Here is a 129,957-nt window from a genome sequence, read left to right on the forward strand (position 1 = left end):
AAATACATAAATAAAAATTGCTCATAGATAGATGCAAAAATCGCTTTCATGAACTTTTATAAAATCTGAATGACTGGGTACCTACTTACCTATGTAATTTGATGAAGTTGAGAAATAATTAAAATGTTTAATTAAGATTACCACATCTTCTGATTGCTTTGCATGACTCAGACTTAATTAAAATCGTCTTATAGTAAAGATCATCACTCAATACCCAGTAAATAAAATATGTACCTACTTATGTAGGTACTGATACCTACCATCATTATAGAAATATTCCGTTGTGTCACATGACACAATCTAAGAGGAAAAATATGACATAGGTACCTAATTAAATATGATATAATAAATATAATAATAAATGCTTGATAATATTTTTTTGCTTACATCATAAACCTACGCATGATTTAATGAATTCATAAAAAATCGTTTACTTATGTTAAAACAAGTTTGGCGTGTTTATCTTGTAATCTCAATTATTTTGTCGTTTCCTTCACAGTCCAGCATCCACATTTTACGGCTTCCTGTAACCATGGGAACGACTGTCGTATGTAATAGCTTTATTGTGTGTCCTGTGGACTCTATGAATGTGTGGTCACAATGTTGTGTTCGGATGCAAAACTAGATTCTGTGAAGTGCGTAGTTTGGTGCAAATTTTGGAAGTTTTTAAGCGAATGCAATTTACTATAAAACGAATTGAAGAAATTGCTGACTGACTAATTGCATGAATCCGGACAAAGTAAAAGAAGTGTGTCTCTGAGGATCGTGGCCGAGTTCAAACCATCAGTGATGATATTATGTGATGAGAAACATCGTTGATGTTAAAATTGCAACGTGTTAAACTTTCATGCTGTTATTGTTCGTAAGTAGATAAAACATAATTTAGTAAAATCTGTATTCGTAATGTTTAATTAAGTTGTGCCAAGCGAGAATAAAAATAAATTAAGTAATAAATATTTTTATGGGATTGGTTAGTCGAAATGAACTGGGAACTGCCACACACAGCTATGCTATAACATCAAACAAACAAAAGACGACGAGGCGTTGAGAGTTCTAAAGCAATTTCCGTGTTTTCATGCCTTTTCATACAATTTACTTGAAATATATTCTTTCACACGTTTCTAACATACGTTTTGAAACTGTCTGCCATTTATGGGCATTACTTACTTAGACAATTTAGTCTGACAATAGTGTCTGTGGATAGCTCCGCGGGTATTTGTTGAAATAGTCTGCTCAATGACCAATTCGATGTCCTTTCAGTCTAGTGTGCAAAAACTATAGTAAATTTAATGGTCAATCGAAGGTGAATTAGAAGATTCGCAATAAACCCGAGTGTGGGCCGAAGCCCACCCCAACGATGTGTTGTAAAATGTATCAATGAAGACACGACACTGAAATGATTGTTAACTGGGAATGATTGTTAGTACGTAGTAAGTTCTTTATAAAACGCAGTTTTATGATGTATTTACTTTAGGTTGTGAATTTAGGCCGTAAAAAATATTCTTATTCCAACAACATACTGGTGATCTTTGCAAGCAGATCAAGTGGTGGTTTAAGCCAGTTTTATTTTAAGGATAATCTTTCTACTTTTGCAGCCTTTAAAATTTCATTACAGTCAATTTCAACTCAGTCATACCGTTTTATTTTCTCATTTCAGTGTCACTAAATATGAATGAAAAATATTTACTTGAGTATGCAGGGAAGTCTTCATTTCCCAACAGAATGTCAACAGAGTTGCTAAAAAATATCTTTAGACCACCAGTGACTATGATTCCATGAAGTTCGAGGACGACGCATAATTCCGCAAGCTTAATTGGGCCATATATTTTTAGCTCACTTTAATTAATTTGCATATTACTCATAGTCGAGATAGGATATTCTTAGATTAGCTTGCAACACATAGAGTGGCTTGTACGCCGTGATACCAATTAATCTATCTCACACGTTGACAGCATATTGCTCATCAGTTGCAAAAATAGCTCTGTGAGGTAGTTAAAAGTTCTACGAATATCAGACTAAGTCATAACTGCAATATTAAATATTTTCTGAAAACCTGAGACGCACAGGAATCATTTGAGGGTATTTTAAGTAGGAAGAATTGCTGCATTTGAAGTTCTACCCAAGTTTTTCGTGTAACTCGGAAAACTACATCACATCTTATTTTTTCAACATCCTAAAAATTCTTAGTCTCAATGATTCGTTCCATGAACAATTGTAAGATCAGTGGGTGGTCGTCAGTCACCAAACATTACCCGACTTCGTAACACGTAATGATGGCTGATGATGCTCTCGGCAATTATGCCGCAGCCGAATAGTTCCATCATTGTTGCGAGAGGTTAGCTGCGTGTGTGGCGTTTATGTCATTCATATTTACTGAAGAAGAAGTGAACCACCAGACCAAACCACCAGTGTGTGGTTTGGTGAGGAATATAAAGCTTTTCAAGGGCAGATTCAGTACTAAGAAAACGTTAGAGCAAAAAGTTTCATTTCGATTTTACAAAATTCGCTCGTATCCTTCTTGCCGCAGAAAGACAGGTGGACTGTCCAAGGGTTTTTATAGGACAATATAGGTATATGTAGATATTCTTTGAATTACTGGATAAGCTACTTAATTCCTATCCATCACAATGTACATAGCGTGTTATAAATCAGGTAGCACCTGAAATTGAAAACCTAGTGATCGACTGTAAGTGCTATAATGTTGAGCCTACCTTTAATATCAGAGCATACACTAACTGTTGTTTCTCTTATTTTTAAGATTGTTTGTATGTATCTTAGTTGGCAAGCCTTAATAAATAAATAAAAGTACGTTTTAGTCTGTCTTTTCTTAGGGTTAAGTTCTTGCCAGTTCTACCAAGCGAGTCAAACGTTGAAACTCGCCAATAAACCAATTTCTTCACAGTGGATTCTTGCCATAGTTGTCGTAGTCGACAGTATCCATTCAGCGTTTAGTGACGCAATAAATATTTGAGCCGAGTTCTTACCTCTACACTACATAGCTGTACCGTTACATAACAGGAATGCTACGTTTTACTGACTAAAAGTGATACTTACGAATGGTGTGGCTTACATTATAGTACACAAGCGAAATACTCACCACCATACTTATAGCTAAAAGCGGTAAATTTTGATTGTGGCAAGCGAGAAAGATTGAAGGAATTTTTGAAAGAATAGATGCGAAAAGATTAGATGATTGAAGAAAATTCCACCTTAACGAGGTGTTGTAATAAGAAGCAGTTATGACATTGAATTGATCGTTAAATGGGTAAGATTGTTATTCGTTCTGAATAAAACACAAAGTTTTAGTGAGTAATTTTATTTATTATATGATTAAATAAATAAAATTACTCACTAAAACTGACACTAAACAGACAATGCACTGATTCCTAACAAATTAGGAGAGGCAAAACTAAAACATCTACAAAACTACGGCAAGCCGTATAAACGGGACACAGCATACCTACTCGAGATCAAGTGCAATTATTAATTAGCTACAGTTAGAACCAGTAAAACTAGCAACCAGAGCGCTTGCGTGACCAGATGAATCAATGTGCACGAAGGCAAAGAACTATGCCCTGTAGGTACAGTCATGATGACAGGTGAAATTCCTGCGATTTTCCGAAAGACTGCGATAAATGTAGGCACTGCAAATAAAGAGAGTGTTCCTTATGTGCCTTAAGAGGTGAAAGCCCATATACGAGGAAGCAAGAGTTCAGGCAAATGTTTGCATACAGTTACTTTAGGATTCAGGTATCAGAGTAGTTGCTCAAACTAAACTCACGAGTTCTCCTTTATTTGGTTATATTATAACGGGTTTGTGATGGAGTGTTGCCGCCTCTAAGATATGGATGTCAAGCGTGAGCTCTGTGTAATCGAAAAACAAGAATAATAGATTGAGATGTAGTTCGTCGCTTGTTTCGTCATTATCACCATGTTTGTTTGATATTAGCATATTGATGAAAGTTGCTCTTACTTAGTTGTTTGGTTCCACATTCCATAAAGATTGAGTTCAGTTGACATTTATTATGGTGTTGTTTATAAGGTTGAAGTCAAACAAGTACCTATCTACTTGCTTCACCACTTTTGAGTGTGGATCTATGTTTGTAAATTGCTTGAGTGGATAGAAGGCGTTTTAATCCGACTTCCAAAAAGAAAGAAATTCTCAATTCGGATGCTTGTATGTTTTTATGTGACGAAATGTTTTTTTTACATTCTTCGTGCATGTGCCTATAAGAAAGTTAACAATGAAAGAGCAGGACGGGCATCCACGTTGTTGGCATTTGGAAGAATGTGAAAAGTCACATTTATTCAGGTCCACGCCTGCTAGATGTAGATTCATATTCAGAGATGATAATTATCAGATCAGACGTTATGTAACTCACGGACGTACTCAAGATACCTGCGTAAGAATAACTTAACGACCATAAAGAAAATAATATATTTCCAGATTCTGATCATAAAACTTTTAAAATTTATTTCGTTTATGTCATCTTCACGGCTATAATCTTGGAACAATAAATTTTGAATAAGTTCTTAAGGGTTCCGACCTGAATCCGCTACCGGCGTTACTTCTAAACCATCGCCGTAGGCTAAAAGAGGTTTATGCTTTTTATTGTCACTAAAGCTCGGTTATTAGTATTGTACGTTTCCTGCTTATTTCAACATCGGCCGCCGGTTTCTAAAGACTATCGACTAATCTTAGAATATCGTCTGAATTTATTGTATTTTGGAACTGACCGACAATTTGCTTGCAAAAGCTTTTTGTATAACAATCCCTAATTATGGGGTATTTAGCATTGTCAGTTTTCAAGTTTACCTTTATTTTTTGTTAAGCACCTAATCCTCGGTAGCATTTTGTTGAGTGGGTACTTAAGTATTACTTTTGCTGTAATCGAGGATGTGTTTTGTTTGTTGAAATTTCAGAGAAGTTGAAGTGAACAATGAAGTAAGTTATTACGTTTATCTCTGAGTTTCATATTTCTATAAAGTATTTCTCTTTAACTGCTTACTTAAACTCTCACTTATCTCAGTCCTACCTAAGCAATATGGTACACTTTATACCGATGATAGTTTACAAACAAACGGACTTGCGTCTGTATTATTGTAGAGATAAGGGGCCACTGGAAGTTTGTTATTATTGCTCTTGTTACCCTTCCGAGAATCACTAATAACAATAGAAAATAAACAATGAGTGGAGTGGGTACGCGTATGCCAGTGCTGATGAAGAATGGTCATGTTTTCTATTCTGGTAAGTTCTTTGGGATTATCATTTCGAATTTGGAAACTGTTGTTACATAGGTACGCCTTGAAGAAGAGTGTAAATAGGTAGTTTGTTCAATAAATTCTGAATATTTTTTTAGTTGATCATTGTTGAATATGAGGAATATCAACTAGGTACTTAAACTTGTATTCGCAAAACTTGAATAAGTATAAGTTTCCAGTAAAACTGAACTCTGAAGATATGTAAATAAACAAAGAAAGCTTTATAATAAATGTGGATGTATACATATTTTTACTATATAAAAAACGCCATTAGGTATATAAAAAAAACTTTGAAAATTTATATGAATTATTCTGCAAAATTCCAACCAAAGTGTAAAATCTCACAAGTGATTCAAGTAAAGCGTGGTTGTGTTATACAAAGATGCGTGTTCATGCATGCCAATGAATCTTGGACGACATTACGCAGTCACACTATAATGCAACATGCAGACAGCTTTTGACATTAATTCTGTTTACACTTACAGAATTAAGTTGAATGCTAAGTGACTTGTGACTTGGGTACATGATTAGGTAAAAAAATGTGCAAGGATCAATTGTAGATCAGAGGAAAGCTCTCGCTGTTGTATAGAAAAAGGTGTTTTAATCATGTGCCTTGTTATTTAGGTTTCTGGGCTGTTAGTGTGTTGTGAGCGAATAACATGTTTTTTTCCTTGGGACTATATGACTAGCTAACGATTTCACAGAAGGAAGCAGCATCTGTGGCACTCATTTAAATTTTATTAGTAAAGCGATAAATTTTACACCTCGACCCATTTGAGCAGTTAAACGAACTTCAGCCATTAAGTTGCGATTGCCGGCATAAGCTTATTATAATTTATAGTCGGGGGATGCGCTTGCACGGGTGGAGTGTACACTCGTTGATAGACTCGTCAAACGGCCCAATGGTCGGAAAGTAAGAATAAATCATTGGGTTTTTATAAAGGCATCATCGCCTCCGCTGTCGCCACAGCACGGCGCGTCGGCGACATCAAAGTCCCTCATGTCTTTGTAAAGCCGCATGCGCGCGCGCCTATTGAAGGCTTCATTAAAAAAGCTCAGCTTTGATCTGTCGTTCGGTAACGTGTTTGATTGCTTCGTATTATTGTATTTGACGTTTAGATAATTGCTTGAATGTTCTTATAATGACCGTGGGGTGCGTGATTATTCTAGGTAATTTTGGTAAGCGTGTTAAATTGGTTAATTCTTCTTTTTGGATGGTGTGATGTTTGACGAGTCTGTTGGCCGTAATTGCATTCGATAAACAACTTCGGTTGTTATAAAAACGTTGGCTTGCTCGACAGGTATGCAACATGGCTACGTGTTGCGTGTGCACTATTCAGAAGTCTGGATATGTTGGAGAGGCAGGCACACATTATTCCGAGAATAAGCACTTACTCACTGGTAGTAGAAAAAGGTAAGGCCGGACCGCGAGCGCAGGCCGCCTCGTCGCCGCCGATAGAGTCATTATGTTCCATTATTCTGCACCGTTTCTCAAACTTCATCAACTATAAACATTCTTTGGAAAGTATTAATTTTTAGCCAAAGTCAAAGTTAACATTATTTATTGCTAATATATGTAGGTACCCGATGTAGGTTCTTCTGAGAATTTAAGCTAGTTGCACATTTGTAATCTGAAAAAGAAAATACATAATTGTTATGGTACGCACGACAAGAAGTATTTTTGTAAAGGTCAAACCCACAAATAGGTTTTTCATATTTTCAAGAGAAATTCTCCTGATTACAGCACAGCACCTGAACAGTATTTCCCTTACACAAATATATGCCTATAAAATACAACTTTGAGCACCGTAGTCGACTGGCTGATTAACTCGTCGAGCTGGGCGCGGCGCGGGCGCAGCGTGGTTTGCGGGGAGAGACCTCTTGCCTCCAACCATAATGTATATCATTTTCTTCCTGCCTTAGCTCGAGGCAAGCCTTTTTTACGCTTCCTATAGACTGCGCTCACAAACTAAACTTCGCGTATGACTTATTCAACAAAATATAAACGCGTTCGTGTTTTGTTATTGTTTTAAACATTGTTATATACTTATGCAGGGTTTAAGGTTGGCTTTTTAGTGCTTATTGTTTCATTTACAATGGCTATGCTTTGTAGTCTGTCTGGGATAATATTTAGTTATGTTCTTGATTCTGTAATATTTTCTTCCATTTATTGCATCTTTTAACTATAGGTGTCCTTCATCATAATCTAGGTTGCATCAGTTTTTGAATGTCTTGCTCTAACGTGCTATGTAGCAGCAGAATTGGAATGGTGCCTACCATCCGTTCAATAAATATCGAAGATCTAGTTAGGCATAGTCATCTTTTTTCAGGAAGCGATGTAGGATTACGAGGCGGTGTTTTCAAGACACGTCTTCGTGGGATCATTGCACTTATTAACACAACTATCCTATAGCCTCACATCGAATTAGTATACAAAATTATACCGTTGATTGTTCCAAAAGGATAAGGCCTACATTCTCTTGAAGGCTAATTAAAATACAATTGCGTTTAAATCGTCTATGTTTAAGTTGAGGCTTGGCGGCGCCTGCGCCTATCCGAAAGGGGATAAGTGTGGGTGGACACAACCTACGTAGGTAGATGAGGTAGGTAGGTACCTCCACACGTGTGCCGGATGTATCCCCCAAGTCATATGTAGAATATTATGTATATTATTGTTCGTTTTGATGGCTTTTTGTCGTTCACGCATCACAGTCGTATAGAGACACTTGCCCGCTTTCGGCTTTATCACCCACTTTGAATTTGGATTAAGGTATTAAGTAGTTAAGGAATATAAATTGCTCTAAATAAATATAGCGGCTTTGAAGAGGTTTGTGACATAAAAACAGTCATCAAAAGCTTTTGTCCGATAAATTCTAAGATGTAATAAAAAAGCATATTTGGTATTCAGCATTAAGTCGTCGTTAAAAGGCAGTTTAAATCTTCAGAATTACATTATTCTACCACACAGAAATGTTAGTAATAGCTTGTAACGTTGTACTTTCCTAGCTCTAAGAATAGGTTGAATATTAAAAAAAATACAAATATTTACAATACAATTATTCTAAAATTAATAAAACACCTAAATTAAACTAAACTAAATATAATAAAAAATTATAATATATTAAAATTAACATAATTCATATACGGAACCCAATATTAATTATTTACACAAAGGTCCTCGTAACTATTGCGCCTACGCATCTCTAAACGGGTGAACTGGTTTCGCCGCGCGCGACGGTGGTGCCTCGAGTGCATTCGGGCCGGAGACGCGGCAGACGACCAAATTGCATCAGACGTGACGGCTGTGTCACACGTTTTTTTACTTGACCTTCAAGTATTGCGTACCTGCCTAATTTCTACTTATTTGTGCTAGACAAATTCTAATCGGAAATCCCGCTGGGGTAAGTTTCCATGCATTGCTTAACTTCTATTGTAAGGTGTTCTTCTTGCTAAATTTCTATCTAAAGCAGCTGTTCCTTGTTCTCTTTGTTTGCTGGGACACTGTGACCTTTGGACCCGGCAACGTGGCCCAAGCTCTGCTAATGCTAGCCTTGTCTCTGCGCTTCCAGGATTTAATTTCTACGTTGGATTTTCTACGTTCTACTTTAAACCCTCGCTACGCAACGTTCTACCTGGCGGCGAGTGTAAGACCAAACCTGATCCTGTCTGGAACTACCTGGGTCCTGCTGGAGACTTGGCAGTGCAACCTGGCAAGGAGCTGGGCCGTCGTCGGAGCTACACCACGGTTCAGGCCAGTGTTCCCAGTGTACCTTCTACCTCGAGATCTATTCGTGGTTAGGGCAACAGAAGTTGGCTTAAATAAAGTCTCAATTTCTACCAAATTGTGTACTTTATTTGGACCCCTACCTACCTACCTGTCGGCCAGCCTGACTACCAGCTACCAACGGCCGCAAGCTTGAGTACTAATAAGGCAACAAATTGCTTTCACACAGCAGAATATACACATCTCAATTACAAAGAATAAGTTGAACCATGAACTCATGAGCAGGCGCCGGTTTCAGACCCACCATACTTATTCAACACTGTTGCGAAATTAGCATTGGACTCTACATTGTTATAATTTTCCTGTTCCTATATTTATGCATGTATTCTTTCTTTTAACTTTTGAAAAGTAATAAAAATGAAGACGACTATTGTTTGTGTTAACCCGAAAGGTAAAGTTGCCCGTTGCAAAAATAAAGACAAAAGAGCAAAGACAAAGAATTCTATAAATTAATTAAATATTTTTGGATTGGGGCCTTTTTGAAGCAAATTTCTACGTATCTATGCCTTATAAAGGGACATATTATGTACGCGTTCCGTACGTCATTGCAGTCTATTGTGTTTCGTATGATAAATTAGCTGATTGAAGATGCAAGAGGAATTTATTGCTTGACAAACCTATAAATTGTTACAGACTATGCTAATTCTAGTGTTAGAAACATTGCTTGAATAACGACTGTGCATTCGTTTGTCGTTTTGGGCCCAAGACGAAAACTTTGTCTCAGCTTCACTTCTATCTTCTATAGAATTAAAGATATTCAGTAGCAAAGAAAGTTTAAAATTAAAGGTTCTTGTCTGCCGCTCTCCTCAGAACAGGGAGATTTAGCAGCCAAATATATTTCTTTAGGTAGTGTCCAAGCAGATAGATTCTATATCTACTGCCAGAAAGTTAGTATTTCATTTCTAAATTATATTTTGTCAAACAAGCTAAGAACTGATTTTGGGGCAAATAATTGCTGCTTGCATGGTTAGTTATGGTGCCAATAATTGTGCTCCAAATTGACCATTCGATGTTTTTGCAGTCATAAAAGTCAGACGTGATCCACACGCGTTTTCAAAATGTATACCTATATACCAAGGTACTTTAATTCCACGAAGTTATTACAAGGAGGCCGATGGCTATAAACCGTTGCGGAAGAAATTAAGTATCATAATATGAGAGCAATAGCATGTTTCGATACATTGAAGTTCAATTACTCGCAAAAAAGCTATGGCTGTAGGTACAAGTTCTCTATCTCGGTTTTTAATTTTTGAAGTATGAAGAAAGCCTTGTAACATTTTCAAAGTAAGTAGGTATACGACTACATACTGCTAAATATCTTGATAATTATTGGGAGTGCAAAAATGGATAGCATTCTTAGTCTCTGTCTCTTAAAATTTTCTCGGCAACAACAATTGGGCAACATTTCTCAGCCACAATTTCCAGTCTCAGCAACCATGTATAATTGCACTCGTCCTTACCTGATCTTAGCTAACAAAAACAGGGTTCAGAACAAAAAGCAGGCGCGAGCCACAGACTATAACAACTTCATTGGCGCGAACATAGATTTAATATACTAAACAAGATTGCGCACGCTCAAAATATATATTTACGAAAATGAACGCTATTCCAACCCAATAAGGCACTAAATTGGTTGCATAATACACAGAGGCAAATCCGAGCCGAGAGGGATAGTTAGAACGGAGGCTGTTTGTCTCTTTCTAACACCTTGCCAGCATAAAAAAATGTTGTGATCAAAAGTTTTGTCTTCAAAAAAAAAACAATTGAATCACATATATTTTTATCTTATTTTAACAATTGTAAGTCAACAAATTAATAACAATCGTATTAATTTATTCGTATTAATTCTTAAAACATAAACAACATAAATATTTATTTTGCTTTTTTTTATTTTCTAGCGGTAACCCTGAACATTCTTGGCGCGTAATCAGCATTTAAAATGTTGTTTATATTTTTTTGTATTAAATCAATTTAAACTATTAAAATGGTGAAAAAGTGTTGCTTTTATACTTGTGAATGTGAATCCTATGGTGATTGCAATATATCGTTCCACAGGTAAGCTAATAATAACATTTTCGTAAATCAAACAACTAGGGTGCCCATGAATTCTTGTAATGAGTCATAATATGGGTGATGGATTTTAAAACTGTTGTACTATTGTTATAGCTTCCCAAAAAATGAAGAAAGGCGACATAAACGGCTCAGCAGTCTATATGTGAAGCAAAAAAAAAACAGTCTTCACTTCGAATCTCCCTGCTTTTATACTGCTAATTCCCGCTAATTATTAAAAGCCTATATTAGTATTTTAAGGTCACAAACTGCGTAAGTTAAAATTTCAGTACCAATCTGTGTTTAATAATCTTAGCAAATTCGGATTTGTCTCACATAGCTTAATCTCATAGTCACCCTATTAGAAAGGGACAGACGGCCTCGGTACTAACTGTTTCACTCGGCTCGTTTTTTGGGTAAAGGTGCGCAGTCCTGTTTACTAATATTATGTCTATGGGCGCGAACGACTCGTTCACGTTCTAAACTTAAAGTCGCCGCAATTCCCGCCTTATCGTGCGACCTCTATGGTTAAAAAAAAAAATGTCCAGCTTTCTCATTAAGGTGGCTGTGTAATTAATGCTGTTGCTAGTAGGTTCGGTGAACTTAAACCTTTTATTTGTAAAAATATAGTGGTGTTAATAGTTCAATATAAAGAAATAGCAATAAATGGCTAGTTTGATTGCTATTGCAGATGAATGTATTTCTGCTGATGTTGAAGTTAAGGTGATGTTTCAACAAAGTATAATGTAGTCCTTTCATTTTTTTTGTAATAAAAATGTTTATTCTCTCATCACAAATAACATGTTGACAAAAAGCGCTTAATCTAATAGTCAGAGCACAAAAATTTGTGTGAGACTGGTGCCCGAAATAGGCATGCAATACCTGTGTTACGGTTCACACATTATCAGGATGATAATAGTATCGAATAGGCCACGGAAATTTTTGCATAAAAGTATCTCTCTCATTATAAGCAATAATGACATACCTATTAGAAGCCTTGAAACAACTAAACTAAACCTACATTCCTAACACGCCCTATAACAGGATTTATTAATAAGACCTCCATTTCTTAGAAGTGAGCCATTATGTTCTACGTAGGCAGGTTTTAGTTAAATAGCTAGGTGATATAGTAGTCGCTAGGTGTCGTGTAACAACTTCATTCGCGCTAACGAGCGAATACCAGTTCCATCGCCATCTTATCTACATAGACACGGCGAGAAAAAAGAAAATACGCTAGAATAATATAAAGCTGTAATTTTCCATTCTGTTTTTCATTTGAAAGTAGTTTCTACGATTACTGAGTATTTCTTTATGAGTATTACCTATAGGTATGTATGTATGTAATGCTAGATTTCGCCGGCGGCTTTATCCTCGTCCTGAGCGAACTACCTGTGGCTGCTGAGAAATAAGTAGATACCCTTCGGTTCTTACGACATCCAAAAGAGTCGACCAGTTTAGAACGGCATTCTAGAAAAGGATACTTAAAAATGAATTGTCATTTTTCAGCCAGAACTTATTAGTAGCAAATATCTTGCCACTTAAATATCTTGAACATTGCATCAAAAATGATAACTTGCATTTTTTACTATCTGCAAGAGTACAGTGAATAAACAGTTACATTAAAGTAACCATGCACTTATTACCTATGCGACAAAGTATGCAATAATTACTATCAGCCAGGGTTGAGTCGATCCTGATCCTGAGAAGTGTGTGTACTAATGACAGCTGGTAGCAATTAGGTAGCAACTCTCTATGTGTTTTTGAAGGAAACATATGAGAAGTGGTAGCGATTCTGGTGGACACCTAAAATCGGCCATTTAGATTTTTCCATATTTTATGCATTCATGACGATAAATTGATACACGCGTTTGGTCTAAATAGTGTCAGAAAGTTACAAGCCCACATTGGCTGATAATCATATTACCCCACTATGCATTGCGTAGTCGGGTAAAAAAGTGTCGCTTCGGTCGGTTCAGCCCTGTCTTCCCCCCTTACAGTATAACCATAGACAAGTAATGAGGGGACCAGTTCTTCGACCTACAATTAGCGCAGAAAAAAGTCTGAATGTAATAAACTGCAAAGTAAATATCCTCATAAATTAGTCCATTAACTATGGAGTAAAAACATAAATAATGTAATTTGTTAGTAAACAGGTTTGACCTTCTTTGATATTTCCTTCCAATTATCATGGGAATAAACTGTTTACTTACTTACTACTTCACTTTTAATGATTTTCAATTGTTTTTTGGTCGACAATGAAGGAATTTATAATAAGTAATTGCTTATCATGTAGTTATTAATCAAAGTTTGATCACAAAAATACCTATGATTTCTCTCGTCAACGTGTCAGAATGTTTTTTATCTTCCGCTAGAATTACCTAGGTATTGGTTAAAAGTTTAAGCGGAAACGTCTTATAATTTTAAAGTATTTGGAGACATGTAGGGAGTTTTATTTTCAGCGCATAAGAACAAACTTTTTAATGACTATGCTCATTAACTGGTGAAGCGATAAATGACGGCAAAACAACATTTATGTTAACCATAAAACGACAATTTCATAGTAGCTTTCTTTAATTATATGACATGACTATAATCCGACTGATTTTGAGTTCTACACTTATGCACATAAGGTTGAATTTTAGATAATTAGGTTTAGGCTTTCAATAAAATATACAGTATATAATAAGTTTCTCTGCAGAGTCCAATAAAATTTGATAACTTAATCATTTTATACCAGTAAATGGTAGGATGCCTTTTACAACCATAGTCGATTGGCCGTACCAATAAATGGATACTATGGGTTTTTTTTCATTCTTAGGTTCGATTACAGATATTTTGTTTCTAAAATATTCAAAGTGGAGAATAGTGAGTGACTATAATTCCGATATTTATTAATAGTGTACATCTACATTAACTATAATAATTAACTTTGAAAAATTATGTATTACTTTCTGAGGTCGTTGATGTCTTTTCCAATGGATATAAAATATAATAATTGGTAAATTATTTAGTTGAAGTACCTGCTGTTTTTAAACAATTACAATTAAAGTTAGCTTAAATGTTCCTTATTGCAATTATAATAACCCGTTAACTGCCTCATGACCTCTGCTCTTATCAATATTTTTCTTTTCTCTGCTTCATGAAGTCTTTGAACATCCATCCGCGTCTATGGTCAGTTTTAGCATCAGAATCAAATTAAGAATTAGGTAAATAAAAACTTATGTTCTATGCTCCTAGTAATCCGTAATCTTGTATTTGAAAATACAAGACTAGTACTAGTAAATCGTTCTGAAGCGACAATGTCCGTTCAATAAAGACGAATATATTTGAAGCAATATCCTGCGCTATTGTGTTCGTTTTATAAGTCCCGGTAACACCGCAGCCTTAGCCGTGGCAGCATCTGTATACGTCTTCGTGTTGCTCGGGCGCAGGTGCACAACTGTTGATAGATTTTTTTAAAATGGGCCTTCTTAAATAAGTGAACTATATACGTGAACCGTTGACGTAATAAGTGAACCAGTTGACGTAGGTTTACAATGAAGATATTATTTAAAAGATAATATACTAGCAGTTTCACCCCGCGTTTTGCTTTGCGTTCCAGGGGAACTTCTTCGCGGACCCTGATAAAATATAGGCTGTGTTCTTTCACTGCTAGGGAGCTACATTAAAAAAAAATTATATCGGTTATGTAATTTCGGAGTATTTAGGATACAATCAACAACATTTCTTTTTATTGTATTTTGTATTGCTTTAAAATACGGCATGCTTGTTTGTGATAGAGTAAGAGAGTGCCACAATTATATTTAGGTTGAATAAAATCAGGTGAAAACAAAACAAAGAATAATTATTGTTCTACTTACCTATGTATTTTTTACGTTCAAAACTGCAGATTTTTAGACTACTTTGAATTTAAAGAAAAGGAAAATATTCCATTTTATATTAAAACATCAGTTACAGAAATGTTGAGCAAGCCTGTCCATGATCCTCTCGCATCCAGCTGCGATATCTTCATTTGGCGGTCGGCAGGTGTCACGTGGTCCCACTATACCCATCCCTCTCTCACACACACCCACCCCCATATATCTCTCTTTTTCTTTCTCTGTAGGAAAGCTTTACGAAGGTTTGTAAGGTTTTTTTGTCGAAGGCTTTATTTATTTCTGTCGAGTTCCTGCAGTTACAAATAAATATGTTTATTTCTTCGTTTTCAATCTTCAAGAAGAAAGTTTATGTGTACTTTGTGCGTTTTTATTAGAAGCTCAGAGATGAGTATTGGCTTGTGAGTTGATTTCATAATTGGAATTGATGAATTGATGTCTATTGACGTGCTTGTTATGAACAGTGACGCGCATAAAATGGGTCAATTGGGAAAGAGCATCGAATTAATTATTAGGCTTAAAATTATTTGATGAGTTTTCAAACTACAAGAATATAACAACAAAACATAAGTACCTACAGTTGATAAACTAGGTATCCATATACGGAGCATCTCCTACGGTAGCAAGCAAACACATCAGAATCATGTCTTCACGATAAGTAGCATATTCGAATAAGTAACGTCAACTAAACTAACATAAAAAATAAATACAGATTAGCGACTTACTGAGAAAAACAAAGAAATACTCCCAAAACGGGAGCTGTCAACCTGTGCAAGTAAAGAAACCTTTTTACACCTACCATAGACAACGCCGTTCAACTTAAAACCTTATTTAGATTACAATAGCGTCTTTTTTTGGTTTGTGGTATAAAAGTAGATGGCAAAGTTATTTTTGTGAAGGCATAAGTTTAGTTTACAGAGCTCTGTGTAAATATTTGTGAAGTGGGAGTCAAACAGTGGAGTAATCTGAGTAATGTTGAAACTAGCGGATTATCTTATTCACAAGGCGCTTGAGACGGAAATAACTTGATCTAGGAATTGTTTGTTGTACAATGTGGACTGCTTTTGACTTTATGTTCTATTTTTTATGTACTTACCTATGTTGTTCTGACGTCGTCCTTCGAAGTGTTGGATAAGAAATGCTGTTTTTAAAGTACAGAAGCGTAAACAGACGATGGACCAGTTCCATTTCAATTTCCAGTTCCATTTGATGATCAGTTTCCATCGTTTGCTTATGCTCCTGCTGGAGCTTCAATGCCGATGGTTGTAAATTGATCGGACCCACATTAGATTATTTGTACCTAAGTAAAATTTATGCATCTCACAAACTCCCAGCTGGTAGCTAGGTACATACCTACCTAAATATCACGATGTTTTAATACAAAAATGAAGACGTAAAACATATAGGTATGTAAGTAGTTTCCTACTTATCGTCTGAATCTTTCCTTATTTTTTGTTGTATGCATTTCGTGTTCCGAATAAATTAGCGTCGATCGATTTTCCTAGAAGTTACCGACAACCGAAAACGAATATTTTTAATTCCAAAACAACTATTCGAATCTAAAATCTGTGTATTTGTGACAAACACAAAAAAAACGACATGATCGAACGTCAACCAATAAATTGATAGGGCAAAAAAAGCATGACCACAATCTCAGCCATTCCTAAAATAAAGAACAAATTGCTTTTTTTGAGTGGCTATAACCGAGCAGGGTGAGGCGATTAATCATTGACTGAGACTTATCATCATACAGTATCGGGATAGAAACATGAGTGTAAGAAAACTTTTTTGTTTATTTCACCTGCGGCGCCGTTGAACTTTCAAGGCAGCTCTTCGAAGATTTTCGACCTTAACAACTACAGGAAAAAATCTTGAAAAGATTAACTATGATTTTCGACCTTAAATAACTACAGAAAAAATCCTCAAAAGCTGAACTAATAAATTGAGTTTTTAAATAGTAAGTGTTACCTATCACTTCATCGGGATTTCAAGACTACTCTATTATTGCCTTACTATAATTGACCTGTAATGTAATAAAGTGTAGGTAATAAAGCTACGTTTAATAATGTTATCCTACTCTATGAATGTATAATTGTAATGTGTCTAGTATGAAAAGTATAATTGACTTTACCTTTCTTCCAGCTGAATTGCGACAAGATAAGTACTTAAAGCAATTGGTTCCAGACAATTCTTGACATACGGAAAAATGCTCTAAAGGCTCGCAGTGCTCATTCGAAAAGGTTAATCCATAATTGTTTTGTTTGCTCACAAGTCAAAGTGAATGAGTAGGCGGTGCGAACGCCCATTGTAAGTGCAGACACATTGTCATCTGCAAACAATGACGCTTCTTAATTGAGAAGATTGTCCAGAGGTTGTCGAACCAAGTTCAGTGTGCAACATGACGAATGAGGAACATTTTTCCCCTCAGCTTCTGTCTATCCTGAGCAAACTACAACGTCTTTTAAACAACTAGACTTTTGGGTTCTCAATTTTGCAATAAAATGTCCACACCAGTGTTATAGAGCATTCTCTATTCGTTGCATATCTTTTCGTTGTTCATAAAAATAAGCCAAAAAGAGTTCAATAGCCAAAGCTTCGATTTTGGATATCATAGGACTCCTTAAACTGTAACCAACATCAAATGACTTCTATTATCGAGTATTGTTTTAAATATTTATTTTGCACTTGACCTATTTTTCTTGTGCACAGACGGTTGATTTGAGCTTTCTATATTTTCTTTACACATTAACAAGAAGCACTGGGTGATAAAATTATGACTCGTCATACTTAGAAGATTGTTTAATTCCTTTCCGAGATTTCTAACCGCAAACTAGATATATCATTGAAGTTTACGACCAAACCAGCGTTCGTAAAATCTTCCAAATAAATTGTGTTCTTAACATTTACTTTATCTAACACAATAATTTATGGTACTGCATACGATTTCGAGCCAATAAAATATTCATAAGGTGATAAAAATCTTTCGAGGAAGCGGTGTAAAATAAAATAAAAATATATATGTGCCGTGTCATATTGCCGTAACGGACTATACATGGCACCCGGTAAATTGGGTTTGTTTCTCAGTGTAAAAAGTCCCACAAATGCACGCATATGCACGGTATCCGTTTTTTATATTCTGCCCAAAGCTTTTTCTTTCTCAGTAAGTTGTTCAGATAAGTATTCACACCGCTGCGGACATTTATAACTTATTTTGGCAACATCAAGTGCATTAAGCTGTCGAAACCGACTCCATTTTCATATATTTCGACAAAGAAGGTATTGAAGTAATGGTTATAATGACAGTGGCATGGGTGTGGGATCTTAACGATGCGACTGACATTTTCAGACCAGATCGAAATGTTGGTCAATTTTCTTCGATCAACTTTTAAAGCAATGATGAACCGTCTTTATCCGTAGGCATGTATGTGGGTACCAGATTTCCCAATTTTCTGGCTTGATTACCTAATAGCTTTTGACGATTCTAAGCACATTTTTTGTTTTTATAGACCTGAATCAATTGTTAAAATTACTAACATCCTAACCATAATACAATACAGAATTAGAAAGTCCCTGCCCAGAAGTGATAAAACGAGTCCAAAGAACCTTAAAACATTAACCATAGAAACAAAAAAAAATACAAATGTATAATGTATACCTACGATTCTCGAGATGATCCCAAGCCGACAAACTGTGCGATATTAACTATAGCTGCCAACAGGAAATAAAAGTCGTGAGAATAATATAAATTAAGCGGTACAGCCTCGTCCCGAGCCGAGCGTTCGATAATTGAGACGTCAATTTTTTCTAAGCAGAGACCGGGCCGGACCGCTTTTTGAATATTTATAACGTGAACGGATCGTAATTTAAGTTTACCTCTCGTTATCTTGGTGCCTTTATCTAACTCGACATTCGACTTGTACTTGGATTAAGTGGGCTCTATAATGGTCTACGTTCTTGGCAAAGGTGAAATGTTAACGAAATCTTGTTTAGATTCTGTTCCTAGTTAAGCTCTGATATTTTCATTAGGTATTTAATACCCATTCCTGTAATTCGGGTTTTATAAGCTAGTATTTCATAGCCCCACCTGAAACTGGAGACGTTCCTAAATAAAACTATGAAAAGCATAACAAACAACATTATTTTCTGGTCATTAATCCCGTTTCACACCACACGTGACGTGCTCAGGTAGAAGGTTCAACCGATCGACATTTCAATAGATTTTTTATTGCATCTATCATTCAGTCTTTCCTTATTAAATCTTTGAATAGATGACATTTATTACAAAAAAATCCTTTTACAAGTCTCGTGTACAATTTGAACGTCAATCACAGTTTCTGTAAAGGTAATGGTAGGTTTTGTTATAATTCCATGGGCTTTGTTCCCGAGTCACAGTGCGTCTTTTCACGATTCATGCTCTCTGCATGTCTGGAGTTGTAAATCCCAAGCTTTGTGCTGCAAATGATCCGTTAAATTATTGCTGCTTCTTTATGTGAACGCATTCATTGCGCTTTAGATATTGCAGCTATAGTCTTAAGATAATGGCATAGATTATTACCATGTTAATAGGCGTGACGTTGCTCGTTTTGTATCTTTTGGATAGCAACTACAGAAGCTGTATGTTTAGAAACAGCAGGCCAACATTAGATAGGCCTGCTGAGAATAAAAAAGGGAGATGACTGAGGTAGGTGCACAAGGTAGCTACCTCCAGCGGGAAGAAGAAATAACATGTAGACTAGAACCTTCTAAATATCTTATCCTTTGAAATACCCATATATTAACAACAGCTGTACCTATGGGTGTTCGCAATGTTTACTTATATCGTCCGACAGTGCTATTCTATTTTTTAATAAAGAATTACATTTTGACCTGACTTATTAGTTATTATAGAATTATGGGCATCACGAAGAACATGTAGATGTATGATAGCGGTTTCCCGAGTTTCAATGGAACTATTTCCCATCCCCTAATAAAAGTATCCATCTTCATCTAATAATATAAAGCTGAAGATTTTGCATGTTTGTTTGCGAAATACTAGGTACGCACTGATTAATTACGAAATCTCAGAAACTGTAAACTCCTACAAACTTGAAGGGAGGTAGGTTCTTTATAGAGGGAGGACATGCATTACGGAGGGATTTTACCAAAATCTATTCCTTATGGAGTTAAGTGGGGGTCCATAGTTCGCATGGAAGTCCTGTCTCAGAAGTGAGGGTCTTAAAATTTGTAGTTAGTCCTCTTACGATATTTTTTTTTTCGGAGAAACGAAGTCGCGGGTGACCGCGGTATGTACCCAAAATCTCTGAACCTGTACCTACTTATGAACTTAATTTCATCCAAATCGATTAGACCAGATTAGACCGTTTATGTGTAAACAAATAATCAAACTTATTTTTGCAACTCATCAAATGTAGCGCCATCTTGTGGGCAGTAACTGAACTACAAGAGGCAAACCCTACCTTAGAATTATACTTTATTCTGTAACTATGTAGCAAAAAACTATGAATTAAGCATCTAACAATATCATAGCTTACCTGATTGAAGTTAATTTTGATTGATGTGTTAATTTTTCAAGAAGTTTCTTTGGTCTTGATTGACCACAAGCAAAATAGAAACTCTGAGCGCACTATTTGGTAGAACGAATGGTTTTGCCGAGATTAATCTGTGGCTGTCGCTTCCTACGTCAAGTGACAAGTTGTTATGTCAAGAATTTGACAGTTTTCCTTTTTATTTATCTCATAATTATCAAATAGAAAGTGAATTGCGAGTTTAAGCTAAAACTTATAGAATAATTGATGGTAAAAAACCACGTAAGATACATTAAAAATACTGGTCAACCAGTGTTTATGAAGGTTTTGACCTAAGTTCAGGGGTATGTATGTTAACATGTTACCCACCTACTTTTACTCTTTGGCCTAAAATTATTGGATACTGAACTCATTCACTTGATCATTAATGCTTGTTATTTATTGCTAATCGACCATATTGCAGCAATTGTTTTTCTGCATTATTAGGTTACAATGTTTATTTGTATCTGAGTTTCTCGTACCATATATCGCTTGTGATAATGGTTTCGAGTGAGAATTCGCAGTTGGATTAATAATTCATGCGAATGCTGGCCCATTTATTATTTATTTGATGTCACTATTCTCTGATTCAGTTAGTATTTGGCATCACTTGTATCTGTGTCCTCTAACTTTGACATTATACTAGAGGTTAAATACTCGTTTTTAATTTTAGTAAAACTTTCACTTGCAGGTAATTAGAATGTCGTTGCTATAACGAATAATAGACGAAAATTTTCTCAAACAGACAAACAATAACAAAGCTATGAGTGCTGGTGGGCCACAGATAATGAACAACTTGCCACCGGGAGTCAATGTGGACAACAACTTGTTGCCTGGAGGCCCTATCATAAATCCTACAATGAATAGAAATAGGAATAATAACCAGAATCCTCTCTTTAATATGAGAGAGAGGTTATTCCATGCATTGTTTTTTAAGTTTGCATTAGCTTATGCCCGGACATTCCCGAGGCCAGTGCGGAGATTCTTTGAGTTCCTCGTACTGTTGAAAGCTCTAGTGGCATTTTTTGTCCTTGCATATATTCATATAGCATTTTCGAGGACTCCTACAACATGTTTGAACCATGTGAAGGAAACTTGGCCAAGAGATGGCATATTGAGGGTAGAGATTCTGAGGAACCCAGCACAGGACTACACTATTGAACAAAGTTATGCAAAAGAGAGGAAATTGAAAAAGGATAAAGAAGAGCTCAATTCTATGTTAGGGATGTTAGCTACAGAAGGGTAAGTTGTTCATTAAAATTATTATAATTAAATACTCTATTCTGACACAGACAATGACAAGCATTTTAGGTTAATCCAACGTTTAAAACTGAGAATGGAGGCCAATTAAGTATTTTAAATGTCTAATTGCTTGTAGTGAGCAGGAACTCATTAATTCAATTTATTTTAGATAAGATTAAATTGCTATCTGAAAATCAGCATAAATACAAAGGTTTATCAAAATTCATTTTTTTAATCATTTTCTTTTTAATGGGTCTGAGAATGGACTCTCACAACTTTTTATGAGTTTTATTTGAGAGTTTATTTAATTTTAAAGAAAATGTCCACTGACCACTGAAATCCACACTGCCTACATACACAAGTATTTATTGTGTTTTGGTAATTAATGCAAATTGTTTTGTATGTTAATGAAAACAACAATTTATGAACAATGTCTTTTATTGCAGACATTATACATTGTTTATATTGAAATGGTGTTTTGTTCTATTACTTTATACCTATTTAGTATTTTATTTATTTATAGATTACTTTAACTTGGAATTTTAATTATCATTTTTCTAAAATACTAGAATAGTGAGATTTTTCTTTTGTATAACTCTCATGATCACAGATAAATTCTTGCAATACCTAGGAAATCTACCATATAAACTTAATATGTACAGCCTTGGCCAAAAGTATTGAGCACCCATGACATCTTTCAGTTTTATGCGGAGTATCAAATAGAAATAAAACAAAACTTTTTTTTTATTTGTAGTTACTATTTATTCATTGAAAATTAATATTTTGTGGGTCCACCTTTTGCCTTAATTACAGCAGAAATTCTTTTTGGTAAACAGCTAACAAGATTTTTACAGTCTTCAGCAGTAATCGCGTTCGATTCTAGGCGCAGGTAGCTTTTCAATTCTTCTCCGTTGTTAATTGTGTGGCGCCTAACTCGACGCTTTAAGAAACCCCATAAATGTTCTATGGGGTTCAGATCTGGCGACTGGACAGGCCAGTCAAGAAGCTCTATGCTATTTTCCCGAAACTAAGTCATAGTGCGGGCAGATTTGTGGCAAGGCGCGTTATCCTGCTGGCATTTATCACTATCCATGTTCGTGTCACCGAAAAGTTTCGTGAATGAAGGCAGCAACGTAGTTTCTAGCACATTTATGTACTTAGAAGAGTCCATGTGGCCCTCACACAAGAACAATTCGGAAACTCCAGAATCGGTCATGCAACCCCAGACCATTATACTACCGCCGCCGTGTTTTACGGTTAGGACCACACACTCTGGCTTACATTCTTCGTCCACCCGGCGTCGCACAAAGGTCACACCAGGTGTACCAAAAATCTGCAATAAAGAGAAAAATATTGAGTTCCGGAAATAAAAAGAACTTCCTCTATGCGTTTAGAATTTAAACCATTTTATATTATTTTGCGAGGGCATTATATTGACTTACTCACCTCAAAGTTTCATTCGTCTGACCACACAACATTTGACCAATCTTCAGCGGTGAAAGTTCGGTGTTGTAAGGCCCATTTGTACCGAGCTTTTTTGTTGCTCTCGGAGAGCCATGGCTTCTTTCTAGCTTTACAGTCTTTCAGACCAGCTTCCTGAAGCCTTCTACGAGTAGTTCGAGCAGAAATTGTTTTCTTCAATTGTTCTGAAAACTCAGCAGCGAGCTGTGAAGATGTTTTTTTCCTATTTCTTAAAGACTCTCTCAGTAACTGACGATCCTGACGGCGTATGGTGATGTGTTTGCGCCCGGTTCTCGGTCTATTTTGATGTGATCCGGTATCAGAGAATCGCTGAATAGCATAATGCACGGATCGGCGCGAACATTTCACAGTTTTGGAAATCTCTACTTGTGATTTCCCTTGCTTGTGCAGAAGCTGCATCTGCACTCGTTATTCTAAAGAAAGTTCGTTTCATTTTGGCATATCGCAATTATAACACTTAAAACTTTGAAATAAAATACCAAACCCGCACTAGATCACTGGATGTTGTCACAACGAGCGATGGTAGCGAACTAGAAAATAAATTCAAAAATTGTAAAAGACACATTTTTTTGCACCCAGGTGTTTTACTGTCAGCTGCGGCATAAGTCATTGTTTTAAAATCTTTGTAGATAACCGATAAAACAATACATCAACGATAGATTCGGGTTTCTCCCATAATTACCGTGATCTAGCGAAATTTGTAAGGTGCTCAATACTTTTGGCCAAGGCTGTATGTAGTACTAACTGATAGAAACCTATGTACATAGGTATGTAAATTATGTTCACAAAGCAAATCTTGTGGGAAAAAAAGCATAAAATAAAATAATAATGAAACAAAAATAAAACATGCACAGGAAATCTTAGATGCATTGTCTTTGTCATAGTCTAACACATAGATACAAGCGCTAATGGCCGTTTCCTATATTTTATCTGGCTGTTGATTTGCTTATTATGAGCCTTTTCCCAACTATGATGGGGTTGGCTTCCAGTCTAATTGGATGTAGCTGAGTACCAGTGCTTTACAAGGAGCTCCTGCCCTATATGACTCATGTCTCACTGATTTACTCACTAGAGATGGAATTTTGATATTAGCCCCATAGAAGTTATGTCCTAATCCTGTCTCTAGTAAGCAGAATAACAAATTGCTTTATGTAGTAGACAAAAAAAAACATCAGTTATAAGTATTGAGTTTTTTTTTGTTAGTCTCAGACAGAGCTAGTTTATTCAGTCAATAAACTTATCTGGATACAAACAAGTTCATTGACTCATGTCTCAGTTAAAACAAGAACCATAAAAATGAATTAGACTTTAAAAATGAAATATAAGTTTTAAGATAGTGTATTTGATAGGTCTTTCAAACAGGCGTTATTTTGGTCTAATCTTAATTTATTTTTGTAGCTTCAAATGTTTGGTAACAGAGAATGCCGAATTTAGAAACATCTAACTGCACATTATTATTTATGTGCAATAAAAACTACAGTACACTGATTGTTCTTTATTCAAGTTTACAAGTTTATTTTTAACTCAACATTAATAGCTAAATATGCAAGCGGGGTTTTCCGTAAACTGTTACAATCCTGAAGTCTTATTTATAAGAAGAGGTCCTCCTTCGATGACGGCTACTCTTATACATTTTACTCTATGACATTTCCAGGTTCATCAACATAGAGTCATCGACAAGTGAAGATATAGATGACGATGACTACATTCGCGATGGCACTGACTATGGCAACATCACTAGAGTTCACGACGACTCGGAAGTTCCCGCCACAGATAAAGTGATAGAAACTTCTTACGTGAACACGGGAGGGGATGGAGGGACGAGTGAGGAAACGGATCTCAATGCTACCATAGTGTCGGGAGAAGATGTCGAACCTTCTTCGTCTATTTGGGAAGGAATAATGGGACTGGTTGAGGATATTGATAGAGATTCCAAATTGGTGGATGTGAGTATACATACTCCTTTTTTCTGATAACATATTGGCTTAACTTTTTCGCGTACCTGGATAAATTGTTTATTACAAGCTTCATTAAAATCTGACCAGTAGTATTTGCGTGAAGAAGGAACTTCGCGGTGGGATTGTTTATTCATATTAATGGTAGTTACGGTAATCAATAACAGACAGTAAATTATACCTTAAGTATGATACAATAGACTCATTACAAACATTGCAAAGAGAGCTGAAATTATATTTTTATAAACTTTCCTCATGTGATAATTGTGATATGTAGGGTCAGTCAGAAGTAACTATGTGGATAGATATAGAGAACATTACATAATATGTGTTACATACTATGATAATTATGTATTATGATAATGTAAACAATGTTTTAATAGTTTCTTCCGTGTTACGGCCGGCTTGTTTAAATTATGTAGTAAACAAACCGAGAATTACAAATACATATCCCAAATGTCAAGTTGTTTTTTCGAATTATCAAACGTCACTTAATTTTGAGTGGGCAAATCCTGAGATTTCTTCTTCAGAATAAGAAATGTACTACTTTTTATCCATGTGCGGGAAGTAACTCACTTACGAGGCAGGCTACTACTGGTGGAAGCTAGTCCTTTATAAATATCTTAATATTTTGACTTGCTATACACTGGCAGCGTTGATAGAAACACCTTACAATATCACAATATTATTTACAATATAAAATTGTAATAAAATAATTAATACTTATTGTTACTCTAGCTAGGTAATAACAGTTTAATTGATTGAATGTATTTCGTTTATCATATTATTGGTTTATTGACATAATTAGATCCAAGCAATCTTATAATTCTAGTAAACATTGAAGGAATATATTAATGTTACTGTCCTGTAATCTTATCATGCCAGTAATATACAGTGACCCACTTCTAAGTTTGATTTAGTGAATCCACCTAAGTCTACGATTTTGTAATATTTAATATAACTTATAAATACTAACAGAAGAAGCCAACATTAACAATATAAAAGCGAAAAATAAACCACTCATAAAGGTTTAATTCTTAACCATAATTATAGGAAACCGTTCAATTTTCACATTTATAAAACAGTTTATATGTTAAACATAGACAATATTCCATTGCCTACCAAATGTTACTGACCTTTTTATGAGTACCTACAGGTATATATTTAGGCCTAATTTCCCCAACAAATTATAAGTCATTTTGCTAAGAAATTTCGAGTTCAATATTCACCGTAAACACTTGTTTTAATAAAAACGGACGTTTATGTCGTCAGTAAACGTGCGTAAATTTTCATCAACCACAATTGGAGAGCCTAACTCGATAATTGCAGTTTCCATATCAATTAGATAAACATTTAATATTAGTATAAGAACAATGCTGCGTGTTTGTAATAAGTAAGCTGCATGCATCGTAATAAAAACATGCACGTTTATGCTATTAAGGGTTTAGGATGATTTAATAGTAATTGTGGCTATAACTCCTGGTTTCCAAGACTGTTTGACCTTGCCTTTCAACTTTTAATTTCTTTTTATTTTTTTTAATTTCATAGATATGTGCATCTAAACAAATAAATGTACCTTTCATATTACTTCCTATTAATTTATACTTAACTTATAATTTATGTATAAGAACAATTTTTTTTTTACAAATTCCGCGGTTCCACCCGCGTCCCAGCGCACTGTTATAAAAATAATAGCCTATATTACTTTCCTCAATAAATACTCTATCTAACAATTCCAATTCGGACTTGTTGGTCGTGTAATTAACGCGTTCAAGCAAATAAACAAACTCTACAGCTTACAGAATATAGTATTTATTTAATGAGCGGAACATAATCCATATTAGGTTTTATGTACAGTTAACCTGAGCTTTCCTATGTTAAATTATTCAAATCTTAATATTTTTATGACTGTCGACGGCTTTGGCATACTTGGCCCTCTGTCGCGTAGACCTCCCACGAAACAGTTATTAACAGTATTTTATACTGCTTAAACAGTTAGTCTCATAATGCCCTATGGCAGCTGAGAATAGTTATTTTAGCAGAAAGTATAACAATATGGTCGCCGTGTAACTTTTTATGTTTGGTTAGTCTTCTTTCTATTAATATGGCACACATGGGTCGTGTAACCTAGAAGTACCATGAGATAGTTGCAAATGTCTTACAAATTAACAAAAAATATTGAAAAAAGTTAATAACATCATAATTTGAACGATGTCTTTTTGGGGCTGCCAGCACTGGTCGAATCAATACAAAATTGTAGTTTTGCTATAAATAAGCTAGAACCTCTACCTACTGCTCTCTAAAAGGCCATATTTAAGGTCATTCTAAAGATAACCAATGAAAACGAAAGTCATCAATAATTAGCATTTTTTAAATATTACCTATAGTCACTGCATAGTAACTGTATGATTTGGTTATTTTCAGCATAAAACTGATAATAATAAATTTAAAATGTAATTTTAGGTACTCAATGACTGGATTTTGTTTTTATCGCGCTTAGCTCGGTGTTCACGAGATTTAGCAAAATGTATTAAACAAAGAAATTTTTGATGAAATTGTGAACAACCCCTTTAATAAAATTGTATGTTTTCTTTCAGGAATCTCTGGACGAGTCAGCTTCTAACGACTCTTCAAAAGGTGCGTATATCATAAAATAATCGTGTATTCAGTTATTCCTCACAAGACATGAATATATTACATAACGAACATCAATGACTTGCATATTTTATGAGAACATTTAGCAAAAACTCATAGGTACTGTAAGGAAGTTTTTTTATATTATGTTTGTAAATACTCAAAGAAATCAGAGAGTCTTAATTACCTACAAAGTCAATGTCCAAGATACGAAAGGTCGTCAGTAATTTTGATAGTCACATGGATTCGACTAACATTTTGTATGTAAACACTGAACATTTGTGTATGTATATTATAACTATCTGACATTGAAGATTGTATTCTAAGATTCCGTGTTTGTAAACAGTGGGACCATTTTTATTAGTGACTAGCTTCTGCAGGCGGTTTCACCCGCATCCCGTGGAAACCTCTGCACGAACCCGGATAAAAAGTAGCCTATAGCCTTCCTCGATAAATGGGCTATCTAACACTGAAACAATTTTTCAAATCGGACCAGTAGTTCCTGAGATTAGCGCGTTCAAACAATCAAACAAATAAACTCTTCAGCTTTATAATATTAGTATAGATAACGTGGAAACGTCAGAATTTGACGTTAAAGAGAGCATTGAAATGGCTTCAGTTGACGTAAAAACTAATAAGCTTATTATAATACTACTCGTATGAGATATTAATTCAAAATACTGTTTTGCGTCAATATGAATAATAATAAAGTAATATGTAGGAAAACCACGTGAAACATATCTTGAAGTGCGAGACTATTATTGAAGAAAGTTAATAATTAATTACCTATATCTTTCTACTACCTTTGACCTTATAGGTATCGATTAGGTATAGAAACGGTGCCAACAAAAGTTTAAAAACATTGTTATTTTATTTGAATGTTTCTTCATCTCTCTGCTTATATCTTTTGATTTTACCAGCATTCCTTCTAAATTCAAATCAAATAGGCTTTTTTTTTTTCAGATGGAATACAATGTTCTTAATTTAAAAAGGTCTCTTATTTATTTTTTCAGATGAAGACTATATACTAGAATACTCCTTGGAGTATGGTTTCCTTCGACTGTCGCCGAGCGCCCGACTGCGGTTGAAGATTCCAGTCAAAATAGTCACGTTGGACCCTCAACGTGATGAGTGCTTTGGCGACCCTTTCTCGCGGTTCGTGCTTGACGAATTCCTCGGCTATGACGATCTGCTCATGGCATCTATCAAGACTTTGGCTGAACAGGAAGATAATAAGGGTTACTTGAGGTAATTATTTCAAATAAGATTTAACGAATACTACTCTATAAGTACACTGATAAAATCATCACAAAATTACTAAATAATTGTACTAAAAAAATCAAATATTAAGTGTCAAATTTGTATCCAAGCGATGGCATCCACGTGAGGTATGCTACCAAAAAGACTGAATTCTTCAGTAATGTCTAAGACCAATCGCATATAGATTGATAGAATTTTAATATACAAAAGTATCTGTTTTGAATAAAAGTTCACATTTCCTATTGATAATGCGGATCATAAAATGCTTGCTTTCTAAAGTCCAAAAGCATTTAGTGCGGCACGATGCTGCGGATAAGATCAATTATAATAACAGTCATGTTAGTCAATCCACTCTCACCCGGTCAATTCTAACTAATTCAATCGGCAATATGATGCAGTGGACTCTCGAAAAACGACGTATAGAGTACCATGAAAGTCTAGTGTAATATAACAAAACAGCTCAGTATTTATGTCCTAGAGAATACTCATATGTAAATTGTACACATAAAATGTTTGTTTTGTTGTAGAAACGTGATCACGGGCGAACATTACCGCTTCGTGTCATTGGTGACGGCGCGCAGCTCGTACATAGCTGCTTTCTTCATAATGCTTGTCTTTGTAAGTATTGCAATTATGTTTTATTTGCTTAGGTACATAATCTTCAGAAGGAACATATGTGGGTGTTATTCTGTAAAAGACTGGCGGTCAGCTCCACTGGGAATGACTATGAGCGATGATTTTTCATCTAAAGATGAAAAGATTCTATGAAAAGAGAGCAGATATAGTCTTGAGTTCCAGTCAGTATTTATTGGTATAAGCTTTAGGCCACAGGTGGTAAAAGGATTGTAGCGTCCAGCAAATAAAGTAAATGCACAACCTTAAATAAACGTTAAATAGTTTGCACTGTAATATGCAAACAAAAAATATATGGCTTTGTACGTTTAAGTGGGGTTTAACCTTATTTGTTTGATGTGGAGTGATTCACTGATCACGATTCACGATCGAAAAAAAATCGTCCTCAGTGATGATTTACCTGATTCGTGTTTCTCGCTCTTAATATTTATCTAAGTACAGTAAATAATCGATTCTAATCATATAGAAGAATCCTTGTGATTTTTTTTGTTTGAAATGCTCTGAGTGCCATCTAGCGTCGAGTAGCGCTCCCTCAATGAAATCACTCGTCTTCCAACATTCCATTTTCTCTCGTGGCCGTGGGTCACTCAACCCTCTAGCGTCGAATAGCAGAAGTTTTCAATCGTAGTTTAAGCCAAATTGTTTTAGCAGTGCAGAAGGAAAATATTAGATGGCGCTTATATCTTTTTGTATAGAATACTTTTATTAAATTGTATATTTTACCATATTCAGTATTTAAGCAGCGATACTCACATGAATACAGGTAATTGCCAAATAGAAAATAATGACCTTATTACATAATTGATTTCGTGCGTTTCGAGATACATATTTATATCAATTGAAGGGGGAGAGACTATTCTACATTCTTTAGGTCCTTATTTGATACATATGCATACGAAACTTCATATAATGCAGAATTTATCTTCATATTTCGTTGTTCATTATACGGTCCTCTATCTGTATAATTATGTAGGAAATAAATGAAACTAAAATGTAATAAGAAATACCTAATGGAGCTTCTGACCTCTAAGATACCTAAAATGCATCCCGTAGTCATTATTTTGAATTAGGTACTATTTAGGTATAAGTTAGCCACTGCCATACCTACCCAAGTTGCCAATCGGCCTAAATCAGTACTTTTCTTCAATAAAAAGTTCTCATTTCGAATTATTTAATAAGTCTATAATAATTTGATATTGTGAAGTAAGCACAAATATCTCTTCATCAAAGAATTACGTGTCTTAAAAGCGTGTTGCATTTCACAAAGACATTCCAGATCAATTAATAGGTTATCGCGAGGTGTGGTCCCCACGCCACTAAAATCAGACTCACTCGCGGAGTTACAGCTATTGCTCTTTTATAGCCCTTTCAAACTTTATTACGGTGCCAAATTCTGACGGGCGCGCACCGACCTGCCTGCCTTATGTTTGTTTTACAAAACTCCCCACGTGAATAGCCACTTCTGTGTTTTGAAACTTGTGTGATGTCAGAAGTTTTGGGTGCATTTACCTTCACCAGGAATTGTTGTTCAAGTGTTGGACACTTCTGTCGTAATATTTTGAAGTACAGTCGTATACAACTGCACAGTATACGTAGGTATAAACCACGCTTGACCTAAAAAATGTGGGACGCCGGAACGTGCAACGGGAACTTTTATAAAGATGAAATAGTGGTCTTAAATCAATAGAAACAGAAAGCAACTAAGCTCAAGTACTACAGAGTTTTCTTTTTCCTTCAATTGAAAAATTATAGTGCAGAAATAAATTGTAAGGGTAGGATGGCACACTTCAGCTGTGTAGTTCGTAACCAAACACTCGAGCAAGCCATAGCAGTACATTTTTCTCAGATTACTTCCACAAGTTATGCAAACTAAACGGCCAGAAGATGTTATTGCATTAAAACGGATAAAACCTACTTACTTTAAATTGTTCTTTAGTTTTTAATGTGAACGAATCACGTTGTAGGCGGGCAAGTTTTCTGTTCTTAGTTCATTTCTGACTGGGTTATGACTTACTGCATGATTCTTAAAGGATCTACCTATAATAAAGGAAGACCTATTTGTACTCGGATAATAAACTACAGCCAACAATTTGAAACAATATGTAACAAAAACGCGTCAAAATTTATTATTATTATATAGCGTTATATCTCTTTTTGACCTCGGGACTACAGAGTCCCGGATTTTTGGGAGGCGAACGTGGGGCCGAAGCCAACACGCTGAAGCCCTTTTGAGACAACTTTAATGAAATGATGACACAAAACCGACGATTATCCCTGTATACACTATAGAAATGTTATATTATTATTATATATTATATATAGCGTTATTAAAATATTTTTTCTTAAAAGAATATACATGTTATTTTTAACTCTAAAAAGTCACGTTGTCTGTTACGCCTGAAGCACGAAAGGGTGTTTAAAAAAAACTTCATTTGAAAAGGGTTAAGAAATTCTTATTTCATATAACTTATAGCTACAAAGCAGGTTTGTTCCAAAAATGTTTTCTGGCTTCGTGGTTTTGATTTGGTCTTTGCTTATTCCAAATATATTTAGATCTACATAATTGTCGATCTAATATAACTATTTGCCACACCATACCACGCTTATTAATGACCAACATAGGTAACAATATCATATTAATATTGATTTCCATTATTTGTCAATGCGCGTATCATGCATGACCCAACGTTACATCGACATTGTGTCTGACAGGCTACATGCAATATACGTTACAGGAACTAATTCCACGGCCGACGTCAGTAGTCAGAGAAATTGCATTAATCAATTGTCAAACGGCCCACGTATTGCCTAACATATATCTGGTTTCACGTACTATGCGTTGTCAAAGCTCCAAAGTGGATTGGGAATTCTGCATACGAGATATCTATTAATGTCTGTCGGTGTTTCGTACGGTTCTGGACGTTGAAAAGATTTTGTTTATTCCATTTGCTGCATTTCTGGGCGTGTTGAATCGAATTTGTGCGGAATTGATTCAATGGAACAGTTGCCGAGTGTGTGGACGACCTAATTCGAGTTAAGGGAACTGGTTGTTTTAGAGATTTTTCATACTGTTAGGGCAAGTGGTGGATAGTAACTTTTGTCTAATGTAATCACTGTTTTTTCAAAGTTTGAAGGCATTTGTTAAATAATTTACACAAAATGTAAATAACATTAGGTAGTAGATACCTAAACTTTAAAGGATATTGCATGCGAGTCGTCTAAAAGTAATAATAAATTTTCCTCACCACCACACAAGTCATGTTTGTAAACTAAACTTATTTCAATAAGTTACTGAACTGTACAACCCACAGTGTATAGCGAACACGTTTCATTTGGTACATGCTGAAGTTGTATCGTTACTAGTGCTTCATCAAGGTAAATCCGAATCGTAACAATTCCACAACCGAACTTGGGAGCAGGAACAATAAGCCGTTTGTCGGAACTCCCGTTTGATCGATCACTGTTGGGACCTATAATAAAAGCAGAAGCCGGAGCATTAACCACTATGCCTTTTAATATTAACTGTGGTAGACGATCGATGTGAGCCGCTCTTTAGTTTACGGTGCCGTTAAAACTAACAGCTCGGTGGGAGGATTACGTCCGGCCCATTGCGTTGTGGCGAGCGCACGGTCCGGCGCGCGTCACATTGCACCCCGGCCGGACCTCGACGAAAATAGTTCGCGTCTCTCAATAAACCTCACTCTTACTAAATATTTTCAGTTTGGATAGACTTCGGTTTGAGCATTAACTGATCGATAGCGATGAAGCTGGCTTGTCTATAGCAGGTCCCTTCCAAGCTCAAATGGGGTGTTAATTCAGCACAGTGCCTTGACAGCTGTTTTGTTCCTCAAATTGAACAATTCTGAGATGTAATGTAGCTTTTTGCTATGCATATGAATGGATATTTTGCGGTAAATCACAAAGATTCTAAGTCAATATAGCTTTAGAAAAAAAAATAGTCTTGGTAATTTTTTTACTTACATGCTTTTACGGTGCATCACTAATCGAATGTTGTTTTAAGAGCGAGCGAGCTGACCGTACGAGCAGTAGAAGTCGCACTACATGTACCTAAAGGTAGTTGGTCCCGTCCCTGAGGCCGCTATCAATCTTTTCGCCACATCATTTGCTCCCCGCTCCGCCTCGCCGCGATTGAATTTCATTAACGAAACGCTTAGTACAGATTGAATCCATTTAAGTAACAGTAGAATCGGCCCTCCTAAATGTACCCTTATGCAGTAACATTGTATACGATTGAAAGCTACAGGAATTTTCAATTTTATGTTACGTTTTATTAACAGCGTACATTTTGTGGCTTGAACATGGTACTTTGTTGGGACGAGCTTTGTGGGACATTTACTGACGTTCTAGTAGTGAGTGTAAAAAATTTGAGAAGTTGCAGCTTGGAAGTCGTAAAAACTCAATTTATACTTTGTGTTGTAGTGGTTGGTTTTTCATTTATTGGTATCACCTTTATTTAACTTCATTGCAAAAATTCTGAAAATATCTCCACATATTATTAGGTACTTACAATTTTAATTCACAATAACATCCTGTAAGTAATATGATTTCCTTTCACGAGGCAACTCATAAGGCAACATTTCTCAGTACTAATCAAACAATTTTTCATTTATTTTTGCTTGTTACAGACGGTGTCCATATCTATGCTGCTGCGCTACGCTCACCATCAGATCTTCGTTTTCATCGGTAAGCCTTAATTAATAAATATTTGCTTTATTTTTGACGTCCTTTGAGCAAACACGAGCTTCCTTTAGCTGTGGTTTTGCGATACTGAAACATGAGTGGCTTATATACCCCACATGTGACTAATGAATCCTGATTACGTAACGGCAGATGCCTTGAAGTCACAAAGCTACACTTGCGTTGCAATTAGATGTTGTAAGGATGTATTCAGAAAAAATCTCTAGTCGTGAGCCGGCTCAGGAGAACTCTTTGTAATAACAATAATTGCGAATAGCGCCCGCGGCCGCGAAATCCGAGTCGGTATTTTTTTACAGTGGAGCCCTCCCCTCTACTGTAAAAAAATACCGACTCGGATTTACCTAGCCAAGCCCCTCCTCCACTTTGATCTGTCGACAATTAGCCAGATAGAGATAATTTGTTTCTTTCCGTATTCCACTCACCGCCACTTGCCGTAGTGTTTCAATACGATGATTGTTTTAAATCTTTTTTAAATTCTCTTTTTTCTTGGAAATGAAAATTCTCAATTTTCTCCGACCATCGCTTTTGTTTGTTATTAAATTCACCGTGGCGGATGTCAGATGAACTCGGATTATTTTCTTGCATTTGTACATTTATTTTATGAAGTGTATAAATAAAAACAAGAGGGCTTTTGTACCGGAAACAGAATCACTTGGCCGTATTAATAAGGTACCTTAATAACGTTTGTCGTTCGATAGCGATATATTCAGGATTCATGTGTAGATGATTCCATAATTATTTGTTATTGTGCGTATTGCTAGGAATTTCAGTAGTAATTCTGGTCTAATAAGTGTCACATTTTGTATCAAAAATGTTATTTTAAGATATAGTGTCTTAATTTAATTAAGCATCTCAATAATGATGTAACTATCCTTAATCTCAAAAAATATTCCTTTTGAAGGTATGCCTGAAAAACTTTTCTTTGTCAAAAATATAATTTTTGGGTCTAGGATACACATTGAGCGAGACGCGACAAACGAGACATCCGTACCTCCTTGAAGGGACACCTTTTATCATTTTTGTATAGAACCCCAACAGTAAAATAAGATTTATATCTAAAGGAGCTCTTAGCTCGAGTTTGTAGAATAAACTATTCAACTCACAATATCAGATAAGGGTAAATCTGTTCAATGGGATCCAGTTGGTCTCTATGACGACTCATCCCCGTGTACCGCCGGTAGAGATGTTCTGCCTTCGAAAACCGCTTTGACGTTCCTGTTTTTACCTACAGTTTTTTAAAAGTGCCGTTTATATCATCGGTGTAAAGCGTTCCCTGTGTTCTGTGAAATTAAAAGGCGGATTTCAGCTGGTGAAATTCCTTTAACTTAGTGTTGATTATTTTAAAAGATTAACAGCACGTAAGAATTAAAAAATAAATAACTCTTCGTTCGGATGTATTAGAGCTCCTGATTTAGCTTTCAGTACGCGTTTAATTTATTGACATACAACGCTCAAAATGATCTGAGGACCTTATTGAATTTTGAAAATTTAAACACATCTATTTTGGAATTATCTTACGATTTTGGGGAGCTCCTACGGTACAATTTAATCGCGCATCTATCATTTTGAAAATACCGAAATTAAACAGAACATTGCACACGTACAAACAGTCACACAGAAAGCTTATCGCTACAATACATTTGAAGAATTTCCACAATAGATTCGTCTCACACTGGCCAGCATGAATACAAGAGTTTAAGTTACAACAAAGGAGGTTTTAACACAGAGCACAAACTGGACCACTCTTCAAGCAGCTTATCGGATGAATAAAAATATATTTTTAGGTCGTAGATCCGTAGTGGACGATCGGACACACACGGCCGCCGCTTAGAGGATTACACCCCGCGCCACGTCACAAACGTATTCTATCCTGTGTTGGAAGCCCTTACGGGGTTACCATATTGAAATATATTTTAAAATTCTACGCTGTTTATAAAAGAATATCACAATGTTTTTCTTTGTGCTGTAGGATTTTCCGAGTGCCATTGTCGTAAATATTATATCGTTGTATATGTGGCAAAATTTTCTGAAGTCGGAAAGATACCTAAAACTAGTGGTAAAATGGTTTTGTACCAAAATAAAAAGAAAATTATTAAAGCAATGTATTGAACACTCGAGCGTATAATAAATCAGAACACCCATTATGATCGTTGCGGTTCAACAACAGAGCAACTGTTTGATATCCCGATCATTACGGTATAGGGTCGACAAAGGATTGCTATTAAATTGACGCTAATACCATGCAGTGCGGTATATCGCATCACTAGACCGGTATGATTATAATTAGTATTGACGCGACATATCGTTATGTCGATGTTTCGTACAAAAGAACCACACTGCGCGGTATGCGATGGCTGACCGCTGTTTGCCGCACCTAATTTAATTGTTGATGGGTATACGTTTAATGAAGTTGGTCATTATTGGAATTGCGATTGTGTTGGCTGTTTTAAGCCGTGAAATATGTTGATTTTGATATTGAAATGGTTTTTTTATTGTTCACTTTCCGTGAAACTCGTGGGGAATGTTTTAAATTAATCTTGGATGTATGCTGTATAGGTTCTAGGAAAACCCCTTTCTTTAGTACAGACAGTTTTCTTTATGTAAGTCTTCAGTTTCAAGTGCAGTAATTAACAATGTCATAAATTATAGAAACACCGTGGTTTCCTGCTTCTTGAAATCTGATTGACTCACTCCAATTAATGCGACGGGATCAGATCAGTAACGGGAAAAAGGCTTGAACATTTGCATAATTAAATATCGGAATGAACTCCACGATCCCGACGAGATAATTAAGTGTTCTATAAAGGAGTCACCGGATATTTTTATCAATCTTTTATTCGCTATTTTCAGGTATTTTAGATGTTTGTAATTCTCCAAAGCTTAAACATTTTCCTTAGCCGCCCCGCTGCTAATGGATGGTAAGAAAAACAACCGTATTTTAGGATTATACAACAAACGTTGTTTAGTCTGATTTTAATGAACAAAAATGGTTTGTTCGCAATGAAAATATAGTGGGGTACGTAACCACGAGCTTGTTTTAATAATTAAATGGAAATGAGACTAAACGAAGGCTCCGTGTAGGGTTTTGGAAGAGAATTTTGTGAAAGATTGAGGTTAATTTATGACTTATTTGAACCTGTAATTCCGCTGAAGTTTCATACATGTTTTCCGTTTTACTTTTTTGATCAATGGTAGGTTATATTAAGCTTGTTGCGGAGAACAGTCTTATGTTACTTTTTTATTTGTATCACAAGAGTTCTTATTAGAACGGCTTAACGAGGTTTAACACACACACGTTTCCGACATTTCCGAGAAGTTCTCGATAATATCTTCCCTTGTATGTTATACGTGTATGGACCGTGCCTGTGGTCTCGCTGTCATGGCTCTTTTTTATGTGCTAGATTTTTCCAATATTTATACTATTATTTTTAAATAGGTAATCTTTTCTTACTTCCTATCGTCCGAACCATTAAGGTATGTAGATTTTAAACGGGAATTTCAGTTTTCAATATAGGGCAAATATTATAGGCATCCTTCTTTCATAATGGCTGCGTCTCTGGTTAACTACATCGTCACCCGAACCTAAAACTCCTTCAATTTCACATTGAACTCAACAGCTATACCTATGTAAATGTCGTATTTATATACGAAACTTCACCGAGTGCAACTAGTAATTTCCAATTGGTGTTTTCGAGACGTGCTCGTTTGCAGGGCTTCACCCGCTCGGCTTGGCTTGCTCCGCTTCACACAGCAAATTGCTTCACTTGCTCCTTTGGCGATAAACTTACTATTGCTACCTTCGCGATGCAATCTCTGTCAATGCACAGAAATGTATATTTCCTTGAATAAACTTCTTGGTAATTACATACTGAAGGTTGTGATGTTTTCTGCTGCTCATGTATTTGATATGTTAAGGAAATATCAGTTGCGTTTTTTGTCAGAATCCATTTTAATATGCCTATTAGAAGTGTCCTGGAGGACTTCGATGTCATAGAGGTAGATAAGGACTTTTGGATGGTTCAGATCTGTACTTCAAAATCATTGTGTTATATATTTTATTTCGATATACAAATAGTAGTTGTGAATTTCAATAATCGAACAGATTTTACCCAATAACAATATTGGTCTTTCGATCCGCAATGCTTGAACCATGTGCGCAATGTATACAGTTGCCAAACTAATTAGCCGAAAATTAGTAAACAAATGAAATCTAATCCTAGTTATCGGAGTTAGCAGTAGTTATTTACCAAGGTTACACGATAATGCTGTATGAATCCTTACACGTGGAAGTAAGCACATGTTGTGTTTAAGTACTCACAAAATGAGCACAAGTAGGTTTTAATGCTAGACAAATTGTTACATAATTCTGCTGGAAATGAGCAAACTCTTGTTTTTATAAGCTTTGATCGAGAGTCTTTAGCTTCTCTATTTCTTCATCAAGTATTTTGAGGAAATTATGATACTCAAATGTATTGCGAAGCGAGAGCCCACTTATGTGTTACAGAAATAGATTTCTATGAAAATGTTGATTGGAAAAGTATTCAAATAAATTGTCTGTTATAAAAACGTTTTGATTTTTGAATTGAAGTCTTACAATTGAGGTTCCGTACTATTTATTATTATAGTTATTTTCTGGCACAGCGCAACATGCTTTATTTGATTTTTAAATTATGCTTCTTCTATATTTAAATTCGTATTTTTTGCAGCGCTGGTATATTTTAGCTTGTTGGTATCTACGGACCCCGAAAATATTTTTGCCGCTCAACGTAGGTTTGAAAATCCTTTAAGTATCTAATTTGCAAATTTTTCCTTCTATAAGCCGATTTGAGATGTAATTTGCCCAATTATTAAGCTCTCAAATTGAACGTAATTTTCCATAGCAATAAGGTATTAGAAGGTATCGGGGCGAAAACGAAAATAAGCAGATAATAATGATGTGCCGACGTCAATAAAATCTGACGTATTTTCTCCGCTCGCTCTACGCTCCACAGAAATTCATTTTGTTTTTGTTTGAATTTCATGTTGGCTTCCCTGTTCGCCTAACTTTATTTTACATCATAATTTTGTTGTGATGTAATGTCTAGTTTGTACTACTTAGCGACATGCACATTTTTTCGCAACAGGTACTTCGAATAGCAGATACGTATAACGATGAGAAGAAAAAGGTACATGTCACGAAAAGTAAGGCGCTTCGTGTTAACGATAGCTCTGGGACAATATCATTTTTCCTCTTATTTCTCGTATTTCTACCTAATTAGGGCAAGCGGTATTGGAGAGGCGCCGCCCTTTCGTAGCCCGGGCTTGCACTAACAACCGTTTCAAGCACGGTTTAATGCCAATTACCTGCTCGCTCCAATGTTCCGAGCGTCAAGTATCTCCGCCCGACCTCCACCATTCCGCCGCGTCAAGAGATTGTTCCACTAGTTCGCGTATACACTTCAATTAATTGTCTTTAACACATTTTTTCATTTAAAAAGCAAGAATTTATGTTCTAAACGGAATTTGAAATATTACTCCTAGATCGCATATTGCACAATATTTAATATCGTCGTCTTCCTTTGCTACCAATACTTTACGGTAATATGAATCCGCGCAGTAAATCGTAGAAAGTACGCAACGAAACGCGAACGGGGGAAACGACGGCGAAATTAATTTCACATGATGAATGATGAACGATGACGTTGCAATTTTCATTTTTTTTTCATTTAAAATATCAATAAGTGTCTTTCTTGTAACGAATTTTCTGTAATAGGTGATTAGATTACGTTATGATCACATGAGTTTATTAAATAGGCATCTTAAAGACTAATGTTGAACTTTGCAATACGCGATACAGTGCTAATAAGATGAAATACTCGGAACATCTTTAACATAATTTTTCAGTAATAAGGAACCTTCTCTGGTCTTAACATCTACTGAGAACGACCTTTCATAGAATATCTCCTAAGATTCGTCATATCAAACCCTTTCGGTAGACAACATCAAAAGACGTGACAGAGGGGACAAAGGCGTATATATTCGATACGGAAACTGTACCGGGATTATCCCACCTTAAGCAAACAACCGTCCACAAAGCTCAGACAAACTGAGAGCACACGAGAACTATGCTAACGAAAAGACGATAAAACCTTTATCTTATTACGGATCTACTCTCCCCAAACCCGTGACATGGTGCGTCACTTTGAACCCGATCCTATTTAGGTGAATTTTTACCGGCAGTTTTCGGAAGCGGTTAATCTATTTAGTGGAACTTTTTTCGAAACTTTGGATTTGATTTCAAAAGTCTGAGTGCAGTGTCTGGTGTGTGGTGCAACATATACGGTACGGCGATAGATAAATCGTATATTTTTAAAGGTTTCCGTTGTCGGCTCGTAAAGAATGATCCGACGTCTCGGGCGACACCATTACTTCTCGTGGCACATGAAAAATTCATATAGCAGCCGTTTGATCGCGTTAACGTGCGGCGTCGTCGCGCGCGCACGCCTCCAGGGGGCGCTAAGCGCGGCTTATGGCACGCCGCGCTCTCATATGCTTGTTTTAAATGTGCACTATAACACTTATTCATAATTTCACTGTAAAATATATAATAGCGGTTGTTATTTTATGAAATATCGATACGGAAAGGTACTAAAGTGCATGCGTTGGGCGTCTTTCCAGCCGTAATGAGGTTATTTTGGTTAAACATTGAAAAAAGTGCCAGTGTACAAGTTCGAAGACTTTAATACTTTTAATACTATTGCTTGCGAAGTTTATTCTATTGTTTATCTTATAGAATAATAATATTTCCTATTTGCTAAAAGTTAAAATATTAAGCAAATAATTGTATAATAGAGTACTTACGGAATTAATTTTCGAAAATACCTACATAAAATAGCTGGAAGCCATTGAAAACACTTATAATGAAATACAATTGTGAAGTTGTTTTTCATAGAATTACAGCACTGCTGTAAAATAACTGCATCACTTTAAAATTTATCCAGAGTTATACGTTAAAATTGAAAATATTTAAACGGTTAATCGAATGATATCCGTGATTTAATTAATTATATAGTTCTTCGTATTCACAAATAAAACCTATTTAAAAATAGTGACTATTATTGCGCGATTTTGTTTAATAATGGCAAATAATTTTGTTTTAGTGGACTTACTGCAGATGCTAGAGTTCAACGTGACGGTATCTTTCCCGGCTGCACCGCTCCTCACGGTTATATTGGCGCTAGTTGGTAAGTGAATCAAATTAAAGACAATTGGTTGCTGGGTTATTGGGGAACAGACTTAAAAAAAAAATCTATTGTTATTGTTCTAAGGTGGTGGTATTTTCTTACAGTAACTACGCTTGCTAAGACGTCGATTTGTAGTTCTCATTTCTAAAGCCTCACTATGTCAAAGATGAATCCCACCAAAAACATTGAATGTAAAAAAAAAGCCAATCCTCTACGCAATTCCTCCACCGTAAAAAGTTTTGAGATCGCATAGAAGCCAAGTCCTGTTCAACATTATTTGTAATAATAAATCAATATTTTGTGACTATATCAATAGTTTCGTTCACTTTACAATAATATTGACTTGGCCATGAGCACAATAAACTACAAATATAATACAGCATATCTTGGAGAGGTGAAAGTCAAACATGAAGTTTAAAATCAAATAATTAAATACTTTTAGTTTATTCGATTGTTACTAAATGACCGACAGTCAGTATCATCCAACATCAATGAACTGCACATGTACTATGGCGCATGTTTAGTCCATGGTGATCTCAAATTCCAATCAGTCCAATCGTAAAATCATGTCCATAATATATATTTATCAATTCAACACATTATTTCAAGGAGCGACTTTTAACTTGTGCTCATGGCCAAGACAATATTATTGTAATGTGAACAAAACTATTGATATAGTCACAAAATATTGATTTATTATTACAAATAATGTTGAACAGGACTTGGCTTCTATGCGATCTCAAAACTTTTTACGGTGGAGGAATTGCGTAGAGGATTGGCTTTTTACATTCAATGTTTTGGTGGGATCTAATTTATTTTTTGTAGGTCTCTTTCTTCTCTAAGTATATAACAAATTAAATTAACTTACATGCAAGTAACTAAATATATAACAAACTAAATATTTACACCTAAAGTAGCACGTAAACAACATTTTTTTTAACTAAAACATTTCGAATTCTTGAATCGAATATCTTTTAGAATAAAAGAGATCTATTTCAGAGGTAAATGGCGCTATCACATGAAATTATTCTTTTTTTTTTTAGTACTACTTATACTAAGCTATGTAACGAAACCATAGCGCGATTTAGACCAGAACAACGCCATCTATCGAGCGAGCATGCAGTATTTATTGCACTGCATTAATATGAAAGATTTTATCTGGATTTTATGATTATTCATTTCATTTTAACCTAGCTTTTTTATTCATATGTATGTATATTTAATACATAATAACAATAGTGGTATATTTTATTACGTAACAATAAAACAAATAGTGACATTTTGTACATAAATAAATAACAAAGTTATCAATGCAGTCAAAATACATACACAATGTTCTTGAAAACCGCAAATATAAATTTGTTTCCTATTTTTTAAGTTTTAAGGTTTTTATAATTTTCCCTTTATATGTAGCTAATAACCTATCTTGGTGCCAAATTTGAAGGTTCTAAGTTTGCTAGAAGTACCTTAGACTTTTGATGATCGGTCAGTGAGTGAGTCAGTGACAAAATGGTGTAACTTTGATCGCTCATAACTCGTAAACTGTTTATTCAAATGTCTTGTAATTTTGAGACTGAGCTTGTTCTAATACTTACTCTTGGTCATCGAAAACTTAAACTCTTAGCTTTGTTCACATGGAAGATACAGGGGGCTGAAATAGCCGCGAAACGCTTCGAGAAAAGATAGTACGGCCGTGCCCGTTTTGCTCGAGTCTTGGCTGGGGCACTGCCGTGCCCTCAGATATGATTTTCGTCAGTTTACAACTTTCTTACTCCAATCTTGTTATGTGTTCAAATATTCTCGTTGCACCCGAAATTCAGTATGCAGTTAAGAGGTGTTGACGTGAGACAGCTTTGCACCCTATTATGTTCAGGCAAATTAGTGCTCCAAGAGACACGTGAATAACTCAAGATGCTTTTCGAGCCAACAAATTAATAGTTGCGACATCGTCAGGCTCAGGGGAACTTCGGTACATGCGGCTAAGTGTGCCGTACAAACACGCGGCGTATTCACAGGGTGTATAGAAATTAACAATAATTTTGATGGTGTTGAAGGATCAATTTGTGAAATAAAATTTATTTGAGCTAATTTAAAAGATATGTGGTAGGTAGGTTATGTCTGTAAGTTTGGCAACTAAGGCGTCAATGTAGATGCAGGAATACAGGAATAAAAAAATCTCTTAAGAAGTATAGTTTTAGATTGTTTTACAAAATATAATTTTGTTAGCTGCCATATAATGTCACATTTTCATAAAAGCAAGTGATTCCTCCATCTTGATCATAGATTTTTGCATCGCCCTGTACGTTACGAATGTGTACATCATTATAGCACGGATGCTACTTAGAATATAAGCAGCTCCTGCAATATCACATGGAATGCTCACGTTCCAAGCAAAGCACTGCTCTTTGACGTTTGTAGCTTTGTAAAGGTGCTGCACTATCTTTTTGAAGTGAAGACATGCTTATTGGCACTGCTAGGCGACACTATTAGGCGATATTGTGAAGGGTACGCAGAAATATGTCTGATGAGGGAAATACAAGGTTGCTGCTTGACTTAAAAGTTCAATAATAAGAGGGTGTGGTAATTGCAGGTGAATTGGTGATGGTTTCTTACTCGATTATTTTGTCTACTTCCTTGTAGCTGCTAATATTCAAGTTATGATATCTCTCGCGTGAACTAAGATTACTCAGTTCGGATGATGTTTCGGATTGAGTTTTGCTTTGAGGTTGATGACCTTCTTATTAAAGGAAGACGACGAGGCTGTCCAGTGTCCAGTATCTACTTATCATGATGATTTAAAGATTTCGAATTTATAAAAACTTTTTGTTGTTCTCAAGTAGAATGTTGCTATTGCATCAGACAGAAGAAGGGTGTCTTATAAAATTCCGTTGATGAAATAACATGTTACTCGTGACGCCATCGACATATACCTGTGACGATCGTGTCGACAGTACGTGATGGTCCCACGTTGGGCGCCACTTGCCCCTACCAATGTTTACCTTTCGTAGTCATACCATTTTTTCCTTTTTCCTTGTGTTCGAGAATTTGGTGTGTCGAGTGTCTTGGCACGTTAGTAGGTCGGTCGATTCAACAAGTAAGTCGGGCCCGGCGCCTGTTGCGCGCGGCGGGCGGGGGCGGGGCGCCTGTTGCGCCTCGCAGACGCCTCAACCGCCCACCACGTAACGCCTGTGCTTTGCCCATAATGGAGATACTTTTGACCCACTTCTACATGATCGTACATTCGGAAGGCGATAACCCGATATGGGGCTCGGAGAAACGGGCTCGACTTGAATAGTCGAATGGTGATGTTTACGATTCGAAATAAGCGGATGCCGTCAAGTTTGGGTGCGATTTTAATAATTTATTTTGATCTATTGTATGTAGTGAGGGTTTAAGATGTTCCTCTTTTCTGCTGGTAATGTTCTCGTATCTTTTTACTTTATCATGTACGTGTCCTACGAGTTATTCTTGAAAGTTCTTAAAGAAATTTTAATAAAAAATGACGATAGCTAGTATCTAATACTTATGAGATACAGGCATTCCATTTAACTATTCAAAATACCTAATGACCTAACTAAGTTCCTGAAACCGAATTGCTTTTCTGCATAAATAAGTCATGAAAACTTCACCTTCACCCACAAAAGTGGTTATGCCTAATCATGTTCTGAATTATACATATTTCGGAATAATGCAATAAAGAACTTCTAGAATATTCGAGTTGACTTATCCAAGTCAACTAAGTCGAAGTGAACAACTTATTCTTATTCAATTTGCTCTTGAGCAATTCCAGGTCCGAATTTATTCAACAATAAACAAGCAGGGGCTTCTTGTACTTGGTAAACAATAACAAAAGCAAAAGCTGAAAGCTCCGTGAAGTTACTGCTAATGAACGATTGATTAGCCCCACTGTGTACTTTATAATGCTATATTTTCGACACCGATAATGAAACCAATTGTTAATCTTACCGCTTTGATGTTATGGTTCAATGTCCTGTGTGCCTAGAGAGTAAAGTTCTGTATGTTGGTATGTCATGCTCCAATTTATGCATATGGCGAAAAGAGCAAGAAAAGTGTAATTCCCTGATTTTTCATCTTGTTACAAATAAACACAAAGATGTGTTCTATCTACATAAAAAAACGAATTACATAATACTAAATAAACTTATTCCACAATTAGGCACCGTCTTCACCAAAAACAATAACTTATAAAAAAGCCAGAACGTATCACAGTAGGGATGTATTGCCAATGAACGTCTCATATGTTCTGGTTAATATTTTCTGCAGGCTTCATTGAACATGACATAAGGAACTGCATGACTATCCGTCATGAGCGTTTCGAAATATTGGGCCTCCAAAGTACGTTTGTCTAGGAGTCGCCACGAAGAAGAATTTCACCGTATCGTCGATATAAAATCTTTTGAAAAGGAAGTAGCTCTTAAATCAGTACATATTTCGAAGCACACCGAAGAATGACAAGCTTATATAAAATACCCACAACGCTAAAAAGACATATTGAGTGATTAAAAACCAAAACGGCGAAAAGCTATCCCTGAAGGAGGCATAGAAGGCATTAGGACCTAGTTTATTTTGATTCTAAAAAGCAAAAATGCCGTCGAATTATATGCGCAGTTCAATATACAAGACTAGTCTCTTCTCTGTTATATCTAACTCAATTTATCTTATGAGCTCGCATAGGATTTCTAATCTTGAAGTTAGCCACGTGTACCCCAGTATTGCATATCGACTGATTAATATAGTCCGTCTGCTCGTCTGTCCGTCGTATGGCTTCCGACAACTTACTTTTACTTACTTATACTGAGTACAGTTGAGTGAAAAAATGTATTTGAGATACTAAAATACAATTTCCATATACTGGTTACTTAAACCAAAATTGGTTTCACACTGTCAGCCAAAATCGATCCTATGCCAGAGCTGCTATCTAAATAAGGAAATCCAAAAATATAAGAAGTCTTCCAACTAATAAAAGTCCATAAAATATGTCATCTTTCCCGATCCCCATCTCTTTGAGGTTCTTTTTAGTAGTCATTTCGGGAGACTTACGCATTTTAAATTTCAATCTGTCCCCGACGATGCTATCTTGCGCCGCTCGTCTCCGGGTCGGTACTCGTGAACTCTGAAAAATGACTACCTAAGAGATTATTTTCAATCCGTTCTCGGCAGCCACCGAGATGTTCGGCATATTTAATAAGCTCTATTATCTACATCACTCTTGTCCGCGAGGAGCAGACGTTTCAATTACACCCGGTTCAGATTGTGTACTTCTTAGACTTTGTCCGTCAGATAAGCGTGCCTTGTCACTTTCACATTTATTGAATTATCCTTGTCGAATCTTCAAAAAAAATGAAATAAAATCTGGTCAATGTATTCGAACGCGGAAAACAATAACGTGGAAGCAAAGGTGAGGCAGTGAGGGCGAGCCTATTTCAGCTGCGCTCGTGTTTTTGTTTGCTCGCGCATCGCATCACGTTTTCCGCGAGCACGTACCGACGCGCACGCTGAATACTAATGGATAGCAGCGGATAGACGCCGCACAGGTCGCGCGTCCGAAAATTGGATTCGCATCGCATACACTGCACATGGTATTAACGCCCGGCCGTCCGAAACAATGCCCAATCAAATGGAGTGCGCCTGCTCTCCTTTCGCGCGCCCACCCGGTTATTATATTGCTTGTTAGATTTTGTTCAAAACTATTTGATGAACAAATGTTTTGTCAATCCATATCCGATAGGCCATTGTAATGTGAGTGCTCGCCATATTCATGATATTCTACATGAAAAACAAAAATTGGAATATCGGGTATTTTTAGTCCAGGTATTATTGGATTGGGCAATGGTTTCGGCCGTATTGCATAATAAGGCTTGTGGAACGCGCGTGACGAATTATAATCTGCTTCGGAGCCGTAATCCCAGTGCATCGACGTGGAGCATGAATCGGCATTGTTTGTACGTTGCACCACACGGTTACGGATACAGAGCCGCTCACTGAATTTGATTGTTGTTTTCATTTTTAGCCTTTTTTGGGATTCCCGGATATTCAACGAATTTCGTAGTGTCTCTATAGGCGCAGTTCTAACAAAATGGTCTTTTGAACTGGCAGATAAATTGGAATGTTAGTATTCTATAAGTAATGTTACAATAAAAATAATGTTACACGTCAAAATTCCAGTAAAACCAGTATAAGCTATCGAGCGCGTCCTATCGATTAAATCTCCGTTCAGTATGAAATATTGTCGAGTATCGGTGAGACCGGTTATTAATTTGCAAAATGTTCGTAGATTTTCGATTCGTGCCGAAGCTCTTAAGCCCGTTACTAGCGCAGGCCGGTCGACAATGGAGGCGACTACGGTATGGTTGGATTACTGCCCCCCTTAGGTGTCCTGCTCCTACAAATGGGGATTTAATTTGCCGTATCCGTAAATACAATAGCCGGAAATTTGTTTGCCTCCCCATCGCCTCACTCATGTCCACTGCACTCAAGATACTAATGAAATACGGCTAACCTATCAGGATGTTTTAAAGAGCCTGGTGAATTCATTTGCGCCTGCCTGCCCATTTGTTTATTATGGTCTCAAAATATACACTAGGTTTATGTCAAGGAATAAACGCAGATGATTATACGACTAAATATTCAGTTAGGCTTTGGGTGTCGGTCGCGTAAAACAATAGACCGTGAGCTCGGGTAGCATGACGGGGCGGCCATACGAGACGCCGATGACGTCGCATTAAAATGAAATCCATACGGGGATGATTGATGAGCGCCGCAAACACACCACGCCGCGCCCGACTCATTCAATTTACTGTCATCACATCCTATAGAGTGCAGTTTTATTATAATGCTCCACGAGTTTTCGGCTGTCCGATAGCCGATGAAATTGGCTCGTGCAAACGTTAACATAAAAATCTGCTATCGATTATTGGACGATCAAAATGTGTAGTATGTAGGCAGCTCCCTTTCTTACTGTGGATATTGGGAATACAAATCCGTCTAAAGATATACGCTTTGTTTGCCATAGTCAAAGTGTCATACGTAGATTCATATAAGGCTAGCTATCCGACGCTGGTTCATCTGTCACGTCTGTTTGGACAGAGATGCATTTCGGAGCTTCTCGAATTCACCGCTCCGCATGAATCGATGATGGGAATCTGTCATGACCCGGTCGTCTAGAATTCTGTTAGTTCAATCCATAAACCCTTACGTAACTTGTTTGAATAAAACCAGCCAGTAAGCTCTTACAATTCAATAAAACGTTGAAGCTTGTACCTTTATTTATAAGAATAACATTATAATAGAAATAGAAATTGGAAGATAAAGAAACCAATTACAAATACACTTTGTTCATCTCTTGACAGCTAATATTTTAACAGTGGCTTGTTGTTCTAATAAACGCCGGTTCTTAGAATTTTTATTTCTTACCGCAATTGCTGGCGATGTGATTATCTCAATAATTTGTCTCGTTGTTCCCGGCAGAGCCTCGTTTGGCCGCGAGCACTGTCTTTATGGCGGATTCAGTCCGGCTTGTTTGTTCAACACAACTGGAAAATTAGCCGGAGTGCTTTTTTATTACATTTAAACCTGCTACGTTATAATGTTTCGTGGAATTCTTTAGACGTTGGCGTTTTAAATATCTGTTCACTTCTAGATTGTATTTTAATTTAAATCTAAGTTGAAATTAAATAAAAAGTCAAACACAGAAAGTATTCTTAATTGCAGATTTTCTCAAGTTCTTCACTTCATTATCTTACAGCGTTAGTGTAAATGTAATTTTTTATGAACATTCCGATGCGTGGATAATGAAAATTGCAACTTCTCTGCCAATTAGTGTTCATCAACACACGTTCAAACCGCGAAGTGAAGCGAGAGGCGGCGAAAAAGTTTCCGTGACGTCATTAATGTACAATGTTTTCATATCTTAAGTAATTTGTAATAGGATATCTTCGCTAGTTATAAGTTGTCTATCGGTACGGCGAGACGAGGTGGGCGCAAGTTTGTAATAAGAGTTAGTGTCTGGAAACAACTCGCCAGTTGGAGTTTTAAGAAGTTTCGCCCCGTTTGTTTGATTCTTCTATCGTCGTGAGCCGATACTTCGGTCCCAGCAACGAGTGCCACTGATACTTTTATTATTTCCTTATGGACTTAGTGCAATCAAGTTTCCAACTTGTTTACGATAATGGAATTTATTGTTTATTTCTGTTGCGCTATGTACTTTCTCTTGAGAGGGAAGTTTTCAATAAATATTTGTATTTTATTCTATTGTGCGCCTATTAGCGTTAAGTCTCACCTGATTACTGCAAATGCTATGGCAAATTATAATTTCAATAACACTGGTTCTTGTGTTTAGACAGTATCTTATCGGATGGTTTCTTATTTCTCCCATCTATGTTAAGTCTTAACCAAACAAATACAATTTATAATTCTGAGTACATTTCTATATATTTCTATAAACCTAAGATTTGTTAACATAGGTGTAGCATCTCCTTCGACCCAGTTCACATCGTATCTAGATTGCCGGCTGTAAACTCCAGCGATGCTCACTGAAACGAATTAGTATAATTGATAAGCCTTCGCGATGCACAAGTTAGATTTATTCACGTACCCTTTCTCAACGTCAGTATATTGCTAGTGTATCTAACAAGTGTGAAAAGGAAACCTTGTCATAATTTAAAGATAACGCTCCAATAATACTGAGTATGATATGCGACTCGCTAGATCATGATGCTCAGTCAGCTCAACTCCATCGATATCGAATCAATCAGTTCTTAATCTAACTGCTACCAGTAATCAACATTTATTAACAGTTTTCGGTATTACCTCGTTGACCGCATTAACTGAAATCACGCCCCACGAACAGTCCCAGCGGGTATCGGCATAATCACATCAGTGCCACATTTGATTTGCACGAGATCTATCGAAAATTGCCGCGCACCTAACTCCGCTATCGATAATAACTTTGAAATGAACTGAAATAGGAGCCAATGCTTATCTCCTTTATTATTAATCCACACTCGATAGGATCTCGGCCAGACGCTCAGTTTTATCTCAGATGAAAGCTGAAACTTTGCCTGTACGTTCTTTCCTTTGCATTTAATTGAGAAAACTTTATTTTTGCTCGGGAACAATTTAAGAGATTAGTTTGTGCCTAGGCTATGTTGTAACCTTTATTCCTTGCAGCACAGAATTCTCTCTAGGAATCTAATTGATGGTTAACATTTCTATTCAGGAATAAAAGAAACACTGCCTAAACTAAAAGCTTATGATAACAAAAAGTTATACTACGCTACATACGTTTTGCTACGCCGTAGCGACGTAGCATCATTGCGTAGTAGTTGGTAGCAAGCGTTGTTGTTGAAGTTGATGATGATTCGTATCTACTTTTAAACTGAACCATAATGTCTTAGTATTTAGCTTCAAAGTAGTAGGTATTTGGCGTAGCATTGATTTAGTTTCAAAAGTATAATCCTTTCCCTAATTAACTTAGAAAATACACACGAAGCTAAACTCTTTAAATTGAATCAACGCTTTAGAGCTGATTGCAACCCGAGTATTTTCACAAAATATATAAAAAACAAAGCTTCGCACAACACATTAAAGTGTTGGTAATGCTTAGTGGACTCACGTTCCGAGGTGTAAACCCCGATAGCGTCGGGCTTAATCTTACTAAGTGAATTACTCTGTCGGTACCTTCGCCACGTTCCTTTCGCTCATGGAATTAAATAACCGAATTTTTCACATGCACATTTCGTACAGCTTCAATTCCATGAATACAGTTATGGAAATAATTTTGGTACTACGAAATAATTTCCACCTCTGTGTTCGTGTAATACATACAAACGTGACAGACAAACAAAACTTGTTCAATTTTATCAAAGAGTACGTCAGAAAATTTAATTACGGCACAATATTTGTCGGACCGTCACAGCGCTTTGATATGTGCCTCATTAAATAAAATCAGTTCATTTGATACACATTTTGTCTTGTAATGGAAATAATTATATTATTTATGGAAATACAATGTGTGTCAACTGTAAAGTAATCACAGTTGAACAACAATGTGTATAACGCAGGTAAATATCACCAGTGTGTTGAAATTTAAAATAACTTTTATTAAATTGGTTTTTGTGTTTATTATACACTTCCGTGTGTCAAATTAAAGGGTGAATTTCAAACTGACAAGAGTCAGTTAAATTGTTGATTATTTTACATTAAAATAACGTTTTGAATCACTAACAACATTCTTTTAATTTCTAGTTAGTACTGAATTGATAAATTAAATAAATTAAGGCTAATCAATATGATATGGCTTATGGGTTGTTACACAAAGAACATGTTTATTTATTGACGAACTTAATTTCAAGACTCCAAAAGACACTCTTCTCAGGAACACAAGATCACAACCTATTTGTACCTTTCCACGTCAGGAATAGATGTCTCCGTGCGGTTATCGGCGGTGTCGAAATCGATGATGGAACAGCGGTATCGCAACGTACTCTCGTAACCGGGCGCCGAACGTAAAGTGAGCCGGACCAGTCCGAGCACCAATCTGCCAAGTGAATTACCCCGACGAAATCCGACGTAATCTCATGAAAACTGCCACTTTGACGATACAAGTGAGCTGCTTATGGTGTATGATTATTATGATGTGTTGCATCGATGGGTTGGGATTTTGGGTGAGTTTGGATCTTAGAATTCTCAATCTTGTGTGGATGCTACTTTTCCCAATGACGTGGTAAAAATATCCTTTCTAACTATAGTGACTTCGATGACTGTCGACCGAGTAACTTATAATACCGACAACCGCTGTAACAGTAATCCCTGAACGAAAAATCTCACGTTATAATACTGTAGCGAGTTTTCGATTAAACCGTCGGACGGCCGACAAGGCAATAACCCACGCTTTATGATAAAGTTAATTAGATAGAGCATTCGTTCCCCCGAGCAAGTATACAGATGAGACGCTGTACGGAAAGTCTCTTGAAAAACGCGAAGAAAATGGTAACGAAAATCAACAGACTTACTTCCGCTATTTGACGCTCGCGTAGACCTAATTGGCTGTAAAGATAAGGAGTGCTTGGTGGAGGGTATTTGAACTTTCAAGTAGGATCACGAAGTCAATCCGGTCGGATGGTTGAAATACCCTCTATATTTTCATCAGATTATGAAAATACCTCACGGTGTCTGATATATGCGGTTCTCAGTACCTCCCCTTTAGTTCCTCAAGTTTTGTGAAAAACAGTGCGGTGTTTGCGACGGTTTTACCGCACAACGGGCCCACACATGAGTTTAGTGATTCATTTCGAAGTTTGCGAAGAACGGACGCGACGCCGTGCTCGCCTCGAGGTATAATTAGTTTCGTGATCGGCTGCCGGGCGCGGCCCGGTCAGACGGACGGGTAAAAGTCAAACAAAACACGGATATCGACGCATATGCGACTGCATGCACACTAGTCCTCTCGCCGACCGACTTCATTATCAACCAAAGAAATAAATTCAAAGTCAGGATTCATTTCATGCCACCGCCGGGACAAATGTTGAATCTGAATTTCAAATTGTATTTGTACTACAATAAATATATTTGCTGCCGTCCCCGTCCGTATTGCATTTCATGGTAAATAAAAACTAAAAACAGGTTTAGTTTGGTAGTCAGAATAGAGCGGATGTTTTCAGTCAAATTCTGTTGCAACGTTGTATAATATTGTCGTTGGGCGTTTTAATATTGGCGGTATGGAGCGGTGCTCTGAAGCGGCCTATTTACGGATCAAAGCCTGAGTAAATGGGTTGCCTGTATTGAAGAATTAAGTCAGTTTGTGTAAATTGGTAACATCCGGCGTGTACCGGAAGCTGCAGGGAGGCCGCCTCGGCTGTGCAACTTTTGATTACTTATACGTTGCCGCATCCATGCCGCGATCGGCTAGGCATCTTATTTGAATTTATGTCACGTTTTTAAATTAGGAGGTTTGTTTCAGTTAATGCAATCATTTTATTTAGTCAATACAGTAGTATTGACTAAAGAAAATGATTGTAATAATGAAATAAGTAATACACATTGCCGTCAGCTCATCTTGCTATTTGTTTATAGGTTATTCAGACTACAAAGTTGTAATACAACAAAATCCATCTACTACGTTATAAATATACCTTCGTTATAAAACATTGTTGAGTCAGTCATGTGGGAGAGTCAATATCGCTCATATTTAGTTTTTCGCCGCACTTTTATAGGTTGGCCGTGTTAATACAGAGCTATCGTAGTTTTAAATCGAATCCCGCAATATTGCTTGCGCGGCCCTCCCAGGTGAATCCACCTGGTTGATTTTCATTTTCATTTCGCAATGCATACACTACAAACTACAATGCTGTGATTCTTTCATGAAACTAATATAAACTTTATTACTGTGACATCGATATGTCGGCTTTCGCTTTATTAGTGTTGTTGTTGCCATTGGATTAGTTCATGCGATTGCGATACAATATGCATTAGGTTATCTAGTTTGATGTTTCTACGAGTTTCTATATCGATTCTAATGCAATTGAAGTTAATAAAGATACACATATGTGTTTATTTGTTGGGCAGTAAAAATGAAATACCAATATTACATTCAGAAATTACATTTGTTCGTACAATCATTCACTTTCCATGTATCATACAGATTATTTCAACTATATAAATACGAACTAACTTATCATAGGTACGATTCTTCAAGATGGCGTTTTCCTCGGTATTCGAGAGCGTTCGTTGTATCAGTTTCCAAGTCGCATGGTGTTCAATTGCACGGAGCCGAATTGCACTCGCGTCGGAATGGACCCCGCTAGCGCTCAATGCGCTTTATATGACTGATACTCGTAGGTATTCCAGTACAAAATGTTCCACATATCGGGGATGCTTTGCAAATGCAAGACATGATGTAGTCATCGGGTGATTGGATTCTTATGTACCTGTTTAGGTTTTTGTCGTTTATAGTCCTAAAGTAAAGATTTTATTCGTCATTAGGTAATTTATTGCTAAATTTGTCACTCTTGAAGGTCTTGTGAACGACCAATTATGGTGAATTTGATTAAAGTATATGAAGTTACAATGTAATTAGATTAAAGGCACCGTAATCTAGTAACCGTAAAGTAGTTAGTTCCAGTAGCATCGGGTGCACATCGCTAACCAGTATCCATGTGAAACCCCGGGAAAATCCTTTACATTTTTAGGCAAAAAATCGCTTCACTGCTTAAAACGTTGGCAAAGTGTGAGGATATTGAATTAGTGGCGGATTTTGCATTTTTTTCCTGACTGTGAGACAAAAAGGCGTGGCGGCGCCCGTCGGACGATGAATCAATTATGTTACGTTGACGCGGCGGTGCGGTAATTCGATCCGTCGGCAAATGTTGATTCGACCGCGGGGCATGTCCGCCCGTGGTGGCCAACCCGCCAACCCGCCAACCCGCAACCCTCCAGGTCGCGCCATCATGCGCACGACTCACTGATCCACTTTCACCTCACCTAAAATACTACGCCTTAATTAAAATACGCACATCCAAACATGTAACCGATTCTCAAATGGATTTCCAACTATTAATGTACGGTTGTTTCAGTATTGACAGCCCGTTTAATAGGCTTAATTATGTTCTACCATTTGTATGGATTGCTTAGGAGCATCACACAAAGCTCGTGGTAAAATTGTGTCCTCGTTGAACGTAATTTTAATTAAGCTAATGCTGTAAGTCTTTAAAGTGGTCCCATTATAAGATTTTTCATTACATACCTCAATTGTAAGGTTTAATTAACAGTCTATTTAAAATTGCTTCTATAATATTGTTTAAACCATCTTTTTTTACCTAAGGATTCAGATTCAGTATACAGATTGAAAAAAAAATTCTTTTCACCGTTTTCAAGCAGCGAAAAATAACATCAAAGTCTCATAGATAATTCGGAAAAATCGAGAACCACGAGTAGCGTGTACGCATAACAATAATCAGCTCAATGTTGGCTGGAGGGAGTCAGGCAGCAGATTTCAGGCGAGTGGCAAAGCGGATTATCGAAATTAACCTCTTCAACGGCTCTAATGATCGACTTTTCCACTCGAGTGCCAGGGGTTCCTCTCAACCGGTACAATCGCTGATAATACCCACTTACAAGTAAAGCATAACTTCGCCTTTTAAATATGTTGCTTTTGCTACTCAATTTGTTTTAATAGTGAATGAAATTTTAGGAAAATTAAAAACAATTGCTAAGTAACTAAGTCCTTTTGCTCTTAAAAAAGGTGCAATAGGTAGGTTCACATTTTTTGTCTCGCTCATCACATCAGTTCAATCAGCATTGTTAAAAATAAAATTAGCTTAGAATAAAATCAGTTAACCAAAGGTGTCCTATAAACCTAAACGTGTCTAGTTTTACAGGAATCAATTTGCAAATCTTTCCATTGTGAACTGTTCATAAAGGCTTTCTATATTAGGTTGTTGCAATCGGGGCCTAATCTCGTACGGGCACGGGACTACAATAGGCGTTATTAGCATGCATGCGTCCCGTTCGATACAAATTGGCGATGAGGCTCCGACGTGGTGAGCTGCTTCTAGCGTATAATAATGTTCTAGCGTTGTAAACTGGAACATAGGGTATTTAGAATTTGTATTTTTATTGTATATAGATGTGTTCTTGTTGTCGGTACGTTTGAAATGTTGTAGCTCTGGATTTATAACTATTCCAATGCGCGGGTGTATGTACGTAGTTATCGGAATTAAATTCCATACGTTTGAGTTAAAATTAATTTCAGTTTGATGTATGATTTTGAATATTTACCATTAAAGTGCCTATTTGAGTTTGTGGACGGCCAATTTAATTAGTAAATGGAATGTTATGGAAAGGAATTTATTCAATAGTTTTAGTTGTGTAATTTGAAATATTCTTCTTCAAATATTGTACCGGAACCTAATACATTTAAATATTAAACTTTGTTTCATAAAGTACTTACTCGAATTTGATAATAATGGGCATGTTTGATTTGCTAATAAAGTATAGTATAAAGACAAACTTTATAATTTCAGTTCCACAGGCAAAAATTTGGATTTTGTTTTACAAAACTGGAGGACCAATGTTGTAAGACGTATCCCAACTAATCATCTATATAGTCAATTGTGATTAACTTATTTTATTATCTTCATAATTTATATTTGATGTAAAACGTAAGTGCGACTCATAAAAGGTACTTCGCAAAAAAAAGTGGCCAATGACCCATCTTTGCACATTTTAGCAATATACCGACATTACTAAATTGATTGTATAAATCGGCAATGTAAGCGCTTTTTGCTTCCATAGTTTTAAAGTGGGAATTTACTGTTGACCACACACTTATATTTTATAGAGCGTTTCAAAAACAAGGCCTTTTTTTACACATTGATTTTAAGCGCACTGTTATATTTACCTCATCCTGGCTAATGTGTTCAACATTCATACATCCTCTTTGAATTTTTTAAAACCAACATAAATCAATTTCGACATGCTGCCAATGAAAGTCGTCTCAAACGACACAGACAGTAAAGCATCTCTTGTAACAACTATTAATTACAGTGTACAGGTCACGCTAAGGTTTAATTTTATGGGTCCAAGTCATTGAATCACTCCCTTAGGATCTGGATCATTAAGTGGGTAAATGGTTAATGAAAATAGAATGAGCACTAAACATCGAAGCGGAATTTCGCCAGTCACCTAGCCGTCGTTAAATGTTGTTATCGTCGCGATTAAGTAACAAAACAACTTGGCTGGAGGGCGCCGCGGGGAGGCGCGGGGCGCGGGCTGCGTCGCGAATAATAATCTCAGTTTACGACGGCAGCCGAGTGAATCAATAAAAACACTAATAATGCACAGACGTAATCCGGATCGTGCAACGTCGCGATTACCGGCACTAACGAGATCGTAAAGACGGATCTCCAATGCACGGCTTAGCCGAAACATAAGCGCCGCGGGTAGGCTACACTTGATATATGAGTGCCGCCAGATACGGAACGGATTTTATGAAGCGTTCATTTCGTATTACCTACTTTCCAAATATAGACCTACTGTAAAATACTGAAGTTAACTTCTTAGCAAAAGTCGTTGTTCAACCTACGCCTCCAGCTTCTAAAAGGAACAATCAAAAGTAACAGATTTTTGTAGAAAGAACCCTAAACCGGCACAGTGGATCCATTATTCTCAATTTGCGCCAAGTTGAAGCAAGCGCGGACGCGGCACGCCGGCAGACGCGGCGGGTGTCCCCCTTGATTAAACCCCGGGAAGTAAGAACTAACAATTTGTGTGCATTCCTGCATTCCCCACCGGTTTATACACTAGCTCCTGAATTGCACTTCAGCTTACTAGATTCCATTTTACCTTAGAATTTCATAACTTTTATTACTTTGTTTTTGAAAGAGACTTCTTGAAGATGTTAACTAAACGAAAGTTTAGCACAATTTTGTTTCAGTTATGATTGCTTGCGGTTTGTTGAGATTGCTTGTAAGTTGTGTCATTTATTCTTAATTATGCTGGAGATAAAGTGCTGGAATTTACTTTTATCCAGTTTATCTCTCAACTCATTTTGCCCGTTTAAAACGTGATTAAAAATAATTATAATGCGTACGTCGATCATGTACGTTTGGGTATCCCGACACGTCTCACAAACATGTATATGTGTCGTGGCGAGCTGACGAGGGCGACGCGACCGCCTGCAGTCCAGGCCCTGCCAGTGACACGAGCTACGTAAACGTATCGATGCCTGTCGGTAGCCGAAGCCTGCCTGCTAACGCGTAATTCAACGCTGTATTTTTTAAAGCCTGTTTTTCATAGTTATTAAAATACCCTTTGTGCTCTGTAAAGTTTTTGCATATATTGGGCTGCCACGTTTCAATCAGCTTTTCTCGAACATTAAAAAAAGTTTTTTTTTTTGCGTGCACCATTTTATTCTGGGTTATGTTTACCTTAGTAAAAATACAGTAGTTTGTTTCTCGTATCATACACGACGTTCGATTCGTGTTTCGATAATTTTACAGAGATTCGTGTCGACGTCTGTCGCGCGTGCCTCGCTCCCATCTCGGGCGATCTTCGCGTAGCGCCGGAATTAAAATTAATAGCGGACGGGCGAAGGCACGTCGCGGTAGGTCCGACCCGGTCCCAGTAATTTGTTTACTCGTCTCGCTCAGGATTACGTCGCATGCTCCGTTGAATAGGTAACTCCCGGTGACTTTTCATAAGTATCAGTCAACCTCCACTTGGCTCTGTTAATGAATTTTTATCGTTTTAATAACTTTTGGCGAGCTTGAGCTTTTGCTTTTCTTTTTATGTGTTCGTTCCAGGGTTGAAGGGTTTTAAAAATTGCATTACTGTGGTATATCATGTGGTATTTAGGTTTATTTATAGTTATTCGTATCATTCAATTGACTAATTGGAAATAATTTCTGATATAAATAGTTTTTGATCAAATTAATACAACAAAGCAGATATAATAACACAGCAGTTTTCCCTGACATCGATCGCGGCACATATTTAACGACAAAAGCTCTCCAAATTGGAACAAATCCCGTACATGGAATTTCATTAACAATATCGCCAAGTTTAGAGCGCAGACGTGGCACGTATATAATTCAAAGCCGGAGTTAATTGACCGAACACGGTTATGAATGCTACGGCTAAACGTCGCCGGAGCCGGGTCGAGTGTCGGGCGGTTGCCGGCGGACTTCCGATCGCACCCGCCTGTGTTTATTGTATCAGTGTCGAGGCTCATCAAAATGCAAATAAGGCTCGCCCAGGCCGCGGCGCCGGACAGTTGTCGGTGCTGTATTGAGTTATAATCCTCACTACATTCCGGTCCTCTATGTTCCCTTGTTTCGACCGTATTGTGTCTGCCAGCGTTGTTCGCTTTCAATTATTTTGATGAATGTGCTTATGGTTTTTTGGTTCTTTTATTTTTGAAACTAAGACTGGGATGACTCTTAGATCTAATAATAAACCAATCTTAATCAAGAGTCATAATGAGTCAGTAATTTTGTCGGTATCAGTTTCAAGTCGTTAGCACATAGCTTACATATAAGAACATGTAGCGAAATCAACGCTTTTGTATAGGACTTAATCATAATAAGACACCGAAGCGCATTCAAACATAACCAAAGACACGAGCAGAGAAGCTTATAAACTCAGTACATGCAACGTCTTCGTGTGAAAGATACAGGAATGAATCGTTCGGGGTGTAGCAGTATGCAGTCGTTTAATAAGCTCCTGGCTGGCTGGTCGGATTTCGGTCGTTAGCGCGTAATTGTCGACACCTAATTAGTCCCGACACTGGAGCGCGAAGCTCCGGTGTCGAGCTCACACATGACCCGCGATATTTAACGCGGCGCGACATCGCCACCTCGCCCGACGCCGATGTACTTGCGATGCGGTTGAGATGCTTTATTAACTCGCTTTTGTATATCATCACTTTGATTTTTGAAGTTGGAATTCATTGCTATGGGTGAAGGCAATGTTGTAAGGTGGTGGTTACTGATTTTGGATAGTACCTATATTTTTTAAGACTCTTACTTCTTTCTTTGTGACTTAAGGCGCTTCTCGTGGTTAAGCACTACGTAGGTCCTTAAAATGGAGTTACAATGCTAAGTGTCAGGGACATTCTAAGAAATACTTTTCAATCATCAAAATCTTGCGTCATGTGCTTACCCATCTTTTTAGTTACCCAAAACCCCTCTACTAACCAGGTCTGCGTGTTAAAACAACATTTGTAATCGAATGTCTTGTTCACAGGTATGGAGGCGATTATGTCGGAATTCTTCAACGACACTACGACGGCGTTCTACATCATACTGATAGTTTGGATCGCGGACCAGTACGACGCAATCTGCTGTCATACCGCCATTGCTAAACGACACTGGCTCAGGTAAGTGGAGTCTTCTCACTGGAATATGATAATACAATCCGTTTTAGGGTGGTTTTGAAGATTGCATTTGATGTGCTGGAAAGGATTTTTTGCGTTCGTTTTTAATGTGACTTATAGGAACAGTCTTCGTGTGATGGTTCTAGTGTTATCTTTTCAGACTTTATCTGTTATGACCGGTTCCTTAACTAGCTGAAACTGGCCATTAATGTTACTAATCTCTATAAATTGTCTTCATTCTAAATCCAGTCGCAATTACTTCACAGAGAATAATTTTGCAGCCTCATTTGAAAGTTGCAATATTTGACATCTGTTTGCCTATTCATTGAACGCAAAGGCCTTTTACTATTAAAATGTGTCCTGCTTGCTGTGGCGAGCTATTATTGTTATAAAATTAATATACGTTATGACGTCCATCGAGACATACCATATTGTTGAACACCTCTATTGGAATGTTCGGTCACGTTTATTTTATTTTTATTTTTTATTTTTTTTCTTTTGAGGAACAGCAAACAGTTACATTATATAAACTTACAAATAATATAACAATGACTTGTTGAGGTCATAATGTAACCCACAACGCTATCCACAGGTAAACATAAAAATTTAGAGCAGAAATTCTAATCGCTAGGAACATTAACATTACGCGTACGCGTGCATTAGCAGTACGCGTAACAAATAACAAATAGGGAGACAATGTAAACATGACTTTTAGCAAAATATATTCATAAAAAGGAAAGAGGAGTTTAAAGATGACAAAATTAAAATGATTGTTATTAAGAGGTTTGGGTTTTAAGTAGGGAACTATGAAGGAGGCTTTTGAACTTATTTATGCTACAATTGAAAATATCAATGTTTATAAAGGTGACGTTATAAGTGTCAACCATACGGCGGATAGGTGAGCGCAGGCCCGAATTAGTACGACAGGTGTTCAGCGCAAAAAGAGTGCCTGGGCGCACCTGTCGCCTGTGAATGGTTCTTGGTACAGCATAACAGATCATATTATTTAGATTTGTACAGTTAAATTTGTTTCTGACTATATTATACAAGACAGTTGCCTCAAGGTACTTTCTTCGAGAGCTAAGGGGAAGGAGTTTGTATTTGCTTAGTAAAGTAGGATACGGCAGGTAAGCTTTATGACATCTATAATGCATTGCACGCAAAAATTTGTACTGGACATTCTCTACCATCTCAGCGTATTTTATGTAGAATGGATTCCATACCGAAACTGCATACTCTAGTTGCGAACGAACAAGGGCTTTGTACAAACATAAATACGATGTGGTTTTTTTGAAGTCAAGAGTAGACCGCATGACAAATCCGAAAAGTTGAAAAGCTTTGCTGACTATTTTATTGATGTGTAAGTCTAGGCATAGTTTGGTGTCGAGTATAACACCAAGATCGCGGATTGATTTCAGTTGAGATAGAGGCTCATGACAAAGGTTGTAAGAGTACTTAATTATGTGTTTATTTTTAGTAAATGTGAGGAAGTTGCATTTCGCACCTTTTTTTGCTGACACCAGTCTAACCAAAGGGTATCGGGTTGCCCGGGTAACTGGGTTGAGGAGGTCAGATAGGCAGTCGCTTCTTGTAAAGCACTGGTACTCAGCTGAATCCGGTTAGACTGGAAGCCGACCCCAACATAGTTTGGGAAAAAGGCTCGGAGGATGATGAGGAAGTTGCATTTGGGTAAACTTAGCTTAAGTTTGTTTTTATGGCAGTAATCTGTCAGTCTGTCCAGGTCTTGTTGGAATAAAGTAGAATCATCAACACTTTGGATGGAATTGTAGACCTTCAGATCGTCAGCGTACATTAGAAACTTTGTATGATGGAAACATTGACCAATGTCGTTAACGAAAATGTTAAATAATAATGGCCCAAGGATAGAGCCTTGTGGGACGCCTGATGTGACCTCGATGACCCTTGAAGCATGACCATTGATTACTACTCTTTGACAGCGATTCAAAACATAGGAGGCAAACCACCGCAATAAATTGCCTCGAATCCCATTAAAAGATATTTTATTAAGCAGCAGTTCGTGATCCACTTTGTCAAATGCCTTGCAAAAATCTGTGTATACGGCGTCTACTTGCAGTCCGTTGTCAAAGCTATCAAATAAAAAACTGGAGAAAGACAGGAGGTTCGTAGTGGTAGATCGCTGTTAACGTTGACGTTAAACGAACATATTCAATTATTCACAATACCTACATCAAATGTTGAGTTCATGGAATTCGTTAATGAGGACAAACTATGTCCGAGCCAAATATTTAGCTATAATTCGATTTGTACTGCGTAATTGGCACATAAATTGTTATATTTCTAGTTATGAGCTCCGTTAATCATCAAACAAACCTCAAAATTCCTCGCTTCATACTTCTGTAGTACCTACATTGCTTTTCTGATTCTGGTTTCTTACCACACACATGAACTTAGGTGCCGTATTACAATTTGAAAGCAGGTGCAAATAAATGTTGACTAACTTCAAACCTTAAAAAGCTCAGTAAAATAAATGTAAGGACACTGTAATTGTTTGTTTATATATGCTCCATATTTGTACTGGGCTCATTATTTTGTGTCACTTGTATGCTTGTGTACATATCGACATATTGCTCGGCTGACGACTGTTATGCGGCTAAGTATTTACTTAATGTACGATTGATGTCTAACAAGCGCGTATTTCATATTCAAGCATATTTTCTGATTTTATGGTCCCCCTATGTAGGTTCCTTTTGACAGTCTTGCGTGGAAGACGGAAATGTTGAGTTGCATAAATATTTATTGGGGTTGTGTTTAATTAATTGTTTGAATACGTATATCTTCTGATCAATACCTACATGCGTAAAAATCATCCATGAGTTTCAAATGTTTCTTCATGTTATCTGGCAGACACACTCAACAGACTTGTTTTGCAGATAGATCCTTTCAATTATATCTTCAACTATTCTAGATACAGATATCAATTGTACAGTTCTGTTTGTTCGGGCACTTTGTTTTTACGCCTACTTCTGTCGCGCGTGTTTCTCCTTAATCAAAAGGCGTCCGGGCACGAAGCAATTTGGCTGGCCGTCCGCGCGGGCAATAAGGAGTGAGCGCTATTAAAACAAGCGCAAATAAAGCAAATTGAAAACGGCACCGCTTCCCCCCTTGGAGAGGGCTAGTAGTACCGGCCCCGCGTCCTCGGGCACCCCGCAAAAACAACGTACTGTCGTCTGGAGAAACCTCTTGCTTCATCTAACTGCCACATATATCTCGAGAACTATCGATACGTGTACCGTTACACGACTCGATACATGTCTGTTTTGCTCGTTACACTCGAGAGCTCTACACATTACACGTTATACTTATTTTAACATGCAAAAATGATAAAGTTGTCTCACAAAGAAGGCTAATAACAAATTAATTTTAATATAAGCTGCTCTAAAACATAATAAAATAAAAAATGGAACGCTTTTCAGAACAAAGCAAAATAAGATACTTTAACTGTTCTAGCCAGTTCTTTGTCAATTTAATTTCCCGTGCTCGCTTTACTTTATACATTAAAGTGCTCTTCTGCTCTATGTATCCCATCATATTAGCTGTGATGTAATAAAAATATTTAAAAAATATTGCAATTTTCCTCTGGCGGCCTGTGTGAAGCTTCAGTCAAGGGTAAAAAGTTCATGTCACAATATAAAATGTAACGTTCTTAATGACATAAAGGGAAAGTGTATGAAAAAGCTAAAAGAGTAGTTAGTAATCGAAGGGACATTAGCGACAAATATCGTCGATATGAATGGTAATAAGTACTTAAATAAATGAAATAAGTATATGTACTTAGATACATATTAATTACCATTTGTATTTTGCAATGAGTCGCAGATATGGCATCAATAATAACTCCTATTCAATGTATTTTTTGAACGATTCATATTTTAACACTTTTCAAACCAAAAAAACCGTATCAGGTGCAATATCAAGAAAAGGCAAGCAACCCTGGTTTGTCTGGGATGTTAAAAACAATGCGTAATTTAATTAACCACGAGCAATTTTAATTAACTAGTCAATTCCGGCGAGTAATTACCGACATGCATATTTTGAAACCATGCAGTTTTCATATTGTTGCGGATTTCTCAATTTCAGTAATAAGAATGGATATTTTAATTATTTTAAAGTTTAACATGTTACTTACATTGTAAATTCCATTGTAGGCTGGTCGATAGAATGTTTGATTTGATAGAAGGTTCATAAGGTGCAGTCGCAGGATTATTTTACTGTCTTGGCTAGTATCAGATTGTGAATTGACATTCAGTTATTGAAATCTTTTCGTCTCCACTTCAGCCATCTTCGCTTTGGTGATCTCTTCCTTAGTTTTCAATTTCTACCAACACAATTTTCCCATGCCTTCTCAAACCCTCAAAATTAGAACATCTCTAATTAGTGTCCCAATTGCGGTTTACAAAACGATTCCGTGTCAGTTCGTATGCAACGTGTTAATAAGTGTGTGGCCAGTGTTTGCGAAGGGTTAGCCCTCGACTTGTCGCGGACGCGGTCGTGTTACGTGGCCGGGGCCCTGCGGCCGGCGACCGCGTGACGATCGGCTCCCCGCATAAATCTCCGCGACCGCCAATTAAGGCCCGCCCCGACAGTTTGTCTACGACGCCGCCCTGATTGCTTTCACTGCGACACGGCCAGCCTCTCCGTATGTGTGCGGAACAACTCTTAAATTGACGAATATACGGCGCCAATAACATTGAAAATGCCTCGAAATTCAAGCGGTGATACTCCGGTTTAAATTAAACCGGCATTTTTTTGTAAGATTCTGATCACCATTTGTCATCACTAACACTGCGAACTTCATTTTATTCGATGTGTTTCAATCACGTAGACTTAAAAGTTCCCAAAATTATTCAAAGTCACAAAACAATCTTACAGTGAAAAAGTTACACACATTTGTTATACTGTCGCAACTCCCTTCTTGCATTCAATTACGAATTTGACTTCTGACATTGAGTGCACCCCTGTTCCCATTAATAACTACCCCGTGCCCTTGTCAGATCGATAACCCTTTATTTGTGCACCTAACAATACGTAAACGTTTATTGGTTTTTGTGACGTTGCTTTTGCATGTTTGAGAAAAAGCGGTACGAATCGGTGTAAAGATTGATTAATACCTTAATAGGTCAGCGATGTATGTACTGGAATACAATTAAAACCGACTTAGCTAAAAATAACTGATCATTCATTGTACTTACTGAATTCTAAAGCTAGCTTTTGCTTGAATGAAAGTATATTTGTGATAAGTATACAATCATATGCTTTTGAAAAATAAACTTAGTTCATCAAAAGTATTCTTCGCAGAACTGGGGATCAAATCCACGACTACACAAAGCGGTTGAAAGCATTGCTCGTTACCACTGGGCCAATGACATATAATGCGGTAATATGTGTGCGATTTTATTTATAAGCGTGGTGTGAGAGTTGACGCGGGCGTCGTTAGGGGTGTGCTTCTCGTGTGTCATTTTAAGGATGTGCCAAATTGAAGGCTCCAGCGTTATCGCGAGGGGAGTCTGATTTATGCCCCGGGACCGTGGCGCGCCCCCGCGCCTTCGATCAGAGCTTTATTCACTCGGCCGAGGTCAGTTTTCTTATACGAACGACGCCGTAATATGGCCGCATTTATTATGAGGGCTACGAAAATAACGCGTTAATAATCTCGACGGTGACGTCAAAGCTTTGATGCGTTCCGTGTGCAGTATTATGTAATAACAGGGAGTGCCTCATAATTTGAGATCAAAAGTAGCTCCTTGCGATGTCGAGGGTGTTGAATCGATGTTATTATTAAATGCTAATCTAATTAGGTTGTTCATTTCGTTAGATGATGAAGATCTAGTACTAACTTACACGTTAGATAATAATTTGACAAAGACTGAATAAAAATATTATCTCCGCTTCTGAATTTCTTTTTCCAAGACACCTCACATGAGTGCAGGTGCCAAATAAATGCGACATCGTGGTCCACAATAAACGCATCGTGTCTGGTACGGCAGTAAACCTGCTTGTCTCAAGTTTGCAGCGGTTTAACGTTCCGCCTCGTTGCGGCTGTTATAGTTTTACGTCCGCGCCACGCAATGCTACGACAACTGTGTTAATTGGACGTGTTCGCTGTAAAATGTGAACGGTAATGTCCGTTTTATAGATGAGTGTTTTTATTTATGAAAGAAGATGTAGGATTTGCTTGTTTTAAAGCACGATAAAGCTTTCTGGAGATTTCACTCATTTTATTTTTTCATATATTTTCTTGTTCAAGAAAGAATATCCGTTTTGGCCGTTTTCATTTGGCTGATTGACCAGCGTACATCGGAATTTTTATCAAACCTTATCTAAGTACGAATTATAAACACAAATACGCCTGTAACTTCAGTAAAATCAGGACGAAATGTTTACGAAGTAAAACTTTGGTAGTGGACACATAATTGAAACATTCATAACATATTTTCATTGAATACCTTATTTTATTTTATTTGGCACCCTTATTTCTAAATGCGGTTTATGAGCAGTGTTTTGGTCCTGTGACACTAGGCCGTTGTCGCCGTGGGTCGTGCGCGCTCAACCGTGTCTCGAATGCGTGATGACGGCTGGCAGCCAGCGTTAATTACGCCTCACCGAACAACGTATGCCGAAAACACTCCCAACTGTCCCTAATAGATCCTTGTAAACTGATGTCGGAAAACATTTCGTGGTCTTACAACAGCTTAGCGTTATTTTTCTTCGCGTTCAGAATATTCTTAAAAGGTCGCTTGTCAAGTCTGCGTACTTTGAATCTGCTGCAAAAATTAATAAAATGTTTTATTGGCTTAATACTAAGGTACAATTATATTGGAAGCCCTGGCTCCTGAGCTAGGTGAGACCTGTGTTACAGGAGCCAGTGTCTTCACCCGTTTTTAGAACAACACTTTATATGCAATACAATTTATGAACAAAATGTTTAACTGTAGGCAAGGTACATACGAGTAAATAGAGAAAGAAATAAAAATGAATGACATGCTTGCTTTTGCAAAACTTAAACGAATGTTTCACAGTTTCATTTCTCTAATATAGCATTTTATTTGAAAAAGACACAATAGAACAGGGAGAATGACCACGTCTACCAGTGATAACTTTACAAATTGTTTACAAGTGTACATAAATCAAAATAATCCACAATTAAATCGCAAATGAGTGCGATCGGCGTATGTCGCAGAGGCGATTAGTCGCGGCCGTCAGATTGGCGCCCCGGGCGGTGCACAGTGCTCTCATTAAAATACGCTGGTCAAATATGGTTTAGTATGGTTTTGAATATGGAATATGGTTTGGAATAGTATGGTTGAATCTCCACTGAATCATTTTGCGGCGTCAAACTGTTATGAAATCCGTGGGTAAAATTATTTTCAGTATTTATTGCGAGTATACAGCGATTTTCTTTCTGTCGAACATGCTTTTAACATGTATTGTCCATCAGAGCACCAGATGCCCTCCACATTTCGTCTCCACACATCCCTTACCTTAGAATGATAGGTGAAAATTATGTAGCCAAAAATGTGTCTCTTTCAATACTGTTTATGCGGTTGTAATGACAGAAGAAAGTTATACAATATACATTTTCTAGGTATTATCACAATTTGTGAATTTTATGACGTCCTTTTCAGAACAACTTTAGTAGGAACGTCTAAAAGACATTTTGTCCAGCTAGACTGTATGAATGGGCACACAGTGCGGCGCCACGCTTGACGCCGCCCTCTCATTTGCATCTCCACACAGATGACAACTTGAACACTGATGGTTCCCTCGAAATTGTCACGAACATAGTGCCAAGCCGTTCTCGAATAATGTGAAAATGCAGCGAAATTCACCATTGGATTCTTAGACAGTACATTAAGAAAAAGTTTGAATTATTTGAACCAGATATCAATAATTTACGAATCAAAACTAACTGGGCACATGCATAAACAGTGAATGTAGCTTTGAAAGTATTCATGTATTTTTTTCTGTCAGATATCTGAATCGTCTCTGGTGTGTGTAAGTAATTTGGGAAATTTAAGTTTTAATTCTTCCGGATTTATGAGTTTATATATAGTCTTATACTATGTTTACTTAGGACTTAATTTCCGCATTAGTTACATAAATAACCCTATTAGACTAATTACAGCATCATTCCAAGATTTAAACCCTTAACTGCCCACGCGGTCCCAACTTAAAGTTGGGCTTATAATATAACATGACGTGTCAGTGGCACCAATCTGGTAACTTAGTTAAAACTCAATTAAAGCCAACATTCACACCTCTATGATGTTAATTTCAGCTCTAGGAATACATGTTCTATTTGAACTGATTACTCTTATTTTCATATTGATGTTTGTCGTACAAGTGAGGTAATGAAGCGTGCGTTGTTCGTTACGGCGGATTGTATGTCGAATGTGGTGTGCTAAGTAATACTCAATTTGTACGCGACTGTTTTAGATACTAACCTCCACTAATACTAACCCAATTGCTAAATATAGGAGTAGTCAAATAGATGTCAAGTCAAGTACTTAGGTGTTAAAGTTAATAAATACCCCTGAATAGAACAATAAACACTACTAATTTTCCAGATGAGTACCTAATACAGTAACATAAGATGAAATCTAAACATATTCAGTGGCTTATATTTATCAGTCCGCTGCGAAGGATCATTTTTTTAATGGTAGGTTCTTAGTTGTAAGCGAACAATTTTTTTTAAAGTTTTATCCGAAAAAACATATGCTTGTGATAAATAGTTTAACATCACAATTACATTACGCAAGTTAATCGGCGGCCGTCCTAATGAAGTTAACCGTATCCGAGGACAGATCACCGCGATGCCTCAATTAAAATCTCATTACGGTTAATACGCAATGGACTTTACTATTAGTGGGATGCGACACAGTTGTTAAGTGAAATGACTGGGGTTCATGAAAATTATTGCACTCTGTGACAAATTGTTTTTGTCATCAAATAAATTAAATCATTAAAAAGTCTTCTATGACATTACTTTTCATGATACAATTCGTAAACTAAACACCAGTCAAAATTTCATTCAGACAGCAACATTGTGACACTTGTACGTTACGCAAAACTAGCTTTTATTTCCATGCTCTTTTCCACTAACATATTTGACAAAACTCCACACATCGTCTAACATGCATTTTAACAAGAAGGTTTTATTTTTACCAAGTGCGGTGGCAGTCTGTCTCGCTTCATTTGTATATCATTAGCATCACGGTACATGTCTCGGCTGGCGTCGTGACAACTCTGACATGTAATTTTCATAATCGCCACCATCGATGGACGACTAAACAATGGGGGACAAATACGAACTGAATTGTCGGTTCATGGAAATTATTTTATCTGTTAGGTCGTGGTAGATCTAAGATTTGTGTGTGATGTTATTATTTCTGAGTAGAATGTTACAGTAAGATTAGTGGATCTTGAGTTTTTGCCTATCAAGGACCTTTATTGAAACCTTGAAGCTACTTCTAGAAGAGCCCTCGCTAAACCAAAAATGTCTGCGGCCAAAACCCCTAAATATATTTCAATTAAATATACCAACAAAACATCAATATGAAACACGGCAATATATCCTTGGCTTGGTAAAATATGGTCGCGGTAAGGATGATCGGTCAAGTGGTGTTTGAACTAAGGCGCGGCCAGACGCTCCTATGTTTGTCGCCAGTGTTTGACCGCCTTCTTTATGATCGGCCATCGCCTTGCCGCGATACTAAGTCCAGTGTATTTCAAAACTGGAACAACACACCTTTTTGTGCAGCTTTTCGTGAATTATGGTGTAAATAGCGAGGGTGGATGCTTGTGTTTAACATTGCAGCTGGCGAAGAAATATACCCGATTAAGAACTACTGTTCCTTTGATGAAGAAAATAGAATTATATAATGTAAAATTATTAAAATTTGTGATAGATCTGACTTAAAAATATGTTGTGGTCGTGACGCCCAAATATTCCAGCCCTTCAATGTTACGACAGTAATTCTTTGTTGAGTATTTAATTTATTGTAATACTGAAATATTTTAGTACTATGTAATAAATGTGGTCGCTTCAATGACTGCTTTTATAAATAAAACTGTATCACAACACTCAAAATTCATGTACAAGGGAAGTATTTTTTTCCAAATTCCACTTTACGTTAAATGTTCCTGCTTGAATCATTTCAATAGAATTGTGTCTATTTTGGCAGAATAATACGTCTGTGGAAATATTCCACTTTCCTACATGTTTTTATATGTTAATCTTTTACACGTGCGAATCATTACGAACACAAAACATATTGTATTTTGCAAGATAACAAAAGTTAACAGCTATTATAATAAAACCCATTTTGTTATATTTGTAGGGTCTAAACATTTTCACATATATTCTGATGAATGTAAAGAAAAATATATTTTCTTTTTATTTATAGGTATGTTCGCATTCGTAGATATTCTATTAATATTTGAGTTTACGAAAATAATTATTATACTGCTAGTGCTGCTAGTGATGGGTATTGAAACCAAACAGTAGCGATTTATTGTGTAAATATTTTTGCGAGTATATCGGCGTAGTTCGGCGGCGTCAAACACGAACAGCGGCGATATTTGGCCAGGTTTCTGTATTGTATTTTGTGCATTCATTGTTGTGAGAGCTCGAGTGCAATTTTTCACAGTATTTGCGGGTGCGGCCGGGGTTCCATTCCCTATGATTTCATTATTTGCTTTCAATCAGCATTGTGAGCCGGCAACACTACGCCCCCCCCCTCCACCCTCGTGCTTCGCCCAAACCCCACAGTCCCGCGCACTACCATCTAAAGCGAATTTTGTTTGGTTTCGTTTTCGGATGCTGTTTATTGTTGAGTTACGAAGATTTTTATGCTATTAAACGCTCGATGCTTTCCTTTTTTAAAGCACTAAAATGATTCAAAAAATCTCTGAAATATCGAATATTTCCTGATATTGGATATTGAATACGATGCTGCGAGTTAATATTAATTTCGTTCTGAGAAATCTCGTGCTTCGTCGTATTACGTAGGTACTTGTACCTGTATGTTGTGCGTTATGGTGGTGCAGTCAAGCGAAAGATATTTTTCATATGAAATCCACTTGACATGAATTTAATATACCTGGATTGAAGTCTGCCAATCCGAAAATGCATTTTGGTAACAGCATTTTACGAAACATGATTTTACAATAATTTCATATCGCAATGAAAATATTTTCGCGCTCGTGTTATTTATTATATTTGTGAATTTCCAGGAAATGAGAAGTTTGATATTTCGAGTGTACCCAATTATGTAGGTACAATGTAATACCTGATAGGTACGCATATAGCACCTCCTCTGAAAATAAGCCTTTATAATGTAATTCTGTGTCTTAAGTATCTATGACCTAAAATTATAAATTTAAAAAAACCCCCGACCCAAAAAAAGTACGCAATAATTATGACAAAAGGTTAAAAACGCTAAACCCTATAAAAAGCAAAAAATAACTTTTAACACTACGTAAACTAAATTTTGTCGTGTCGGGGGACCGCTCTAATTCATTACTTTAGAGGTAGATGCGTGTTTTTTTTTTTAACGAATGTTGTAATTAGGTAGGTATCATTTGATTTATTTAAGTATTTATGAAGGTAAAAAGCGGTCCCCCGACACGTCAAAATTTAGTTTACGTAGTGTTAAAAGTTATTTTTGCTTTTATAGGGTTTAGCGTTTTAACCTTTTGTCATAATTATTGCGTACTTTTTTTGGGTCGGGGGTTTTTTTAAATTTATAATTTAATTTTATTTCATGCTTTTTAAAGGAGCTCCTTAATTTTTCCTTCTTTCATTTAATTTATTTTATCTTAAGATGGGGTCGCTATATGCGATCTCGGCCAAAGGAAGCTGTTTAGGTAATGCTCATGACAAACTGGTTCTGGGAGAATTGCACAGATTGAGAAACAATAAAGATTAACCTTTGGACATTCTACATTTTCAGCAAAAAATATAAATCGGTTTATCCGTTTCATTCCGGGATTCCAGGGTTTCATCCACCACATCCCATTTCCAGCATCAGGTTGTCGTCAATCAGAAACATGAAGAGAACTCGTCAAGACAAATTCAACGAGCCCAAACTCGATGGGTTTACTAAAAGGCAGTTCAGGGTTACGTCTCCTACCTTCGTGCCCTAACAGCAGACCAGCTCAGTGGTTCCAAAAGACATTAGTGTTTCAAATTTCAGATCCCACATATACTTGCAAGTAAACTGAGCGTGTAACATTCCTATCACATCTAGCAAACGAGCTGATGACCTTGAAGACCTGAACCGATTTCCACCAAACATAGCTAAGAACACTCCCGACTGACATACCTTTTAAACAAAAAAAACCGCATTACAATCGGATCATCCGTTTGGGAGCTACGATGCCACACACACACACACACACACACACACACACACACACACACACACACACACACACACAGACACGTCAAACTTATAACACCCCGTCGTTTTTGCGTCGGGGGTTAAAAAGAAAAAAAGAAACATCAAATATGATTTCTCTTGTTAATTACTAAATAAAAGCACACGAGTAATAAAAGCGAAGGAAATAAGAAATTAATTGGTTCAACAAATAATTGTGAGCTGTCGCGGATAGGGCTGTGCGCGCCAATGAGCCGCAAGCGATAGTTTCCGTATGCTGCCAATTATCGCGCTCATCTCGCCAAGAACGCACTACTTCTACATCCTTAAGATAATTAATAACATTATTACTATTAAATGAAGGTAATATTAGAGTGCTTTTGTTTTTAGAGATATTTTAAACGACTTCCCAAAAGGAGGTTCGAAAAATGTTTAAATATCTTAGGTTGGTCATAAAAATAGTTTAAAAAAACTAAAAAACACGCTTTTTATAGAAAAACGAACTAAAAAATAGGAAATAAATTTTAATGAATTTAAATTAAGAAAACAGTGTTAAAAATTTCAATGAATATAAATTAATAATAGTGTGAATACAAAAAAGAATATTTAAAAAAAAGCGTGGGGTGCATGGTGTCAATAGTTATAAATATTTTATTGACAGATATGAGTACAGTGATTTTCATTTCGATAATATCTTAAAAGCACCCCACGCTTTTTAAATATTTTTTGTATTCACACTATTATTAATTTATATTCATTGAAATTTTAACACTGTTTTCTTAATTTAAATTCATTAAAATTTATTTCCTATTTTTAGTTCGTTTTTCTATAAAAGTGTTTTTAGTTTTTAAACTATTATTTATTTTCTACTTTTTAGTTTGTTTTCAAACTATTATTTGTTTTGTAGAATTAAAATTCTCTTTAGTATACAAAAATTTGTCAATATTAGAGAAAACGGCTAAAGATAATTATTGGAAATAAAAATTAACATCGAGTCCTGCCTTATCGACTGTAGAGAAAAATTCTAGAATTTTTTTTATTAATTTTCTTACCTTATCGACTATAGATGAAAATTATATAAATTAACAAAGATCATATTTTGCAAATTGAAAAGCCTAGAAGTCGGTGTCTAATGGATGTTACTAAGTTAATTTTGCCACCGACTTCTAGGCCGATGCACCTAAAATAATTTTTTTTTTTGCTTTTTAGTGTTTTGGGAACTCGGTTAAATTTTTTTGTAAAAAGGTTATTTATTTAAAGCTTTTCAGTGATACGAATAGTTGTCACTATCCATACAAGTGGGAAGTTCTCATCAATACAAAGAATATAAGTCCAAACGAGGTATTTTACATATTCAGTTGTCGAGTTCCCTTGACTTTCCCTGGTCTCCATCATCAGGTCAGCTCCAAACCTTCACTGTTGCATAGGTCTTGTCAATACGAATAATTTAAGCCCAAACATGAGGTAGTTTACATATTCAGTTGTCGAGTTCCCTCCATTTTCTCTGGTCTCCATCATCAGGTCAGCTCCAAACCTTCACTGTTGCAAAGGTCTTGTCAATACAAATAATTTAAGCCCAAACACGAGGTAGTTTACATATTCAGTTGTCGAGTTCCCTCGACCCTCTCTGGTCTCCATCATCAGGTCAGCTCCAAATCTTCACAGTTGAATAGTGCTTTTAGGCGTACACCTAAGTGTCAAGTTTTCACCCTATGTATGCCTACAAGTTTTGAAGGTTGCCCTCGATTTCTCAGGGTTTCCATCATCAGATCCTGACCTGATGAATATGGGACCAACTGGCAGCTATTCCAAGTCGAACAAAAAAAGAATCACGTAAATCGGTCTATAAACCTCGGAGTAATCGATGTGTATGTGTAACCTCCTCCTTTTTGGGAAGTCGGTTAAAATGGAATAATTTTATCAAATTAGTGTATTGTCATCGGTCCTCAATAAATCTACAAAGTTTGAACGAAATCTGGCCGTTTAAAGTGGGTCAAAATCGCGCCCAAAGAAGTCGGTTACAAACAAACATACAAACATACAAACCTACAAACATACAAACATACAGGTGAAGCTAATAAAAAGCGTGTAAAAAGGTTTATTTTCGGCCGATGATGTCACCATGTTATATTTTTCTCTACTAATTGGCCTTTTAACGCCCTCCGTTCTTATATTCTTGGAGTGAATGTTGACTGAAGGTAGACAAAACTTGCCTGAAATAGAACCTTAGTGGGAGATCCTATAGAACGCCTGTGGGAGAACGTATCGAATGTCTGTTGAAGTTATTTTAAATCTAGACTTGTTTATAAAAGGCAAACGTAGGATGACTAAAATTATTACTCGTTCCCCTGTTTGAACGGTTAATTTTTCGAACATCTCAAAATAAATTAATACATCTGTCCATTTCCTGGTACAATTATTTTGGTTGCGCTGTTACCAGAAATACATTGATTGCAAAGTGTATCTGAAATTGAATATTGGCCCTACATTACCCAGTAACCTGTAGTTATAAATCTGAACGCTTGTATCGAAGAAGCCAGCCCAAGGCTAGTAGGAAATGTTTGATATTGTTGTGCCACCCACGCTACCACGCTAAAAGGTGAATCCTTATCAAAGCGCAATTGGAAAGAATCCTTGCAGCGCGCTCCTTTTCGTCGCCTTTACAACTTTGTTTGGATTTTTTGGCAGTCAGTGTTTGCAATTATTTTTGTGGTAATTGGAAGAGATCTAGGATTGCCTGTAGAAATAGCAAAAATACTTTGAAGCGTATTTATGTGTGTATTTATTTCCCTCTATTTGAACGGTAAATATGTCGAAATGACGGCTTCACTTATATAAAATCTAACCTACATCATGCTCGCTCACTAATGGTTTGCTATCGGCGTTAAATCTCGATAGACGTCAATATGCATAAAACGAGAGCGGCTCGCAAGCCGACGGAGCAGCGGTTCCATTAACGTTACATACGACAATTGTTGCCGTTTAAGGATCGGAAGTCGATCGCAATATTATCGTTTAGTGTTATGCCCGGTGACAAGGAAAAGCTCTCTGGGCGAGGCGCGCGCCCCCTGACGTCGCCTGCGGTGCGCTATACTGCCCACTCTCGTCGAGACCCGATATCGATATTGCACCTCCACCTTATGTCCGCATACACTACACCTGATCATATTGCAATTACATTTTTCTTTATAAGAGCTATTTTCTGAGAGGACCCTTGTACCTCAAAGAATATTCAGCGAAATATCTATTAATAGGTAGCAATACAAAAAAGCTTAATCCAAATATTGCTGTTGAATTTCGTAGAATATCATAAAGACTTATTTCGAAGTATTTTCAACGGAAAACTTAAAATATATTTTCCAAGCAGCAGCGCTAATTGATGCTTCAATATCAAAATGTGTGCGGCACTACTCCAGCTTCACATTTATCTTGATGGTTTCTTTTAAAGTTTCCCGTTTGTTCCCGGGTAGGGCTTCCTCTGCTGGCTTTAGTTTCGGTGTACAAACAATAACAGTGCGGAGCGCCCGCGGCACACCACCCCCATGTTTGTGTTTTCCATTTAGGAGCCATCGCGGCTTCATTTCTGTACTTAGAGGCCGCGACCCGATAGTTTTCGCTTTTGGTTATTAACCAGATAGAACTATGCAGGCTGCGGATAACCAATAGTTCCTGGAAGAAAAGAAAATAGATCTCTGAATTACCTTTGACTTCAGAAGAATCCAAATTACAAGTTTCTGTTACTTCAATAACCACCAAAAGTGATGTGTCATTAGGCTAGGTCTGTAATAGCAATAGCAATGAATGGGGTACGATGGTATCGTGTGTGACGGCGTACAGATGGGCGTCGTCGCGGTGACGCACCGTGGACGTCCAACAGCGCGACCGTACGGCGCCACCCCCTGCCGGCGATCATTGCTCGCCATTATCCCTCCCGTATTAAGCCACTTAGCTCAATCATGATTAATGTTTTACCGAACGCGACCCGACCCGAGGCAAATAGAAAAGTTATTTACTCAGCGTCGTAATTAGGCATTCACGACGAGTCGCTCGCGCTGCGGGCTGTCTGCGCGGCTTTGTCGCCGACTAGACCGGTTGTCTGCTTTGAATGCGTCCCGTTAATTTCATTCAGATGCCTTTTATTTCCTTACACACATCACTACCGTCATTTCAATTTACATACGCAGCAAATATCTGCTCAAATATCTTGCGAGCTTTTCACACTTGAATTAATGAATTACTCACTTAAGAGCCTCTAAAGTGCATTTGATGTGAGCAAGAGGACTTGTAGCGCTTACAAAGGACAGCGGAACCATAAAGTAATTTAAATACCTGTTCTACGAGAGTCGTCGTTCTGTGGAGAGTGTCATTTCGTCTTGCTTTGCTAATTAAAGGGATTACGCGAGAGTGCTCGTGTTCTAGATAACAACATCTCTTTCCGATATCGAGCCGACGCTGCAAGCAACGGAACTTGTAATTGTGTCTGCTAGAATAAACTCGGCTGTTTAGTGTTGTGACAACTATTCAGATTCGTATGTTTTACGGTTTTGGCGTAGAGATGCGTTATGTTCTCGAAGATTCGATGCAGTTTTTGTGGTCATTGCAAAACGAAACTAAGTAGCTATTTATTGTAGTACATTCTCGATCTTTATGGAGTAGTTTTGCTTATGTTTATTTGGCTATTTGTTATATGTTAATATCATCCTACGTGAAATATATACCAACATATTCTGAAGTGGGCAGGGCTATTTCCACCCGAACAAAATATTGCTTTCTAACAATAAAAATAAGTATACGCTTTCATAAACATTCGCTTGAGTATTTCTGATACTTTATACCTACAAGAAAAAATGTATTTTTATGATAAAATAATGATGAAAACAATCTTAAGCTGGTTGTTTATCTTATCGAGGACTTGTTTACCTTGCCGTTACTAATTAGTGAGTATCTAATACCTCTTGTGATGAAGCAGCCTTTTTTTCTATTTTTTATTAGAAATAAGAAAACACGTGTATTGCCAAATTCCTATGAAGACTTGTTGAACATACATTATTATAAAAAAAAATAATATGAAGAACATTTTTTGTCTTCCATGGAAAATTGATTGAAAAATATAAATGGGTATATTTTTCTTTAGACAAAGAGCCATGTTATGACTCCAAATAAATAATTAGAAAATGCACCGTTTTAATTTGTAATTGTAACCATATATCTACCTACTTATCAATAACAACAAAAAGAAGACAAAACATGACACCTTAATGATTATCATTTACTATATTGCAATTTAAAAACCTAAAGTTATTAACAAAATCTTTCTTTTGGTACATTTCAATACACTTGAAACATTGTTCCAAAACTTGTAACTTACTCACTAAAAAAGTTCCTTTACTACCCCATACTCAACTACAACTTCCCGACACAAACTCTTTTCTATACTAGCACAATGAAATTAGTTGGCCAACTATTATTGAACACAATAAACTATAGTCCAATTTGGGCCTTGTCGTACATTTGAGGCCCTTGAAACGCTGTCACGTGTTTCTAAGGCCGGGCCACTGTCTGGCACATGAGTAATTAAATTAAACGTGTACCACTTTGGGTTGGGCCATTGTGATTGGAACAGCGGGTATTCGGTTTGACGGTCGTGTTTTTGGTGAATATGTAAGAGATACTTTCTGCATTTGCCATCAAAATGATGAGTTAATAAGCTGTTGTAATTGCAACTGTAGGAAAATATACTTACCAAAAATATTTTTAAATAAAATTATGTTAACCCGAACAAATGTGTGCGGATGAAGTGCCAAACAAATGTGCACTGATTGTACATCGTTTTATTTTATTTAAAAATTAGCATTCCGTATGGGAGGACTGAATGCGGTTAGTCCACATGCAATGAATGGTTTTCCTCCAAATAAATTTTAGGCCAGCGCAAATTTTATTTAAAAGAACAATAGATTTTTAGCAGTTTTTGCTGTATAATTTGAAATTTTGTCACTATTGTTTTGATATTTGCAGTAAATATATGTTCGTCCGCTGTTCGCTTCACACTGTCCGCATCTGGTCGCGGTGCACGTACAACGAGCTCAATTCACGTCACGAACACCGACCGTTTTGTTTGCGCTTCCACTCGCTTTAATACGTAATTTGTTGTGAATGCCGCGAAATTGGCACACTGACAGCCGTCTGCAATTGAAAACGTATCAACTTGTAACAATCGTGGCCGCCCTCGAGCCTCTCGGATTATGTGCGATGCTCCAAAATTGCGTACGCGGTCGTCTTGCGCTCGCTCAGCCCTTGTAATGTTTTCTTGGGTAAAGAAATAAATGTTACCTGAAAGTCCAAAAGAAAAAAGCCTTTGACTTAAGGCTCGTTACCTTCTTACGGAAATCTAAATACCAACATGCCAACAAAAAGATACGCTCCAAACAATCTTGCAAGAAACTACGGAGAAAACAATATCCCTCGGTTGATACAACGCGACTGCTATTCACTAAAAGAACTGTCATATTTTTTGATAGACTGCTTGTAACAGAGCACCGTGGAGGTCACTACACTTGATAATAAAATCGCAGACGGGCCCTTTTGTGCGGGCTCCGGCTCGGAAGTAGCAATTTTTCCATGACATCCGGCGCCCTGCCGTGCTGTCCCCGCCATTCACCCCGCTCCGCCCCCCTCGCGCGCCCAACACTGCATAAAATATTGTTCCGTTAATGCTATTCAACGATATGCTCGAACGCTTGCTAAATGACTTGTCGACACGGTTTTTGTCGCCGTTATGGGCCTTTAATACCATCCCGGTACCGTTTTTACAGATGATTTATTCGATTCCGTCTGATAAATAAGAAATTGGCTTTATATGAAATCTAGGATGTATACACCTCATAAGATGCTTCATCCTTCACGGAAGAACAATTTTGAATATCTCACCACTTTTAATGTTTGGAGCGAAATTCTCGGAACCTTTCGGTCAGTTTAATCAACCGAAAAATTTGCTGTATTATTTTCATATTTTGCAAAGCGGAAAAGTTTTCATATAACTTAACATCGTCGACTAACCTTACAGACTGGCTTCCTAACTAATGAACTACAAGACACTGTTCCACCGACTTCGTTTCAAATTCAAACGGAATACTTTCGATTAATTTCACTTGTTCGACAGCTCGTTTTAATAATTTACCCCGACTTGTATCGACTAGCTCGTAATTGCCGAGCATACAATTTTAATTATCAACTTTACGACATTGCTATAGAGTCCAGAACGTAACGGGTGCCTTTTAATTTTGTGACCGAGTTTACTTTGGTAGTTTTTGTAGGAGCACCCCGTGGCAAATAAACAACCGTAGAACTGTTAAATAACCCTCAATGGACAAATTATTTTCGGTTCTCAACGGCATTTGTATCAGCTTCCGAAGCCGGAGCAGTATCGCTTTCAAAATAGCCTCGGTAGGATCCACTTGTTTATTTAATGAGATTAATTTGGCCTGTAATTATATTATTACTCAACGGAACTTTCAAGTAATTCTGTGTAGTGTCAATTAAAAGGCCGCGAATATCAGGCTTCATAATTATGTATTCAGATTTATCAGTGATCTGATAGTATTCATAATAATATTTTCGTGAACACAAATTGTGTTTATGGATCTTATTTTGCTGTTAAGAAGGGTATCAGCTTCTGAACGTACTATTACATCAATCTCATGGCACCACAAAATGATGGTCCTAGTTTTGTCACAAACATGTAACGAGTGATACGAGGGGCATGGCAGACGGGGATCAAGGGTAGTCATGACGATGTCTCAGGTCCTCTCGCCTCTGTTATTAAGCTCCTCTCAAACAATATGCCGCAAATTGAGTTAACTCACTAATAATGGTATCGCGGCTGCAGAGGGCTCGCCTCTCCATTGAGGACAGAGGCAATCTTTCCTGCCCCTCCCCGGCGAGCCTCTATTAACCTTTTTATTTGATTTGTCGAGATTAATAGCCACGATGTGTATATGCCGCGAAATGTCCGCTATTTCAGCAGACATCGTGTTTTGTAAACAAGTTCTCTAATAACAAATTAGTTCTTGGAAATATTAGATGAGCTTAAACTATTACTAACGAACCAGATTAAATTCAAGACTTTATCTCAAGAAATTGATGGATCGGATACTAATTTTAACGAAAAACTTGTTTACCAGCTGTTTAATAAGATTAAGAGATTTCTTTCTCAGATTTGCTAATTTTATAGACAAACTTGTTTATCGCTTCAATGAAAATAAAAGAATGATCTATTTTGCTTGAAAAAAAGTAAGCAATTTAATATAAAGATAATAGCCATGTGCAATTTCTCAGCGTAATGTGTCGGCACGCATGCGAGACTCCGCGACTCGCGCCGCAACCTATGATTTCAATTATTGTTTGATGTCATTATTTCTCTTGTGTTTATTCGGGACGCGTTTCTCCATTTTTTACTTTACCCTTCCACCCTCGTATTTGCGGCACAAATAAGACGCGGAGGTGCGCAGCCTAGTCTCGGTAACTGATATGTTTGGCGCTTTCCGTCGAGATGTTTAAACAAGTCGCAGCCAAATCGAATTGAGTGCAGTTACTTTGAGATTCCGTCTTTTACCTCAGATGCTTCTAAAAGCTCTCTACGTGATATATGACGCTAGTTACACGCCGTTTGCATCTATGTGCCGACTTGTTCAATAAACATTTTCTAGGAACTGTTGCGTACCTCATTAAAGTGGCATAAGACGTTTCTTAGTTGTTAAAGTTGCACTTTGAACCTACGCATTGAATGTCAACACACCATTAGCTATTTACCTTCTCTTCAGTTGATCAGTGTCGTGTTACTAGAAAACAAAGCATCAAGCTTTTTGACGTCCATTCTCCGCCGGTGTGTGACAATGAGAACATAATGGACTGTCACACTTCATGTCTCGGTGAAGCCAGTCTTTGTTTTCTCCATAGACGCGTAAGTAGATCGACAAGATATCCTTTAATAACCAGTGTATTGATTATGTGTCTAGGTGTCCAAAACAAAGACACGCGAGCACTTGAAATAATATTTTTAAAGTAACATTGTACGAAGTACTAAGTGTATAAAAAGAGCAACAAGGTGTGACGCGCTGAGTGAGCTAAGATATATGCGGCGCTGTGCAACAGGCGTGATTCAAACCGTAGCTGCGGGATTGCCAGCACCTGCGGCTACTTCATCCACAACCACAAACCCAACTCTATTTAGAATAGTGTAGGGTTTATTTTACAATAGCACCGCCCACTCAGCCAAAAAGTATACCCTAAACGAGAGTTTCTCGGTCTCCTTTAAAGTGGTTGCGGTAAAGATCAGTTTCGTTGCGCCATTGTTCCGCTTCGGAACCGCGCCGCCGCAATATTTCAGCACTTTACTAAGAAATAACAATGCACCGCTCGACGAAAGCACTATAGTTGTGAAATAGAACAGCGTAAGCAATGCTTCATCATCATCGTAAGAAGTGCAATATTCTTGAGAATAAAGCGCAGTCGTTGCACTCATATTACAAATTGCTTTTTCAGAATGTGGGTGCTTGTTCAATATTAAATTAAATAAACTACTTCACACAAATAATTCAGTACTTTACATTGAAAGTTTGAATACAACTTGCTCTGTTACTGTAAGGAGAGAATAGTATTCTTCTTGTTCGAAAAATATCGAAGGCAGTTTGCTACTTACAAAATTTGAAACAGATAAGCGTGGAGCACAATGCGAGCTAGAAAAAGTTATATGTCGCGGCACAATAGGAGCGGTCCAGAGTCCTTATAAGCCTTCACAGGTGTCGCCTCCTTTCCATACAATGGCGTCGCCAGGCGACACGCGACAAATATCGGGGACGTGAGAACCCCGAGACAACTCCACTTCTTTTATATTTATTTGTAAGAACATTTAATACCGCGTTTTGTGTCGGAGTTTTGTAAGACCTCTGATTGTTTTATTGGCTGTTGTTATGTCATTGGAGGTTTATCAATTGTTCGATTGTGTACGCAGGAAATAATGTAAGGGAATTGGTATAAATAGATTTGATTCGCTGAAGGAATAATGATATGTTACAAAAAGGGTGCTTTTGTCTATCTAAATTAAATTGATAATAGAGAAGTGAGACGCTATTAAGTTATTATTCTTGTTATTAAAAGTATTAACGTTTTAATAAAGAAAATTGATCCCTGTCTAGTCTGGTCATAATTAACAGAAATATCATAACAACAAGCGAACAATAAGATATTTTCGTTTATTCTTATAGCAAGAGAAAACAGAAAAATAGCCAGCAGGGTGAAATCGAAACCTGTCCATGATCAGCCATTGTTATTACCAGCACACGTTACGAACAAACATACATACGATACCGAAGCTATGTTGTTTACCTTATTCATTTAATATAGATCTACCTTAGGATTTGTTTTTATTTCCAGTAATATCGAATGTTTGTGTAACCGAAATACCGAGGGCTATACACAATATTATGATAACCGCTGCCCGGTTACCGAGAGGTAAGTACATGCTAACGTTTCGTTATGAGTGACTTATGTATGTCCCTAATGAGTTCGTAATAAGATTAATTTATGTGCTAAGGATTGTTTATTTGAGATTTTGTTTGTATGTAAGAGGATTGTTTTGTTTTAAAACATGTGGTGCCTTAAGTACAATAAACCATATACGAGATCATTATACAAATAAGTCGTACAGGAGTACACCTTTGAAAGTGGTATATGATACCGTCAGTCTAATGAAATGTATTCTCCTTCATTTTCTTATCAAGGACTTTCGGAATGCATACAATAATCCATAAAAAGCTTAATCATGATTTTGAAACCTGTAGCGGACAGACATGCAAACATTAATTTGAATCTATAAATATTTATCTAAATACGCTGAAGTACAATAAAGTCATTAAAACTCAAGTAGACATCAATGACCGAAGCTGTGTGACGTTAAGTTTAAAACTCAAAGCGTCGAAGACAAAGTAATGTTAAAACGGATGCCAGAGGAAATAGATGAAATTTCTCTCAAACAACGGACGTTTTGGGGGTTGTTGGCATACTGCTTCGTACGGAATCGGCAGCGGGGTGTATCCGGTGTCCGTACTGGGTCGCTCCGGGCTTCGGGAAATAATGCCATTTCCGATGAGGGCCCGCGGGCCGTGTCGACAACGAGATTAGGGAAAAAAGACGGGAATTTAATAACATCGCCGACACACGTCTCACGGCGAACAAACAGTCCACTCCCGCTGAACTCGTAACCCCAATGTGAGCATATTCGATCTCTGTCGAATAGCAGTCGCAGCTGATACTGTCATTTTCATAATCTCTTCAATTTTCCAAGTATTTTTTTCAAGAGATTTTTCAATTCTACAATATTTCAAAATTCCGATTTTAAAAGCGTCGCTTTAAAATTTGCGACGCGATTGCCACGTGAGCAGTTAAAAAAGCGGAAACGCGGTAAAAACGTTTCGTGATCGCCGGGCACGTGACCAAGCGCTACGAGACCTCTACGGACCTACTACGCGGCTACGACGCTACGGTGCTACGTCGACTGACTACGATACAAATTGTAGCACATTATTTTTGATAGATATAATGTTTTTTGAAGTTTTGTTTATTACAATTTGTACGAATATTGCGTGCGAAAAAAGGTACACAGTAAATGCTTGTAATGTTGACTAAAGTAAATGCTTTAAAATTCTATTTTAATAATTTCTATTGACTTCAGACTCACGTTGTATGACATTTTATAACACCAAACAAGATTTTTTTCAAACTGAAGCATTACAAAATAAATTTGTTAAAGTTAATAAACTACGCAATAACCCCTTTGCAAATTGCTAAACTTTATATCGTAAAAAAAATATTGTTTAAAAAAACATTTTTAGAACAATAACCAACTTTCTATTTATAAAAAGTCTTAGAAATACGGGTGAATTGTACAATATGTCGGGAGTTGGCAACCCCTAGCAATTCTGAATTGGCTGGTGAAAGTTGTGCCTTACGAAACTTGGCTGGGAGTGGGTACTTGGCGTTCAAGTCGGGTTTGTATTGGTGAGGTTTCCTCGACGAATTGAGCCATCCTGCCTCTGTTGACATGCCTCACACCCGGCTTGCCGAACTCTGCAGTGGATGATTGATCAATCGTCCTGTTTAGGGTGTTATAAATCAGCTGATGTCTGGTGAAACTTTGACATGATATTATAATTAGGTACTGGATTATGATAGAAGAATAATACATTAAAACATCTGTAGTGAATTGGATTGATAACAAATAGTGTCATTGTTGCAAATGAATTGGTTTAGTGATCTGGAATGTATCTTAGAACACGATAAACAATAAAATAGCGTGAGTGACTTCTATATCGTCAGACGATATTTTGTCCTCATGTGTATTTACCTAATATTTATTGTTACATTATATAACTTAACCTATCAGTAGTCTAATAAAATTAGCCTGCAGCCTCCTTCCAAACGGGTCTATTAAAGCGTTCTCTCACAAGACACAAGTATCAGACATGTCGAACTGGCAACTGGAGCAAGTTTGTGTGTTGAACCGCATTTGTCGAGCCATCGCAACTTGTGCTCGCGATTAGCATCGACACCAACTTGCTCCATCGACGTTCTAATTTCATACTACATATTCAGACTTAAACTGGCTGTGTCGACCAAGCTGAGATTTCTGATAAAGCTGGGTTTAAAGTTTTTGTTAGGATGAATAGTTTAGTAGAATTGACTTATGTTTTAAATTAAGACAATGTTTTAGTTATTTGATAATGGATTCTATGGTATATTAAAACACTAGCTGGTGCCCGCGACTTCGTCTGCGCAGGTTTATTATTTCGAACAATATGTTTACAAATTGTAGCCTATGTGTTGTTCTAATGTATAAGCTATATTATTGTAAAGTTTCATTAAAATCCATTCAGTAGTTTTTGCGTGAAAGAGTAACAAACATCCATACATACAAACTTTCGCGTTTATAATATTAGTAGGATACATGTTTTGTGTTCTGGAGACAAAAAGTAATCCAGTTGGCCCCAAATAACTTTGCAGTTCTGAAGTTTGCCATTTCAGCGTCTTGTATGTTTAGTTACTGTTTTGTTCATATTTTTATGACTCTTTTTTATGAAGTCAATGTCACAGTAGCCAACATCATGCAAGCAAAGTTAAAAAGTTAAATGTCTTCGTAGTAAGTAGTTACTGAATTGCAAACTTATTTGGCAGGAACTGTACCTTCTAAATACTGAATTGTTTATGTAAACAATTTGGTTAAACGTTGAAGTGTCACTTACGTCTGCATTCTAGCGGATAGCACGCGACATTCCTCGTTTGTTAAGTGTATAAATATCATCATAGCCTATTAAGTTAATTACTGCGATGTAACTGTTACTGCAGCTTGAAATTCCATGCTGTATTGTAGAACATAATATAACATAATATAATGCGCTATTCACCGTTGTTTGTAACACTGTGGCACCATAGGATATTGTATGTTTTTACTACAAAAACTTGAACGTCTGTTTTACACTTGTCTAAAAAAATTGTGGCTGCAAAATGAACCATATTTCAACGTCATAATCTGACATTTTTTTAGACAAGTCTTAAACTGACGTTTAAAAGTTTTTGTGGTAAGACGGAGTATATTTAATGATGAGTAACTCTCTGAAAATATTCTAAAATGAAAACACAAGTGTAGTTCGGACAAAAGGTGCAATATAATATAGCGAACATATCAGGTACTTAACAATGATCGCGGCATATGTTGATCCTCGTTATTAATAAACTTGGCGCCCTTTTTCCTATCGGCATGGAATTATTGGATAGTTGGTATTGTCAGCAGTGGTCATAGTCGCGAACGCAGCCGTGGCGTGGAATGCCAGCGGAATTTCATTTCGTTAGTGGCGCACCCTGCCGGGGTTGCGGATTCCGGCGGTCAACCCGCGACCCCGCGCCGTCGCCCTTGTACATACATTCGTTCACTCTGAACTGTATGAACTATTATAACTTCTCATCATAAAGTCATTTAACCTTCACTTCATTCTCAACTTTCCTCTGAGACACAGGTTTTACCTAGTTGAGGCAAATCATATCATCATCAGCACTTATTTAGAGTTAAGCTATTTTTTAAATATTATGTACAAATTGAAGTAATAAACAATTTATTTTTATTTATTTAACTACAAATTTTCGTATCGCTATCCTTCTCCATGTGAGAGGAGGCCTGTACCCAGCAGTGGAACGATAAAAAAAGGCTGAAACAGTTCTTATTACATTTTACAGTAGCGTTAAAACACGTTAAAATGCTATTATCATAATATACAAGCAGAACATTGATTTAAGATTGAGATAAGGCAATTTGCGTTAAAAGGCACAGGGTAACCTTATTGGGAGCATCCTTTTATATTTTTTCAAAGCGCCATTAGAAGTTGAGCTTCAGTGATGAAATATTCAAAAAACGGCATAATTTTTATACAAAAGTATTTTTTAATATTTACTTGCTCTGTCCTGCGGCGGTGGTGGTTGTTTATTCTTGTATTTAATATTCTCTTAACAGTTTAATGATATTTCATTTGCACATAATTTGGGACTTACACTACCTTTTTATATGCGTGTAACCATACATTATGACTAGAAACACATTCAGTGTTTATGAGTGTCAGTCTTAGTATGTATTTAATAATTAAACGTAATGCTATTGATACGGCAACCAAAATTAACGTAAGATTATTAATCGGATCCCAAAGATTCCTGATCTGATAAATAATATTCAAAGCATTTCCCGATGCTCGCCAAGTATTGTAAAGAGAGCGTCGCGACGGCAGCCGCTCTCCATAATATTGTGTTATACCTTATCGAATTTGCATGTTTTTACTGAATAACATTCCTTTGGCGCAGTCGAGATCAAAGGCCGAGGCGAAAGTGATTTCGCACTGAGTTAGTTCAACAAGATTCAGTTTCGCCCCTGCTCCTATCGGGCTTCTGAATAATTTTCGTGTAATAAGGAAAATTGTAAATGGGCATTCGAAGCGCGATATTTTATACGAGCTATCAGTCGACACCGAGACGACCCGCTGTACAATGACACGAGTGTGACATCACACCAAACTGTATCCAATGACATTATATGATACTGTGCGATGGGTTCATACATTTACTTACTGAATTCCCAGCTCAGTGTGAATCAATGTGGTGCACCCAAAATCATCAGTTGCAAACTGAACAAAAAAGTCACACGCACCACAGCCAGGACGTCATTTACATTTTCCATTACAGAGGCGATAAAATATTTATGGACGAAATAACATTAAGAAAACGCCGCTTGTTTCTTCTAACATGTATGTTTAATGCGTTGGTAATCTCGCGTCGTTTGATGTCGCTCAAAGAGCCGACGCCTACGGAGCTTAGCTGGACTCTGCCGAAGACCAGCCCTGCCCCTCCTTAAATTATTCCGTGAACGATCTGTCTCTGAAATTGTTACTTAAGAACTTAATCGACGCCTTTCTCTTTGTCTGCGAAACAGATGTTTTTTCAAACAACATTTTATTGAATTCCAATTTTATTGTCTCCTTCTTTTTGTGTGCTTTTTAGGGTTCCGTAGCCAAAATGGCAAAAACGGAACCCTTATAGTTTCGTCATGTCCGTCTGTCCGTCTGTCCGTCTGTCCGTCTGTCACAGCCGATTTACTCGGAAACTATAAGTACTACAGTGATGAAATTTGATGGGAATATGTGTTGTATGAACCGCTACAAAAATATGACACTAAATAGTAAAAAAAAAGAATTGGGGGTGGGGCCCCCCACACATGTAACTGAGGGATGAAATTTTTTTTTTCGATGTACATACCCGTGTGGGGTATCAATGGAAAGGTCTTTTAAAATGATATAAAGTTTTCTAAAAAACATTTTTCTTAAAGTGAACGGTTTTTGAGATATCAGCTCTCAAAGTCGTAAAAAGTATGTCCCCCCCCCTCTATTTTTATAACTACGGGGTATAAAATTCTAAAAAAAATAGAGGTGATGCATGCTAATTAACTCTTTCAACGATTTTTGGTTTGATCAAAGTATCTCTTATAGTTTTTGAGATAGGTTGATTTAACTGTAATTTACGGAACCCTTCGTGCACGAGTCCGACTCGCACTTGGCCGGTTTTTTTTACCTCTGATTTTAAATTGGTTTCAATTTGTGTTTCGTTTTGTTTTAGCTGTTATAATTTGATGGTTCAGCATTAAGTTGCTGGTGTTATGTAACGGGAGTAGTTATTACTTGCATTATATAAAAGTATAATATTGACTTACCTTGTAGTCATACTTACTTAAGCCGCAATACTTTGAGGGAATTTAAACTTAGATTAAAATATCGATTATGATCAGATTAGTATCATCCAATCGAACTATGTAGTCTACGTTTGAATATAAAGTTACTTAAAGCCACTACTGAAATGTTTCCGAGAATACTATTTAGATTTCAGCTTAATGCTAGTAATAAGGGTACTTGCCCAGACTTGATAAGATGATAGAATTAAGGTTAGCATGTTTCACGGCGCTTTGGTCGCGATTTACCACAAGCTACTAATTAGTAGCTCACGCTTATATTACCATATTAGCCGTATTCTCGCCCTCTGTCTAACTATACTGTATTGATTAGTCTAATGCATAAGCGTGGCAGGATCTATACTTTACCTATTGTATGTTAATTAGCGCCATATGATACTCAGAGACACATATATTATTTTTAATATATGAAAATTGCATATCCATGAGCTTTTTCCAATCAGAAATATCGATAGTTAATAATTTTACTATAGCTACATTTGTATAATCTACCTAGTAGCATCACAAGGCATTGTAAAACCGGCAAACGCCAGAGAGCATCGTGTGTAGCCATTTCTTCACACTCGGAACACAACAGCACAAGAAAAATGTATATCTCAGTGAATATCGATTTCAAATAAAATTGCAACCTTTTCAGATAACGAGGTGACATTTCCCCTTTTCCGGGCCCGTTTGTCGCCCTTGTCGTACATTGGGAATTTATCCACCGAAATAAGCAGATAACGAATCTAATGGTGTCTATACATGGGAAATATACGATTGGCTCGAGTCGCTTGTGCTAAGTGTCGGCGCTCCGGGTTGCGTTGCATTCTTCTTTAGTACCTAGACCGTTTTGGAATAATCTAAAAGAAAGTTTATTTTTACAGTTTTTTTTTCGACTTTGTACTGCCTTTACCTCCTTATGTCCTAAGCCAATTCATTTCTTAGAACTAACTAGGACATTCTAATTCTGCTATATCAAGCCAGATATAATGATGATCTTGCAGGGGTGATAAACTATCAACTTAACAATACCTTCAATTAACTAACCATGTAAAAGCAATTCAAGTAATCCTTTGTCGCTGTCTCTAAACATACAGTTAACCTTTCACTATCTCAAAAAATCCGAAACAAAAATTAATCCTATCGCCGATCCTAGCTACTTATAATTAATCAAACATGGCGTCTTGTGTTTCAATAAGCTACTAATGATGTCCGCCCACTGCGACGTCGCACGATACTTGTTGCTTGACTCGACGCCATGCCAGTCTTGGCTGGCTTGGCAGAAGGCCAAGTAAACATAGACAATAATATGCCTCAGAACGATAGCAAGGAAATTGGAGTACATGCTTAGTACCTAATTTACAGAGAGTATTGTCGGCAAATTATATTATCGTCATTTTTACAACTGTTGTCTTATTTTTCTTACCTCACTGTCGATTTCAGTTAAAACCTCAATGCATCTATAGGAATCAAATTTACTTGATCAGAATTTCCTAAAATAGTTTATCCATATTTAACATTAAAATGAACCTAATTTCCTGACCCAATACAAGCATTATTACATGCTTCCTGGGTAGTTCCGACAACTAAATAATATTGTAAAAACTTGTTGAAAAAATAAACTATTTTTGTTTTTATTTATTTCCTCTAAGTATTTACTACATCATGAAACAAAGCTGTTCAATATTTCTTGCACCCTTTTCAGAGGAGGTCGTGAACCTTCTGAATCTTGTATTTCTTTCTCAAGACATTGTCCATAACGAGATAACACTAGAATACAGTTTATGTGATGGTAGCTACTACACGCTGGCCATCGCCTTCTAGTACTCCGGTAATGGATATTCAATTCAACGTCCTTTATGTTCTTAGTACATAGGTACAAGTATGTAAAATTGGCTAGCATATTTAAGAACAAAAATTCTTTCACATTTTGGAGAAATAGATTTTGACAAGTTTTATATTGGTAGTTTATACTTCAAACATATCTAATATATGTATACATAAACTTCAACATATCTTTTGTAAATAATTGATAACGGCTGAAGATAAATAATTTGTAATTTAAATGTCGTGATACTTTAACGGCGTGTTTTCATGACATTTCATCACAAATGTAATGATACAACCTTGCAAAAGAAAATACGTCTTTTTTTAAGTCCACCTAACTTTGATACAATTTGACATTTGTTTCCACATACAAAGGTAATAACAGAATATTTTTCCTTTGTCCACAGATTTTTCTACCTGTACCACTTCTCGTTCTACGCGTACCACTACCGGTTCAACGGACAGTACAGCAGTTTGGCGCTCGTCACGTCCTGGCTCTTCATACAGGCGAGTATCATAAATACTACCTCGTGTGTTCATAAGTTTTGAGACGAAATAAAAGTTGCATATCTTTTTAAATAATAAACTTACATTTTATAAAAAAAATAGTAATCATCAAGTAGATAGTAAGTAAAAATTAAATATAATTATTATTCAAAATGACCACCCCTGTTTTTAATACATGCCCCCTTAGACGATTTGGCCAGTCATCAATGGCGGCACGAATCTTTTCCAGCGGAATTCGCTTCACTTCTCGGATAAGAGCTCGCTTAAGTGAGTCCAAGTTTGGGTGGGACTTTCGGCAGGCTCTGAGCTCTAACTCGGTCCATTGAGAATAATCCAGCGGGTGCAGGTCGGTGCTGGAGGAGGGCCGTTTGTTCTCCGCAATGAAGGCCGGCACATTTTCCCTCAACCAAGCTTGGGTGGTTTTAGCCTTATGGGATGGCGCCGAGTCTTGCTGGAAAACCCAATTCTTGTGATGGAATAGGGTACTAGACAGGGGTTTCATAACGGTCTCTAGAATGTCACTTTGATAATTTTTGGCTTCCACCTTGACGCCTTGTTGGTAGAAATGAAGCTGAGTGACACCTTCGTACGCAACTCCCCACCGTACCATGACACTAGCCGGATGATGAGTACGCGAGACATTCCGTGCTGAAGCTGGGACATCCTTGCTACTTTTGGCATACACTTTATTGTTTTGTCGGTTGAACTTTTCTTCGACGGTAAAGATTTTCTCGTCGGGGAAGAGTATCTTCCTCGCATCGTGTCTCCTAAGCAGTACTGGACAACGTTCGCGTCGCAATTGACGAAGGCGATCGTTTAAAAAGTGTACTTTCCTACGGCTATACGCCTTCACCTTGAGATCATATTTCAGTATTCTGTTGACTGAAACGCGCGAAATATTGGTCTGCAGAGCGAGTTTCTACTGAGTGCGACATGGATTTCGGCGAAGTCGCTCTCGGATGATTTTAATGCTCGCAGGCGTCCTCACGGAGCGTGGACGACCACCTCTTTGCCGATCTTGTAAAGAACTTGTCTCCTTGTATCGTTTAATAGTGTAATACACGAAGTTACGGCTCACACCAAAACTTCAGTTCTCGGAAAATGTCCATAGGTTTTCTTCCCTCCTTAAATAGCGAAATGACGGTCGTACGTAATTCTTTTGTTCCTTCCATTACGAAAAAATTTAAATAAAATAATATTCCAAGTTCAAAAGTCAAAATTAGACATTCCAAATTCAAAATTAGAAAAAGAAATATACAGCAGCCAGTAACATTTTTTTTATTTTTATAACTAAAAAGTTTGTCTCAAAACTTATGAACACACGAGGTAGAGTAAACACTAAAAGAGATTTGATTACTTTCAAGCCTTCTTCAGCTGGCTGTCGATGACAAAAGTTGTTTTGATCCTTGATATTTTTCCAGCGATACACAAGAATATTTTTGTAAATAATTCGTCCGAATACATTATCTTGTGGCAAGGTGGAATTCATAAAGTAAATGAGCAATGTCAATGGACAAATATGAATACAGAACCACATGCAGCAGTAACAGAATACACTGCGGTCGTAAATTCAATATTGCCCCTCACACATTTTCAATGGCAAAGAATCACCCCCAAAAACAAACGAAATTCTTCCCTTTCAAACCGCAATACATGCAGCATAGCGCTGTCCTTATTCTAATATGACATGATCATTTGCAACTAGCCTATTTACCAAGTGCAGTGGTGTTTGTTCAAAGCACTTTGATGTCGGTCAGGCCGCAGGCGCCACGCACTCGCCACGCAGAGCGCATCACGCTCTATAGATCAACTGTTTGTCTAGAGCGATATTAGGTTTGCTCCCCACTGTTATTGCTATACTTCCTAGTGATACTTCCCTCGTGTTAACCGCGACGTAATTTGTTCCACAAACCTTATGGACATTTTGATGGCACCGAAATATTGTCTACTTTAATCTATCTAGATTTTTCAGTAAGTGTAGTCCATTACACGGTAAAATATCTTCTTTCTTCCTATGTGCAATAGCATTCGAATAAAGCTCAAGGGCTCTTGAAAAATACCTATCTACGATATAGACTACTAAAGCTCTCTAATGGAATTATGGACAATGATGTCTGGGTTTCTAAATAACTAAAAGAATCAGAGCCCAGCTGTCAGATTTAACACCAAAAGACCCACTAATATGTATTTGAGTCCCAGTTGAATAGCAGAAAAATAACGTCTTATTATTAAAATAAGTATGTATGTCATGACAACGTTACAATAGCTGACGGGTCACGGGGCTTCGGGGACGCCTCGGGGACTCACATACATTCACGTTTCACCCACACGCACAGTTCCATAGGTGCACACAAACTTGGGAATTATTATTATTTTTAAAACTAAAAGAGAAAGCTTCTTTACAGGGGTCGGGTCGCGAGCATTTGTCAACAAATCACGTCCCTATACGTTTTTGTGATTGTACCGTACCTATCCCTAGATGTCACGGAAAATTCGCCTATATTTTCTCAGATAAAAATGCCGTTTTCCTATGATAGTTACCAATTTGTGCTGCATCATGGTTTGGGTTTATACTCGGAGATTTGTTTCAATGGTTCCAGGATTATACAAACTTTGCAGCTTTGTTTCAATCTCCCATATATTTCCATATTTAATTGTATTGTTTTAATGGATTACTAGGTATAGTTCTATTCATAGTTTCATTAAGTGCTTGACCTAATAACCATGTCATGATACAAATGGACACATCCTTTATAAGGCAGAGCGTTCCGAACCCGCGTGGCGTCAAAGTTTTGTCAAATGTTTCCCGGGACGATTCAAATGACGGCTGTGCGTGTAATACTTTTTGCCGGCCCGAGGGACAAGCCGGTGACACATTACCTTCAAGTGATTTGTGGACACAAACACTAACTTGTGATTGACCGACAGACGTTTAAATGTTTCAAAAGTTCACCTACGAAACTTTTAAATTAAAAAACAACTCCAAACAAGTTTAGCAGTCCAATAGATACGACAAATATTAACATACGTGGTAATTGATTCGCCTGAGCGCACGTTAATGTCAGAATAATTTATAAATTTTATACAAAAACGGCCATTTATATTAATATCGGCGAGCTAAAACAAATTTTATCAATAACCCGAAAATCAAACATTTACTTTTCCCCAAATTCAAATAAGCGGAACATTTAATTCGATTCCTGTATATTTTGGCGCTGTCCATATGATAACATTGAAGTGATCATGATAATTACTCGTGAACATGCTTGGCTATTAAGATTGGGACTCTCTGTTCGACAATAGCGTAATATAGTTGATCCGTGTACGTTAGGGGCGGTATAGACTGTGTCTTGAGCGGATCTACTCCGGCGTCGATTTCCGGTCGCTATGCTGCACGGAAGTTAATAACACACCGAACGGACTTCGGCCTCCCGCCGGTACTACACAACACACAGGTACACACTTGTGTACCGGTGATCTGTGTACACATGTGTGTGTACTGTGTTAATAGTGACCAAGCTATCTAAATTGTGGTCTTTGACGGTGATAGCACAGTGATAGTGCGTGACGTCTAAGATTGGACTGCCGCATATTTCCTCCGATTCTATGGGTATGTACGGACGAACGTACATTTATTTTATATACATAATTTAATCTTGATGACATCGCATAGCATTGTTCATGCGCGACCTACATTTTATATTACTTTATTTTATGTTAATTTTGTATGATCAGTGAATTAAAGACACTCGCTAATAAAGGTCGTTTCCTCTTGACAACACCCACCTCTGATTAGCTGACATCATCTCATCGCGAGATTGACATCTTATGTATCGTGGTCACACAACCCGTACATTTTGGTCCTTCGAGACATCGCGAACCGCGTTTTTGACGAACATTGACAAGTGACATCGTGGCTCCTGGCAAATGACATTTAAATCAGGAGAGTGACAGTAAAAGTGCAGTGCCGTGACATTAAAGTACAGTGCCGTGACATTCATATTGAGTCAACAGCAGACTCTTATTGACTGACGCAGCTCACATCTGTGAACGGTGATTTCTGACAGCAACTTCAGGCCTGGCACCAGCTGGTGTGAAGAGTGATCGAGCATCTCAGCCATAAGTATCTCCTTCTCATCTGGACAATCTCAAGTAAGATCGTTCCATTTATTTTTTGTACTTCGGTATTTGACAAGTTTTTCTTACTTCGGTATTTGACAAGTTTTCCTGACAATCGAGATGGAAGCGCAAACTCTTTATACTCGTCAAAAGGATATTATTTCCACAATCCAGACTATAAAATCAACTTTAAAAAAGATGGTGCGGGCAGGAAGTCTCCAGAGTATATAACCTCGAGAGTGAATACCCTACACAATCTTTGGGGTGAATTTGAAATGAATCATCAGAAACTTGTCGAATATGATGATATTACGAGTGAATATTTCGTCAAGAACATCTATGATGACACTAAGCGTACGTATGAAGAAGTACTTCACTTGTTGACTTCGTACCGCGGACAGGAAAACAAAGGTACGCAACCAGATGAAAAGCTCAATGCTTTAATCATTGAACAGAAAACGAATTTTAAGGCGTTCAAGCGGTATATCCAAAACCTTGAGATGGAGCAGTTGAGTAACAAATGGGAAATAGAAGATGAATTACGTAACCTGCAATTGAGATGGAATAACATTGACACTCTGCATTGGAAAATTGACAACATAGTTGAAGGGTCAGATATGTTCTATGAAAAGGAATATACTGAGTACGAAACCAAATTTAAAAAGAGTAAACGGGAATTAAGCAACAAGCTGTCGTCCGCTATACATCTGCAACATTCTACCCCACAGTTGGAGGTACCTGTCTTCACGGGAAATTACAATCAATGGCCTACCTTTCTCGACCTGTTTAAAGGTGGTATACATGACAATAAGCTACTAACAAAGGCTCAGAAGATGCAACATCTTAAGGGTAAACTAAAGGGAGAAGCTGAACGTTTAGTGCAACATCTACATGTATCAGCCGAAAATTATGACACCGCTTGGGAAATTCTCAACCACAGATATAACAATCAGCAAATTTTATTCACCAAACAAATTGAAATATTTCTTAATCAACCTAATATACAGAAACAAAATTCTTACGAGTTGAGAAGATTACATGATACTACTATGGAATGCATTCACGCCATCCATAATTTAGGAATTGACACCACGACGTGGGATCCTATCCTGGTTCATCTGCTGATAAAAAAGTTTGACACGCACACATACAGCGATTACATGGAAAGTAGGAAAGAACCTCGTAAATTACCAGTATTTGAGGAAGCTATTGCATTCTTAGAGGCTAAATTTACAGCCTTGGAACCTGTAAAGAAACATGACAAGAACACATCAACAATGAATAACCCAGGTTATTCTAAATCATTTGCTTACAAGGAAAAATCATCATATGTGCCTGGGAAGAAAACAGCATTTACTAGAACATCTAGCGTATTTCATTGTGTATTGTGCAATACCAACCATGCGTTATACCAATGCAGCAAATTTGAATCTATGTCACCAGAAGTTAAATTGGCAACAGTTTCGAAATATAATGTGTGCAAAAATTGTTTATTTGTGCACGAAAAAAATATCTGCAATTCCACAAAACGCTGTAAAGAATGCAACGCAGCACACAATACATTATTGCATGAAGCATGCGTCAACCCCGATGTGACCTCAAATTCTACCAAGCTATTCACACCAAGAAAACAGCAACAGATGCGTCAGCAAACTGTTCATCACTTAGCGGACATCAGTAACGAGATATTACTCCCATCGGTTCAAATGCATGTGTTATGCAAAGACGGACAATATATTAAATTGACAGCGCTTCTCGACCAGGGTTCACAAATATCCTTGATTACAGAGAATGCGGCACAAAGACTAGGATTACCCAGACGTCACTTTGACGGTACGATCTCTGGCGTCGGTACTTTATCAAACAAATGTAAAGGGAAAATTAACCTTCAGTGCAAATCGATTCATGACGATTATACATTTAATACTGATGTTCTGATTATGCCAAAAATGATTAATCATTTGCCGAACAATTCATTTGATACTGCTCATTACAAGCATATCAATAACCTTCCACTTGCAGATCCGGAATTTAACATATCGAAGCCGATTGACGTTTTATTAGATGCAAAAATATATTCAGAAATAATAATGAATGAACTCAAAATACCAGGGACTAACAGCAAAGAGTTATATGGACTAATGCAAATCAAAGCGAGGGTGACAAGCAAACTTTTGCTAATGGAAATCAGAATTCCTCTCTTGAACCATGATAAATTTGAACTTGACAGAATCATCACTATTCCACTGCAAAAAGGAACCAGTACTGTGTATACTCAAACTGAATCAAAATACATCGCAGTCAATGTTAATAAGGATACAGTTATACCCATGACAGAACAAGACGTACAATCGTGCGCCATGCGTGCTGAAAATGAATTTATCTGTTCATTAAATCATCCCATTTACACATTAAAAATGGGAGAATCCATTTGTAAAATCAAATATACACAAAATAGTGACAATAAGTACTGTCATACTGAAATCAAGGAATGCACATACAACTGGATCAAATTACACACCCGAGACTCGTGGCTATTCTCGTGTTGCGAGGAATGCTCAGTCCGCATTTTATGCCCAGACGGCCTAGTGACTAAACAATTAATTGGTAGTGGGGTCATTACCATCGGGCAAGGTTGTGTTTTGAAAGGTGATATGTTTACAATACATAGTCATCATAACTATATGAATCAGATGTTCATTCAACCCACTGTGGAAAGACTTCCGAACATATCTCAATTAAACAACATTTTGAATACATCTGTAACTCCACAAGACATCATTCAGATTACCAACCACACGGCAGAATTCCATGAAATAAAGCGACAGATTTCCAATTTGAAGAAACAAAAATTGGAAGAAAGCCCACTAGATGATACTCCGCATTACTATATAATTTACGGCATCTTGGGTACTGTACTTCTGATCGTTCTTATTGTCATGGGGTACAAAGTGAACCAATGGCGAATCAATACACAGACACGGAAACCTTCAGGTGACACCATATCAGTTCCTGAGCCTGGGGTCGGAGTAGCAGCATCGATGACAAGACAGGAGAGTGATGTGAATATCAGGGTGACCAGAGATCAGCCGATCTCATCTCCGGGGCAAAAGAACAACTCAAACAATAGTGAGACGTTCTCACCAGTGATGCGCAAGGCATATAGTGTGACAAGTGTGAATAAGGCTACATCGCCAACTATGAACAGAACAGTTAGCTTCAGTGTAGTTAATGATAACTAATAATAGTAACAATAGCACCAATATTCATCAATGCACTTTACTTACATAAATACATGTGTTGTTGCTTTTATACTTAATTCTTATGTAGTGTTAGACATAGTTGTACTTTTAAATTAAGTTGGTTCTCTTTTGTGTTGGCAGTATGTACGGACGAACGTACATTTATTTTATATACATAATTTAATCTTGATGACATCGCATAGCATTGTTCATGCGCGACCTACATTTTATATTACTTTATTTTATGTTAATTTTGTATGATCAGTGAATTAAAGACACTCGCTAATAAAGGTCGTTTCCTCTTGACAACACCCACCTCTGATTAGCTGACATCATCTCATCGCGAGATTGACATCTTATGTATCGTGGTCACACAACCCGTACAGGGTATTTATAGAAACATACATACACAAGTAGATACGCAGTATTATGTTTAGTAGAAACAAAGAACTGAGTTTTCTCATATCTACTTACTCGAAATAAAAATAAATCCCGCTTAACAACAATGCATTTGAACCTTAGTACCTAGATCAATAACTTCTCGAAATGCAATCCTTTCCAAATCTAAAACTACTTTGCTTTCGTTATATTTAATTAAGTTGACCCTCAATTCGCTTATTTTCTATTACCAAAAAAGGTCGTCTAATCGAAGGATTTATTCAAGTTTTTAATTTCACAATGATCCCATAATCTGCGATGTTGTGAACATGTTAGGCGACAACAAAAGCGCAGTTATAATTGAGTATGGAGATAATATTAGGCGCGCCTCGAGCCAGCTCAAGCGTCTCAGGGCGCGGGGCGTAGGCTCTGCCGGATTACAGCGCGAGGGCGACGACGAAAAACAAGAAGCCCCTTCGGAATGCAAAGTGGGGTCTTATCTTATAATCATCGAGCGTGTCAACTTATTATTAAAAATCATATTTCATGAGGTCGGGCCAGCGCGACGCGCCGCGCATAATATTGTCACCGACGTGCGATCCTCCTTACATTAATTTTAACAGTCGAAACGGCTTGTTGACAACAGGCTCAAAGAGAATTTACCATTCAATTAATAATTACCTCTTTCTATTAGCTGTGAATTTTTCGGCGCCACTCAATATTGTCCGACTGAGCGGTCGCTGAAGACTAACTCACCCCTATTATTGTGGAGGTTTAATAGGCGTGCTTCAGTTAATTTCTGTCAAGTCCTAAATCAACAGAAAAGGCCCGCCATCATGGAACAATGTAAAGTGTTGTAATCTTGCAGATCTCTTGCAAATTATAGTTAAACTTAAGTCAAACACTCTCAGCGGCTTACTTTGTGGCGTACATAATTATATTATGCATACCTTTAGGGCGCTAGCCGACAGGACCGTTAGTGCATCTCCTGTTTATTAATAAAAGGCGTTGTTTCAGAATGTCGACTCTTTAACGTAGTCATCCTATGCTCGTCCAAGGATTTGTAAAATGAAAAGGGATTTATAAAAAATGTCTCGTCCGGCGAGGGCGGCGCTCCTTTCGCTCCTTTCGCTCCGTTCACTGTTTTTTCTTTGCATTTTAAATCAAAATAACTTTATTTTTGTCAGAGATTTCCACCGTCTTGGCATAATCAACGCGCTGCAAGCAAAGTGTTTAAGACTATTTTGCGGCTCAAAATTTATCAACACAAAGAATTCGTGTTCTTGAAGGATCAAAAATTGTTACTTACCTACATATGTACTAGTATGTTTATGAAGTGGGCTTACCATGTATTTGTCAATAGTGTATGTTACTTTTCTCTTTAATATATTAGAATAATAATTTATAATAAGGTATATTCGCTTATCATTATGAAATTGACTAAACTGTTGATGTTAGATAAATTTTCAAACAGCCAAGCCCTTAGGAAAGTTCGTGCGTCTTTACGCTGCCAACGTAATCTGTTACAAACGATCTGAAAATTGATAAAAATGGCCTCGTTTTTTATTCACGTATCTATCTAACAGGGCGGGCGGTAAATCTCAAAGCGGCCGATTTTAATGGACGTATAAAAGGGCGTCATCTCTGTCCATTAAATACCTTTTAAACGTTTGATCCTTTTTTATATTTGCTGCTGTAGCGATGATCCGCGAACAGATTGGGGCACGAACGGATGGTGTTAATTAAGCTTGTGAAATGTAACCCGTGTTCCACTGACCTATCGTCCTGTTCGCAAATGTGTGTCACTCAAATATAATCCGATTCTGTAGTGCCCTGAGTTTGTCACCGTTCTCGTGAAATTGCGACACCGAGGGGGATGCAACTTCAATGTAAAAAATGACATAAAATTCATTCAATTATCTGTCAAGGAGCACACGCCGCGAATAATAAATCACAAAGGTGCCGCAACTTGTCTGCGCCGGTAACCCGTTACACCGCCACTTGGAAAAAATCAAAATGAGGGGATCAGAAAATATAATTTTAAATAAAAGTTGAGTCAGGCGCGGTCACAAGTTTCTTAATTAAAACTTACGTCGGACGACGCGAGGGGAGGGAACTTTGACCCAGAAATAAATAAATAAAGACTGGGGAGGAGTGAGGACACCGTCACGAGTCGCTCATTTATTTGTCTAAAGGAGTTTTGCTCAGTTCGACGGACGTGCCTCATAATCTGCACTCACAACATCTATCTGAGCGCCAGCTAAGCGCGTCTCCGTCGCCTAGCCGGGCGCCATCTCCGCCGCAACTATTGCCAGCTTATCTCTTTACCGTTTATTTATTGCTACATTTCCCCTTAAATCACAAATAGGAAGCATTTGCATCGAATTTTACAAATAGGGAGATTTAAAGTGTTCTAGAATATTTTATGACACTATGTTTTTGTTCCAGCACTCCATGTTGTACTTCTTCCATCACTACGAGTTGCCAGTCATACTACAGCAGGCGCAGCTGCAGCAGTTGCTTCTCCGCACTCACCGCGGCATGGCTGGCGTGATGGGACTGGCAGGTATCGCCGCTCTGGCGAGCGGTGCGGCCTACCACGACGCTCCGGGCACCGGCACACAGGCTACTCCCCCGACTACCCAGTCCACTACGCAGACAGTTCAGAACACCGCGCAGTCTACCACGCAAACATCACCGTCCGTCTCCACCGCGCAAACCAACACCACTCACACTGGCGATGTGGTGACCACCAGACCGTCCGACACCGCGGTGGAGACCAACACTAACTCGGGCGGCGACACACAGGAGAGCTCTCTTGCCACGCGCCCAACTGTCGATATAAGGAATAATGACAAAGATAACTCCGTCACTCCCGGCGGTGACGCCGACATCAAGATAGAAGAAATTGCTAGGAAAAGGGAATCTTACAGCAAAATCAATGTTGGTAACAGTAACTCTGTTGCCAATGAGACTGATCATGCAGTCTTGCCTGGTGGAACTAACGGTAATTCCACTATTGTGACAGACGTCAAAGATGAGACATCGACTTTAGATCGTAGACGAAAAGACAGTATCGTTGACAACAGTGACGACCCGCCCTTGGTCCAGAGCAGTTCGCCAGCGAAGACTGACAGACTGGCTCCCAGGGCCTCCCCGGAGGCCGACGAATTAGATTAACGTAACTTATTCAGAGGTCATTTCACAATAATATCTATGTGTTAGTTCCGATTAATCGTAACCGCTTTTGTGAACAAGTAAAGATGTTGCCGTAACGATACTGTTTATATAATGTCTGGTAGATGATACTGTCTCAAGAACTTATTAGAGAATTTTGTCTTCGAATAAGATCAAATAAGTCACAATATATCGGATGAATCTTTAGTAAATATATTGATCAAACATGTTCACAATGTTCTTATTTTTTAAAGAAGGAAATCTTAATTTATGGTATGATACAAAGGTGATTGTAGTGTAAGAAGTATTCTGCCATTACCTGAAGCAAATCTGTAAATATTTATGGTAATCTAATATGTAATGTATTAGAGTTTTGTGTTATTGAAATAACGTGTTACTTTGATTGTGCTTAGAGGTTGGCGCTGGAGGTTGGCATACTCTATTCAGTGATTTAGTTAATAGCAATTAAATATTTTTGTTCAAAACTGTGTATTATTTCGAAGCATATTTAGTTATCTCAACCTGAACCTTGTCCAATTATACCAAGATAATCAATGAGCACAATTTATCGTACTTACTGTTACTGCTTTAGTTGTCTGTTAACTATCAATCTGTAGATTCTGGGGTTCGATCTTAAGGTCAGCAGAGGCAGTAAAGTTTTAAGCAGAATATCCATTTAGTTGCATCATGTATTCGTTCGTTTTGTCGTTTGAAAACTGTTCAAACTGAGGATTAAGTAGAAAAGTGATGGCTTCAACACATCTCTTTTGGGGTTCAATTTATTTATCTTTGATGTCTTATCCGTTAAGTCCGCAACTGCTTATGATTTTCACAACTATGTTTTAGATGGCGTCCAGTCTAATGAAATGTAGCTGAAGACCAGTGTATTACATTAATCGACTATCTGGTCTCCGGAACCTAATTACTGGGTAATAATGAGCTTCTTGGTAAGACTAGTTGTCAGACTTTCTGGCTCTTTAATATTTTTCAAATCTAGGAGATTGGTCGAACTATTGTAAGAGTTAACAGTGTATTAGACTATTACTGTTCTAGTATCAGCTCGTGTCTGGTGTGGGATAAGGGTATTAGAATAGAAAAGAACGTTTATTTATTCAAGTAGCATGACTCATAATGTCAGTAAAAAAAAAAACTGATAATTTTCTTTGATAATTCTGTATTTCTAACAATAAGAAGAATATCCATTAGAACAAGATTTATTTTCGAATACCAAATTCTAAAGTGCAGGAAGATTTTTAACCCTGTGCATTCATTTAAAGATCATTTATTGTCTCTGCGTGTAGGTAATTTTTTTTACGTGCTGACGTTGAAAATAATTTTTATATAGGATTATCTCAGATCAAATATATTTCTTTGATCTGAGAGGATAATAAAATAAAACAATGTTTTATTTGAGTTGGTATATAACATGTTTAATATCTATAGGGTACAGGCTGAGATGATGATGATGATGACATGAGAAGTGAATACAATTTCATTGGAAAAGTTAACAAATTAAGTCTCTTTTGATGCGCCTCTCCTGACCACGATACATGGATACTGCTCCTGGCTGGCTAGGAAGTTGGGAAGACTCGTTGCATTTCTCATCTGCGAACACCGAACAAAAAGGTTAACAAAATAATCACAGAATTCTATGAATAATAAATAATAACTTTACTATGAAGATTCACGACAGTTACAGAACACCTTTATTCATCCATACATTCAAAAAGTTTTAATAACATCGTTATATAGATAGTTTTCCTTAATCTTATAGCAATATCGAAAATATTGATCACAAGTTTTTCACAGTAAAGCTTTGGTTTCCTAGGAAAGCGGTGCCGTCATATAGCGACCGTAATACAGCGGTGAAAGACATCACCAGAACGTTGTCTATGTAAACAAAATGGGGCGGTTTCCTAGAGAGCGGTAACTGACGCCGTAACTTCAAAAAGCGGTGCCGCCATTTGCATGACGGCCGTCTTGACGGTGTCAGATAGTTTGGTGAACGTTTTATTGAAAGCGGTGAAGCTCTTTTAATACGTATTTGTGTTTTTTTTTCGGAACAACGTCAAAAATTTGTTACAACTCTTGGAGCAGCGAGGACGACGAAATTTTAATAGATTTCGTTCGAAACCACGAAGGCAATATCTAACATAACAAGTAAAGATTATAGAAAAGTCAACTAAAACAGAATTGGTGTTGTGAAATTTGAGAAATATTAAATAAAACAGGTTAGTAAGTATGATACAACTAACGAAAAGTTCATGACGGTGTGTTAAAACGGCCGTGGAACTTTCCACATGTAATCACCGTAAAGACGACCGTCTATTTGCGTCCGTAATAAGACGGCCGCTATATGACGGCACCGCTTTCCTAGGAAACCCAAGCTTTAGGTACCTACCTACAATTTTACTAACAGACACGTAGAAACTTATTTCATTATACCTACATAGAAACTTATTACACAAAATATATTTCAGTAGGTATTAACTAGCCCATTTATCGAGAAAGGCTACAGTTTACTTTTTATCCGAGTGTGCAGAGTACCTAGTTCTAACATTACGCGGGTGAAATCTAAGTGTAGTTCTCATACATACAGTTACTTAGTGTTGTAGACTGGTTGCCTTTCTTTGGTTCACTGGTCGATCGCTAGACGGACCAGAATGCGAGACTAAATCGATCCAGCAATTGATCGGTGAATTTACCAAAAGCCACCAGTGATTTATGTACTTAATGATACATGTAAGTATTATGTAGATAACAATTAGTTACTTTAATACATACAAAAACGTTACACAAGTTTTTTAGTACGACAACTCCGTAAGTAGTTTCCATATAATATGTTTAAAACTTGCACATGGTTGCATGTTTTGACTACACCTGGCCCGAAAGTAAATTGAGTTATGTGACTAGGGACTAGGACCTATTAAGTATTAATGAAATCATTCAAATTCTACTCTATTATATAAAAAAAAACTTCTATTCTATTCAAATTATAAAGAAAGTTTTCTATTAACAATCTTTTTAAACGAAATTTGGGCGGTGCGGGTATGTACAACGTGGTTTATACATAAGTAAAAAACATATTAATTACGAAACATATATGTATAAGTATTCTTCTATTTTCGTCTTCATGGACAGCAGTTTTCCTCCGTAGAATTTCTCCTTGTCAGCTACGTGTATTCTCAAGCAATAACATCTCGTAATGTGTGTTAATTCCCCAAGAATACGCGTGACCTCCAAGCAAGATCGACGTGCTGCGTGTCTTCAATCTTCAGTCGTCTGGCTGGACTCCACGACTTATGTTAAGGTAAGTAATATATTCTATAATTTATTATATAATAATTGAATAAATTAATAATATAATTAAACATTTCCCCAAAAATATTAAACACAATATTTTCAGCGTTGGTACCCACATCAAAATTTTACAGGTCTCTCGAAAAGTGTTGATGGCTTAGAAACGTGACGTGTGTTATTGTTACTAACAAAATACTTAGAATTATGACACTTGAGACTATATACAGGACATATATATTTCTATAGAAGTAATTAGTAAAGATTACAGGTAGACATTATCGTAAAATATCACAACTTTCAAACAACATCATGAAAAAGAGACAAAAATCGAAACAATGACACAATCAATATTTATTTGTACTTATCTGTGTCTTATCCGGGTTATGACCCGGGTCGAATTTTCCGACAAGAAGGGCAGTGGGACTAATCGCGGGTCGCGGTGCGTCGGCACGAACCGGCTCGCCGGCACACACAGCCGGTAATCCGGCGGCACACGTACCGGAGCGGCGGATTTACTGCCGGACGAAACAGACACACAGCTGATTGTCGAGATTAAAGCCCGCACCGGACCACGTTTTAGAGAGATTTACCATTGTTTGGCGAATAATCTAGGTGCCGTTTATCGAGACTGTTCAAGTTTTTAGATGCTCATTTGTGGAGGTGTTGATAAAGCTTTTCTATTTAAGTATTCTAATTTTAGATTCAATAGAAAATACTTAGGCGTCTGTACTATAAAGTTCTAAGAATATTTTCTCTTAGTTATCTGGCAACCTCTAACTTCTAATATTTGATCTTTCAACTTCTTTGTGCGAAGTGCTGTATGAATGGACTAAATGTAAAGATTTTTCTTCTCATTCATAGCGCTTTAAGCTCTTTTGATCGCCTTAAAAGAAAAATTGACACAAAAGACTTGTGCGAAGTTGGTAATAGAAAAATTTGTAACACCTTTTTATTCGACGTTGGTTGACGCGATCTTTAACCGACAATCAGATATCAAACGGCGCTGGCCCGATAGCGGAGGTTTTATCTGGCCTCTGTTATCTGAGGGCGGGCCCTTTGATCCGTGCGGCTCGCTTTGAAGTCGCACGCGCCCTTTGTGCCGCACCGCTCCTGCTGCGCGCCGCCGTGTAACCTGCATAGACGATTAAGGTTATTTAAGAAAATACACCGGGATGACATCGTTATTAACTATTATGATATGACATAAATTTGAAGATATACATATGTGTATCTGTAGCATTGTGTTGCGATTTGGTACAAGCAATTAACATCATTCATAACTTGGGTTGAAAAGATATGTAGATACTGAAAATATTCCTGGTCAAAGCTCTTAAATAAAATTTATAAGGAAATATTTATAGTATCAAATTGCTCTTGAAATTGGCGACTGAATTACATCAGGTTATTACTTTCCGCTTAAATATTTCCCGGTAACAATTAATTTAATTAATGTAATGGTCGGTTTCAGTAGCGAGCTTTTAAACTGAGCGCTGGGAAACCACACGAGGTCACCAGTGTAAAGTTATTTAATAAATAAACCTGACTGGAAGATAAAGCGAAAAAGTCATAGTCTCATAAATTTTAAAGAAAATTAGCCAGCGTCTACTTCCCACCTGTTGGATGCAGCGCGAGAGATAATTTGAAACTTTCAGTGCAGTTTTAGATGGTAGACTTTCTGGTATGAATTACTTAGCATAACATTATCAAAACTAAAATTTACTCTTACATTACCCTGATTTGTCCATGCAAATGGAAAATATAAACAATTTTACATGCAATTATTGTAAGATAAATTATAGCCCGTGTCTCTAACTACCATAATACCTAAGTGCTCATGTCTTGTAAAATAATTCTGCCAGTAAACGATCACTAACCACTAAACTATTCGTCAATAAAGTTTAAAATGGCACAGCGACACAAAACTAGCTGCACAATCCACAATCCTTTCGTATTTTACGGCAGTCGCGCCGCCTGCCGATTACAGTGTCGTTCATTTATCCGCTTTTATTGTCCCAACTAAAATATTATGACAACTAACAGCATGTTCACATTGCACATACAACTACCTTTTATTTAAACAAAAATGTTTGCTTTGAATTGCCAAATTGTTTTCTGAAATCTGAAAAAAATATTGTTTTTTATTATGTTGGGAATCCAACTAGATTTTAGGTAAAACATCCATCAAAACGCAGACTAGGAAAATTCTGTTATTAGGATTATCTCTTTGACTGACGGGTATTTAGACACAAGCATTATAAATGGTATTACATTAGAGAACAAAAAACAAAATTGTAACATATTTTAGCGAAAAATATATTCGCAGAGGGAGTCCGATCACGCGATTGTTCATAAGCATTAAAATGTTTGCGAGCATTTTCCGCGCTATTATAACCGAGAGCTTTACCACTTGGCTGCTTACAATTCGTCCCGGGGCGTGCGGTCGCGGTCGCCACAAAAGCAAAATTAATTTTAAAATACACCAAAAGAAATTAACTTTCAGTGGGTGTCTGGGGGAAAAGGTGAAAGTTCCAAACGAGAGAGCACTCGAAACGACTTAAAAATAATAAAGCGGACGTAAATGCGAGCCGCGCCGGGGACAATCCCATGTTTATATTGTTTCTTTGTACTCCATCATGTTTTTGTAAACCTGATTTTTAAAAGGCTTCTGGGTAATTTCGACTACGAGTGCTTAGGTATTTTTTTGCCATTTTATTTTACCTTTTATTTGTTTTGTTTGGATTAATTCCGTAATGAGCCATTATTGTTTTTGTTGCTTTTGTTCATTTTCTGTTCTAGAATGAAGACAAGTTAGTTGAGTACTTGTGTTAAACTCCAATAATGTAAATCGTTGACAGTTCTTCATTTTGTTGTCTGGTCTTATACGGAAACTTATTTGTTCTAAAAAGCAAAAGTCCTCACAAAAATAAAAGTTAGAACCCACCAAATCATCCAACTCCAACAAGACGTGAAACCATCAAAAAATTAATTAACAATTTGTGAGAGCAGTATTAGGAGGCACCTTAGTTTTTCTCAGTTGAACGGCGTCTCATATTTCAGACGTTTTAATTTAACGTAGCGCGCTCGCTCCCCGCGGTGTACTTAAGGAGTCTGGGACATTATAGACTAATTTTTATATGCCTTTTTGCAAGAGCTAAGGATAATCGAACTGCCAATCCCGACTTGGAACAAAGGAGGCGAGCGGAACTATTAGGGTACCTACTTTAATAAATCAGCTTTATGCAAGCGGCAGTGTTTTGTTTTTTAAACTACTTTAGCGTGTCTAGATTGTTTTCGTTGGCGCATTTGAGCAGGTGGATGATAAAATATTTTAATAGAGTTTCTTGTCTTTTGCGGAATATTAATTCTATGCAGTTTCGTTGCAAAAGTGATAAGTTTCAAGTGGCTGTGAAGTTTTGCGACCCGGATTAAAGTCACATTACTGCCCCTACATTTCTAAAATATTATCAACCTCAAAATGCGAATTCTCACTCAAATCTTAAAGCAAAAAAATCTACATAATATCTAATAGTGAAACAAAAATGAGTGAGCAAAGGGTTCGCAGGTGGCAGGTCGCGGGACCGACAGCTAATTAAAATGCTAATGAAGCGAGAGACGCAACGCCAGCGTTTAGTCTGTGGATGCTCAAGATATCTAATTTGCGGCTCTGGAGCGCTGCAGAAGATAGCCCGATGTTCTTTAGTTATCGCGGTCTTATGAGATAATAACTTTTTTATTTAAGTTTCTGTTCGATATTGTGGCTGACGGCAAAGAAATCGTTTTGTGTTTTAACTAGCTTCATTGTTAGTACCTACTTATTTCATGTTTCTGATTTTTACTTACTTACGTTCCCACAAACTAGTAGTGTTAATTACTTAATTAGGTGAGATTCGATTTTTCATTGTCTGGTCAACGCAAGCTCGACGAAGTTCGTGTCCATTTGCTGGGATCTGTAAAAGAAAACCCAATATTATTCAAACATCTCAGCTCAATTCATGCCTTATTATATAATTCACACGTAGGTAGAATATAGTCCCAACATGAGTTCATGAACCGGTATCAACTCCCAGACAATTTGCTTCCGTCATTAATCAAACTAACTTGATTTAAATTATGCGGTGACATGTGAGTTGAAGCTGAAAACACAAGTCGAGTGAGTCCGCGGTCACGGGTCGCGCCACGCCGCCTCGCCTCGCCTGCCTCGGCTGCCTCGCCTCGTCGAGACACCGACACATCAAAGAGCTCCGCGAAAGAGGGTTAAGCCGAAATAATCCCTACGATAACTTTAAATGAATTCGTTAATTACACTAGTGTTGATTCGCTAAGAAATACACCCCAGGGAACAGCGCACAAATTACCTATCAACAAAATTAAAGCCACTCGTAGGGCCTCAGCCGTCTATCGGCTTACTCGCTTTTAGTAATATCGCGTCAAAATTATTTATATGTAAGCAAACCCGCGCGTGATTAGGGCGGTCCCTGACGAGCCGAGGTGATGTTTAACCCAATTTCATAATTCGTATGTTTCGGTTAATAATTAATGAAGTCATAAAACGCGCTTCTTAATAAGAAGCTTAAACTCAAACGTGATTATGTAATTATCTGTAATAGCGTTCCAGTCAAAGAGGAGCATATATCTAAAAATGAGTTGTTACGTCATCACCAGTAGAAACAATAATACGCGAATGGATATACGTTACCGTGTTATGCTGAAAACATGCCGAACGGAAAATTAAAGAAAAATACGGATACATTTTTCCTATGAACATTATTTGATTTTTTATCAATATTTTGTTTCTTTTATTCGGTGAAGGCATCCTAAAATTACTCTATTAGCATAGCGAACATGAACAACCCCAACTGTTGTCACTTATTCAAAATCCGTTAATATTTCGGCGTATTGATTATGAACAAGTTCAGTAAAGTCCAATAACGTGTATATATAGAAGGTAGAGAGAATGAACTAATAATAAATGACATGTTGATAATTAAGTATTGAGGCTCTCGTCCCGATGTAAGTGTGTGCCGAGCGCCGGCCGACGGGCCGGGCGGCGGGCGGCTAATCTCCTCGCATGTTGACTCTACTCAATAACTAACTTCAAACATAATTATCTTCGTCGATTTCCCCTAAAATTGGCGATTCCCTCGGAGGGATTCCCGCGATATTGCTCCGACAAATTTCTTGTGCCAACACGCCGGCATCGGGATATTATCGAGGGTCATTGTTTGATTATCTAATTATAGGATGATTGATTCCATCAGGCGTTCATTAAGATGTTCTCTGTGATCGCGTTTTCCTCCTAATTATATTTACAAACAATTATTATTGGTCAATAATGTGATTTCTTTCTTTATCCGCTATTTCTCGGTAAATAAATACATGTGTGTTCAAAACTTAAGAAAGTGCAATATGTACGTTCGGAATCTACACAACCTGTATACTATGTAGAGTTGTTGGTTGGCTGCGGTTGTCGGATGCTCACAATATGATCAGGGTGTTATCTGGCTCGTAAGCGGTATTAAGTAAAACGTGTGCGTGCGTGCATATTGAAGACGGTGCAATTTCACGACACATCGCGCCCTTGTTGGCGGTAATAAATATAAAATATGTGCGATGCCGCCACGGGCCGCCATCTTGAATACCAAGTGGGCCACACCGACTAACTACAAATGATTTTAAAAAACGTCTTCCCCCGTCCGACGCCCTCTAACTCGTTTACTGCATTTTATATTCATTATTTTACCGCTACCCGCGCGCTTTTACGACGTATTTAATACTCAGCAATCATATTACGCTGTAGTTTGTGTCTACCTACTGTAATGCTATTACTGCTTTATTAAACAAGTTCAAATATTGTTATACACAGTCATTTTCTTGTACGACTCAAGCGGTTACGATTTAGTGCTACGCCGTAGCACTATGCTACGAGCTACGACAGTAATTGAATTGAAAAATTTTGGTGTTTTAGCATACGCCTAATTTTATTTCAAATCAAATATCTAAAAGGTGTTGTTAAATTACTTAAATGTTAAGCTTCCGTCACCAAACGTGAAAACTTTTGAAAACAGGTAAAATTAATTACAATTTATTAGATCGCTGAAACAGGCATGTTATCGTGTTAAAATAAACTTTTTATTTGTTTTCGCATAATTTCCAAGTGCCGGTGTTGAGTGACGGCGAGAACAGTTGACACGGAGTGCGGCAACTGAACGTCATCACAAATTAAACAAAATATCCGCGTTGGTGATCCATCAACCGTCGCGAAGAGATCAGGCGGCAAATTTTAATTCTGAATGAAGCTCTTTAAGGGCGCGGTTTATTGCGGAGCCAACTTAATGTTTCGCGTGACTCGAATGCTGAGATATTATTTTAATTTCAGCCCCCATCGGCCGCTATCCGAGGTGTCTCGCACACCCAACTTTACATATTTTTGAGGGAATAAATCTCGTTTGATGAAAAAAGAATTTCACTGTCAACACCGCCTGGTTAATGGAAATTTTTGTTTAGTATGCAGCGTGGTGAATTAGGTGGGAGAGGCTGTCTCTCAGAATACGTATGACAGGCAAGCCGTGTGCACCGCATATGTAGGTACTCGCACCTGGAGTGTGCCACACGTGTGCCAAATATCTGTACGAACACAGGTTTTATTATGAGAAAATCCCTCATGCATAAATCTTTATCAAACACACCCAACTCCCTAATTTCATGATAAATAACTGACAGTGAATAAGATCTTGACAAATAATCACGTAATACAAATTACATCTTCCCGAATCGTTACTGAATCTCGTCGTACCGACATTTTTATGAACAGGGATCTCAGTAAATCCGTCTTACATAAAAATGAGCGGTGTCCCCCATCAAATGCAACGAATCAAAGGACTCTGTGCCGAAATTCGCAACAATTTTATTATTCAATTATGGTTCGGTGGCGAGCAATATGCCAGCGTGAAAATGACACCCTTCACGCCCTCCCCCACTCCCCTCGAGCCTCCAGATTATAAGGGCCGACTCGATACCGTATCTCGGATAATAAACATGATGGTTAAGGAGATCACTCTATGGCACAAACTTGTTCACAAATTAACCAAAATAAACGCGGAGCGAGCTCGTGATGTTGCGGCGGCTAAATTAAATTTGGATAGTCCCGAAGTTGAGTCGCAAGTTTGCATGCACGTGCACAAAATGTAGACCCGGCTTCCCGCTGACGGAGATGTATGAATGTTACAGTAATTTGTGGCGGCGACATTAGTTTGGTGCTGCATAAAGTTGGACATAAGTAGCGCTCAGACTGTTCTCGACGCGGTCATTTCTTAGGTGCGCGTCTCCTTGTGTCGGGGAATACATTTGCTCATTTCGCAACACTCGATTGAATTCTCGTTGAGGACGCCGCAAAGAAATATAGTGGAAAGCGTTCGGGCGTCTTAGTCTGTAGATTGCGATCACCTAGTGGCTTGCCGCGTGCTAAGTGGATTGGAGTGGGACCTCATCTGTTCGCCGTCAGGCGAGGCGTGGGGCGGCCCCCTCCGCCTGCGAATTGCGTTAAATAAAGTCAAATTGAGCAATAAAGGCTGGCTCCCCGCAGTAATGCAATAGAACCGCTGGTCCACGCTAAACTATACCGCTAATTTACACCAAATGGTAAGCAACCCGTCTCTATCTTGTGTTGCAGTTATTTGAACTGATTTAATGAAATCATTTAAAACTAGCGTTCTTGTAGGTCTTTAATATAGCAAAATGTAATTTTACTTATTTACTTCTTTTCATTATGATTTGATGCTAGTCAATAGTTATATTTTTTTGTATTTCTACTGTACTTTTGGCCCCAGACCACTTTGAAATGTTTCACTTCAGCTAACTTGGCACTTAATAGAAATTCCTAAGACAAGACAGTGGTTCCCATATGACTACGATTGACATACTTTAAGTTAAAAGCACTCAAAATTGAATGATAGGTGGTACGATAAAACGGGGCTTATAAGTGAAAACAAAGTTAACTGTGAGTGACGAGGGTAGCAGACGCTCGTTATGAGATTGTTTTGAGCCAAGAAATCATCGCGGCCATTATACTGACTTTAATGTTTACATGGTTGCCTGTTTACAAACATTTTTTTTTTCAGTTATTTTTGATTTTTCTCCTTTTGGTACATACCTATTCAATTTAAAACGCACAGCATGAGTTTGAAAGTGTGCTTTCGAATTTAAGTACTTAAGTACTAAACTGAAACGAGGCACCCAATATTGACAATACACATCACTAAACACACCACAACAACTTGATTCGAAACACAAGAAAGCAAGCTTGCCATCCTTAAAGTTAACAAATAACCCTTCCTGCTAGGCTCTTGTTCCGTAGATTCGGGCAACGCGGTTAGGTTTAAAATTCAATTTATTTCAATTTGTGTGTAATCAGAGGGGGTTAACACAAAAATACGCGCTCGCTTTATATTGCGCTGTAAGTTGATCGCTTAGCGTTAGCTATGGAAATGAGACATTCGGGAAGATGGGGACTTGTAATTACTTGCTAGCAGGGGATGATGATACTGTAGTAGTGTTTGAATACAGTGTATTTGGGATTATCGATTTAAGTTTCGATTCATGGGTGGTAGCTTTAAATGGCTTTGAAGTGAAAGATAGACAAAAAGGTTATTTTAAAAAGCTATTTTTCAGCTAGGTTAGAGCTAAGTCAAAAAAAAGAAATTTCATGACAGTCGAAAGTGTATTCTTTTTTGTAATATTAATATAAAAGGTTCAAAAATAGACATAACATTTACATACATACAAGTCTATAAATTCGAAAATAAATTTAACCAAATCAATTCCCAAATTCACCGACAACTCCCGCCGTCAATTGTCACAATAAAAATTCAAATAATTTGCACTCGCATTCAGTTGTTTTAAAAGCGTTTTTAATATTCCCGGCAGTCTTTGCCGTTGTATGGCAATTCCGCCTTGTTTTAAAACGGGCAAATTGAGCTTTTTTTGTTTATACAAGTTGAGAGCAGTTGGAGCGTGGGTAATCTCTTTTACGTTTGTTGGATTTGAGACTGCTAAGGCTCTTCTTTTTCATTCGTTTCGTCAACTCCACTGTATATTGTTTGTCCATGTTTTTCGCCTGTTTTGCACAAGACGAGAATTCCTCTCGGGCGGGCGCACACTCACTATGCGTGTAAATTGTTAAGCTTCGTAATATTCCTTTTATTTTTCACTGCGTCCGCTTCTTTTATTTAAGTATTCGCTGTTTGCAACTGTCTGTTTGTTGCATCTTATGGCTCTTTGATGAGGTTTTACTTATACGTGTTTCTGTATTGCATGTTTGCTGAAAGTTAACATATTTTTCGCTTGTTCGTGTTCAATAAAGTTGTCCACTTTACTTTCAATGTGAACATTTATGAACTTTTTCTTTGTTCAGTACTTAGATCTAATTAATTAATTACCAGTTTAGTAATATGTAGTGCTACAATAAGCTACGCCTATCACGTCACATGTACGTCCTTTATGTTGGAACTAATCCATCAATCAGGCGGTATCGAACTGCACGAATATATCGTGTTACCAAATTACTCGCTGGCACATATCAATACACACAACGCAAGTACATGAGACGGTTTCCGAATAATTATGCAATTACTGGTTTCCTCGCATTCACGTACCAATTACCCGCGTCAATGATACGAGCTACTAATAACCCCAACTGTTCTGTAATTTAAGTCGCGAGCTCACACAACATGTATTAACATGACAAGGCGAGCTAACAAGCCATCTATGACGCCGCGACAAACAGACTCCGCTAATTTCAACTGTCACGACTAAAAGGTATTACTGCGAACATATTTCATTTTGTGGATACATTCAGACTAATTTGAATGCAATACATCATGAATACGAGCTTATTTTTCCAGCGACAATTTATGTTCTGTATCAAAATTATTCAAATAAGTGTCGCGGCGGTATTCCACGCGGCCGCGGCACCTACTCCAAACTTAGCTAAATATTTAAACAAAAGGCTGAATGAATTAAACTCAACATTTCAAACATTGCGGTTGGGACTAAAAGAACTCGCCTGGAGCTTCCATTTGAATTTGCCGGTGATAAAAACAACTGAAAATAATTCATAAAAGTGAGCGAAATAAAAGTTCACAATAGCAAAGACAAACGCAAGCGGCACCCCCTTGCACCCGCACCCGCGTGCACCCGCGCCCCCGGGCCAGACGCTCCAAATTATCTTTTTGCCGGGCAGCGTCTTCGCTCTTTAAGAATTCTCTTTTAAATTGTGTTTCGGTTTTGGTCTTTTTGTGGAGCGCTGTCCTTTGGCCGGTCGCAATGTTCTGCATTAATAACGGGGGTTAATATTTGTAGTGCACCAACTCCGTTTGGTGGCGGAAAATCCCGCGTTTGTCAGCTCATATTTTATTTGTTTGTGTACACTGTACGTGAGGCTAACTCGGGACAGCCAGTTCAGAGGTTCATTTATTTTACAGTATGGACAAAATAACTTTGTTTGACTGCACAGTCACAGATGAGACGGTTTTTTACAGTGACCGTAAAAATCACATCGTGTTTGTGGAGGAGGAATATGAGAGGAACATTTTAAATAAAAACAAAAGGCGTCTGAAACATTGGGTGTTGTATGTAGCGTATCGGCCCCTCGCGCGGAGGGTATCGTCTTATCAAATGCAAACACTCGCGGCTCGTTCCGGCCATTGGGCCCGAACACGAGTGCTATTATTTTTATTCTCTCACATCTCCACGCTCAGATACAATGTTTTGGATTAAATCGACGTTTCTTACACTCCTTTGGTTTCTAACGTCGATAGTGAGGTTTTATTGCAAGGGTTACTTCACTTGAATATGTTACATAAAACACAAGATAAGCCACAACTTTCTGCTTGGATATTCTACGGAATTGAAAAATGTTCTATTTTTAGATTAGAGAACTATTCTTGTCTACTATAAAAATGTATACGTACACAGCTCCTAAGAAACCTGCCCCATATTAAACTGAGAAAATTAGAGGTAAGTACTGCAAAAAAGTCTTACCGTAACCTTCTCCTTACATTCTACACACATAGGCCCCATTTTTAACTTATAAATACTAATAACACTAATAAAGGTGCTATATCTGGTACAATATGGCGGGTCGTAACGTTGCGAGATGCTAGGCCGCGACTACGGCTCCCGTAAAAAAGTAATAAAATACAAATAAATCCGAGCCCTCCTCCCCTGTGTCGCTCCTTCTATTATTATTATGAACATCAAAATATTACTTCACGGTTTTCCGCTACCTACACGGATAAGTTTGACGAGATTTTTTTTTGCTTTATAAATATAATGATCTTCATACTGTTGCTAGATTTTATGAAGTCTGATTTGGCAAAAGGAAAATTGTTTACGGAAATTGCATATTAGTATTTAACTAAGAATCAATTCTATGGTACTTTCAAGTATTCAAGTATATTTTATTTCAATAATGTACCAATTCCATTTTTGGTAGATTTCTTTCTTTGGGTTAGTAATGTTAGTATTGCCTAGGGTGTTCCCAGATTTCAGTGAAAAGTTTCAAAAGTGTACCACATTGAAAAAGAAGCTCATAAACTATCCAAACCCCCAAAAACATAATAAAAATCTAAAATTCAGCAAAAAACGGCGAATAGGTAGCTACATTAAAATCTCAGCCATATGCATAAAATATGATCCGAAAAAGCTGTTTACCTGCCGCGTAAGGTTGTAAACTAAACGAATGTTAGTCTCGTGGGGCGCTGGTCTATTTAAATTTGTTCATAAATAGATAATAAAGGGTGGCGGGAGTTCGGCTGCGGTTTACTAAACTGCTTTATTCGATAAAGATTGCGGAGAGGAAGCCGCGACGGAGAACTTTGTCGGCAGCGAGAACGGCGCACTTTACCACTAGTTGTCGAATATCACGCTCAGCCATTGTGTGGCCTAATTGAAAGTTTTTTATGCGAGCATTAACGATCTTAAGTTTTTTCATTAAGGACACTTAACGATTATACGATGGATTATTTCTATGCTACTTTATTTTAGTTTTCTGGGTACCTAATTATTTTTTATTTTATTTAATTACATACATTACATATCCGTTGGTTTTACCTACTCTTTGGCAACACATTGGCAAAAAAAAAACATTTTTCTCATAAATAACTACATAGCTTTCCACAAATCACTCAACTACAATCAACTCTATAAACAGTAATTGACTTTCGAGTCCATAATGAGATCTTATAGTAGCTACAAATTGCTTCAACTTTCGACATCGCGATGTTTCATCTTAGCTTACCGAATCAAGCTCAGGATTACAAGTAATTCATTATGAAACAAAAATGTCATAAAAATAAAATTGTATTACAAAAAGTGAGATTTAATTCATTTAAGTGGTCGTATCCGAGGGGCAGGCTTAGTATGTTTTGCGATAAATTCTAGGGGCCCATCGGCCACAGTATTGTGTTTCGCCGGGGCCTAGAGGTACACAATTTTATTTTCCGCTTTTTGGGTAATCAATAGGGGAGACTCGACGCCCCTAAACATCGGATAGGAAAATCTGGTGAGACGCTAACGTCGAATAATCGGTTAAGTTTATGCAAAGATACAAGATTGTGTGGTGTTAAACTAATATCAATTTAACTCATATTATTTCTGTGAAAAAGTTTTATTATGAACTTTAATGTGTTAAAACGTTCTAACGTTACAATATTAAACTCTAAATAATTCTTATGAACATCTTTTTACTTTGGGCTGTTTCAATATATTTTCAACAGGTTCTACAAAACATTTGTCCAAGTTTTCTCAATAAATATTAAACTAGAATTCCAACAGTTCGTAGCAAATATTTCAAGTACTTATAAAACGCAGTTCGAGTCCACAGATTTCGCTGTGGCGATAGTGAAATCTAATATTCATTCCAATGATAGCTAGGTATTTATATTGAATGAAAGCTCTCTTCGCTAGGTTATACGAAAATACGAAAATCGGAGCGGGTTTTAATCTCATTGGCATTCTCATATTTTTTAGTATTTACTTCCAAAGTCTATTTTGGTAGTCTTGTTTATTTTGACTGTCTTTTGGGAGAATGAAAACTTACTAACAACTCTTTTTATATTTTTGACGAGCATCATTATGATTTAATGATTCGCTGTTCCCTAAGGAACTACTCCATGCACCTGGTTAAAAAGTAGTATATTTTCGTTCTCAGGCGCTATGACTATGTGGGCTCTACATTTCACTTAAATCGGTTCCGTAGTTTTCTCGTGAAACCCGGTCAAACAGACAAAGTTACTTTCGCATTTATAATATAAAGTATGGTTTCATTACTAGGGTAGGTATTTCAGGCAATTGATATTGCTATTATTTTGCTTATTCTCGGTATTATTTGTGAAGTGCAGTTCAGTGCAGAAAATTGTTCGTAATCCGGTTTTAATTGGCCTTTATGAATATTTCTGGTATTTTCATAAATTTTGCAACCTATGTTACTGCAAAATTTGAAATTTAATTTAGCAAAAGTATTTTGACCGCGTTCCCTTGCTGAATACGTGAAACATTTAATGATTTATGTCAATGATAAATATATAACAGTAACATTACGATAGAAATGAAATAAAATAAAAACAGTATCAAAATGTGCATATTTTCCCAGCATCGATCTGATATGTAGTTCATAGCCTTTATTAGTTCTCTCCACATAAGCACAGAAAGTTACCAGTACCTAGGTATAGTACAAGAGGACTGAGTTATGTATGAGTAATAAATGACTACAACTTATTTTATCATCTTTCTAAACTTCTTGAGATCCCATAATACACAATGAAAACAAAATGTACATACATATTTTTCCCGATTTTTTTCATACAAAATTGTCGACCACAATTTCGAACCTAAAAACCAAAAAAATCAATGTTCGTAAATTCGAGAGGCATTTAACTCAGTTCGATAGGCAGCATAATGTCCCCCCTCGTAGAACCGACCGCGGAAAGTAATCGCCCGGCCACAGACAACGGAAATGTCTCAAGTGCATGATTGAGCCGGGATAGGTCCCCTAGACTAGGGCGGACCCCAAACTGAGGTTACATTTGTTAGATGAGTATAGAATGAATGTTTGTACGATTTTTGGGTCTGGTTAATGCTTTTTTTGGTTTTGTAGAATAAAACAGAGCTACGGAAAATCGTTTATGTCGTGTTTATTTTGAGAAAGAAATAATATTTTCATAAATGTATTTTGGACATCAATAGATGTTCTGTTGCCCGAAGTAACTCTCTAGAAATACTTAAAAACACACCTACATAGTCTGAATCCATTGTTGCCAGAAATATGTGTTTGTGTAGAATATATAACACATTTATAATTTTCCTGTGAAAGTGAACACAGTGAAATAAAAGCCATAAAAAAATGTAGATCTGTTCGCAAATATTTACCCAACAACGACAAATTAATTACCTAAAAACTTAACAGTCCAACAAAACTAGACTCCATCGTTAATCTAGAACCTAAATTCATTCATTAAAACATAAAAACGTCAACTCACCGTAATTAATTTAACGGAAAAACGGCAATCGCCTAATGTGTCGACGTGGCTGACCATAAACTCCTGGAGAACGCGTCCATTATCACATTAGGAAAGTGGACTTGTAATTCGTACATTGTTAAAGCAATACCACTTTATTGTCAACACTATAAGGTGTAAATTAGATAGTGATGATACCGTTAATGAATGGAGCAGTCGGTCCTATGATAAATGGGGGGTGTGGCTGCGAATCGAATTCAGTAAGTGGATTAGCCACGAACTGGACGCTTCGAGGTCGAGTTTTCTTCATAACCGTTCGGTTTTGAGTTCTTCATCTTTAAGGTAAACAAATAAATACTTCTATAATTCTATATCGTGTTAATTAGTTATGGTTATATTAATTCTCATAATGTTCATGCAGAACTAGGAAAACACGGTTCTAATGGGCGAGCAAGCATAAAACGCATTACCTCTGAGCCCGCAAACAATTTGAAAGACGTATAGTTTTAATAAAAGTGTTGTGGGCCGCGGCGCGCCCGTCCTTACCGCGACCATACATTTAAGTGCTAATTTAATTAATTGTTCCATTTCCCTATATAAGGTGCAAACACGCACCCCGCCTCGCCCCGCGCCCCGACCCCCGCCCTCGCCTGCAACTCACCAACAGCCATATATTCCACTTACACGCGGACTACACAAATTGGCTCACCTATTGCTCTGTTTACGACGCAAAAAATATTCATTGACGCCAGAATTCGATTTCCCAAACTAATTTAATATCTACAAAATATTTTTGAGAATCGTACCTAATGGATGTCACCTGTGCCTCCGATCCCTCTTTTCTTGGACAACTTTGCCAATTTAACTTTATTTGTATCGACCAATACTCGGAACTTAAATAACTTTTTGCGAGTACTTTATCGTCCTTAAATATGATGTAGGAAATGAAAAAACAAGATAACTGATTACATAAGAATGCTATCAGAATCGAGTGGAGGACGAGGGGCGCCGCTGGGGGGATGACAAGAGGCGTCGTGAAAAGAGATCCGCCTCGGGCCGGATTATTGAATTATCAACAAAACATCGTACGCCTGAGAGAGTACGCGCCTCTAATTACTTTCTACTCTCTTTGGCGTATCATCTCAAAATCCGATGAGATTTGATGAGTCGGCCCTTAATTGCGGACGCTTCGATTTGTTTGTACAACAAATAAAAAAGGTTGAATGAGGAAATTTACACACGCAATAAAAATAGAGGTATTAAAAACAGACAAGAGCCTTAAGCGGAGGGCAGACCGGCGGGATTTTCCGGGTAGTATTTTTAAGCGATCCCCGGCGGAGCGCACGATCCGATATATACGTTCGGCAAATTAAAAGCAGGCCATGCGTGCGGGCATTGTGAAGGAGGGCCTCGTTTTATTGTTACCGATTTGTCTGCACGGAAAAACACAAATGGCGCGGAGCCGAGTTAAGCTGTCTGTTAATAGAACGTGGATGTAAACGATAGCCGCGGTCGCTCGGACCGTCTCATTCACCGCCGCTTGTCAACACAATGCCGCATTTACATTCGCACACTCATTTTTCTAAGGTGGTAAAATGAAGCCTTCGTCGTAACGCAAATATGCCTATTATAATAAAATAAATTCCTCTTTTAGAAAATGGTTCTTCTTCCATTGTTTTGATGTGACAGCTTGAGCATAAATTTATTCCCGAAAAAGCCTTTTTTAGTAGGTATATACGAGTTACTGTATCCATTATTTAATTAAATAAAAGGTAAGTTGGCGTGCATCACATTCCAAACTGAATTCACTGTACCTATACTCATAAAAAGTGGAAAAGTACTTTTTAAAAACTTAGCAGGAAAAAATCTACATAAATTGTTCAATAAATTATTAATCCGATAAAAATGTTTAGAGTGACAAGAGAGAAAATGCCTAAATTATGATTGCATTAACAACGAACATAGCTTCTTCCAATCATATCACACTTCATATTAAGGAAAAACGAAATATTTGTCAAATAAATGCCGAAATAAATTTTTAAGAACGTTGAAAAATCAGGTACAGTAACAAGGCAACACGACTTCACTTTTTACACGCTAAAATATTTAAAAGGAGAAGTTGGCATAGCTGACAGAGGCGCGGGCGGGGGTTACTCGTGTGAGAAATAGCTCCGAATATCTGGCGACTATCCGAGGGATTCCTGCCCCTATTTCCACGGGATCGCGCCCAAATGACAACAGATTTAGGGAAAGCGTCAAGCGACGTGTGAAATGTATCCGAGCGCGTTACGCCTTATATGACATTCTTCACATCTACTATAAATGTAAGCGACGAGCCGATTACCTAATCTTCCTTTTATTAAAAAGTTGTCGAGTTGAGAACGATCCTTACACGGCAGACGTGGGTCCTACCTTTTCGTTTATATTTTTACAAGCAAAAATATTTATTATATATAAGGAGCGGGGCTCACTTAGTGTTGTCGACAATATGTCCTCGTGAAATGTATTCAGTGTGAACCGAGCCTGAAATCGTGAAGATTTGCATTCATTCATTCTTCCGCTTGTCGAAAGCTTGACGTCTGTTTGAATATGTGATTTCGTTCCCGCAAATAGAGATTTGTGTTTCCGCACAATATCGACTGTGCTTTTGCTTTTATTGGTGCAAGGGATCCATGGAATAGATAACTTATTTTTGTGAACTTTAGTGTTACTTTTTTCACATTGAATATTATATATTAATATTTAGGATTCATAAAACAAGTACAACTAATGTTACTTTCTCTTCATATGATTAAAAGATGCCTCTGTAAAGTTCCAAAAAAATTTGACCGAACACAGTCATGAATAACATCAACATAATTATCAAACTCATAAACTAACAATCTTCAGTCTCAACTCCTTTAAACAGCAGTCAACAACATTTGGTACAAGATGCCAACAGCGATAAAAAGCTCGACGCCCAAGTTGTACCACTGGGGCACCACTCCGGTACCGAAAGCGACACTTGTAATTAGCTTTGTAATCGGAACCCGGCGATCCCGCGCCACTGCGGAACCCTAATTGAAAATTAGCGATTCTATTGTTACTTCAACTGGCCGTTAATGAAGTTCATAATTTGAACTGGTTTTATTTTTATTAGGTGTATCGGGTTTTTGAGGCCTTGGAAGTTATTTAGGGAAGTAGACACGCTTTTGAGTTTTCTATAGGAACAGTCGTGAAGAAGCTTCTTAAGTCCAATCTGGTATGTACCTAAGTTACCATAAAGTATTATGTTCTATGAAAAGAAAGTGTTGGTGGTCAACATGATTTTGGCAGCAATGACAACGGCTATGAAATAATTAACACACAAAAGTATCCGAGTCCATTTGCGGGCTGGGTCGCGGCGGGCGAGCGGCTCGGGGCACGGGCCCGGCCTCCCGCGGTCCGACTCAATGGCCACAATCAAGCCTTACCCTCATTTAAATATCAAAACAGCCTCTTTACGCGCGGTTAGCCAACCTCTATCTACCGCCCGCGCCCGCAACATAACACAAACAAATTAATTCGAATAATGAACCCTAATAAATAGGGATCTGTTTACCCCATAAAGAATAAATGTTATAATAATTGGGGCAAGAGGCTACAAATTTACAGTTTTGAATTCCAAATTTCGGAAGGGTGAATTAATTTGGTACGTATTTCAAGAACAATGTTGTAATAATACGATGAAAAGTTTCGCCGCGTGCGCCCCGCACTTTATACACTTTGATAGGTTTCGTTTACCATGTACCTGCCTGTCGCCATATTTAATTTACAAAAGTTTGCGAACAGCCCCATAGACTTCCGAATCACTGAATACTATAAGAAAAAGTTTTCAGTAAATAGGAACGTATCACAAAAGAGATCGAAGTAAATAAATTAGCCTGCTACACAAAACTGGTGGTTCTGGTATTACTTCGGGACAACAATGTGAAAAGCGTAGGCGCGACGGTGCTGAAGAGCGGAGGTGTCGAGATTAAGCGGCGTCCGCGTCGGGCTCGACGGGGACTGCATGAAAATACAGTCTAAAATTGTTAACGGACTATAAAACTGCACAAAGGCTTTTCAATTAAAACTTTCAATGGCGTCCTGGCGCTAATTATAGCGCGGCCCAGGGACATCTATTAGTATAAAATAAAGCGCAAACCGCGGCGACGTCGAGTCGCAGCGCTGCCGCCGCGCACGACCCTCGCCTAAGTGAATTCCGTTAATTAAACCATAAAAACTTCGATAAATTAAGATCCCAGCCAATTCCCCTCTCTAATATAGTCGTGGCTTCCAAAGATTTCAGATGCAAACGACATCGATACAGGCGGCCGGTGGGAAATGGCGACATAAATTGTGTCGTGCATCCAGCGACCCCTGCGTTTGTTTGTGGCTTCATTTAATTTTAGTTATTGTACCACCGCTCGTGTAATAAAGCCACTTTGTTACTCTGTAAAGGACCCTTTATAATAACTAATAAGAACATTTTATTGTCTGCCAGTTCATTAAGTAATCTTAATTGATTTCCCTTTTTTAATCGCGATGCAAATTAAATTGGATTGGAATTGTAAACTTCTCTTGTAAAATTAGCTTTGTTTTTTATCTGATCATAGCTATAAAACAAGCATTTAATCATTCTAGAAAAATATAAATTATTGTCTGTATTAACTCTTATTGGGGGAAATAAAATGTAACCTACAAAGAAAAAAATCAAGTCACATTTTCGTTAGCACACCAGAAAGCATAAAATGGCGCGGGCTATTTGTCGAACACAGAAACACCATACGATAATTAGTGTCGGCGAAAGCAATCCCACAGATAACCGATAAGGTGCGCCCTTCGCCACCAACACACGGAAATTTTCATTAGTGAAATTTGAGGTTAAACGCTTGTGTGTTTTAGATAATTGCTCCGTGTGTGGCGTTCCTCGCCGAAGCTTATGGCCCACCAGTTTTTGTTGAATTTTCTCCTATCAATTTCACCCGAATATCGTGCTTTTTGAACTTTCCTAACTTCATTATAATGTGCTAATGAATTTGACTTCGTTGGCGATGTTACGGTGTCGGTTTCTTTGTTTTATGTGTTATGATTTATTTATAATACTGCATATTATGCAAACAAAGACGTTGATAAACATACCCAGTACTTGACAAACAAGAAGTCATCTTAAAAACTAAAATATTGCTTGAGAATACACGAGTAAACAAGTGTTTTATCCTTTTAACATCAGGCAGAAGATATTCTCTAAAAGAGTCACAGGTAAAAGCATTTCAGAGATAAAGTAAAACGTTCACAAAAATTAGCTAAAGAGTTCTGCACTAAACAGTATTCAAAGTTGAAAAGCGTTCTCAAACACAAGTTTTCCGAAGAGAGAGCAAATCCCGCAGAACATCTGTCGTGGAAAGCCAACATTTTCCACCAATAAAATCTTTTTCGAGAACATTCTCGTCTGCGGCAGTCAACAGGTGGGTCCTTTTAGCAATTCCGATGTAATTGGCGTTTGCTTGCGTTTTTGTTGGTCCTGTAATCATGGTGTCTTCATTTAGATCGGACACGGATCTTAAGTGGCTGTAAAAAACCATTTGCACGTTTGTGCTCTTTTTACTTTAGCAAACTTTCTGGCTTGCTAATTTAAATAAAGACGATAGATACATTATTTATCTTTGGGATCCTTTGATCAATAATTTTAATAAAGTTTTATATAAAACCCCGTTTCGTAATAACCAGTGCTGCAGAATTAATAACAACATATTTTATAATGTAAAAGCTTCACCTGCTGAAAGTTACATAACATTACCGGCTAACATACTCAACAATACACGAAACAGCTCAACACAAACAAGACAGCTCTATCCGACACACCCATCAACGAAATATACCCAAAATGTTCCGCACACGTCCCGAAATGACGCTCAAAGTGTACTCCAACATGTGTGAGTCGGAACACTTCAGCGCCTGTAATGGCTACGTTTGCCAACTAAAAGCCACTGAGCCAGTGTCAATCAAGCGGGAAAGCCACTCCACTCCGGCTGTGCGTTATCTGTCGAAAGTACGCGGACTACATCGCTCTGTAATCCCGGCGAACCGGCCACCGCTGCTCTCCACACCAAACGATTCTAGCTAATATCCAGTCTGCACAGAGATCAGAGTGCCGTGGACAGCCGCCACATACCGCAGCTATGTCGTACATAAACGGCGAGGCAAGTTTATTCTCGCCCGCAGCGGACAGCGAGGCAAGACGCGTCAAGATTTAAGTAGTTTACGCCAGGAAGTCCGATGCCGTCTTGTTTGGTCTGTGAAACTCGCTAACTCGATATTGCACGCTCACTTTATACCCAAGTTTAATGTCACGCTCTGCCACCGACTCGCTCTTATATTCGCCGCGGGAAACATTTATTAGTTTTCTTCAGTCCAACAAGTCCAACTTTTGCGTTTCGGTAGTCTTTCTTGTTTTGTTTTTCAATAACTTCCCCATTGAGCCACTATAAATCCGTGCTTTATAAGTTATAATACTCGAACCGTGACCGGAAACTGACGACATTTCTCTATAAAGAGTAACTTTTGTTTCTCACAAGTTTTGTGCTTCAAACAAAAGTATTGAATTCTCTAGAGTTGTCAATGTGGGTAAGTTCTGACTTTGATGGTGCTTTATACATATGATATTTGCAGTAGTATTATGAATCTCTAAATCAGTTAGACACCTATAAAATGATCCCTTAAAACCTCATTAAATCATGTCATAAAATCACCGCGGACCCGTTAAATATAATAACATTTCAAACAAGCCAGCTGCATCACTCACCGGTTAATAACGGCCAAACAAACGCTGAGCATTTTACGCGGTCATTACGGCATAAAAGCGAACAGCTCTATTAAGGTCCTGAAGAGTGTAAAGCGATCCTGAAAGCGAGCCAGTTTAAATAGCGGGACGTTTGCAATCTGGCTACAGCGCGTAAAAGACGCATAAAATGAGAAAGTCGGGCCCGTCTGGACGTCTCGCGACATGACACAAACGGACACCAAAATGGAGGAGAACATGATATTCAGTACTCCATAAAAGTAATAAGTATCTACTGATATTTGTGGGAATTTTATTTACTGGTGGGAAATGCAGTTATTACCGTTTCATGATTTGATTTTATCAACTCTAGATATTTAAGGTTCTAAAGAGAGAATCAGTAAAGCAGCCATAAGATTCGTGTAAGTTTAACTCACTAGAAATAACAGCTGTTTACTCGTATATTAAGTAATCTGAATTATCCTCTGCTAAATAATAATTATTAGACTAAATTCATCAACAATTTCATTCCCACAAAAACAACATCAGCAATTTTAATACATTCACCTTGAAACTCTTTCAAAATTCCATCCAAATATTGAGGATAACTTTCGAACGGCATGCAGTTCAACTTTCGATGTTCCAATAATAATATGATCCTTTTCGGTCATAACACCGTCATACGGGCAACTGAGGGTTTAGCAGATATTTGAAAAGTTGCAAAGTGACTGCACTGCCAACGATGTCATGAGCTTACTATACTTACATGTTTGTACTTCGAATGCGAGCATCGTGTATGTTTTTAACCAGCTACAGTTTTAGAAGTTCATTTGAATTTAGAATTTGAATTATATTTTTATGTTCTGGTTTCAAGTTTTGAATTTAGAAAGTTATTTGGGTTTTCTGAATTTTGTTCAGCGTTATATAAAGCATTGAGTATTTAATACATACTTAGGGTTGTTCTTATTTATATTCGTTAGAAATGGATTCTCTATATTTAGTTAAATGTAGTAGCAAAATGAAAATAATTTTATTCACTCACTGAACTTCAGACCCTAGCACCTCACAGAATCCACAAGAATTCTAGTATAAAAATCAAAGATAGTTTTACAATTCACCTCAAACACCTGAACGAACCGCGCTGTAAAACAGAGAACGTGTTACCAGCACAGAAAAATAAACCCGTCTACACGTGAAGTCGACAACCTGTAGTTGTCTTAGAGTAAAATAAAACGCTACGTGATATCGGCTGTCGGTACATTTGCCGAGTGTTGCCAGACAAATATTTTTCCATTTCCACGCAGATCCTCCCCAAATCGAGGATTAGGAGCGTGCAAGCCGGATGCTTTGTTTTGTCGGTTATTGCTGCAAATACGTACTTATTGGCAAATCGTGTGTGGCGAACTGGCTCAATGAGTGTCTACTAATGCAAGCAGCCTTCTGAACAATGTTCAGAGATTACGATACTAATGAACTGAACGTTTTCGTACAGTTAAAGTCAGGAATTTATTTACATGTGCCTTTCTGTAGGTCTTGCTGTAGGTATAGCTTGAAAATCTAAGAAAATATATTACGATATTTTTAGTCGTATTCCGGTCACCAGTGGAAAAAAATATATGATAGTGTTACATTAGCGGTGTGTCATCCACAAAAGTAGGCACATATCGATCAGCAAACAGCGGGCGGGCAGAGTAGCCAGGTGTCCCCCGCGCAAACACTCACCCTCGCCCAGCCCCGGGCTCCACATCAAAATGACGACGGAAATCCCATATTGCCTACATCGGGGACGGAAGCACGATTTTATAAGTTAAGGGATTTGTGTCAATATTGTACTAGGATACGGCTCGAGTACCAGCGCACTCCGCGCGACATCATCCCGCCACCGCGCCATCGCAAACTTTATTCATTTAAGACGTAATGTTAAGCGAACACATTTGTTAATCGTTCCAACGAATTTCTCAACAAATTGTTAAGTAAGTATTTTTGTTGCGCCCTCTTGTTCGAAATTCGTAAGTGTACCCTAATTTATGGAATACATTTCAACCATTCACGGTTCGCGTCTCAGTGAAGAAAAATACGAAAATATGATCGCGTTCGGATAAAGTTGGGCGGAGAAAGTTTCTCCATGTTTGGGTAGCTTGATATGAAGAGCACACAATCTCAAACACGTGGCCTTCAAGTACATTTAAATTCCATACTTTCAACTCGTTTATATATTGAGTGAAATAACAGTATCTGTTAGTATAGGGACAGGAACAATAATATTTGGAGTGCGTTATTATGCCCTGTACAAGTGGCGATACTTCAATGTGCGCTCAGTGTACCCGGATATATTTTATGTGGAATTAATTCATTTAATTACTTTGGTATCGAGTGTTACATGTTCTGTCCATATTATTAGTTCTTCTCTATGTAAACGTAGAGAACTTAATACTGTTTGAACCGTCATAAATTCCTACATCGTACCAACATTATTTTTCTTAGAAACTTCCATCCCTCACGCATGCAAATGTGAGGTACGTTCATTAAAATCTTAATAACATGGCATCTCAATTACAAGCGTTTCTGAAGGAAAAGCGCGATTTCCTCATGTTTTGTAGCGGTACGCAATGAGAGCACCCTGTAGCGGTACGCGTCGAGAACATCCTATAGCCGTGCTAATTAAATACATTACAGGCTGTTGTGTACGTGAAGACCTGCAATTCATCGTCAATTTTCTATAAGTATGTACTTTATTCATCGTAGCTATTAAGTTTGTCTTTTCATACCTGTCTACTTAGTCTATTTTTAAATGTATTTGGGCCT

General features: G+C 37.4%; 1 protein-coding gene across 1 annotated transcript; it reads left to right on the forward strand.

Annotated features, from left to right (window-relative positions):
* Positions 1–20,642: 20,642 nt before the first annotated feature.
* On the forward strand, positions 20,643–103,043 carry LOC110370532 (membralin). Its single transcript, XM_064037973.1, has 11 exons — positions 20,643–20,839; positions 21,226–21,776; positions 24,913–25,204; positions 27,811–27,850; positions 28,861–29,095; positions 29,635–29,725; positions 34,387–34,444; positions 41,599–41,682; positions 60,445–60,577; positions 91,543–91,642; positions 101,830–103,043. The coding sequence occupies exons 2-11, from the start codon at positions 21,298–21,300 to the stop codon at positions 102,559–102,561; spliced, it is 2,244 nt and encodes a 747-aa protein (XP_063894043.1). The 5' UTR covers positions 20,643–20,839; positions 21,226–21,297; the 3' UTR covers positions 102,562–103,043.
* Positions 103,044–129,957: the final 26,914 nt, after the last annotated feature.

The sequence above is a fragment of the Helicoverpa armigera genome, chromosome 15, assembly GCF_030705265.1.
Source record: "Helicoverpa armigera isolate CAAS_96S chromosome 15, ASM3070526v1, whole genome shotgun sequence".
In the NCBI taxonomy this organism is placed as follows: domain Eukaryota; kingdom Metazoa; phylum Arthropoda; class Insecta; order Lepidoptera; family Noctuidae; genus Helicoverpa; species Helicoverpa armigera.

Excerpts from the sequence above, each read along its gene's own strand:
- LOC110370532 (XM_064037973.1), top strand. The coding sequence starts at position 21,298 with ATGAGTGCTGGTGGGCCACAGATAATGAACAACTTGCCACCGGGAGTC. Across the intron at positions 21,777-24,912 it reads GGGATGTTAGCTACAGAAGG|GTTCATCAACATAGAGTCAT; the intron begins GTAAGTTGTTCA and ends TGACATTTCCAG. Across the intron at positions 91,643-101,829 it reads CGTCCTGGCTCTTCATACAG|CACTCCATGTTGTACTTCTT; the intron begins GCGAGTATCATA and ends TTTTTGTTCCAG.